This window comes from Bactrocera tryoni, chromosome 1 (assembly GCF_016617805.1).
Source record: "Bactrocera tryoni isolate S06 chromosome 1, CSIRO_BtryS06_freeze2, whole genome shotgun sequence".
Lineage (NCBI taxonomy): Eukaryota > Metazoa > Arthropoda > Insecta > Diptera > Tephritidae > Bactrocera > Bactrocera tryoni.
Window position 1 is genome coordinate 40,916,628 of NC_052499.1, and position 144,179 is coordinate 41,060,806.

At 35.5% G+C, this 144,179-nt stretch overlaps 9 protein-coding genes across 19 annotated transcripts; 3 read left to right on the top strand and 6 right to left on the bottom strand.

Annotated features, from left to right (window-relative positions):
- Positions 1-900: 900 nt before the first annotated feature.
- LOC120767016 (contactin) lies at positions 901-8,505 on the bottom strand. The gene is made up of 10 exons (XM_040092847.1): positions 8,383-8,505; positions 5,232-6,229; positions 4,290-5,167; positions 3,427-4,231; positions 3,204-3,370; positions 2,267-3,139; positions 2,023-2,191; positions 1,836-1,969; positions 1,590-1,773; positions 901-1,525 (listed from the first exon to the last, which is right to left on the bottom strand). The coding sequence occupies exons 2-10, from the start codon at positions 6,094-6,096 to the stop codon at positions 1,419-1,421; spliced, it is 4,182 nt and encodes a 1,393-aa protein (XP_039948781.1). The 5' UTR covers positions 6,097-6,229; positions 8,383-8,505; the 3' UTR covers positions 901-1,418.
- Positions 8,506-8,979: 474 nt separating this feature from the next.
- Positions 8,980-10,164, bottom strand: LOC120767018. Its single transcript, XM_040092849.1, has 2 exons — positions 9,634-10,164; positions 8,980-9,574 (listed from the first exon to the last, which is right to left on the bottom strand). The coding sequence occupies exons 1-2, from the start codon at positions 10,102-10,104 to the stop codon at positions 9,095-9,097; spliced, it is 951 nt and encodes a 316-aa protein (XP_039948783.1). The 5' UTR covers positions 10,105-10,164; the 3' UTR covers positions 8,980-9,094.
- A 72-nt stretch (positions 10,165-10,236) lies between these two features.
- On the bottom strand, positions 10,237-11,401 carry LOC120767019. The gene is made up of 2 exons (XM_040092851.1): positions 10,869-11,401; positions 10,237-10,811 (listed from the first exon to the last, which is right to left on the bottom strand). The coding sequence occupies exons 1-2, from the start codon at positions 11,348-11,350 to the stop codon at positions 10,394-10,396; spliced, it is 900 nt and encodes a 299-aa protein (XP_039948785.1). The 5' UTR covers positions 11,351-11,401; the 3' UTR covers positions 10,237-10,393.
- Positions 11,402-12,186: 785 nt separating this feature from the next.
- On the top strand, positions 12,187-14,301 carry LOC120767017. Its single transcript, XM_040092848.1, has 5 exons — positions 12,187-12,356; positions 12,520-12,693; positions 12,873-13,244; positions 13,360-13,628; positions 13,701-14,301. Exons 1-5 carry the CDS (start codon positions 12,323-12,325, stop codon positions 13,968-13,970), a joined length of 1,119 nt encoding a protein of 372 aa, XP_039948782.1. The 5' UTR covers positions 12,187-12,322; the 3' UTR covers positions 13,971-14,301.
- Positions 14,302-19,650: 5,349 nt separating this feature from the next.
- LOC120772217 (glutamate dehydrogenase, mitochondrial) lies at positions 19,651-37,121 on the bottom strand. Of its 2 annotated transcripts, XM_040100699.1 has the most exons (7): positions 36,517-37,121; positions 23,430-23,864; positions 23,206-23,363; positions 22,989-23,150; positions 22,691-22,895; positions 21,271-21,309; positions 19,651-20,678 (listed from the first exon to the last, which is right to left on the bottom strand). In XM_040100699.1, exons 1-7 carry the CDS (start codon positions 36,923-36,925, stop codon positions 20,407-20,409), a joined length of 1,680 nt encoding a protein of 559 aa, XP_039956633.1. In that variant the 5' UTR covers positions 36,926-37,121; the 3' UTR covers positions 19,651-20,406. The 2 variants fall into 2 exon arrangements, with proteins under 2 accessions (XP_039956633.1, XP_039956642.1); XM_040100708.1 differs by lacking the exon at positions 21,271-21,309 and having other exon boundaries at positions 36,517-37,119.
- Positions 37,122-41,960: 4,839 nt separating this feature from the next.
- On the bottom strand, positions 41,961-56,155 carry LOC120767010 (Na(+)/H(+) exchange regulatory cofactor NHE-RF1). 8 transcript variants are annotated; one of them, XM_040092829.1, is made up of 2 exons: positions 55,941-56,155; positions 41,961-42,805 (listed from the first exon to the last, which is right to left on the bottom strand). In XM_040092829.1, exon 2 carries the CDS (start codon positions 42,748-42,750, stop codon positions 42,016-42,018), a length of 735 nt encoding a protein of 244 aa, XP_039948763.1. In that variant the 5' UTR covers positions 42,751-42,805; positions 55,941-56,155; the 3' UTR covers positions 41,961-42,015. The 8 variants fall into 8 exon arrangements, with proteins under 8 accessions (XP_039948763.1, XP_039948765.1, XP_039948759.1 ...); XM_040092831.1 differs by lacking the exon at positions 55,941-56,155 and adding an exon at positions 55,585-55,756; XM_040092825.1 differs by lacking the exon at positions 55,941-56,155 and adding an exon at positions 55,518-55,597.
- Positions 56,156-62,531: 6,376 nt separating this feature from the next.
- LOC120767008 (probable aminopeptidase NPEPL1) lies at positions 62,532-101,878 on the top strand. 3 transcript variants are annotated; one of them, XM_040092821.1, is made up of 6 exons: positions 62,532-62,784; positions 69,629-70,659; positions 70,727-70,883; positions 81,012-81,188; positions 99,173-99,333; positions 99,394-99,418. In XM_040092821.1, the coding sequence occupies exons 1-6, from the start codon at positions 62,650-62,652 to the stop codon at positions 99,401-99,403; spliced, it is 1,671 nt and encodes a 556-aa protein (XP_039948755.1). In that variant the 5' UTR covers positions 62,532-62,649; the 3' UTR covers positions 99,404-99,418. The 3 variants fall into 3 exon arrangements, with proteins under 3 accessions (XP_039948755.1, XP_039948754.1, XP_039948757.1); XM_040092820.1 differs by lacking the exon at positions 99,394-99,418 and adding an exon at positions 101,349-101,878 and having other exon boundaries at positions 62,650-62,784; positions 99,173-99,283; XM_040092823.1 differs by lacking the exons at positions 62,532-62,784; positions 99,394-99,418 and adding exons at positions 63,757-63,850; positions 101,349-101,480 and having other exon boundaries at positions 99,173-99,283.
- Positions 64,034-66,346, top strand: LOC120767009. The gene is made up of 2 exons (XM_040092824.1): positions 64,034-65,997; positions 66,061-66,346. The coding sequence occupies exons 1-2, from the start codon at positions 64,767-64,769 to the stop codon at positions 66,327-66,329; spliced, it is 1,500 nt and encodes a 499-aa protein (XP_039948758.1). The 5' UTR covers positions 64,034-64,766; the 3' UTR covers positions 66,330-66,346.
- Positions 91,110-93,403, bottom strand: LOC120767011. Its single transcript, XM_040092834.1, has 2 exons — positions 93,138-93,403; positions 91,110-91,681 (listed from the first exon to the last, which is right to left on the bottom strand). The coding sequence occupies exons 1-2, from the start codon at positions 93,274-93,276 to the stop codon at positions 91,122-91,124; spliced, it is 699 nt and encodes a 232-aa protein (XP_039948768.1). The 5' UTR covers positions 93,277-93,403; the 3' UTR covers positions 91,110-91,121.
- Positions 101,879-144,179: the final 42,301 nt, after the last annotated feature.

Sequence of the window (144,179 nt, forward strand, 5' to 3'; positions counted from 1 at the left end):
GTTGATATTAAAATATATATAAAATGTCCCAACAAGGTCAGCTCCACTTCGCCATTCTCTACTCCAGCGCCCGTGGAATTTAGCCAGTGTTCTGCCGATTTTATTTGGCTTTTTAAATACCGAACCTTACATTTTAGAATGTTCCACGTCGCTTCAATTTTTGTTACTGCCTGCAACTTACCATAGTAGATTTTCGCTGTTGGTTTCTGAAATTAAAGGAGATGTAATTAAATTAAAATAAATAACTAATGTTTCGAAAACTCGCACGATGTTCCGGTGTTACTGCATATAGCACAGCACTGTTTTGATTTCGGCTTCCGTATATTTTTTCACCTCTTTTTCTCGCCGGCGCTTTCATATTTCTGTAGACACTAAAATTGGAGTATAAATAAATGACAAAAAATGTATGTATATTTATTTTGTACTTTGTGATTCTTACTTACTTTGATGATTTTTGATGCTTTTTGTTGCTTTTTATTTCGGTTTTAATTCGCTGATTGTTATTGGCCTAGGTTGGTCAAAGTTGCTTATTTTGTAATACCGCATTTTGTTGTTGTTTACTTAATCACATAACCACATAACCCGATAACCACCTTATCGTGAACAGCCTAACCTATACTTTTAAGTTCTCTGCTCTAGCTTCGATGCAACCGAAGTTAACGTCATTTCTGGTATTGAACTAATAATGATTTGTATTAAATAACAATCAGAACGTAGGTATGAATTTTATATTCAAGACTAAAAATAATTTCGACGGAGAAACTTTTCAAAAGAAATATGCGTACCAGTGACCACATACAATACTTTGTATCATTTTGTAAACAACCTGAATATGTGGTATTGCACATTAAGATCAATATAGATAGTAGCGAAACTAACAAATATAAAAAAATACTTACATACAAAAACTTATTTAATAAATTTATTTTTAACTTTTGTATACATAAATATAATTCTGAATGGGAATACAGTTTTTGATAATTGTAATTAAAAGATTTCGCTCACATTAATATTTTTCTGGCTTAACTATCATAATAAGGCCACTTATTTTTATAAAATATGTATGTATACATATATGGATCGATTGAATTATGTATTACTACAGTTACAATTCGAGCTGATAGACATTTAACTAAATGCTAAATATACGTAAAATTGTGAGATTCATTTGCACACATATGTGCATATGTATAAAAAGACGGAATCGTTGCAATGTTAAAAAATAACTGTAAACTTAAAATAAAATGCATTCATTTTTTGTAGGATATAGACATTTGATGGAATGCTTTCGTTAAATGTTTTTATATACATATTAATATGTAAGTATGTCAAGATATAATACTACACCACTACAGAAACGAGTGCAGAATGGACGGAATTTATATTGAATGCATTCGAAATGTATTCAATAGTGTCAATCAGTTATTGTTTAGGTACATTGAAATAAGGTACAACAAACTAACTACTAACACTGTGTTAAGGCCACTGCGGTAGTGGCGACTTGCGTGATTGCGCGTTGTTTTACCTAGAAAGAAATATTATATAGATATAAAAAATTGATTCATAAATGTTCACCGTTGCAGGCTTACCCATTTGGAAGCGCAATGTGGGACTGGACATGCGGCCATCGCCGCCATTACTGAATGCCAGTATACGCATATTATAGCTTTTGCCTGGCGTAAGATTCGTTATGTATGCCTCCAACTTTTCACCAACAGGAATGATTGTGTTATTAGCTGTAATCATATTTTGATCGCTCTCCCATACGCGCACCTACAATTTCAAAGTATAATTTTTAATAAAATTGTGTGTTTTTTGTAAAATCATATAGTTACCTTATAGCCCTCGATGGGCTCTTCATCCTGTGCTGGTGATACATAACGCCATACCACGCGCACAGTCGAAGGATTTATGCCATACACGTGTACTGATGATGGTGGCTTTTGAGGCGCCTTGCGGTACGTTCGCTCTATAAATGAGAAATTTATTACCAATAGTTTGTATAAGCATAACATATCTTACCTTCGAAACGTTCACTTTCTGGTCCCTCGCCGGCAGCATTATAAGCCATCACTTTTACAAAGTAATATGTATCTGGTTGCAGACCTACAATTAGAGCCCAATTTCTTGTAGTACGCGACAAATAGTATACAGAATCCTCTTCATTATGTGTAGTCTTCCAGTATTTCAACTAAATAAAAAGAGAAAATATTTTAAATTAGTTTCAAAAATGAACATGAAAAATGGCGAAAATGGAAAAACCTACTCTGTGTCCTATCAATTTACCGCGCACATTCTCCCTGGTCATTTCGATCGGTTGCCATGTAACATTGAAAGCCGTGGAATTGAAAGGTATAGCAAATGGTTTTTGTGGAGCTACTTGTGGCATATCTTCCGCCGAGTATATAACTACTGGTTCACTCTCGGGACCCTTACCGATATTGTTAATAGCCTGCACTTTCACCTCATATTCGGTGTAATAGTTATTTTGTGGTATATTAACAACCGCTACACCATCGTTTTGCAAAGATTTTAGCTCCTCGGAGGCCCATTCTAACGTGCCTTTTAGCTTCCAGAACACTTTGTAATGTATGCCATGACTATGTTGTTCTTGTGGCAAGAGTGGATCCCATGTAATTGTTAAATCTCCAATCTTACCACCGCCACCACCTACGTTTCGCGGTGCTATATATGGCTTGTCTTCGTATGTGCTGTAGATTGGCGACGGAGCCGATGGTGTACCTATACCCAAGTCATTAACAGCAGCTACGCTAAATTCGTATGAGCACCACGGTATGAGATTGGAAACTTCTGCCTGCTGTCGGCCAGTGTATCGATCTACCTCACGACCACGAACACTTGTGGACACATTCACCCAGGTTCGATTCCAATTGGTGCGTCCCAGTATATTATAGTAGCGTATAGGCCGACCGTTGTTGGCGCCATCTACCCACTCAATTATCGCTTTCGTTTTGCCAATTTCAATGACTTGTACACCACCAGGTGCACCAGGAGCACCTTCGATTACCACAGAGGTTCTAGATGCTATCTCATTCACTGAAGATTTCACCACACATTCATAGTCACCACCGTCAAGCAATGTTACGTTATGAACGGTGAGTCGATTACGGTCAATTATCTATGAAATTCAACATAATTAGATGAAATGCATTTTGCTGATAATAATATAAAAAGCGTCTTACAATACGTTCAGTGCCATCATGATTGTTTCGCAATGTTTCGCCATTACGTTTCCACACAAAAGCGACATCAAGCAACTCATCATAGCTAGCGTCGCATTGAAGGAAAATCAAATCGTGCTCTTGCGTGGTAATACGCAATGGAGGTGTCTGTGTGAAACGCAGCTCCTCTAAAATAGAAAACGCGTTTGATATCATACACAATCTGTAGAAACAAATTACTTACGTAACACAATTACTCGTGAGCGTGACTCATCTGTCCCCGCTTTATTAGTTGCAACGCATGTGTATAAACCCTCATCGTCTCGTGAAGTCGGCGCTATTATCAACGTACCACTGGGTAAAATGCGCCTATGTCCCCCAGCACCGATAAGTTGACCATCCTTCTTCCATTGGAATTTAGGGCGAGGTGCTGCTTCGGGATCGCATACGATAGTTGTGTTGCCATTTTGCACAGCATAAATCTCTGGTTCAAGTGGCCTTTTCTTGAATGACGGTTTCATTGATAGTACTCGTAATTGGGCTGAAGAGAAAGCAGTTTTCAATTGGTTCGTCGCACCGCACTGGTACATGCCGTCATCCTTGTCCGCCTCCAAGTATTTGACAGTAAGCACATTGTCCTGTATTATATAGCGATCTTTATCTATGCGCTCTGGATCTAAGCGTTCCGCATTTTTATACCAAGTATAATTAACATCAGGTATTGCAAAAGCCTCGCAAATAAATGTCACGTCGCCGTTATTATCCATTATTTTATCTTGTAATGGAATTGTGAATTGTGGCTTCATTTGTATATTGATGAAAATCGATTTATGTATAGTTTTGCGTGGATTGGAAATTGTGCAGCTATATTCTCCATTATCGTTAGTTGTTGCATTCTCAATAATTAGCACGCGACTATTGCTTACGGTATACGCATTACGCTGTAGAGGTTGGCCAACTCTAGTCCAATTATACGAAGGTATAGGATACCCAAAACCGACACATTCGAGGCGTATCTCATCGCCAGCAATGGGAGCTTCGGGGAACACCTTTAAAAAACACATATTATTAAAATATTTATATAATATATATATTGCAACTGATCACCTTTGGGAATGTGTTTGCAAAAATTAACGTTTGATAGTTGCTGTTGGGCGTTACACGCAATGGGAAAAATGGACCATTGCGGCCAGTATCGGAAACTGATGTCTGTACACTACATGAATAATTGGCGCGATCAACTATCTCGATGGATGAGAAATATAGAGCACCATCATTAGATACAAAAACACGCTGATCTTCTTGAACGAAATTCGGAAAATAATCGCGCGCCCAATAGTATTTTACATCTGGATAATGTTGTGGTGGATCACAAAATATAGCTTTTCCCCAATTCATATCAGCAGTTTCGGCCGAGCGTTTCAGATTGAACTCCATAATAAATCCGAAATTCAAATGTGCACTCTCGGAACGTATGCGTCCGAATTTGTTTTCTGCAACACAATGGTAAGCACCTTGATCGAGTGCCTGTTTTGGATCGTAAATTATCAGGTTACCTCCGGAAATTGTATAGCGGTCATTAGTTAATGGATCAATAGTCATATATTCAAGTGAATCATTTACGTAGACTTCGCGATACCAGCGGTATGTGGGTGTAGGAAATCCGCCTGCCAAACAACTCAACGTAACATCGTTTATAAGTCGATTCTTGCTCGTATCGAATGTCGTGTCATTGGGCTGTTTTACAAAGTAAGGACCGCGTGGAATTTTTTCCAAATCCTTAATATCTAAGCCGTAATGAAATGGACGTTTATCATCTAATTTTAACTTTATATTTTCAGGATTATATAGTACTTTTGACTCGCAGATGAACAAGTTCAATTCTATGTCATAGGCAGGCATGAATGTCCAACGGTCGCGTTTCTTTGAAAATCCATAAACGACACGATCTCTGGTAAATGGGTTATCTCCATTCTGGTTTGGTCCTGTAAAAAAAAAAAACATCAATTTTGATGTAATCGCTTTATAATTACATATATTATTTCGTACCAATAAATCCACGCAAATTGTTTTGATTCCGACTATTGATAGAGCCTGGCACAGTATTGTAGAACTGATTCGGATTATTACGATTATAGTCAGTCTGGTACATGTTCTGGACTAAGAATCGATTGTCGTGTAAATTTTCGTTTTCAAACGATTGATCTTCATCAGTCGCAAATGCGTCGTCCAATACGAGGAATGGTGAATTATCATCGTTTGCCCAGCTATTGGGTCCAGTCTGTCTTGCGGATATCCAAAATCGGTTCTGCCGTTGATTCTGTATTATCAATTGTTTCAGTATAAAAGAATGTTTTTCAATACTATCTACATTTAACAACTCGGCATTGTAAGCTTTACAAATTTTCTTAGCCTCTAGCCAGTTACGTTTTGGCGAACGTATAAATCTGTAGCAAGTTTGGCGAAAAGGTATCCAATGCTCTGGGCAGTAATTTTGCACTTCATTGTCTATATAGTCAAAGCCGGTTGATGTGATTCCACGGTTGAACGGATCATAGTTACTTATACCTGTACCGCCTGACCCATATATGCCTCCAGTATTACCACTACCTAAAGCGTTCGATGACTGATCATAAAAGTTATTTTGGTTTGGCGGACCAACCAGTAGGCCGCCACCCCCCTGTTGGGGATTTTGTAGATCTTTTTGAGATGATATAAGTGGATTGTCGTATTGTGTCACCGGTGACCCTTGCTGAGTATTCGTATAAAGAGGATTATAGCGGGGTTGATATTCTTTGTTGTATGTGGGTTGATATGTTTGAGGTTCGTTAATTTGCGCGTCAGGATTTGCATCAGCGTCGCCATATCTGAATAATGCCAGGAGAACGACATAAAAAATAGCAAGCCACGCCATTTCCGCTGATAAATATCAAGGAAATGCGCTTAGGATAACAAGACAAATTAGTTGAAATTCAGAATTTCTGGTATTTTAAAGGCACATTTTTGTCGGTTGTTGCGGAATATAAATTCGAATGGTTCCCTTGGTGCTGTAAAAATTTCAAATGGTTAAAATGAATGCACGAAATATATTTATAGATATGTACACATGTATTTATTTATATTAGGGTGATTCAAAAAAAAATTTTTTTTTTTCAATTGGTACTCGCAAAAAATATTCCTAGACACCTCTAAGAAAGCCTCTCCAAATATGAGTTTTTAATTGTAACGGGAAGGTCCTCCGCCTAAAATCTAAAAATCTATTCATAATAATTTTTTTTCATTGAGTTATAAAATTAATAAGAAATAAAGAATTTTTCCAAAAATAGTCAAATTTCAACCGTTAATATCTTTTAAACGGTTGGGTTTACGAAAAAATCATAAGAGACCATATTTTAGAGCATTCAATTTCCTACAAAACCTAAATAACAAGATATTTTTTCAAGTAGTTGGAAGCGAGATATAAATTTTTCTATCTGATAATAAGAAAAAATAGAAAACCGTTAGGCGGAGGACCTTCCCGTTACAATTAAAAACTCATATTTGGAGAGGCTTTCTTAGAGGTGTCTACGAACCTATTTTTTCGAGTACCAATTGAAAAAAAAATAAAAATTTTTAAATCACCCTAATGTATATATGTAAATCGAATTAGAAAAAAAATTAGGAGCATTTTAATTACATTCATTAAATATTCTAAATGGGCGAATTAGATGGTAGAATATACTCAATTGGGTGTGAAATATTTGTACATGTGTATATAGAGGTGAGGAAATAAACATTAAACGGTACAAAATGTTTATGAGTAAATTCATATTCAGACATGTGTTCTCATGTGCCTAGTACATTTGATGTTCAAACTTTTTATACCCTAAACAGAGTATATTAAGTTTACCTCAAAGTTTGTAATGTATAAATGATCAGCGTGATGAGGTGAGTCAATTTAGCTACAAACTGAATGGTGAAAATCATGTCTTTTAAGGATTACTTTTCTATTTGACATACTTATCTTCGAATTATTATTTAAGCCTACGGTCCAGTATCATATAAATTGTTCAGAGTATTTTTTATTTCATTGCCATTGTAACTAGATAACATAAAAAAACTAACGAACAATTTGATTTGTTTATTGTAAAATACAAAATAATTAATGGTGCTCTGCGTATAAATTGCAGACAGGCTGGCTACTGTATAAGGTGATATGGTTTTTTGAGCTTAAGCCTTTATTTCCATTTACTTTGAGCGACAATAGCCCTGCCTTCATTGTTCACATGGTTAGAAAGTCTTTCCATATGAAGCTTTGCATATTTCTTGACTGATGCGGCAACTGAGTCAATTCCGAGATCGCGTTTACGATCGTGCGAACATAGCAAGGCGCATTGACGGAGCATCTTAAAACTTTGTTTTGGAATCGCCCACCCAGAATCCAATACATGTTTCTGAATTTTATTTCTAATTCGCCTTTTCCTGTTTGACATGTGCACTCCATCTAAGTTTTCTTAAGAGTATGAAGCAGTAAAGGGTATTATTTCTTTCTAGATTTTTCTTGTTTGAAATAATAAACTGTTTATATAAAAATTTTGAACATTTACTAAATGTCATTTTCTCTTAAATATATTAATACTAAAGTCCCTAAAGTTCTTATGCATGTGTTAAGTACGTTGGCAGAGATAATACGTTGGTGTGGGCATTCATACGAGTTAGGTGTGGCATTAGCTTTATAACTATTAGTATCTTTAGTATATAAGTTAAATAAATTTAAACAAATTTTATTTTAATATATTCCACTTAAGAATTTAAACGATTTGCTTGGTATTTTTTAATACCTCTTTGTCTTTTATAAAGAAGTATGCTTAAATGTAAAAGAAAATAGTAATAAAATGTTAACTGCGCTGCCTTCAACAGAATGCCCGCAGCGCACCGTTCAATGCACAATTCACGTAATTCTTTAGTACTGTCCACTTTTTACATTAAATAATGTCCGGATTCACTTAACTCTTTCATATTTAAAAATGGTATGGAGTAATATTACAAATCTTTTAAAAGTTTATTTGCACATTTACGTATAAACTGAGTCACACGGTCGGCTTGATCTTTATTAAGTCAAGCTTACGCCAACCGTAAACCACACCTTAAAATATAGTTGTTAATTTCTTCATACAAAAAATCGGTATGGAAGTTATATCCCAAACAAAATTTGTATTACCTTTCAAAAATAATTTTTTCTGCTGACGTTTTCAATTATAAGGTTTTTCTTATTGGAAACAAAACTGAAAATTAATTGAAAACAAAAATTTCACCCAGCAGCGAATAAATCGGACACAACAGAACGAGCACAAAAAGTGAAATAATCCATTCCAAAAAGAAAATGATGAAATAAGAAACGAAAGAAAATCAGTGGATTTTGGTATGGAGACATTTACACAAATATTAATTCACAATAGAGTTTTAAATCTGCAACCAAGAATGGTAATTACCGTCTCATAAGTCCGTTTATATAATGGTAGACACCTTATCTCTGTTAAGAACCTTTCTATATGTACGTTACATTTTAGAAACTAATTTAATTGATCAAATCAATTCTATTTATAAATATATTTTAATAAAAGCCAAAAATTACAAGAAGGACGTACATTAACTGATGGATTTCACCGAATTTTAGTGTCCTTAACCATAAGTAATATGTAATAACAATTTGAAGTAATTAGTAATTGAACTTTATATTGCTTCATTCGGAGGCATTCCAAAACAATTAAGGTATTCAGAGGTATAGGGAATTTAAATATTTTAAATTATTCCGTGTTCCCAATATAGAAATGTTCATAATTTTATTTAATTGAAATCAACTTAATTTATATACATTTTAATAATGTTTATGAGAATGTGTGATGAGTTTTCATTTTTCAATTTAATCGATCTCAAACAATTTTCCAATGATCCATTTGCTTTATCATATCATGGCATAGGCAATATTGCAATTGTATGGGATCAAAACGTCTATTTTCGAATGACTTCAAATTTTGTAAAACCTTTGGTGTGCTTACACGATTAGCATCACAGAACTCGAGATTTCTCATGGTTTTATTCTCCAACCAACCATAATTCTGATTTGTATAACGGGGTACACAAAATTCGTTTCTAGGAAAGTAATTCTCGATTTTTTCCAATTCATTCTGATAGTACCTAACTTCCGGAGTATCGATGTTTTCCAAATGTTCATATTTAGAATAGAATTTCTCAGTCAAGGGTAAATTTTTATAGTTTGGTTTGAAAGTATGATAATCATCAGTGCTCACAATCCCCTGACATCGAAAATTTGGTTTACATTTAGTATTTTTTTGCAATCCAGAAGACAAAATTAATTTATTTGGAGGATAATTTACAGCGAATTTGTCTACCTAAAACTCAAAGGGAGCAATAAAGTACTCTACTACTATATTCAACTTATTGAACTGACCTTGCATGGAGGTTCTAATTCTGGACACGAACACGGGTCCTCCTTTCTAGGGCATTTTTTGATACCTCCTAACATACGACAGCACACGCTCATTGGATCACAACGTTCTGGTTCATTGAACCACCTGGGAAGAGGGCTAGAAATGCATTTAATAGCTTCGGCCAATTTCTCTTCGCGTGACATTTCCTTTTTTGTACAAAGCGGACATGGTGAGTGTTTCTTCCCCTTCTCATCTAGCTTAATACAAATTCCACACGGTTTTGGCTTTCCACTTTTGTCGTCATTCTGATATTTGTATTGAATATTAATATTGTGGTTACAAAATGTGTGCAGTGTTGGTGTTTTTAGATTAGTCCTTTCGCAAGGTGGTATCGGCGGTTTATCATTCACAATATCACGACATTCTTCAGCTATCTTTTTGGCAAACAAGTTAAACTGTGTATCAGTAGCATCTGAATCGTGGCACTTCATACTTCTAATTTTTTTTTTTACTATTTTCTTACGATTCAGGTTTGAACATACATATACTTTTTAAAAACTAAAATTTTTCCATGACTAGAATTTCAATACGTATCTTTTTATTTAATTAAGCTTAGTGAACCATTTAAACATTGAAAGCACAATCTTTATTTTGAGGAAATTTTTTTTCGTTTATAAAATAATGGTGCTACATTTATGACCGTATATTTCTAAACTACAAATAAAAAATTATCTAAACCGATCGTTAAAAAATTTAATTATATCTGTCTTAATATAATAATTACTTCGTCCAAATGTTCAAGCCTTTTATTGGTTTCTCTTTAAATCCTTGCACTAAAACATCTGCTTCCCACCAAGTTGGCAAGACCTGATTGTGTTTTTTGCGACCACAATCGCTTTTTCTATTTTCAATATCGTTTAGATTAAGAGACATCACACCTTCAAACACTTCAATTTCCTTACAACAATTCAATGTCACGTTTTCATCCGGTATTGGGAATGGTGTGTGCTGCAAGTGAAAATGGATATCCTTACAACTTGGAGGCAACTGATAGATGTCTTTTGGTAGTAACTCTGTTTTTGAACAAGTGTCCCTTAAAATTCCTTCTTCACATAATAATTCCATTTCAAGATACAAGTTGGTTGGGCAAAGATTATGTGAGAAAATGCCATACAGATCTTCGCTAGTTAAAAGTGAACTGTAAAAATATTTGTTTATTTTATATTTGTTTATCAAATGTATGAATTTTACTTACATTAATGTTTGATTTAGACGAGCATGTGGAATGCGGTGTTGATGATGGGAATGCAACCGCGATATTGAATCGATTGGTATGTGAATTGTGTATGCTTCCTTTGCTGTAAACGTTGTTGGGCCAAATAGAAATCTTAAGCTACGTACATTATTCTTGTCAAATGACTTTCTAATCAGCTCACGCATTGCACTTATTGCCTTTTTAGTTTTAAGAGCCTGTTCCCGTTGTCGTTCTAATTGATAGGAGTGAAGGCCGCTTGAATATTGTCCAGATTGCATACAAGTTTCCATGTTGCCATTGTCAGTACCTTCTACTTCATCTGTCCATAATCCGACATAGTATTTGTAAGTGTTGTAAACAAATGGGATTTGGTTTCTTTGGAATAGCAGAAACTCTAGGATTGAGTTTACTACGTTAGCGGCTGAACCTGCGGTTAAAACGTCTACTTCAATATTCAAATTCAATTGTTTTGTTGGCGGCATTTTCGCATTTAAAACCGAAAAAAGTTAATCAGTAATTTCAATGCCAACAAAAAGAAGTATTTTACAAATGAGACAGTGCTGCCAATCCTAAACGCGAAAAAATGATGAAAAAAACTAAAACTTCACTTGGTTTGATATTACCAGATAGTTAATACAATTTATTTTGCAAAATTAATGGCTTCAATATGATCAGCAATATGAATTCTTGAAAAACTTTTTTTTTTAGTATATATGAATTCAACCAATATTTGTATTATGGATTTTTTTTGAAAGTATTCATAACTAAATGAAATTATAAATCCTAGTTCAGATTTGAATTGTGTATAGCTTCGTGGAAAGGTAAAAGAATACAAATATAAATTGGATCTAAGAACACCGATTTTGGAACATAATTTTAGCAAGGAAAAGTACTATTATGGAATAAAGTTAACAAAATAATTGTTCAAAAGGTGGAGTTCAAGAACTTGTATTATTATTTCAGAAGTTTTCCAAAACCGAGTATAGGAAACGTTATATATTATAGAGTGTCGATCAGCGGAGTATCTGTAATCCATAGGAATATCATTAACATATTATCATGCCGGCTATCATAATCATTAAAAATAATAACTTTTTTATTGTCAGTAGTCAATTTAAAAATTTGTTTCAATATCACCAACTACAAATTATGTAATTTTGATATAAGGCTTTATAACAGTTACTGTCATATTTAGAATTGAATATCTCTAAAAATATTGGTCGAATATTTTAATTATTAGTTTGTCACGAATTATGGTGAAATAACAACGCTGTCATTCGACAACTACTTAATGTCATTTTACAGCTTGTAGTGTGGCAACGCACTTCATCACTTGTTCGCTTCTTTCGTGCTGTTGATTTCAAAACTTTTGCTCCTCGATTTGCATAATTTGGCATTAACTAACAAGTCATATTCGTTGACTTCTTATATATTAAAACATTGCTAGATTAATAATGGAAAACAAACCGACGGTGCTGATATTGGGAGGTAAGTAAATACTATATACTTATATTAATTTAACAGTTTTCGGTTGGTTTTCCTCTTACATTAGTTGTGGTGGAGAACTGAATTACTGATCAAAAACCACTGCTAGTTGCCTTTTGTTTTATATTGATATCTTGTATCGTTACCACTTTCTGCCTACATATAGGGTGTGGATTCATCGGCCGTAATATGGTTACTTATTTGATAGAAAATGATTTGACTGAGGAAATACGTGTAGTGGATAAAACGCCTCCACAAATGGCTTGGCTGAACGACCGACATAATCAAGCTTTTGATAACAAAAAAGTGGAATTTTGCAGCGCTAATCTCATAAATGCCGGTTAGTATACAATACATATATTTACATATTGCTGTGAGTCATACATATGTACGTACGAAAAACCCACACAATTTGTATTCTCGTCGCGCTAAACTTAGTATAAGTGCATCTATATCAATGAGTTTGTATATTCTTTTTGCTACAAGTTTCTAACTTTACTATATGTATATCCTCTACAGCGTCTTGTAAGAATGCCTTCGCCCCACACCCCATAACAGGGCGTACGTGGGATCTAGTTTTCAACTGTGCAGCAGAGACACGTCCAAATCAAACAGAAGCTGTCTATAAGGAAGGAATACTTAAATTAAGTATGAATTGTGCCCATGAAGCAGCAAACATAAAAGTAAAGCGATTTATAGAGCTAAGTTCCGGTTGCGTTAACAGTTCGGAGAAGGTGCCACAAAAGGAAGAATGTAAGCATGAGCCATGGACTTCTCTGGCGAAACAAAAGTTGAAGGTCGAGCGTGAGCTTGAAACACTAAGTGATGTGTTGGATTATACGGTTGTAAGACTGCCAATCGTCTATGGGTTAGGAGATAAGCGCTACTTGAGTGAGTACACTTATATAATTTTCGATAACAGTTTCACATACATATACATATATGTATGTCCATATTCGTCAAAATAATTTTTTATCATTCTTGGGTGTTTTTGTATTTGCTTCAGTGCCTCGCGTTATTGTGGCTGCAATATACAAGTATTTGAACGAGTGTATGAAGTTGCTATGGAATGAGTCTATGCGTCTTAATACTGTGCATGTTGATGATGTTTGTGCGGCGATGTGGTTTTTAGCACTTAACCCAGCCGCTGCTGGTGAAATATACAACATCGTCGATGACGCTGATTCAACTCAGGGAATTATAAGTGACATATTATCGGATGTATTTTCAATAAATGTTGATTACTTTGGCGTGGTCATGTCGAATTTGACAAAGGTACGTAAATAATTTTCTTATTTATCATAATGTTTTATACTTCTAACAACCAATTTTTTTTACTATCTTTAGTTAAGCCTCTCAGATACAGTGAGTGATGTAAATGATAAACACATGACGCCATGGGCGGAGATATGTCAAAAGAATGAAATCAATAATACACCGTTAACGCCATATTTAGACGAAGAGCAATTGTATCACAAACACTTATATTTAGATAATACAAAATTAAAGACTGCAGGATATGAGTTGATGGTGCCTAAGTTAACGCGTGATCATGTAATTGAGATCATTGAAGATTATATAAAACAAAAACTTTTTCCAAAATCTCTAATGGTTTAAAATTTGCCACCACTAACTTGGTACTAAATTAGGAATATATGTGAATTAAATCAATTAAAATAATATAATATAAACTCAAGTTACTGGATGTTAAAAAGAGTTATTCAAAGCTGATATTAATGTAACAATTAAAGACATTATAAGACCTAAGTTCTTTTTGTACACATTTAATGTACTACGCCGATATGATCTAAAGTGTACTTATAGTATTACTGTAAAGTAAGATTTTTAAATAGAAGACTAAAACGAATTTTAACGTTTTACGTATCTATGTATTCGTATCTACTCACATAATTATTTTATCAAAAAATTTTACATAAATGATATTTTACAATAAGCAATAATGCTTTGTCATATTTTGTGCCAAGATAAAATAAAAATTAAAACTTAGTAAAAACTTGAAAATTATAATGGGACCATATTAACAAAACAAACAAGTAACGGGAAAGTAGACTTAAATAAAACATAAATATACTCGTATGTATACAGTTATTTATGCCTTTTTGGTTAAGGTAACTATTGGAACTTATAAATTCTACAAATTAAAACTAACTCTAAAACAAGTAAGAAAGGGCTAAGTTCGGGTGCAACCGAACATTTTATACTCTTGCAACTTACAAGAATCAAGGCCAGAGAAAACCCTTAAGGTGTAAAACCAGTCATATAGAATTAAGTCAGCCGGATGTTCGGAAATCCTGATATTAGTTATATAAGGGATAGGTCAAGTTTTCGCTCAAAATTTATCTATTTTAGGCACAAAAATACACTGTTATGAGTAAACACGCTCTCTTATTTTCATTGGGATATCTCACATATAGACTGATATATGCGGTATAAAGTCACCCGGAAGCTCGAAAATCTTTATATTAAGTATATGGGGGCTAAGGGGAATATTGGTCTGATTCAATCCATTTTTGACTTATAGACATACCATTATAAGAGAAGGATTATTCCTTCCTCGTGCGAGAACCAACCAGCAGCTCTTGGTCCCTCGCACAGTCTGTTCCGTGTGTCAGACCGTCATACGTCGGAACGTGACATCCGTCAAGTGCAATTCTTGTACTGGCTGGTGTCACTTTTCGGCGTGTTCCGGCCTGCGCACCACACGTGAGTGGAGTGACTCATACGTTGCGCCATGCTGCAGGAGTCTGCCCCCGCAACTCACAACAGTGGCGTCGCCTATCAACACCCCAGCGCGACAACCGCCCCTGCGGGTACTACAGCTGCAACAACTTCCACCCACACGTCACTCCCTCACCCCCAGGATCACCCACGGACACCCGCGACAAACCCGGCTACTTCAATTTAACTGCAACGGACTCCAGAGCAAGATCGAGGAGATAGTTGCACTTATGAATCGGGAACGTCTATCGATAGCTGCGGTCCAAGAAACCAAGTTAAACAGCCGCTCAGATCTTCTGAGTTGTGCAGGTTTCAACGTTATACGTAAAGATCGCGAGCGAGATAATGGTGGTGGCCTAGCTTTCATATTGCACAACACCGTGCAGTATCGTCTAATCGATGTAGACATCGACCCCAGGGATACTAACCTAGAATGTCAGGGTATAGCTATCCGGTCAGGCGATGTCGAGCTCGAAATATTTAATATATACATCCCTCCAGTTACATGTTGCCCAACAGGATATCACCCGAATATAGGTGCGCTACTTCGTGGTGAAAACCGTTTGGTACTAGGCGACTTTAACGCGCACCACGATCTTTGGCATTCCTGCCTGTCAAATGACCGTAGGGGGATGGAGCTGGCAGAACAGATTGACGATTCGACATTCTGCACAATGAATGACGAAGCCCCCACCAGAGTTATGGGCACCTGTAATAGCTCGCCGGATATTACCATTGCTAGCGGTGGTCTGATAAATCCGGAAATCCGCCCCAATTTCCCAGCCGAAGCAGCCGTTTTAGCTAATGAGCGCGACACCTTACGCCATGCCGATCCCGGGGATCCCCGAATAAGGGGAATGGTAAACCAACATAAGCAGACGAAATGGATAGAGCACCTGAAGTCCTGTAACCTCTCCACCGTAGTGAGTAAGCTTTGGGCTACTGTCAAAGCTCTGTCTAAACCGAGGAGACATGACGACCGAGTTGAAGTTCAATTCAATGGTCATGCCTCTTCGGACCTGAAGAAGTGCGCGAGCTATTTTAGCCGGCAATTCACACTGCACCCTTCGGTAGACAAAGCTAAACGATGTGTTAACCGACGGCTGCGCAAAATGCCAAACGAAGGCGCGCCACTTACTTTCACCGATGAGGAGGTTCAGGGTGCCATCAAAAAAGCTAAATCATCTAAATCCATTGGCCCTGATGGAATCAACATGCTAATGCTAAAGCATCTAGGCTCGACGGGAGTAGGATATCTCACCAAGGTCCTCAATCTGTCGCTGACCACTCTTCAAATACCCGATGTGTGGAAAGTCGGAAGAGTGGTCCCACTACTGAAACCTGAGAAACCCGCCAACAAAGGGGAATCTTATCGACCGATAACTCTCCTCTCCCCCGTAGTGAAGACACTTGAGGCCTTGCTACTCCCGACCTTCACTCACCACCTGAGCCTAGCCAGCCACCAGCATGGATTCCGAAAAGTGCACAGCACTTAGCGTCATAAACGCCCAGATAGTTCGTGGCCTCAACCAGAAACCACCCTGCGAAAGAACGATCCTCGTAGCGTTGGACCTGTCAAAAGCTTTTGACACGGTCAATCACACAACGCTACTGCAGGACATCGAAACAACTACGCTCCCTCCAGGGCTAAAGAGGTGGACCATGAACTATCTGAGCGGTCGCCAGTCATCCGTACTATTTCGAGGTAAAACATCTAAACTGAGAAGAATTAAACAGGGGGTTCCGCAGGGTGGTGTCCTCTTCCCACTACTGTTTAACTTCTACATCTCGAAACTCCCACAACCACCAGAAGGAGTTTCCATAACCTCGTACGCTGATGACTGCACGATATTGGCGTCGGGCAATGGAATCGATGGCATGTGGTCGAAAGTAAACAGCTACTTCTCCGACCTTTCCACAGAGACCATATTAACAAACTGGACGAAGGAGTATAGACTTGAGCTTAACATTGCAGTCGACGGCGTCAAAATTCCGACTGTCAACAATCCTAAGATTTTAGGTGTAACATTCGACAGTCTATGCTCCTTCTCTCCTCATACGACCGCGATTATCGCCAAAGTACAGAGCCGCAACAAAATCCTCAAGTCGCTAGCCGGCAGCACATGGGGAAAAGACAAAGAAACGTTGTTGGCAACATACAAGGCAATCGGCCGGCCGATCCTCAATTACGCAGCCCCCATATGGTCGCCTGGATGCAGTGGTACGCAGATGAGGAAACTACAGACCTGTCAAAACACTGCACTCCGGACCACTACAGGATGTCTTTTGATGTCTCCCACTGAACACCTCCACAGTGAGACGCTTATGCTCCCAGTTAAGGAGCATAATGAACTCCTCTCCAGGCAGTTCCTGCTGGGATGCTTTCGCAGAAATCACCCCTGCAGTCATCTGCTTGGAGCGGAACCGCCTCCTAGGAGCATCAAAAGGTCATTCCTGGATTACGTCGACGACGTGGTACAGTACGCCGACCGGACTTCGGACGCAACTAACTTTAGACAGGTACTGACCGCCATTCACAGCGGAGCCATCAACACCTTCACCGACTTCCTTCCCGTGAATGGCGTTCTTGGAGTCAAACTACCACCCATCGCAGACGAAGAGCTCCAGCTGCCGCGAGAAACGCGTGTGACCCTTGCGCAACTTCGTTCTGGATACTGTAGCAGGTTAAACTCCTACTTATCCAGAATAGACCCAGACATACCCGACGTATGTCCTGCATGCAACGAGTCTCCGCATGACACTGACCACCTCTTTGCATGCCCCATAAACTCCACCCATCTAACACCCTCCTCCCTTTGGTCCGATCCCGTCGAAACAGTACGTTTCTTGGGCCTACCGTTAGATGACATCGACGACAACACAAATGACATTTACCATCCCAACGGGGATTGAATTTCCGTTAAAACAACAACAACAAGGATTATTCCTTAATTTCAGTTATATATACACACATTGACCGACAAAAATTCGATCAAAAGTCAACTATGGATACCGGGGTCTAAATATTCGGTACCTAGGGGATTGAACAGTTTTATTAGATTTAAACAATTTTTGGTCACAAGGTGGCACACACTAAAGACATTATTCGTTCAATGTTTTATACCTTTATATTAATTGCTTCTTGATTTGTGTATTGGAAACTGAAAGTTTTCACACTCTCGGTAGAAGTACTTATGATTTGTGCTCGGCAAATTTGATTGTTGTAGCTTAAGTTGTTTAGGAGCTATGCACTATAAACCACGGGACCACGCCCAATTTTTCAAAAAATTTTGCCCACACGTGCCCCTTGCTACTGCGATCCTCTGTACCAAATTATAGCTTTATATCGTAATTTAGCAGTGGTCCGATTACGCCCATCTAGGAAGTCGAAATATTTTTTGTACTAAGGAACCTACATACATACCAAGTTTCATTGAGATATCTCAATTTTTATGTATTCAAGTTACAGCTTGTACGGACGGACGGACAGACAGTCAACCGGATTTCAAATTTTCTCGTCATCCTGATCATATATACATATATGTATATATATATATATATATATATATATATATAACTCTATATTATCTCGATTAGTTTTAAGTGATACGTACAACCGTTAGGTGAACGAAACTATAATACTCTGTAGCAACTGGTTGCAAGACTATAAAAAAGGTTATAAAAAGATTTATATTGATTTTGATCGATTCGTTTTTATGACAGCTATATTCTATAGTAATCCTAACCGAACAATTTTTAAAGAAATTTAACATTGTCTTGGACAACACTTCGAACCAAAATTTGAAATTTTCCATTTTTAAACAAAAATATGCGAAATGTAAATATTTCATATTTATATTCTCACTGAGTTAGATATCAAAAATTATCGATTTTATTTCATTAGAAAGGTGTAAAAAGAGAATAATTCATGTGAGAAAAGAAATTTATTAATTGTAATAAAAACGTCTTTCTAGTATTTCATATTAAACTAAAAAAAAAATCAAAAATAATCAAATATTAATATTAAATTTATAATCAACAAAACTCACATACAATGACATTTTTGATAGCAAAGTTGGTTTTGGTGTTAATTTTTGTGCAACGATTTTTCAATTGTCACCGATTTCGACAAACGAGCAGCTTCTTTGGGAGAACTTCTGCAAAATTTCAGAACAATATCTCAAAAACAAGGACTAAATCGACTCAGCACATCATGCTGATTATTTATATGTACATATACTATTTTATAGGGTGTTCAAACTTCATGACAAACTTAATACAGCCTATTCAGGGTATAAAAACGATGATCTTAAGTACCGATCATTTGCCGCAGCAATCCTCGAATCTATGTTATTGTAGCGGATATGTTATTACTCTATGGTTGAAACTGGACGAACCCGGGGTTCTATCTGATTAAAAGATGTCATCAGGTATGTTCAGCGTGGCCTCTATATGCAAATACTTACACTCGCATTAGAGATAGTTATTCCTGTTGGTCCACCTCTGATATCTTTAAGGAAACCTATTTCTATTTTCTCAAATAATAAGTGCAGCACAATTTGAGATTTTATTAGTTATTTAGTTTTTAATATATTTTTAAAGATAAAATGTTATCGTTATACAGCTCATAATTCTATATGCTCCATTCTCTTCTCTTTCTCTTTATAAGTCAATTTACAATAAAATGCATTGCTTCACTTTTTAAAACTTAAAGTTAAATATCAACACAAATCTATTTTAAAAACAGAAGATAACATGAAATATTATTAATACAGCGCCATTAGGTCGTTTTTTGTGGTGAAATAAATTACAGCAAGTACATTTAAGACTTCATGAAAAACGTCAAAAACTGTGTGTGACCTTGATTGAGTGTCGGCATCTAACATTGCAAACATAGCGCCGCTTAGCACCCAAAGTGGCATCAAAGATGTATTGTGGAAGGCCACTTTTTTACACTTTTAGGCATACATACTGTATGTACGTACGAATGTTGATTTACACTTAAGAAGATTGGCAGGATGTTGACATTACTTTACACATTTAACAAATATTTCATAATTCATACAGTGAAATGACTTGAACTGAAGATTCGATTTTCGCCAATTACAATCACATTGAACAAATTGTTATAACAAACGCTAATGTTTTCGTTTACATTTTTAATTTTTTTGCTTTTGGAGTGTGTGTGAGTGAGTTTAATATTTGTTTATTTCGTAATATTTATTTGATAATTGAATGATGCGTCTTTGTTTTGCTGCTTGCTCCATGCTTAATAATAATTAAGTGCTAATGCGTCGACTGAAATATCTGGCGCTTAGAAAGCCAAACCGGCGTCGCGGTAGGTGGTGAAAATCTTCTCAATGGAATTAACATAAGCGGCGGTTCTCAAGTCAAGACCCAAGTTGTATTTCATGGCGGTCTTCATGATGGCACGCGCCGAACGCTCCATGGTGTAATCCAGACCGGAGTGTACGATGTCCTTCTCAGAGGCACCAGAGATGCGCTTCTGGAATGCTTCCGATGGAGTAACCGGAATACGGCCACCGACACGACCGAAGCGGCGTTCCAAGGATTCCTGTACGGATTCTGTATTGAAGAAGAGCGAAATGTTCAAAAATTAGCATCAAAATTTAGCTTTGGTGAGAAGTACAAAAACTTGTTAAAGCACAAAAGCAAACATTATAGGTATGAGGTATGCAAATGGAATAACTGATAGACTAAGGACTAGCGAAAGTTAACCAAAAAGGGAGTTTTGTTTTATATATGTACGTATCAATTCTCATAGCAAACTGAAGAAAGCGTGTAATTAATAATTTCAAACAAAGTGCCGGTAAAATCTTAAATCTCATTTAGATCAAGCAATTCATGCAGAGGCGTTTAGGTTGGGGAAAAGGGAGTTTGAATTGTGCTTCTTTATGTGGATCAAGCAATTTTATACACACAAGCAAATATGTATGTACAATGTATAATTTAAATAAGCACAAACAATATTGACAAAATATCTACTTAGTCGACATAAGGAGGTTGTTAAAATCGACATTTTGGTACTACAAATTACGCGGAGGATATAGAACATATTTACTTGTTAACATAGAACAAAAAAAAGATTGGAAAAGTTTAGACAAAAAATGAGTTCGAGATATGAGATGATGCAAAGAGTAAAAAAGAAGAACTGTACCGTCTAAAACAAATCTTTCAATGGATTGTTGGACTGAGGCTAAATTCGTAATAGAAAAACGGAAAAAGAAAAACACAAATTACTTATTGGTGAAAATTCGGAAATTGTTTGAGAGTATTGTTTGGTAAAATGAGCTCTTATTTAAAATGTATTAATTGTGTTGCGAGTGCTATATAATATGGTGAAGTTCATATAGTGTGGTGAGTGTGAATGAGCAACGAAATTTAAGCTTTAAAAAAGGGGAACATATTAATTAATTCGAAAAGAAGTTTTGAAAGTATTTGCCAAACTAAAGAAAAGTTAATTTAATAAAAGCGAGAAAACTGAATAACCAAGTATTACAGTCGAACCTTGATCAATGAAATGCACATAGATGACACCAATGAATTTAAAATTTAAACTACTAATTTATGAAACTTAAAAATTCAATTTGTAATATTTTTCTTTTGAATCAACTAATATAAGCACACTTTGTTATTACTAATATTTAAGAAGGAAGTAGGGTTTTAAATTTAATTTTGGTTTTACATCAGATTTCAAAACTTTAAACTTTTTTTCCCACAACTAACTTTTTAAAGTCGGTGCCCCTTATAGCAACAAAGCTACTGCACCGATTTTGAACACTATTTCTATACATAATTTACGAGATAACGGTGGAGAGTTTGTTTTGTCAAATTTGTTTACATTATTAATTTTACAGTAACAAATTCACTGATTTTGTTCGCAAAATATCGCGTTTTGCCTAAAAGTGAAAAATTCAAATTTCGAAAAACTACCCAGTGCTATTTTGTATGTTTTGATTTCCGATGATTGAGGAACAAGTTTAGAAGGGCACCGCAATTCAACTTTTCTCCCAGACGCTCCAGAATAATTGTTGCTATTGCTGTATTTTTTAATTTTTCTCCAAGAAAATGTAACAGAATGTTCTTCAAATGAAAGACTACAACGTAGATTTTAACTGTTTGACAAAAAAAACGCGAATCAACCCCACTCCCTCCTTAAGTAAGTGTTTAGCACAACGTATCGAATTTCGACGTACTAATTAAATATCATATTTAATTCATATATATTATATACTGATATACATATGTCAATGAAATTTGGAATGCATTTACACCTTATTATAATAGTTCAATCAATCATAGGTGAGTGCGCTCTGATTGAAAATAATAGAGAAAGAAATATATAACAACAATATTTAAAATCAATCAATTTGAATTGAAACTAATGAAATAGTGCAAAATGCCAGTCATTACTGCAGAAGCATATTGAGCCCTTGCGCGGATACGCTAGCATTAGAAATAACGGTATGCTTTTTGCTCAGTATTTATTTTTTGGTAATGCAATGGCTTATAAATCAATTATAATGTTTATCAATTAAAAAAAAAAGAAGCCATGAGAAGCGGCCAAGTGTACTTACCCAAAAGATGATAATTGGATTCACGCTCATATTTGAATGTAAGACGACCGTATGAAACGTGGTTCAAATTTTTCAGCCATTCAAAGAATGAGACGGTCACACCACCAGCGTTGATATACAAATCGGGGATAACCAAAATGTTGCGTTCGATCAAAATTTTATCGGCAGCTGGAGTGGTTGGGCCGTTGGCGGCCTCGGCAATGATCTACAAGTGCATATGTACAAAGAAATATTGAAGAATAAACTTATTCAAGTCCAATAAATTTTGTATATTGTCTGTTCTAGGACTCGTCCTTACCTTAGCCTGGATTTTGTGAGCGTTTTCGCTGGTGATGACCTTCTCAACAGCAGCTGGCACAAAGATGTCGCATGGTTCGAACATCAAGTTTTCACCTTGGTAGGGCTTAGCGCCGGGGAAACCGACAATGGTGCCGTGTTCGTTTTTGTAGTCTTCCAATTCCTGTTAAACAATTATAAATTAATTTGTTTTCATTAATGAAATAGTTTCTACAAACCTTGGGGTCAATACCCTCTGAATTGTAGATGGAGCCATCGTGCTCAATGATACCGACACAGGTGGCGCCAGCACGTGTCAAATACCGGCAAGTATGCAAACCGACATTACCGAAACCTTGAACGATGAATGTCTTGCCGCCCCAACCGGGAGTTGTGCCTACAAAACGGAGACAAATACACATTGTAATATAACTAACTTCATGCGTCTGAAGTGATTTCATACCAATCATGCTCATGTAGTTAGCCTCATTGATGAAGTTTTCGAGACCATGGAAAACACCACGACCTGTCGCAGAAACACGTCCATGGATACCGCCCTGGTTGATGGGCTTTCCAGTTACACAAGCGTGTGCATTAATATCCAAATGTCCAATGGTCTTGGCGTAGGTGTCGGCAATCCAAGACATTTCACGTTCTCCTGTACCCATATCGGGAGCTGGTACATCGACACCGGGTCCAATGAAGCCTTTCTTGGCCAACTCAAGGGTGAAACGGCGGGTAATCTTCTCCAATTCATGTTCGGAATACTCCTTTGGGTTAATCTTGAGACCGGCCTTGGCGCCACCGAATGGTACATCTACACAGGCGCACTTGAATGTCATAAGAGCAGACAAGGCTTTGACTTCATCACGTGAAACATCCAAAGAGAAACGAATACCTGAAAAAAAAAAACAATATATCACAATCATTAAGAATCTAATGCACTGATAATATTTAAGAAAAAGAAGGAAAATGTAAAATCAAATGCAATTATTTACAAATGCTTATCTCACTTGAAGTCATAAAATAGAATAGAATTAAGTCATAGAAATAACTTCTAAATGCAAAACCGTTTGTCTCGGTTATATGCAAATTGAAATTTTTTAAAAAATGGAAGGTATGTGTGGTGGTTTTGTAAAAATTCGTATACGTATTTAGTCTTATGCAATTTCTTTTTACACTTTATTAATCATACGGTTAAAAATACATAATAAGTACAACATGCACAAATAATCCGCAAAACCGTGAGCTAAATGTGACACATACGCCCTGTTGGACGACGGCCAAACGTTGTATTAGTATGGTATTTACACCACGAGAACAGTCAGTTGGTCAAATATGTACATGCATCAAGAAGAAAGGGAATTCAAGGCTTTTGTGACGACGTCGAATTTATATTCAATTAACCGAAAGCATTTCGCAGGTGTTGAGAGCCTGATGTAAGACATAGCATACAGCCAAATGACCTTTGCAAAGCACCAGACGGCAGAAAAACCCAAATATATCTCTCTATTTCGGTTCTTCAGAAACGTTTACAATGTTTTTTGGATCCACTGAACTTGCCAATAAGTTAAATTTTTAAAGCGAGACAGAAGTTTTACTCTTTATGCCAAAAATCACACGAAATCTTCAGTTTTGTCTACCGAAGAGCAACTGAATCTAGACAGTTTTTGTAGGTTTTGGCCTAAGGCAAAAAAATATATATATTTAATAAATAATATTACAAAACTATAATTTTAAAATTATTACTTAGAAGTGGTAATGTTGCAGGTTTTTTAAGTTTTTAAAGCTCTATATTTTTTTTATATATTTTTTTTTCTTTTAATAATTATTTCTTAAATCATTTTTGTCTGCGTTTGTTTTGTGTAAATTAAGTACAGTATTTTTTCACAACAAAATAGTTCAGCTTTCTCGACGAGTAGATAAGAAATAGCGAACTCAGCTGTACTATTCGATTTGAATGCAGTGTGTTTATTCGTATGTATGTTTATAAGTTTATGTGATTATATTGGTAGTTCCGATAACTGTATAAAATAATAAAGAAATGAGATAGACTAAAAGTCCATTCATATTCAACTTTGGCAGTGTAATTTCCGAAGAAATTATACAGATCGGACTACTATAGTATATAGCTGTCATACAATTTGGCATGAACTATTACTTAAAGCAATGTCATGGTTAAGATCGTTATAAAAAAGTTGTATCTATATATATAAATGATCACGATGACGAGACGAGTTGAATTCCGAGTGACTGTTTGTCCGTCCGTTGTCTGTGCAAGCTGTAAATTGAGTAAAATTAAGATAACGAAATGAAAGTTGGTACACGTGTTCCTTGACACGTGAGAACGATTTCGTAGATAAGCTAACCGGACCACTGCCACGCACCCAAATTTGCACAAGGTTAATTATTTCGACATCTTTTGCTGCAGCCACGCTTATTCCCCATATAGTACAACTTTAAATTCCATCTGATATGTCCAACTTCCAGTATACAAACATAATTGAAAGTATTACGAACTTCCGCCTGACTTTATACCCCATTGCATTAGCCCCACATAACTAATATAGGGATTTTCAAATACTATGACTTCTTATATGTACATACATACACTCGTGGCCACGCAAACCTTACCACTCAAAATTTTCAAGTATTGTGCATAATTGACTATACTTTATAGCGATACTTTTTGCGGTATAGAAATTTTTTATTTGGAAATAAGTTAATGACATTTTATTAATCAAAAATATTACAAATTAAAAACAAAACACATTCATATAAATAAATCAATTGAAAGATAGTGAGCTTTACACATAGAGCACGAAATGTAAGAGGCTGACACGCGATGAAAAAATTATATTTTTTATTTATTTTTATATAAAATTTAATTTACATTATAATTGAAATTAATTTAATTTTATTTTTGTTTTTATTGAAACGCGAAAATCGGCCGCTTTTGTATAAGCACAGAAAAGCTAGTTTGTGTTTTACTCATTAAACGTAATAAATTAAAAACTATAATTATAATTAGATAATACAATTTAGTTTACTATTGCTTACTAAAAACATAAAAAAAAACCAAATTGAAGAAAATCCCGAACGAACGAAAAAGTCCGAAAAAAAATTTAAGAAAGTATAGTGGTAAGGTTTGCGTGACCACGAGTGTACATATGTATATGTACATATATTGTATATTGTTGACGGTATGTGAGTGTCCAGATCTCTGTCTTGATCTCATATTCCTCAATATAGAGCGATCTTCTGGTTGATGTTTTACACATCAACTCAATATATTAAATTTAATCTCTTCGGTTAAGTTTATATCACATATTTCTCATTTAAAGATGATTTTAATAGAATTTTTGTTGACGCGATTAAAATATACAAGTAGTATTAAAACTAAGTGAGTGTATGACCTTTAATATACATACATACATATGTAAGTGAAGATAGCCAAACTGATTGTAAATCATTCACGATTTCGTTGAATGAATTTTAATTCCTTCGCAATATTTGTTGATATGAAGTTTTGCCAAGTCCTGAATGTTTTTCCCCTTATTTGATCTTTGCAAGTTGCAAGAGTACGAAATGTTCGGTTATAGCCGAGCTTAGCACTTCCTTTTTTGTTTCTTGTTTTTTTCTTATTGCAAGAACTATAATTGAATTGAAACCCATAAAATAATAAACTATGTGACCATAAAAGTTGTTTGGGAAAACACGATAAACGTTTGTGATATCGTGACTATTGTAAATTGTCATAAAATTTAGGAATATAAAACTAAATTTGGTTTAGTGGCTTTTCAAAGTCCATCAAATCGATCACACATTTTGTACATAAGTATTTCAACATGCTAAATGCTTCTTGTACTTTTTTATTTTTCATATAGTAATATGGCATTTTTCTACAATATCTAGGTCTACTTAATATTTAAATCCAACGAAAGGTGGTTAAAGAAAAATATTTCTTTATTTTCTATGCCTTCTTGCAAACTCAGAGATAAACAGCAAAGCAAACAGAATTGTCTAACAGAAGCTACGCACTAATTAAGAGAAGAATACTAAAAACGCAAAAATGAATTGAGGAAAAATAAATAAAATCGGCAAAAATTTGAAAAGACAAAACAAAAAGTTGACAGCGCGTGTTCTCAGTGTTTTGTGATAATTTATTATGTTTATATCACATATGTATGTAAGACTCTGGTGTAAATGGATTTTTTCTATACAAAGATATGCGAAAAAACAAGAAAAGTAAATATTATTTGAAAACTAAATGAGTCGTATGATCAAAACAGCACTCTTTCACACATTAAAGTTGTTCTCAAATCAAAACAAATAACAAATTTTAAAAGTAAATTCCATTTAACAGAAGCCAAACAGATTAAAAATAGCTAATATCAACAACACAGCGATTGCTGACGATTATTTGGCATGATCTGAGATCGCTGTTGCCAGGTTCATGTGCACATATGTACAGGTATGGATGTACAGTGAAGATTATCAGTGCAAATAGAATAAAACAAATATAATATAAGAAAATTAAGATGTTGGTGAGGGGCTCGTTTTGCGTGCATAGTAGGAGGCGTGTACGTGCCATATGTTTCACGAGATTAGATCATTATTTGTGAGGATATGTTTAGGTTCTCTCAATCCCTACGCCCTAGAAGAAATTGCTGATGGGCTCTGGAATGACATATATTTTTTATGTCAGTCGTGAAGGACAGTTTCCTTGTCAGCTGACCGTCATAGTTTTTGCTAAAAAGAGATACCTACGACTTATAACGCTCAAGCGCGTCAAATCTCGACTGGTACCGAAAACATTGAATTTTTTGGATAAAAGGCGTCGCGTTGAAGTGTGTAAAACGATGGTTTCCGACTACCAGGGTGTCATGAAAAGCATTATAACTGGCGATGAACAACCGATCAATCGAGCGAATATCGTGCCAAAAGAGAGCCGAGACCAAAAAAATCGCGCCAAAGTCGCTCAATAATCAAGGTCATGTTGACTGTTTTCTTCGATTATCGTGGTGTTGTGCATTATGAATTCCTTCCAACCGGTCAAACAGTCAACAAGGAATATTATTTGAACGTTATGCGTCGTTTGCGTAACGCTATCCGCCTAAAAAGGCCGGAATTGTGGAAAGACAGTTATTGGTTTTTACACCACGATAATGCACCATCCCATACTGCCCTCGTAATTCGTGATCATTTCGCCAAAAACTCAACCCATATCGTTCCGCAACCACCGTGTTCACCTGATCTGGCGCCGTGCGACATCTGGCTGTTCACCAAGCTCAAAAGACCGCTCCGGGGACACCGTTTTTATACGACAGAGGAGATTCAAGCCGCAGCGAAGACGGAACTGAAGGCCATCCCGGAAAGTGACTACAACCAGTGTTTCGAAGATTGGAAAATCCGTTGGCATAAGTGCATTGCATCGGGAGGGGATTACTTTGAAGGGGATGAAATTGATTTGGAAGAATAAATAAAGAATTTTCAAAATAAATACAATGTCACCTTATTTTTTGGGCACAGTAGTATGTATATAAGAAAGGAATAGCTGAATTATTTAGTACTGTCACCACTGACTGTAAATGTTTACAGTTTTTACAAAAGCTAATTTTGTGTACGCAAAAAAGAGACAACACACATTTCCAAAGGAGTTTTAGGTATACTTTATATCTTACTTTAATTAAAACTTACAAATTTATTAAAGAAATGAAAATTTGATTATCTACTTCGCAAAAGATTTTTTCAATTGTGATAGATTTATAGTCATAACTTACAAATTGCAGCTATAATAGCTTTTCAGTCATTATGGAGAATTCAGCTTTTATGGACTTATGGCTATAGCATATATATGACTCAAAAATAGGTATGAGATGCGCAGTATAGATATACACTCAATCCTTTTTTTACGCGATTTTTGGTTCTGCCACTAATCGCGTAAAAATGGTTAGTTTTCCAATATTAACTAACGAATTGGTTCCGAATATAAAAAATATCGCGTATAACAAAATATACGCGCAAAAAAAATATTCAAAAACATTACAATAAGTTTCAAATTTCAGACTAAATAAAAGAGAAGAAAATAGGTAGATTTATTGAAAAAAACCGTTGAATGCTGTTTAATCACTGTCATTATCCGTAGTGGAAATTATTCTTAGCCGCTTATTTTGATGGCCGGCACTGATATCACTAGAATTTGTATCAGAATCAATAGTAAGAACTATGGATTGATGTTCTGATTGACTTAGCATCTCCGACTGAGTTTGCACCATAAATTCAGTTAATTTTGTTTGAATGCTTCTCTTTGGACCCAATAAATTCCGATGTAGTTCTTTAAATCTTAACATGCAGAGACTCAATTCTTTTTGAAAAATTCGTGCACGTTCGGCATCAGTATCATTTGCTACAAAATAATTTTCCAATCCTGCTGCAAGTTTAAGACCACGCAAAAAACGAAAAAAAGCAATCGCGTTAAAGTGAGAAATTCGCGTAAAAAAAGGAATTTGCGCTGCAAAAATAACCGCGTTAAAGTGAAATAGCGTAAAAAGAGATCGCGTAAAAAAAGGACTGAGTGTATAGTGAATCAAGTCCGAATACCCATGTGTTAAAGATAGATGTAATCTCACACACATACATTTATTTAGATCAGTTTTTGCAAAAGGCCCATACGAAGACGATAGAAACTTTGTTCTGTGCGCAAAATTTTTCCGACTATGACTGTCAAATTACCTGTCAGATGACTGTCACTGTTCCTGTAGGGATGCTAACACGGCATAATGTGGTATATATTATCAATTCATATGTGTATATACATAATTAGTATAAATATGTATTTATATTTTTGCTAACATTCGTATATAATGCTTAATAGATTAAAATGCCGGGAATGTATCAAGATCAACTGACGTACAGTTGTGTGTCTCAACTATATGCCATAAGGTGTACATACATACATGTGCCATTAGTAGTTTTGTTTAGTTCGAGAGAGAACAACAGGTTTGGTCGTCAGGTGACTGTGTACAACAGAACTTATAATTTTTAAAGATTTTTTGTGAACTGAATAACAAAGCAATAATACCTATGTTCATATACATATGTATGTATACCACATACATATTCATATAGATTTCTATTTACTTGCTTGTAGATTAGAAATTGGTATACGAAATCGAAATTGTTAGATTTTAAGGTTAATTACGTGGCGCAAACGCGAAATGTTTTTGTGGAGAGCACCTATTATAAATATGTTCATCTATCTGTATGGATGATTTTTGCTGATGACGCTTTTATGAAATTGCTAACTATTCATACTACAAAATTAAGCTGTTGCCATCGCGGCATCTCATTAGAAAACAAATACTACAAAACAACCACCTTGATAACATACTGAAGTCTCGTGTCTTGAGTGATACCGGTTAGAATTTTATAAGCAGTTCAATAAAAAACTTGCTTTCAATATATTTCTTTTCTAGTAGAGTAGATATAAACGATTTATATATACATATGTATGTATGCATAATTACATACATATGGATATGTGAATGCTTAATATGTTAACGTAACCGTCTGCAAATGTTTAGGACATTTTACAAATGCTTAAAAATAATTAGATTTGATTTGTTCAGAGGAGTGGGAGGCACACTCACAACTTAGTAATAAATTTGGTACTTAATGTGGTCGAATGAATGAATATTGAACTATGGTACTAATTATTTCGACCACCAAATAACAAAATAGACTAAAATTTTGAATAAAGTTTAACGTAGACATAGGATTTAGATTTTTAACATACTTTTCAATTGAATATGAACCGAAAGTTTATTTTAAAAACATGGTTATCGCTGAACTAACCGCAGGCCAATAAAGAAAATGTTTACGCAAAACTTGCCCATTTAATACTTTTATGCATACAATGAACGCGTACATTACGTATGTACATTAATGTAAGAACGAAAAAGAAACAAGAAAAAACTTCGGTTGCACCGCAGCTATAATACCTTCACATGAGAGCTCGATTTTGATCGGTAAGTTGTATTGTGACACTTACATGCTATTCGGAGATCGTAGCGTTGTATTTCAAAATATTCTTTGCCAAATTTCCTGAAGATATTTTGACAAATAAAAAGTTTTCCCTATAAGAACGTTTGTTTGGTAGGTAAATGCTACATATAATGCTCTGATAAGTGAATTTTCTTGGAAAGGAAAGAACGTGTGCCAAATTTCAGATCGATATCTCAAAAACTGGGAGACTAGTTCGCGTATTTACCGACAGACAGGCGGACATAGTCAAATCGACTCAGTTCGTCACGCTTATCATTTATATACAGTTGAACTTCGCTAACTCGAATCACCATAATCCACAAACAAACTTCGAGTTAGAGAGAGCCGTTACAAAGTGGGTCAATTTAAAAGCTTGTTTATGGAAGGAAATTTGTATGAAATTTGACTACTATACCAATTCAACACTTCGAGTTATGAAAGTTCAACTGTATATATTTTAAAGAGCGACGTGTCATCAGGGTAATATATTCTGTTAAGGGTATAAAAATTAATAAAATGAAAGTAGTTGTTCTCACTTTCATTTTTGACTTGAACAAAGTTGTTATAAACATGCATGTTCATATGTACATACTTATGAACACTGAAATGAAGCAAGTGCGTTAGAGTGGATCTAACAATTGACAGTGTAATCATTGCCACACTCAAAATATATGCTACTTATGTATATAATATCAAAAGGAGGCGTATCATACAATATACTCAACAGTCAGCTCTACGTTACTGGAATTGATCCGGATTTTAGCCAGCCAATCCACTGTTTGAATCGGTAAGCAGCAGTATGGTGTATCATAATACAATGAAAATAAACGTACTTAATAACTAACTAGTCGCCAGCAAGCTCTCTTAGCCTTTTTCGTTCTATGTTGCAGAATATGATACTTCCATTTTAATTAAAAAAAAAATAATCGATGATGACATCAGCGTTTTGTAGGACAATGTGACAGCTGACACCCAACATCCTCATGTTTGTACTACTTGTTGATTGTTACTTTATATATTTTGTATCCAGTAAGTAGCGACAATTTGCAACAGGCACACTTTAAATTCATTGATATACTTATACGAGTATGGTATGCGATGCAAATATGTATTGTATCAGTCTTTATCATAGCAAATAAAATATTGAGAATAAATTAATGGCATTAGACGGGTTTTTCAATTAAAAGTTGCACACTAATTCAAGTGTCGCAATAGTGGACATACGAATACGTTCAAAGATAATTTAAATAAATTTAAACTAAAAAATATTTTTTTTTGCTTCTACTCGTATGATTTAGAACCAACAGTTCGCCTGTTTTAGTTAATGAATAAGCGTGAATAACAAGTAATTTCTTAATTTTATATGAATTTAAATACATTATTTAGTGTCATATAAAATATGTTTGTTTTTAAATATAAGCAAGAATATTATTTTTTGTTTTACATTTAGGGTTTTCACAAGTCTCATAAAGTTATAAGTTATAACGATTCGAAAACATAGCATTGAGAATTGTAAATGTGTAAACTCATTTTTGTATGAAATCCAACAACAATTTTTTTAAACAGTGTAAAAATTTATAATTTTGCAATTTTACGATGCTTTACGACGGGTTGTGAGTACACAATATTTTTTTATTCATAAGCTTAGTATTTAATAATTACTAAACTAATTGTTTTTTTATTACACTTACATTACTACAGTCAACTTTTATCTCAACGTCGTTACGACTATTTGCTTAAAGAAACAATTAAATAATTACCATATAAAAAGCGTATAAAAATAAAGGTTTAAAAATTTTCAAATCATTCATGTGCAAGCGTAAAGTTACTGAATCGATTATCTATATGTATAAATAAAAATTACGATCCACGTTTTGTCCGGGGAGAAATCCTAAACTATTGAAACGATTTTAGTAAAATTTATCACACTGTGCCCAGTATGATCCAACTGAAAAGATAGGGCAGTTCCTATCTCAATTGTGTTTAAAGTCAATAATATATATATCTATGTATGTATGTGTATTTCTAAACATAAGCACGTGTACAATATTAAAAAAGTAATAACAAGTAAGGAAGGGCTAAGTTAAAGTTAAGTCAGTTCGGTTTCGGGTGCCACCGAACATTTTATACTATTGCAACTTGCAGGAATCAAAGGTGCTGAAAACATTGATTACTGAAAACGAAGTACCGCTTAAAATGAGCAAAATGGAACGTAACCGGATTTTTATCCGGCCAAGAACTGTCAACTCGGCACCATGCCTCGAAATTACTTCAGGAATGTTTTCTGCCGCTACAACAACAGCAAAAAAGAGAAAATTTTAAATTCCAATTTTAATTGGACGAATTTAAAGTAGAATTGTTTTATTATAAATGTTGTCAGAAATAAATTTTTATTTCCCAAACTAGTCTTGTATCTGTCAGTATAGAGTGATAAAGGAGAAGGATGCAGGACCTTGTAATGGTTTATCGGTGCAGTGGTGGAAGGCCTATATTTAAGGTTACGCTTTAGTATCAAAGAGAAAGACGAGATTAGGAAGACGTAAAGTTCAAAACATTGGAGAAGTGCAAAGAATTTTTCTAGACACAACAAGATTGATCAAACCCCAACGAAAATGTATTAGGAAATATTGAGTAACTTGTTAAAAGAAATATAGAAAAATAAAAATTTCTTCTGAAATGTGGCAGGCCGACAGGTGCAAGTGCACAATGTAGCGCGATGTGGCGCCGATATTCGCAATAAAGCCTATTTGACTAAATATTAGTTAAACTATTATAGATCATCATTGAATTTCTTGAGTTTTTTGAGAATTATAAGCCTTTTGTTGATTCACTGCTATTTGTATGAACTCAAATTAGCAAGTACCTTTGAAATCTTTTTAAATTTTTCGAAAGAACGTAAATATATACATATATGATAATTTATTTATACTGATATTCTTTTATATTAGCAGCATTCCAAATAAAGTTGAATTTCATGGGAATTGTACTAGGCAGCCTTACTGCAAAGCTTACTTGTTATTTCGACAAAACTCATAAAACGCTTTACACAAACAATGATAAAGTGCCTTATTAGAGTAGTAAATAAAACTACAATATTTTTCTTACTGATATATGACTACCTATGACATAAGTAAACATATGTAAGTGAGAAAATGTGCAAATTTTTTAAATGATAATAATAACATAAGTATGTACCTATAAATACATAAGTATGCATTAATATTTGCTTGCCTGGCATGTGTAACACATTCAATTTATTTTCGTAACAAATTATATAATGAAGCACGCTTTAATTGCTTGTCCAAATGTTAATATTCCGATTTATTGAATTAATTAGTAAGTCGTTAAAAGGCATAACAAGTGCTTTTTAATAGACTGTACAAAAATTGTGTTATCGACATAAGAAATTTGTTATTCAAGTGCCTTCATTGTTATCAAAGACCTTCATATCTGCCGAAAAAGGGGCTTGGCAACAATTTCACAGATGTACATATCAGATGTGAAGGAAATTAGATTTCGCAGTGAACTCTGCCAAAAGGTGTTGTCTCTGCCGTGTAAGCAGGCTGAAAATCGCATGATGTCAAAAACAAATTACGGCACACGTTTATGTATATGTATTTAAATACATATATGTATATGTACGTACATTAATCATAAACAAATTTTTACATACATATGCATATTTTTTAAGATAACGAACAATCGAATAATATCACGCTTAACTACCGAGTCCTCCTACCAAAGCAGTATATTAAATTGGGTTGGTTCTGCTCGTTGTTTTCGATTTATTAATCATTTGTTTACTTATTGCGAAATTATGATAATGTTTTAAATTATGTACACGTATTTTTTACATTTTTTACGTGATTATGGCGGACGCTTTTTCTTTCATTTGAAACTTATAAATACCCAACAAGAGAGCATTTTACTTTAATTAGCGCATGATTTCGATTGATTAAAAATATTGTTTAGGTATTTATGGAGTATTCCTTACAATGTTGTTGCCGATTTTTTAATTCCTAGATAGCATAAATTTAATTACTAGTAAGTAGTTTTAAAATGGATGTGAAGCAATAAAAAATATAGGATACAACACGAAACAGAGAAAGTTTCACATATTTTTAATAAAATATTTAAAAAGAAAAAACTACCAACAAAGCATACAAACATCATGTGACTCTCCTTACTAAAAATATGCGAAAAATTATTCAGAAGGTTTTACCTAAACTTAAAGTCTATAAAATGTTCTGTTTTACTCAATGAAGTATCGAGTCAAACAATCTCCGCAATCGTCTGGATTAATTTTCGGATATAGCAGACAGAGGGGTTTCACCAAGATCTAAAAGTAATGGTAAAAAGGTATCAAAGTCGACAGCATCGTCGTATGATGGCAGATACTACCTGATTTTCCACTGGAAAATTATAACAAAACTCATTAAAAGAGTTTTATTTAAATATAACCTTATTTTTCAAAACAAACCAGATATTATAAATATCTGTTAATTTATTTCATGTTTTCGGATTTTTGAAGTGCCAAATGGAAATAAATATTTAAAAATAAACGAGAGCAGAACTGTTAAAATCGTTAATACTTTCATGAATTCTAGACAGAATGAAAATATATATATTCAAAATCTGTTTTATCTTATATCCAGGGCAAGAAAACAAGTGTAGATCGAAGTTATATTTATAAACAACATTTTTAATTTATGTGTTTTGTTTTTTACTTAGTTCTCTAAAATTTTATTATTGAGTTCAAATTTTTATAAGCAACTCTTTATGTGGTATAATTTACAGATAAGTTGGTGTGCCTATATGACGATTTCTTTTTATTTTGTAATTAATTTTGAGTTTTCTAAAGAACTCACATATGTGAACGAAAATTTATAACAACCCAAAATATATTTACAGTGTTATTAATATGGTTGTGTCTAAATAGGAATGGTCAAGGCCAAACCTATGTTGCATAAAAGGCGTTTGAATGGCTTGAAAATTAATGCATTTAAGATGGTATGACCTGCAATATTATGCAATGTCATTAGAGTATCGACCGTAACATATATGTATGTATGTATGTATGTGCGCATACCGACATGCAATGTAAACAAAAGTAGAACATACTTATGTATGTGTACAGTTTGGTAAATTAATTTACATATATATATATTTTAGAACATTCATTTGCAATTATTTATACATACATATATACTGCATTTCAAGAAAAAGTCTGCTTTTTAATATTCTTTAATCACTGAGATGTTAAAATTGGTAGTGCTCTATATTGCGATTTATGTATCTGCATGCGAAAGATTGCTTTTCCTGCTGGCCTCAAAGGTGGTTGCATAAGAATCTTTGAACAAATTCCTGGACTTTCATATTTAATTGTATTATATATCGTACAGTAAATTTCAGGTGACAGCACAATAGTGCACGAAAGAATACGATTCACATTTGCTTTTTACATACTTGTTTTACTTAGGATTAAGTTAGTGTATTTTACTTACCGCCCTTGGTTGGCACACGATGGGTACTGTGTTGAGCACGGTAGCCGGTAATTAACTCATATTCACCAGAATCGCGACGCAGTGGGAAGGCAATTTCTATGATATGATCACATGGTTGCATAAGCATCAAAATACCCTTTACCCTATTTTTCTTTTCCTCCAGCGACAGTTTTCCTTTCATGTCATCAATAAGGCGGTTTTCGGCAATTTGACAACCACGATGGAAGAAATACTCCACCATGTCGAAGAAACGTGGGTCTTTGGCAGTGGGCACATCCTTCAAGCGTTCGGGGATTTGGTATTCAGCATAACCTCGACTCTGCAATGCTGTGGGCAAAGCCTTGACCAAAGTAGCCACTTCCTGTTGACGGACAGCAGCTTGACGTGCTAAGTTCTTCAATTGATACATTATCCTCTGACAGTTGGATGTAGACACAGCCAATCCAAAAATATTTCTTCTAATTTTATTAGTTAGACCTGCACAACCGTTTGCAAACCGACCCCGCGACAAACTGATCGAAATAACGTTGCGTCGCCAAATTTTCTTTTCTTTTCGGCTTATTTAAATTCTTCGACTTGTTCGCTTCGCCTTTGTTTGGTGTGTTTTGTTTTTCTGACAGTTGGGGGAATAGATAACAAAAGTGATGGGGCATATACGAACGCGGGAAATGAAACCATTGGAGCAATCAATGGTTGCTTCAATTTGACATTTTTGTTTGTTGGCATTCTGTGGGGTACGTTAAATGTAAAATATTTTGTTCAATAGATAATAAGCTGACCAAACTAAAAAATGACAATGTCATTTCCAAGGTTCAAAACTATAAATAATATATTTAAAATAAACATTAGACATTATTAACTTTATAACCTGCTAATGTGTATTTTAAAATCTATAATCTTTCAAACTGTCATAATAAGAGTTTAGTTAGATGTACTTAGGCTGTGTGCCAAATAGTAACAATCTTCTGTATGTTGACTTGTGGTGAAAAAATTCCCTATGATTAAAGCAAATGTTGCCATACTATGACGAGTTCTGTTACGAGAATAAAATAGAATAAACGATAAATTGGCAACATTTTAATTAGACAGCGAAATTAGTAGTTGCCAGAATGTTCGAGTGGCGAAGTTTACCCACAACAGCGGGTTGAACGCACAGAAATTGACTCGGATTTCATCTGGCCAAGGGCTATTATTTCGGAGATCTAACCCCGTTGTTAATGATCTAGTATATAAGGGCTGCCGGATTGTGCAGCACACATAGTTCTAGTTAAAGTGCTGCTGTGATAAGAGCAATTGAGATATAAATGAGATTATGTTAATTTGGATAATGAGTAGTAAAGCGTTAGGTTGTTGGAATTGGAAATAAAGAGTCATCTAATTGGGACTTTCGTTTAGCATTCCAGTGATCGAACTAAAGAGTGAGTTACAATGTAGACGATTTATCGGGAAATCCGTTACAATATGCTGTGCCAAATGGAAAATAAACTATTGACAGTTGAAATTCAAAACAAACGTAATTTTGTCGTTTGATGGTTTGCCTTGGTACTAAAATTATTTAACATATTCGTAAATTGAATTTAATGAAAAGCAACTACTTTGCTTGCTTGCTAATAAAAATATTAATGAAACTAGAAAAAATTAATTCATTTGGAGACTTGTTATTAATTGAGAATTTTAGGCAGTGTACTGCCTGCTAATTCTCTTATCTCGATTTTAGTTTGAAATATTTCGGCTTAATAACAACAATAAAAACAACAGGAAATCTAGAACTTTCTTTATTTAGAGTATCATTTCACAATTTTATAATTATGAATTGACAACATATTTTATAACATACTTGTTATATTTGAAGCGGTTTTCTTAAATTCGTTTATTCCTGAATGCATTCATTCTGTATTCATTATTATTCGTATTAAATACAAAAAAAAGGTGGCCCTTAATATAATAGTTTTAATAGTTAGCTAATTTAATAAAAACATTTATCTTGCAAACCAAAACGTCTCAACGTTTGGTTAAAAAAAGAAGTTCTTTACCGTCTTGGTATCTTGAGCTTTTCGTTATGTTAACTAAAACTTAACGTTATCTATGACTTAACTGAACGATGTCTGCTTATCAGACATTGAGAAAACAACCCTTGTAGCCCTGACAGACGTGCAAAATTAATGCGCCTTAAGCAACGCTAATGGGTATTGAAATTTTATGGTGACAGACGGCAGACTTTTGCATTTAGACAGCTGATAGTGAAATTTGTTTATTTATTAAAAAAAAATAAGTTAAATAAAAATGAGTAAAATAAATTATTAATAGGAATTTTGGTATTTTTGGAAAATCAATATAAATTTTACGAAAAAATTCGTTTATTATTAACTACGTTAAAAGATAATAGAGTGAAATTAAAAGCAATAATTGATTGTAATGCGGAAAAAGTGTGCGAAAAAGTTAAGAATATTGGAAAAATGGATAGCAAATTGTGCGCCGTTTATTTTCTGCCATCTAAAAATATTAAAATTTGCTTTTGTTAATATACTTGCACATAATTTAATTAGCAATATAAAACTGCTTACCTTTGATGCTGTGAACGCAAAAGAGGCAGCAGACTTCAAGCGACATCTGTCAAAAAATAGCAAAAATCGGCCATTTTTGAGCAGTGTTGCCTACTCAAATTTGATAAATTCAGCTAAATGCACGAAATTCTTGTGCATTACAAACTTGCATTAACATGGGTCAAATGCGCAAGTAAATGTAAATTAAGTCCGTTAATGCATATTAGCGCTGTCGTCTGTCAGGGCTATTAGTCTTTTTGGGTACATTTTAGAATAGCATCCCCCGATTTCGGGGGATAAAATTGTTATGTACATATAGAGGAGGTCCTCCAGATCAAGAAAATATGTACATATAGTTGCCGCTGACTTATGGTTTTTGAGATATTTGCATTTAAAGTTCAAAAATTCAACTATTTAAAACGCGTGTTTCTCCGATTTATAATTAATTTTACACTTATATTTTAAACTTTTTTCACTAACACCTCACTAATTCGTTTCTACCATTTATTCTATGTTAAATAGTGCAAAAATAACTTTTATACAATATTTAACTTTTGTTCAATTATTTTTGTTCACACAATAATAAAAGGGTTGCATTCTAACTAAAAAACAGTTTTACCTTACGTACATATTTTACAGAAGAATCAAAAGAAATAAAAAAAAAAACAAATAATACCCCAATGACAGGAAATGAAAAACCCATTAGAGGAATTCTCTTGCTCTTGCAAGATTGCATATTGCAAAAATCCTATACCGAAATATAAAAGAGTACGAGAGCACCCATTGCAGAATCTAGTGATATATGAACGGCTGATTCGGTCAATTTATTGTAAATGACTATTGTGTATGGCTATAGTGGATTGGCGCACCTTCTGCATTCATTCTTAACAAAAAAAACTGTAACAAATCTTTATAATTTAAATAGAAATTATAAAATCTATTTAAAATTTACCTTAATCAAGAAATTAGCGTCAAAATATGTATTTAAGTAAAAAGCACAGGGTTGCAATTATTTTTTATGTGATATTGCACAAAATGGGTTTTGGTCTGGCATATTTTACAGCCATTGTATATAATTTTCTGCGTGTGTTTGTTGTTGTGCCGGTGCACCAATTCTTGCACCGTGTAAGGGTTTTGCAAGAGCAAGATAATACCCCTGTTAGGTTTTCGCATAGAATTCCTTTCTGCGTTGGCGGGGTTCAATAACCCCGGTCGGACCACCACCTGGGCGTGATCAGTTCTTTCGCGTTGAGCTCCTTTGTGCATTGGCGGTTTTCGGCCGCGCTTTAAAAAAATAACCCTGGGGAATTCTCTTGCTCTTGCAAGATTGAACGATGACACAAAATGCAAAATTTCATACCGAAATATACAAGGCCAAGAGAGCACCCATTGCAGTATCTAGTGATATATGAACGGTTGATTCGGTCAATTTATTGTAAACGACTATTGTGCATGGCTATTGTGAATTAGCGCACCTTCTGCATTCATTCTTAACAAAACAACTGTAACAAATCTTTATAAATTAAACAGAAATTATAAAATCTATTTAAAATTTACCTTCCCCAAAGATTTAGCGTCAAAATATGTATTTAAGTAAAATGACAGCTAGCACAGGGTTGCAATTATTTTTTTACGTGTCATTGCACGAAAATAAACATGGGTTTCGGTCTGACATATTTTACAGCCATTGCAAATAATTTTCTGCGTATGTTTGTTGTTGTGTCGTTCCACCAAGAGGAAAATTCTGCAATTCTTGCACCGTGTAAGGGTTTTCCAAGAGCAAGAGAATCCCCCTACTGTATTATTAATCCTCAAAACTAATATTTTAAATAAACTACCTTCTGAAATCACACAACTCTTTTTATACTCTTCAACCCTAATCTCAAAATTAATCATCACCGTTTAGGTATAGGACTAATACTATTAATTCAAACTTTACAAATTTGCCTACTAACAGGTATAATAGCAAAAAGATTCTGACATTCGGTATCGCCACGAAAAACGTCAATATTTCACTTTCATCATTTCATTTCATTTCTATAATAATTGTAATGGGGTGCCGCTCAACGTTTTTAATTAGGCATGCCAGGTTTTGATGGGAATTCCCTAATCCATCTGCATGTAAACTACAGAGAAGTATTATATACTGGTAATTTTTGTGTTATGTTATAATTTTTTTCTTTTTCTCCCAAACATTCCTGAAATAACTAAATTCTTTGTTTCAAATAATATTAATCGAACTAAATCCTTTGCGATTAAAAGAAATATTGTTTTATATATGTATGTTAATATTTTATGTAAATATAAAAAAAGTAAGAGTAACTTCATTTTTATTAAAATTTATTTATATATCTCTATATTATGATATTTAAAACTAATGCTATTAAATAAAAACTTTTTATTCCAAAATATCATACATATTACATTCAAAAAATAGCTAACAAAATTCAAATTTCTGAACATATCGCATATATTAATTTGAATATTTGCAACCATGAAAATAATCTCAAAATAGAAAGAAATGCAGAGCCGAAAGAAACCAGCCGAGTACTAGCGGCTTGGTTTATTCGTCATTCGTCGTCATCTCCTACAGAAGAGTCCGTGTGCGAACTGGCACTGAGTTGTCATATTTTCACTTTTAACTATCAGAATTTTAATTTTTCTTCTAAAGGGTAAAGGGTTGAAAATCTGGTAACACCTATTTTGGCGAATAAAAGTAAACTATAAATGTCAAACTTTGGGGAAATTGTAAAATAGAGCTCCCAAACTATGTATTTTGGATTGACAATTTTTACACTTCGTAACCATCAACTAGACATTAAATAAAACACCCCTATTTCGTCACAAATTGACCCCTATATTCAGTATGTTCTATGATTTTCAAATAAATTAATTTACATCTCTCGTAAGCCATTTGTAACAATTAAACCATTGTTTTTATTTAATCTTAAAAAATTCAAAGTTTCTGTATTATCTCAAACTTCTTCTTTAGATCTACAATTTCATTTTTGGGATCATATTTTTTCTTAGATAAAAGTTTAGCCCTCATTTCTGCTGCGGTCATTGGAAGTTCGAGTCCACCACTTGAAGCTGTACTAGAAACCTTTATACATAATTGTGGACGTGTTTCATCGTCCTTCTCCAAATGCATTTCATTGAAATTGTATGCGGTAGTCACATTGTTTTGTTCATCTTTATTGTTGTAATCGTGTTTCTGTGTTGTATTTGCATCATAATTGGTAACAGGCTTTCTCATAATCATATCTCCACTGCTTGCATTTGATATCTGTTTTTCAACTTCCAGTTCTTTTGAATTTATTTTTTCATTAAAAGACTTTGGTAATGGTGAAGACTTTTCAGCTGCAAGTTCTTTAATAGATTTGTCATCAACTATTAATAATCTCACTTCATTTGAAATGGCCTTAATTCGCTGCACTACGTGCTTGTGAGACTCTTGACTTATGTTTACACCATTAACTTCAATGATACGATAACCTTCCTTCAATCCCGATACTTCTGCTGGAGAATTCACATCAACTTTCCCCACATATTGTCCGGGCTTTATTCTCTCTGAATGCAAATTAAAGCCATATCCTTCAAAATCTGAACGTTTTACAATATGACAAACCTTAGTGGAAGATATTTCTGGGTAAACCACATCGCGATTTTCGTTATTTTCACTACGATGCATTTCTTTGTACGTCACATATAACACAGTTGATAAGCCACTTGAAAAATTGAATGGTCTGTAAAAATAAAAAAAATATATAGGTAGTCAATTAAACAACAATCAAATGCTGTGTTTTGATTTTTCATTTAAAATAAGTAATTTGTGTCTCTAAAGTTTAGTTCAGGCAGAAGTGAACAATAATTAATACCGGAAATCATCGCTACAAAAAGCATTTACATATGTATCTATTTTAGTCAATACCACACACTATTAGCATGCCACACTCTAATTAAATGCTCTCTGGGTTTCATTAAAGCATCTGACATACTTTATTAATTTTAGGCACATATATACACTGTTACTAAAACTGTTACTAATTTTTAAGATAACATGCTGGCCGATATACTCGGTATAAAGTTACCAGGAAGTTCGTAAATCTTTATATTATATATATGGGAGCTAAGGGAAGTACTTGACCCGATTCAACCTACTTCTGGTAATCAGACATACCATTATCAATAGAGGATTCTTTTCAAATTTCAATTACCATACATATCGCACACATTGACCGATATTTTCGGTAAAAAGTCAACTATAGGCATTCATTCTGTACCAAGAGGCTGGACAAGTTTTGGTTAGTCATAAGATGACACACATAAAAGGCATTATTCATGCGAAGTTTTATTCCGTTATATTAATTGGTGCCTTATTTGTATGCCGAATGCAGATGGACTTTCAAATTGTATTACTTGGGAAGGGTATTATTAGTCCGATTTCGCCCATTTAAGGTCACCTGCGCGTTTAGTTGTTGATTTATCGAACTTTTAATAGTTTTTAAGAGAATTGTTATATGTACGATTTCGACTATTTTCACACTTTCATAAGGGTTAAAAAACTGTGTCCTCTGTGGATTTATGTGGTATAAATGTATTGGTTTGGAAGATATATACATACATACATACATCAAACTTATTGGTGGACGGGGCCACGCCCACATTAGAAAGATTTTCAAACAGAAACTGTCCCTCCCTATTGTGATTCGTTGTGCCGAATTTGAATTATTTATCTTAATATACATACGGCTTTGTTATGCCACTTTATACGATTCAAATTAATGGCTTATAGTAGGCGTGACACTGGTCCGATTACGCCAATATACAATACCTTCTTATGGTGCTGATAAACAAGTTTCATGAAGATACTTGTCTTATTTTTACTCAAGTTACAGCTTGCACGGATGGACGGACAGTCACTAACTTTCAACTCTTCTCGACATCTTGATCATTTATATACATAAGTCGGAGCGCTAGTACTTGTATTTTGTATGTCGGTATACATGCGTAAGACGGAGTGCTAATATTTTGTAAGTAACTCTATGTGGCAGAGCGTTATTTGAAATAGGCGAGGCATAGGCGGCATATATTACGGTACTATAGCTTGTAAATGCGCAAATAAGCATAGTAGCAGGAATATAGAAACTGTTACTGCGTGAGATCTGATCGTATTCTGCGAACAGAGTGAAGAGAGGGTTGGACCGTTAGCTACTTTTAGAGCAATGAAGGGGTGCGCAATAATAAGGCGCTATGTCCTCGCAGGATCAGTTCAAGAAGTGATCTTGATTGGAACAGAACTTGCTGAGCTCGTATAGTGAAAATAAAAAGTGAAGTGATCGTGTTATAATAAAGTTTAAAGTGATACAATAATAGGGAATCATCTACGAATGAAATCCCCGACATATACTTACATACATACAGTTTGTCAAGAATGTGTTTACACACGAAAAATAATCACATTTTTTCAACTTCATTAGAAAAATATATTAGGGGTATTCTCTTGCTCTTGCAAAACCCGGTGCACGGTGCAAGAATTGCAGATTTACAACCGCACAACAACAAACACACGCAGAAAAATATTTGCAAGGGCTGTAAAATATGTCAGACCAAAACCTATGTATATTTGCGTGCAATGTCACGCAAAAATATAATTGCAACCCTGTTGTAGTTGCCATTTTACATAAAGACATATTACGTCGTTAAATTGTTGAGGAAGGTAAGTTTTAAATAGATTTTAAAATTTCTTTTTAATTTCTAAAGAATTTTTACAGTTTTCCACAAATATGAATAGCGAAGTTGCGCCACCAGCGAAGAGGAAAAGGCAGCAGCCAAACAAAAAGTGGAAGGAGAGTGAGGTGCACTCTATAATAGAGTTTTTAATGGAAGAGGCGGAATTTGAGGTAAGTTGATTTTTTTTTTAATTTTTTATTTAATTCGGTTTTCTATTATTTCAGGCTCCAACTGCGCAATTGTTTTATAAACGATTTTTACATAACTCGCAGTTGGATGTCTCATGGGATCTGGTGCGGTGGAAGGTCCGGCATTTGAAGGCGCAGTACCGTAAAGCCAATGACTGGCTCGCGTCAACTGGTGCAGGATTACAAGATGAAGCTGACGGCAGAACCATCGAAGGTTAGTATTATACAGATATTTTAAATTTATTGTAAATAAAACATTTTTTTTTACTAATTTCAGCAAAAATTGCTAAAATTTGTCCATACTACGACCAGCTGAGGGATATATTTGAAAAGCGGTTGCCGGCCACGCAACCGTTACTGGTTGAAAGCAACCTTCCTTCGCCTCAGTTATGTCCAGTTAGTCCTGCACCAGAATTCGAAGCAGAATTCTTGGAAGAATGTGTACCTGCTGCGCCATCAAATGCCGCATCTCCGATCGCACCGATCTCCACACCGGTATCAACATGCCAACGGTCAATCCGTCCTCCGAAATCATCCGTTGGACAATTGGCGGCTATCCAAGCAGAAAAAATTGCTATGGAAGCGAAAAAACTGGAGTTCGATAAGTATAAATTCGAGGAGGAAAAGAAAATTCAAGAAAAAAAGTTAGACATTGAGTCAAAAAAATTAGATATAGAGTTGAAAAAAATAGAAACTGAGGAAAAATTCAAAATGTTAGAATTAGATGTGAAAGAAAGAGTAGCTATGTTTGAAATTGAAAAAAAAATATGAAAATAAAAACAATTAAATATACTAAATAACATTTGTATTTATTTATGATTATTCATGGCAGTTAGATTATTTCTTTAGGCTTTGTAAGTATGAACTTATATAAATAGTTATATCAAAAATATAGTTGGTATACCTAATACCAGTAGTATAACATACATATATTACTAATTAACGTTTTATTGATCACCAAACATTATTGTGTACAAAGATATGCGCTTGGCTTTTGCCTCAGTTATTCGGCGGCCATTTTCATGTGAAGGAAATTCATCTGATTCTTCGTCGTTATCGACAACTATATTGTCTACGTATTCAATATCGTTAGAAGTAGCTCGGAAGATGTTATGCAATGGGTGCTCTCGTGCTCTTGTATATTTCGGTATAGTATTTTTGCAATCTGCAATCTTGCAAGAGCAAGAGAATACCCCTATTGCTTTTTACTTCAGTTTAACTTATTTTTTTTGTTCGGTTATATTTACATACAGTACAGAATTGGTAAAGAAAACGGGAAATTCAATGGAAAAGCAAACAAAAAACAACAAAAACCAATATCATTACATTTTGTTAGTGTCAAGAAACACTTTTCACAATGCGTTTTTTTCATTACTTTAGCATGTGTTACACGATTAACAGTACTTTACCGTTGAGTATTCTTCGCCACGATACTTAAAATGATTTTGTCAATTAGTTTTTGCTTTGTTCACATCTAAAATTCCTGATATTATTTTTTTTAAATGCCGGACAAAAGGTTATCGTTTGAAGTGGTTCAACTATTGTACTATAATAACAAATTGGGTAAAAGAGAATTATCAGAAATGTTTTCAGCAACTCCCAAAACAGTGTATAATGTAATAAATCGCGCGGAAAATGAGGGAAGGCTACAACCAAAGCAAGGAGGAGGCCCGAAGCCAAAAATTACTAAACCTGCACAACGCTTAATGATTCGGAAACGACCCTAAACATAAGGAGTATAATATAAAGATGTGGCTCCTATATAATGGCAGCAAAGTAATAGATACACCTGCCCAGAGTCCGGACTTAAACCCGATAGAAAATTTGTGGGCGTATTTAAAGAAAAGAGTCGCTAAACGGCATCCAAAAAACATGACAGAACTTAAAACCGCAATTCTGGAGGAATGGCAGAATATATGTACCTAGCAGCTACGATATGGAAAAGTTAATTCATTCCATGAAAAAAAGACTACATTGTGTTATAAATGCTAAAGGTTATCATCAGGGATAATGGGATGCCCCAAGAATGATAGAATACAAGATTACGACACTAGTTTACAGTTAGTTTTTTTCGGTTTAGCTCTTGACAATTCTTACAAAAACAAATACATTGTTCAACAATTTCGTGACGTAACAGTTTTGCGTTGAGAAGAACAAGCATAGAAATGCATACAAATTGTAAACAGAAAAGTAAACACTTTTTGAAATCCCCAAAATAATATTAATTCATTCGTCTTTGCAGGAAAATTTTCAGTGGAATGTTTAGAATATTGTTGCGAAAAAATATGTATATAATTAGTTTTGGGCATACCCACAATAAATAGAGTAGCATGTGTGGAAATTGTTCAAATGAAGAAAACCAGTGTAAGTGTACTGTTGTATTTATTTAAATTTCTAAGCATAAATATTGTTATGTTAATTTTTTAAAATGAAATGTGCAGTGGCTTATTGTAATAATTATTATGCAATTAAAGGATCGAAAACGAGTTTTTTCAGTTTTCCGGCCGATTTAAAAGTTGCCAAAAAATGGGTGTTATTTTGCAAAAGAAATGATATATTTAATACTAAATTAATAATTTCACAATTCTTTTATCGTAATTTCATACATCTGATACATCTGAACTTATAATATACATATGTATATATTTATATACAACCCAAGCAACGTCTTCTCCATTTGAAACACAACTTAATAGACAATTTTATTATCAATAGGCCGATATATTTCTTTAGAAATGATTCAAATCTTTTCACTCAACAATATTCAATCGCTTCACTTCATTCTTCTTGGATTGGGCAGGTTTTGACGTTTTGTAATTGGAATGACTGGAACGGCCAGATTGAAATTATACCAAAAATATGTATATGTGAACGGAGGAATTTGTTGCCGCTGTTCAAGATTGTTAATAAAAATTTAAAACAATGAAAATCAAAGAAAATGCGAAATTTAAATATATTTCATAAAACGTTTTGTAATTTGATGCATAATAGAATAAATTTTCAATTGCAAATGATTAAAAACATTTAATAATTGAGAACTAACAGGCTTAATTCACCTTATTAAGTATTGAAAGATCAAAAGTCAGTTGTTTTAATATACCATAAAATCATAAAAAAGGATTTAAGTAGTTTCGCCATATATTAAAAGTCCAATATATAATAATTTGTAATCGTAATAAATGTTGGGTTTTTTAATTTAAATGCCCAAAAATTATTATTTTGTCCAATCTGGCCATAATGGAAAATGTTATAAAAAACGCTAATTTTGAGGCGCTCTCACACTGGAATAAGTTTAACATCCCTTTATCCCTGGCTATGCTGTGGCTCCCGACAAAGTGAGAGCGGTAGCAAGAGTAAAATTAAATGCTACGAGAGTAGCGTAGTTTTTCAAACGCTGCTTGTTACTATTCACAACACAGTCTAATCAGGAATAATGGGATGGCCAACTCCTCTCTCACTGGAAATGAGAGAACAATTGCTAAACGTCAAAACCACCTAAACTTTGACAGTTGACTGGATTGGGGAGGTTTTGACGTTTAGCAATTGAAAACGAGCGACGGCCAGATTGAAATCTTACCAAAAAAATATGTAAACGGAGGAATTTGTTGCCGCTGTTCAAGATCGTTAATAAAAATTTAAAACAATGAAAATCAAAGAAAATGCGAAATTTAAATATATTTCATGAAACGTTTTGTAATTTGATGCATAATAGAATTAATTTTCAATTACAAATGATTAACAACATTTGATAATTGAGAACTAACAGGCTTAATTCACCTTATTAAGTACTGAAAGATCAAAAGTCAGTTGTTTTAATATACCATAAAATCATAAAAAAGGATTTAAGTAGTTTCGTCATATGTATATTAAAAGTCCAATATATAATAATTTGCAATCGTAATAAATGTTGGGTGTTTTAATTTAAAATGCCCAAAAATTCTTATTTTGTTCGATCTGGCCATAATGGATAATGTTATAAAAAAACGCTTATTTTGAGGCGCTCTCACACTGGAATAAGTTGGGCATCCCATTATCCCTGGTCTAATTTTGGCGTTTCAACAAGTAAGTTCTCATTTGATAAATATATTAATTACGAATAATTTTTATAAATATACTTATGTATATATAGAAATCAAGACGATTTTTTTAACATAAACTTTCTTTTTTGCAGATTAACAATCCGTGAAAAAATGATTGAAGTAAGTTACAAAAACGACTGGACATTGCTGGCCGTGATATCACGTTAGACAAAAGAACACAGTAATACAGTAGATAACCTTTTCGTGGTAGCTTTCTGAGGGGTGAATAGCGGCCATCTTGCATTTTCAGAGGTAGCAACGCAGTGCTGTATATATTGAGGCAGTAAATACTTAGCAAATTTATTCTATTAAATAACAAAAACTATAAACGTTGCTTAATATAAAAGGAAATTATTTATTAATGACATATATTTACTAATATCTGATTTAAACGCCATAGTGTGTCATGTTTCGCCCATAAAATATCATTTACTGATAGTCAGATATTCTTTATGTAGTGAGTTCTTATTAATAAAAAGCAGCCCTGTTTTTAGATTTCTCGGTGGTGAGTTTTCTTCTGAATGTATTTGTTTTCAATTGACAGACAGAAAACATAAAACGGTTTGTATTCGTAAGTTTTTGAAATATTATTACCAATAATTTTAATTTAGAAAGAAGATATTTAGGCATTTGCAGCTGAATTTTTTTATACATCGTTCTAATTCTCATCCGTATACTATTTTTGATAATTTATTTTTCAATATTTAAGTTTTGCATTTTCCACACTACCCCAGAGGTTTGCAATAAAGCGCGTTGCAGACTTTTTTTAGGGGTTCGGTTCCCCGGTAGGCCTATTTTCACCTTTTTAACTTAAAATAAACATAATTAATAATTTTCATAAAAATTTAAATAAAAATATTGCACAAAATAATTTAATAATTAATAAAGATTTCTAAGCTCTCACAATAGATGCATCCAAAATCCTACAACTCTATTAAATATATTAAAATACAGAAGCTAACTTTTAGAAGGGGGAGATAGTTACCTATGTGAAATGCACAAAAATTTGATGTGCCGAAAATGAGGGCTGCCTACCTGCCTATTAAAAATTCTTAAAGAAAAATATGTTCTAATTCTTATAAAAAGTATTTTAAAACCTCGGGTTGTGAATTTTCGCAGCAATAAAAAGGGTCTACAATTTTTAATATAAACTTTATTATTAACACTAATATGTATTCTTATTAAAAACTTCGACATATCTATCTTTTCAAACCCAATTTCCAATTGATGTTTTCCTATAACGGCTAACGAGTTGTCAATTTGTATATGCCAAACGACAAACCCAGGATTGTATCCTACTGCATGCAAAAATTTGGAAATACTTGAAGCGTGTTTAAAAATTGCACAAAAAAACAACTGATTTAACATTAAACAACAACTAATATCCCAATAAAATTGAACAGATATGCAAAGTAATTCAATATAATCACATGACATCGAGATGTAACAGTGAGCAGCGTTGGAAACAACTGTCAACCAATAGCTTTCAACTAACGAATTTTACTAATATAATATTTTTTTCTTTACTACAGGTTCCCGATTGTTGCGTGATAAAGGTTTTGAGGTGCTACTCCAACCATATTTAATAAACGTCGAAGGACAAGGCATCGCTGGGTCAGTGTTTAAGACCTTACAAATGGGCGATATCGATATATGACCGAAATTGTAGAAGCATATCGTGCGCGTGAGGATAAATTTGTGGTAGTTATTGCAAATGAAAAAATGTAATAGAGATAAAAAGAAAAAAATATTATAGTTTGCAGAAATTTAAAATTCATCTTGAAGTTCCGCTACAATGAAAATATGTGGTCTTTATCCGCGGCGTTATTTTGGGTGAGATGGCAAAGGATCTTGATGGTTTTTGGATGTGTGTAAGAAACAAGAAAATTAAGAAAAGTATAATAAAACTTATTGTTTTAAAGTTATATATATACCTGCGGTTTGTGTTCTGTTTATATAACTTGTAATAATATGTATATTCAGGTTAAAAATGACAAGACAGTTATTTATTAATAACTTCGAAAGTCTATATTAACAACACGTATTTATAAAACTGATTATTCCGCACACGCTATGTATACATACATATATGGCTTTAATTAAATTTAACAATTAGTTTAAGGGTGTATTCTACTCTAGAATTTTGAAAAAAATCGATTTTTTTCATATATTTAAAGTTTAGACCCTTAAGAACATATCCTCCAAAGGATTTTTAAAAATTAAAATTATTTTAAGAGCTACAGTTACTTTAGTGACGCAGTACCTAGCCCGGTTCGGCCGTATCGAATTTTTTAAACGCGTTTTTCTCGAAACTACTTTTTTCCACATGGTACCGGCATTATCTCAAGTTTTATACAACCGATTTACTTGAAATTTTGTGTGAACCTTCTTTATATAATCCTTTATCGTTCCTACCAGCATCGTCATCAAAATTTTTGTTTTTAAATATTTAAAAAAAATTCAGGAATTTCAAAAAAACCTAAAAAATGATTTATATTTTCAGGCAGTCGCCATTTTTCAAAAAAAAAAATTTTTCGTGTTTCCTGAAATAGGGACTATAACAGCATCTTTACTGATTAAGAATTTCTTTTGATTTTTTTTTCAGACCACCAGGAGAGTCAGGATCAACACCATAAAAAAATAGATAGTAAAAATATTAATTTCCTTTTTTTACGACACTTTAAAAATTACCTGAAATTCATGCTTCTAGAGTAGAATACCCCCTTAAGTAAATATGATTTTACAATTAAATAAAAATAATAGTACAAAAAATACTGAATTTCATTTAAAATAATTGAATTTGTTAGAAGTAACAAATGGGTAACAAATATAATAAAATATCGAGGTAACAGATGAGCTTGTTACTGCTAACATGTTTATATGTTAAAAGTAACAAACTGCTAACCAAAATAATAACACTAACAGAAAATTGAGTAACAAATACCTTTTTTTATGCATAACACATAGGTAAGCTAAGCGCTAACAAAAGTATTTCTTGCCTGTAATAGACTGTAAAGAGATTTGATAACAAATGTTTGTCATTCTATTAGAACAAGACAGAATGCCATATTTGTCATTGGTTAGAGCGAGATAATCAACAAATGGCGAAGTCGCTTACACGTTTGCTAACAGATACCCGTCTAGCAGAGTTCTTTCTTCTTCTTCTTAATTGGCGTAGACACCGCTTACGCGATTATAGCCGAGTTAACAACAGCGCGCCAGTCGTTTCTTCTTTTGGCTATGTGGCGCCAATTGGATATTCCAAGCGAAGTCAGGTCCTTCTCCACTTGGTCCTCCTCCACTTGGTTTGGAACCCGTCACGTAAAAAAAAAACGCCCCCAGTGAATAGGTATAACCAGCAGAGTTCTTTACCATTTTGAAATTTCATATTTGTTATCGACATATTTATTTTCATTCCAGTGTAAATACATACATCTCCATATAACGAAAGGTAAGAGCTGATTGCAGGGGTAAATGGATGCCCAAATTATTCCACTGTGAGGGGGCCTCAAAATAAGCGTTGTTTTTATAACATTTTCTCTTGTAGTCAGATCGAACAAAATAATAATCTTTTGGGAATTTAAATTAGTGCTCATTTAATATATGGAGAAATTATTTAAATATTTTTATGGTATATTAAAATAACTGACTTTTGAACATTCAATATTTAATAAGGGCATTAAGCTTGTTAGCTCTCAATTAGTAAAGCAAAAGTTTTTAATAATTTTCCATTGAAAATTAATACTATGATCATCACAGGACAAAACATTTCATCAAATACATTTATATTTCGTGTTTTCTTTAGTTATCGTGGTTTAACATTTTATGTAGTGGTTTAGAGCGAGGCAATCTGGCCATCCGACGTTTACAATTGATAAACCTCAAAATCTTCTGAACTTTGAAAGCTGATCGAGTTCAGGAGGTTTTGACGTTTAGCAATTGCTCTCTCACTTCTAATGAGAGATAATCTCTGAACAAGCGGAAAATTGTTCGTCCGCGATCTTTCATATCCGGCAATACGAAAAAAAAAGATATTTGTGTGCGCACAGCTAAAGATAAAATCAGGGATAATGGGATGCCCAACTTATTCCAGTGTGAGAGCGCCTCAAAATAAACCTTTTTATAACATTTTCTATTATGGCCAGATCGAACAAAATAAGAATTTTTGGGCATTTTAAATTAACACACCCAACATTTATTACGATTGCAAATTATTATATATTGGACTCTTAATATATGGCGAAACTACTTACTTCCTTTTTTATGATTTTATGGTAAGTATATTAAAACAACTAACTTTTGATCTTTCAATACTAAATAAGGTGAATTAAGCGTGTTAGTTCTCAATTATTAAATGTTTTTAATCATTTGTAATTGAAAATTAATTCTATTATGCATCAAATTACAAAACGTTTCATGAAATATATTTAAATTTCGCCTTTTCTTTGATTTTCATTGTTTTAAATTTTTATTAGCGATCTTGAACAGCGGCAACAAATTCCTCCGTTCACATATATTTTTGGTATAATTTCAATCTGGCCGTTCCAGTCATTCCAATTGCAAAACGTCAAAACCTATGGGGATCTCTTTATCTCTGCTCTTCATTTTATCTCTGCTTATAATTTTTTCCAGAGAAAGTAGTTTCGCCATATATTAAAAGTCCAATATATAATAATTTGCAATCGTAATAAATGTTGGGTGTGTTAATTTAAAATGCCCAAAAATGATTATTTCGTTCGATGTGACCACAATTGAAAATGTTATAAAAAACGCTTATTTTGAGGCGCTCTCACACTGGAATAAGTTGGGCATCCCATTATCGCTGATGATGAGAAACTCTTTTCTTCTCTTTTGGCAACAAAACACAATCAGGGTCCCGTCAATCAGCAGTTAGTGATGTCCTGAACACATAGAGAGCAACACGACATGACTGCACGATTACCACAGCACAGAAGCATAAAATTCTCTTTGTAAAATAACGTCAGGTTTGTTAAAGGTAGGTAAAGTTAGAAATATTTTTAATTTAGCGAGAGCGATAACTGAGAGCTACACTGTCGTGCAGCTGTCTAAATAACTGTGTCCTTAAGAACGTGTTTATTTTAATATTTGACAAATGTCGCTTGCAGTCTGTCGCTCTCTTTGTGTACAACAAATGAAACAGACCGGATGCTAGAAGAATAGCGCTAAAACTAACGGATAAATTCAATGCGTTGTTAAAATTCTGTAGAATAAGATGTCGGTAGCTTGTAAAATTAGTTATATATGTATATGGGTGCTGAGGAACCGAGCACCCAAAAATAAGGCACAATTCCGATTTTTTTGGCGCCGCGATCTGAAGGTACCGTTGAAAAGAGGAAGTCCTCCTGATTAAAAAATATATAGGATTATGTGTACCGCAAACTTTTCGACTTTAAAGTTCAAACATTTCAACAAGTTTTTTTTTTTATTTTAGCACAACACACTTTATGCACATTTTTCACTTCAAATTTACTTAGTTAAACTTAATTACGCGAAAGTATTAGCTCGACCAGCGTTATTTTTTTAAAGCGCGCCCGAAGGCCGCCAACGCAGAAAGGAGTACTACGCGAAAGTACTTCAGTCATCCCGATATGATATAAATTTTATAATATTATCGTAGGTTTTACTTGTGTATATTAATATAAATCATATATTATACATATACATATGTATAAGGAAAAAGTGTTCACAACTCAATTATAGCTTGAACAATGTTAGAAAGTATTTTTCAGTATAGATAATATAGATAAAAGAATCACGCGAAAATACAAATAAAGAAAAATCGTTGAAAATTATACATATTTGGTGTTTAAGATGTGGCAACGTTCGTTTTCCTCATAACCGTAAACAAACTAACCTTTTCAACGATGAGAGCGCTAAGTGATTTTTAAATTAATAAATATAGCTAAAATATAACAAAATAAAAGTAAAATATGAACTTATTTCAATCTTTAGAGTGTATATTTAAATATACAAAGTGAAAAATGTGGAAAAATTTAGTGAAACATTGTGAAATACTAAGTGTTATTAATACAAATTTTTGAATTTTTAATCGGGAATATTTTAAAATATATAAGTGTTAGAACATTATTTTTGCATATTCCTCCTCTGGGGATGCTCCGTACATACCCTATTTTTACCGAAATTCGTGTTTTTTACCCGACCGCCAAAGTAATCGGAATCGTGCCAAAAATAATATGGTTAACGCGCCATTTGCATACCTCAGTGGTAGTGTGGAAATTGCAAAATACTCAAAAGTTATTTATAAAATGCCGAATCTAATATTTTTCAGCAGTGGCATCATTGGCAAATGTTATAAAAAATGCGAGTTTCGACAGCTCTCTCTCGAATCAAAGAGTTTCGTATCAATTTATCTATCATCTTTAACACAGCGCTATACACGACATATGTACATGTGTGCCGATCGTAAAAAATCAAACCTTTTCGCCAACTTGTATTGGTATGCGCACAAGCCTATACACAAGTAAATCGCAATAGAACACATACCGATCGAACACATATGAAATTAATAAGAAAATTTTAACTGCCTTCGTCGACAGAATGCCAGCAGCGCACTGTTCAATGCACAATTTCACTTAATTCTTTCACACTGTCGTGTTTTTACACCAAATAATGTCCGGATTCACTTAACTATCTCATATTTTAAAATGGTAGCGAGTAATATTTTAAGTATTATAAAAGTCTATTTGCACGTTTACGTATAAACTGAGTCACACGGTTGGCTTGATCTTTATTAAATCAAGCTTACGCCAACCCTAAACCACACCTTAAAATATAGTTGTTAATTTCATCATGCAAAAAATCGGTATGGAAGTTATATCCCAAAAAAAAATTCGTATTACCTTTTAAAAATAAATTTTTCTGCTCAGATTTTCAATTATAAGTGTTTTCTTATTGGAAACAAAACTGAAAATCGATTGAAAACAAAAATTTCAGCCAACAGCGAATAAATCGGACACAACAGAACGAGCACATAAGTCAAATAATAATCCACTCAAAAAAGAAAACGACGAAATAAGAAACGAAAGAAAATCAGTGGATATTGGTATTGAGACATTTATACAACCTTACGAAAAGAAGAAACGACTGGCGCGCTGTTGTTAACTCGGCTATAACCGCGTAAGCGGTTTCTACGCCAGTAAGGAAGAAGAAGAAGACATTTCTACAAATGTTAATTCACCATAGAGTTTTAAAACTGAAACCAAGAATGGTAATAGATAGACGGCAGCGTTAATCCGGATTAACTGCACTAATGCATTGGAATTCAGGAGTTAGCGAAGTGAACCCCGTAGCTAACTCCCAATTAATCATCAAAATTTTAGAGTGTTAGTTGCAATTTCTTTGGCAACATCGTTAAAAATGGCCAATTGTAATCTATTGTGAATGAAAAACAAGCAACACACCTGTTTTAAAATTTTTATTAATGAAACAACATCTTGATATGTTTTTATAATAAAAAATAATTTTGTGACAATTGCAATAACAACCGCTATATTTATCTTCTATCCATTTTCACTGAAAATATTATAAAACTAACAATCTGCTGTTTGTGAGAGCTTTATAGCGGGATTCTGTAACCAGTCTCTAGTCTCTATTTGAGACATTTTGAGGCAAAGTCTCAATTTGAGACTAGTTACTAAACAGTCTCTAGCGTTAGTCTCAAAATATTGAGACCTGGTAGTTAGCAGGTAACAAAACTAAAAAGAACTCTTGTCTGCCATTTTGAATATACTGAATAGAGATCATCATAGATATTAATCGATTGTCGTTTCTTTATATTTTGTAAGCAACTCAAACACGAAAAGGTTAAAAATAAATCAATTTTACATAAATTTCGTAAATATTATGAAACAAAGTCAACATATATTTTTATTTTCATTGATAATTATGTTTTTTGACTATGTTATAGAAAATTTAATATTTGTTATCGACATATTTATTTTCATTCAAGTGTAAAACATCTCTGAATAATGAAATGTAATAGATTTTGTGACTGTCACTTACAGAATAGCAATATCATCTCAAGTCTCAAAAATTGTCTCTAACTTAAAATCTCAAATTTAGAGACTTGAGACTGTCTCAAGTTACAGAATCGCACGGTTAAGCCGTCTGTCACCTACAAATTTGGATCTGATTAACTGTGCGATTCTGTACTGTGATACAGTCTCAAGTCTCTAAATTTGAGATTTTAATAGCGGGATTCTGTAACCAGTCTCTAGTCTCTATTTGAGACATTTTGGGGTAAAGTCTCAATTTGTGACTAGTTACTATTCACTAAACAGTCTCTAGCGTTAGTCTCAAAATATTGCCTCAAATTTGAGACCTGATAGCTAGCAGGTCACAAAACTAAAAAGAACTCTTGTCTGTCATTTTGAATGTACTGAATAGAGATCATCATAGATATTAATCGATTGTCGTTTTTTTATACTTTGTAAGCAACTCAAACACGAAACGGTTAAAAATAAATCAATTTACATAAACTTCGTAAATATCCACGAAGAATAAAGTATTTGAATCGCCTATGGAAAGGCCATCCAATTATTCTTCAAATATCCCTAGGAAAACCCAAAAATTATTTAATGTCCAATCAGAGGGCGAGGAAATAAATTTTATGACAGATGCCTATTTAGGCTACCCTATTTAGACCTAACTTTAAAAAACGGGGATATTGTCAAGTTCCTTATAGATACGAGAGCTAATAAAAACTTTGTCTCCGAAAAACTTTCAAAAAATTCAGAGAAATTTGAGTGTCCTTTTAAAGTTCTCTCAGCCGAAAGTGAAGTAAATATAACCCATAAATCATGTGGACCATTCTTCGGAATTATAGGTATTACAAATGATTTTGATTTCTTTATGTTTCCTACTTCAAAATCCTTTGATGGCATCATTGGTGATGATACCCTCAAGGAATTGGGAGCAGTCAAAAATAGGAAAAATGTCACAATAACCCTCAAGGATGTGGTACTGCCAAAATAATAATAAATATCCGCAACTTTTCGGACCAGTCTCCGACAGTGGGACATTCGATACAACTGCATTAGAACAACAAGTGAAGAGCCGATCTATACAAAATCATATCCTTATACCATGTTAAGACCGAAAATTTAAAAGATTAGATTACATTTAAGCATTTCATAACCCAACAGTGTTCTTACTGCCGTTGAAAAAATTAAAAACAGGTGTTTTTGCCATTCAAATATTTACATCGCTCAATATTTGTCAAAAGAAAACATTGTCATATAGTATTTTGTAATAAAAGCCGTATTATTTCAAATATTTTCCATATAATGGAAATAATGGACGCATTTTTTCATTTGGGAAGTCGATTTTCAGCAGTAATTAGATTCATTGCTCTAATAAAAATTTGTTTGTTTAAATTTTTTCCTTTTTGTAGTGTCTAAATCAGCTGTGATAATGTAATAGATTCCCAATGCTGCCAAGTAGATGGCGCAAAATCAGAGTCACAGAGAGATTTAGCGTGGATCAGTTTCAAATCACTCCGATCAAGTGATTTTGAACTGTCATTTTTGTATGGCCACTCAACAGCCGAAATCGTGTGATTAAGTGTCGGTCTGAAGATGGTATAACCCAACCCAATGTAGAAAAACAAATAACAGAACTTTTAAACAATGGTGTAATAAGACCTTCAAAGAGTCCGTACAACTCCCCATTGTGGATTGTTCCAAAAAAACCAAGTTCATCAGGAGAGAAAAAGTACAGAGTAGTTGTAGATTTTAAACGACTAAATGATATAAACAACTCTCTCCCTAGCTTAGCCAAATGTAAGTATTTTACTACACTCGACCTTACATCCGGATCCCACCAAATCAGGATGAAGGAAAGGGACATAGAAAATACCTTTCTGGCCTTTTCTGCAGCCAATGGTAAATGTGAATTTACTAGATTGCCATTCGGTTTTAAAAATGTCCCTTCCATTTTTCAGAGAATGATCAATAATGTTTTCAAACCGCTTATAGGAAAATTCTGCTACGTTTATATGAGTATCGACGGCATTATAACAATAGGGAAAACTAAATAACAACATTTACAAAATATTGAAGATTCACGCTTTCGAATAAAAAAAAAACTTTTAAATTAGGTCAATCTTGAAAAATCTAATTGTTTTTAGAACTATGCGAATTTTTTAGGTCATATCGTTACGGGAGAATGTATTTTGACAGATTTTGAAAAAATATCCGCTTTTAAAAAAAGTTCTGCACCTGCCCTTTATTCTGACGATAAATGCGTCCAATACTGAAACCGGAGCAGTTCTTTCACAAAGGATAATTGGTCAATAGACCCATAACTTACATATCTAGATCACTCAATAAACCGAGGAAAATTACTCCACAATACAGAAAGAAAAGCTCGCCATAGTACCAGGAAAAACAAACGTAGTCGCCGATGCGTTATCACGGCTAGAAGTTAATACCGTAGCATTCATAGATGACAATTCACAACATAGCGCAGAAGAGGATAACTCAAAGCTCATTCCTCACTGACATATTTAAAAATCAAATTATATTTACAACCATAAAAGAAAAAGAAATTATACATGAAGAACCTCATCCAAGGTTCCACAGACACCGCCTTAAATGTGAAGTTTACGATAAGGAAAACCTAAGTAAAATCTTGAAAAGGTCCTAAACGCAAACATGATCATTGAAATTAAAATCCAAGAGAAATCTTCTTCTTAATTGGCGTAGACACCGCTTACGCTATTATAACCGAGTTAACAACAGCGCGCCAGTCGTTTCTTCTTTTCGCTACGTGGCGCCAATTGGATATTCCAAGCGAAGCCAGGTCCTTCTCCACTTGGTCCTTCCAACGGAGTGGAGGTCTTCTTCTTCCTCTGCTTCCCCCGGCGGGTACTGCGTCGAATACTTTCAGAGCTGCACTGTTTTCGTCCATCCGGACCACATGACCTAGCCAGCGTAGCCGCTGTCTTTTAATTCGCTGAACTATGTCGATGTCGTCGTATATCTCGTACAGCTCATCGTTCCATCGAATGCGGTATTCGCCGTGGCTAACGCGCAAAGGACCATAAATCTTTCGCAGAAATTTTCTCTCGAAAACTCGCAACGGCGACTCATCAGTTGTTGACATCGTCCAAGCCTCTGCACCATTTAGCAGGACGGGAATTATGAGTGACTTATAGAGTTTGGTTTTTGTTTGTCGAGAGAGGACTTTGCTTCTCATTTGCCTACTTAGTTCGAAGTAGCACCTGTTGGCAAGAGTTATTCTGCGTTGGATTTCTAGGCTGACATTGTTGGTGGTGTTTACGCTGGTTCCAAGATAGACGAAATTATCTACAACTTCAAAGTTATGACTGTCAACAGTGACGTAACTGACAAGTCGCGAGCGCGACGACTGTTTGTTTGATGACAGGAGATATTTCGTCTTGCCCTCGTTCACTGCCAGACCCATTTCTTTTGCTTCCTTGTCCAGCCTGGAGAAAGCAGAACTAACGGCGCGGGTGTTGAGGCCGATGATATCAATATCATCGGCATACGCCAGCAGCTGTACACTCTTATAGAAGATGGTACCTTGTCTATTTAGTTCTGCGGCTCGAACTATTTTCTCCAAAAGCAGGTTGAAAAAGTCGCAAGATAGGGAGTCGCCTTGTCTAAAACCTCGCTTGGTATCGAACGGCTCGGAGAGGTCCTTCCCGATTCTGACGGAGCTTTTGGTGTTGCTTAACGTCAGCTTACACAGCCGTATTAGTTTTGCGGGGATACCGAATTCAGACATCGCAGCATAAAGGCAGCTCCTTTTCGTGCTGTCGAAAGCAGCTTTGAAATCGACGAAGAGCTGGTATGTGTCGATTCTTCTTTCACGGGTCTTTTCCAAGATTTGGCGCATGGTGAATATCTGGTCGGTTGTTGTTTTGCCAGGTCTAAAGCCACACTGATAAGGTCCAATCAGTTTGTTGACGGTGGGCTTTAATCTTTCACACTATACGCTCGATATAACCTTATATGCGATGTTGAGGAGGCTAATCCCACGGTAGTTGGCGCAGATTGTGGGGTCTCCCTTTTTGTGGATTGGCATAGCACACTTAAATTCCAATCGTTGGGCATGCTTTCGTCCGACCATATTTTACAAAGAAGCTGATGCATGCCCTTTATCAGTTCTTCGCCGCCGTGTTTGAATAGCTCGGCCGGCAATCCGTCGGCCCCTGCCGCTTTGTTGTTCTTCAGGCGGGCAATTGCTATTCGAACTTCTTCATGGTCGGGCAATGGAACGTCTGCTCCATCGTCATCGATTAGGGAATCGGGTTCTCCTTCTCCTGGTGTTGGTCGTTCACTGCCATTCAGCAGGCTGGAGAAGTGTTCCCTCCATAATTTAAGTATGCTCTGGGCATCGGTGACTAGATCACCTTTGGGGGTTCTACAAGAGTATGCCCCGGACTTCTTCTTCTGTCTACAAATGCGTCTCGCTTCCCTCTTCAACTCTCGGTATCTATCCCATTTTTTGAATCCATGCCTAAACAAATAACCGAGATTATTAGGAGGAGGGGGTGTTTTACAAAATACTAAGAATTTTTTTATACAAAATATGTTATTTTGATTTGTTATATAATCTATTGCTAAATAAAAATCATATAAAACAAAAAATATGTAAATAACTTGTTTAAAAATTACATTATTGTTTATAACAAAATTTACTTCTGTGGTTTGTTATGTGTGTGTTTTTACATTTTTCAATAAAATAAGTGTTAAACTATAAGTTTTTTATATAAAAATGCTTGAAACATAAACTAAATAAAAATGTTTGGCCCTCAAATAAAATTTGTATCTTAAGATAATATGAATCTAAATTTTGCGCTATATAAAACCACTCTGTAGAGTGCGTGGGTTTTTTTCGCTGAGTGTACATTTAAATAATGCAAATGAACTATAACGAATAACATAAAACAAAACATCATTTCAATTAGCTCAAGCTTCGTAGCAATTTTTGTTGCAGTAACACTATCGTTAGCTTTCTATATCATACTTAAATAAAAAAAACAGAAATTCATTCTTTATCCTACCAATAATAGATTATCCATAACTTTCAGTAGTCAATAATTAATAATCAATGAGACGCTGATGATAGGCAACAGAGTTCAAATTCCTTAACATATCGTATTTATTTGAAACAAAGTGCTATTACAACCATGAGAAGAATTTCAATATAGAAAGAAATGCAGAAAAGTGTAGCAGCGTAATGTTAAGAACAAGACCACCATGCGGCTTGCTCCATTTGTCATTCCTCGTCATCTACTCGCCAACAAAAACCAGTTGGGGCGACAAAAGAGAACGTGTGTGAACTGGTAATGAGTTGTCAAAATTTCACTTTTATCTGTCAGAATTTTAATTTTCTACCCTTTGGTACACAGTATTATTGTAAATCTGGTAACACTTTTTTTGGCGAATAAGAGCAAACTACAAATGTCAACCTTTGGGGATATTGTAAAATAGAGCTCCAAAACTATTTTGGATTGACAACTTTTACACTTCGGCGCCGGTAGCTTATTTGCACATTTTCGCATTATTTTCTTCAAAATTGATGCACATCATCGTAAACGCATTGGGGATTGCCATACTTAATTGCACAGAACGTTTAACTGTAACTGTTCTGCGTACTGCCACAAAAGTAACAAATTCTGCAGTGTGCCATCATAAAAAAGCAGCAGCCAAAAAGGTGAGATAAAAGAACCGCATATACAATAATTTTTGATGGCGGCGAAAAGCATATGCATATAACTAGGTATATTCATACTGCATTAATCTTGAAAATTATTATTGCTGCCAACCGCATATTTGGAATCTTAGTTGGCAATAATTCGACTTCAAGAGTTTTGTGGAAAATTCTAATATGCATTTATTTGCTGACAAACTAAAAATAGATCACCACATCACAATATACTGATTTAGTTGCTTCAACTTTCATCGCAATACATTATTCTATTCAAATTACCTACCGCACTTCCAATTTATATATGCAATCTTGAGTTACTGTAAATTTTCTCAAGGTCATGAGAGTTTGCTAGTGAACGGGAAATCATTTTCTTTATGAATATTAAAAAATGGGAGATACTTAATTCTGATAATAAAGTTGCATTACGAAGTAAATTGGCTTATAATCAATTACTTTTGGTTATACGTCACGTTGTACTTATAGAGTATAAAATGTAACATCTGCACAATGTTTGCTGATAACAATTAACAGGGGTCTGCCGAATTATACTGCTTATGAACGCAATAATGGAACACATTTTAATTTTAATCAATATTGAAACGTATATAAAGTAATATATAGTAATGTACTGTTATTAATCGAACTGGAGTTCTCGCTTTAATCGATTCGTTTAGTCCAATTAATGGTAATTAAAATAAATTTACTATAGCTCCTTTGAATTAGGTCAGTTTCACTGTACCATCTTATCTTTATTGTGCGAGCACTCACCCTCGTTCACATTCACATATTATGCGTTAATTCCGCTGATAAGCGCTAATTTATTGTTAATAAATTTTTCTACATTACATTTTATTGCTTTTTCATTTGCAAAACATGTTCGTTGCTCTCTGCAAGATTTTATAATTGAACGGTGACAGTTGCGTTTGTCAGCTCCGCTTATAAGGTGGACATTTCATTTGAAATTAATTTTAATAAAATTTAATTGTATTTTCTAATAAGCAAAACATACGTAATATAAAATATGCAAAAAAGGGAAGTTGACAGTGGTGCAAGGCGTATTGATTCCCACGTAAGTTTATAACAAATCGAAGTACTCAAAATATGCAACTTTGCTTGATTACAAATATGCTTATACGTGCTTATAGTAAATACTTATATATAATATGAAAACAAAGGGCAGTGTGGAAAAGTCGTGATCAATTGTTGTTTGAATTGAAAAATTTACTTATCTCATTTACGTACTTACAGAAATTGATGATATACATATCGTTGGCTTAATATAGAAAAGGCGTATCTACATTTTTTTCGAAATCGCGTTTTTAATGTATTCTGGTAGACCACTGTCAAATACTCCTCCCCTTAAAAAATTAGTGGGCTATGATCGTAAATAACGGATTTATAGTCATATAAAAAAAAGCCCTAACTCATTCGAAGTTTTTATTGAAAGAAAAAAGCCCTAAGTCATTTAAAGTTGAATTTAAAATAGACATACAATCAAAGCCACAACAGAAATTGCACTACATTTTGTATCTATTCTTATTCTTATTGTTTTGCTTTTGTATTTACTTTAAAAGAAAACGGGATTTCCCCGAGTTTGTCTAGCATAAGCATATTTTCTGTGCTACGTTCCGTTCGTCGGTACGTTTTTGTTTTTTGTGTCAGTTCAATTAACGTTTTTGTGTTGGAAACAGTTTTTTGATTGAAAGTTTTAATAACATGAATTGTGCAAAAGAAAATTCTGATTCAGATGGTGTTCCAAAAAGGAAAAATACTGCTAACAAATCCGAATGGAAACAAAATGTAAATAAAAGAAAAAGAATGGAAGGCGTGGAATATTTGGGTATATCAAAAAAAGAACTTTGTCAAAAACCTTCTAGGCAATTAGGAGAGCCATGTTCATCACGATTTTGTGTAAAAAGTGCGGTGAGAAAATGTTCGACGTTTAATGAGTCCCCCGAAAAGAAATTTTTAGTTTGTTTTGGGAGATGTCCTGGGAGCAAAAGAGGCAGTATGTTGCAGGTCTTACAAGCTTTTATGAAACAAAAAGGAAAACCTCTGAAAATTCGAGACGGAATCAGTCCATATCATATTTCTTGAGTCATAATTCAAAACGATTACAAGTGTGCCGTGAAATGTTTTATTCAACCCTAGGAGTAAAGGAAAAGATGGTTCGAAATTGGATTAGCAGCGCCGGTAAACACGGTACTCAATGCAGTCCCGATAAAGCTTTAATTTTGCGCAAAAATGCTAAGCGGTCATTAGTTATAGGTCAGCGCAACAAAAACCGACGTGACTTTCTAAAAAAATGGCTAGAGGAGTTGCCAAAAATGGAGTCACATTATTGTCGAAAAGATAGCAAAAAGTTTTACTTCGAATCGGATTTTTCCTCATATCAGGAGATTTACAAGCTTTATGTCAACGAGTGTGAATCCGAAAAAGAAAATGGACGCCTAAAATTGTCGTACCCAATATTTACGCAATTAATAAAGGAATTAAATTATTCTATTTTTAAGCCAAGAAAAGATCAGTGCAATTTATGCGTATCACATAAAGTTAATAATGTTTCCGATGAGCTATACGAAAAACATAGAGAAGAAATCGGAAAAATGCGTGCAGAAAAGCAAAACGATATCAAAAATGCTGAATCCGGACTATGTGCAGTATTCTGTATGGATGTGCAGGCAGTCAAATTAGTGCCTCAACTAAACGCGAGTGCTGCATATTATAAAATGAAGCTTCAACTACATAACTTTACTGTCTATAATATTGTAACGCATGAATCAGATAATTATGTGTGGGACGAAACAGATGGAAATTTAGTCTCTTCCGTTTTTGCTACATGTATTATTAAGCACTTAAAGAATTTCCATGCTCGATCGCCTGAAACCCATCACATTATTATTTACTCGGATGGTTGCTTTCACCAAAATCGTAATACTGTTTTGTCTAACGCCTTGTTGAATTTTTCAAAGGAAAGCGAAATAACAATTGAACAGAAGTTTTTAATAAGTGGTCATACGCAAATGGAATGTGATGCATGGCATTCCCTTATAGAGAGAAAAATAAATAAAAAACAAATAAACTTGCCGTCTCAATTTGTTCAACTCATTAAGGAATCTAGAAAAGTTCCAGCACCTCTACAAGCGCACCATTTGCGTTATGATTATTTTTTAAATTTCGAAAATATTTCAAAGATATACACATCAATACGACCAGGTGAATATTGCACACTGAAACAACTCTTTAGATATATATACTTAAGCTTTTCTTAAATTACAGGCAGGGGCATTGGAGATCATACAGTAAGCATGCTTCGAGCCTTGGCGTATGACTCGTCAGGATCAATTTATTTTAAAACAAATGTAACGGATGAATATCAGTTACTCCCACAGAGATCGAGGTTTCCGATTGAAAATGTGTCCCCCGATTGTCTTTATAAAGAGAAAATAGCCATATCTAAAAAAAAGTGGGACCATTTGCAAGATCTAAAAAAATTTCTTCCAGCAGATTGCCACAGTTTTTATGATAATTTACCTTATAAAACCTAATTTGTTTACAGTATAAAAACATCTGCCTTGAAATATATATTTTAGTTTTAATTATATATTTATTTTGCTTCAAACATGAATTATTATATAAGTTTGTCCTAATTTTAACTTACGACAAAAAGCCCTAACTTAAATTTATTTTCAAGAAAAATAATAACATAAAGCCCTATCTCAAATAACTTCAAAGAAATTAAAAATAATAACAAAATTATACCACAATTGAATTTGTCACCTGTTTTGAATAAAAATTGCAATAGAAATGTTTTTTGCATCTTAAGTTTTTAAGGTTTTATTCAGTTTTTTCCTTCTCCTGAAAAGTAACGAAAAGTGTAGATACGCCTTTTCTATATTAAGCCAACGATATGTATGTACATACCGGTGTGTTTGAAAAAACAAAAGCAAATATTGAAATTCACGAACAATATATTTCGAAAAATATTTTACTTAAATTATGGTCCGAGTTAGAAAAAAAATAGGTGAAAGCAGTTTTTTCTTAATAACTTTGAAATATTTGCAATTAAAACAATATTCTTTTAGTTATACCTTTGCTTTACTTTATTAAGCTTAAATATGTCGAAAATCTTTCTTTCCGAATATTCAAACTAAAACATTTTTTAAAAACAAAATTTTACATTGTTCAAAATAATAGGAGTATAATTAATTGTCTTTTTCTACATTTTTTCCAATTTCTTTTACACAAAAAATTCAACTTATTCTCAAATTCTTATTCTCTTACTTTTTTAATATTTTAAAATGAAAAGGCTGCCAGTCATTTGCATCCTTGAACCACTCAGCTACCAACCTCGAAGATTGTTTCGGGTCATTATCTTGTTGATAACACCATCTTAACGGCAAGTTTCTTCAGCATATGGTAGCATGACGTTTTGCAAAATATCTCTGTACCCTTTATCCAAAATAAAGCTCCAACGACTTGCCAGGAGGAAACATCCACTCACCAATATGTTTCCGCCCCCATGTTTAATTGTCTTTGTAGTGTATCTACAAACCAACTCTTTGCCTTTAGGCCGGGGTACAGTTCTTTACAATCATTTCCATAAATATTAATCCTAACTTCATCACTGAATAAAATAATACGCCAATTTTTTTCCGTTGGCACCGCACCAATTTTTATGTTCAGCGCCAAAAGCTTTTCACTTCTGTAAGTAGACTTTCGTACAAGAGAAATTTTTCTGACTTTACGCCTCGATAAATTACCGTTTACTAATTGACGCCGAATTCTCCGCGAACTAACATTTAGTCTAACTTCCGCTGCAATTTAAAGTCACAAAAGGATACTTGTTTTCGATCAGACGTATACGGCGATCATTAATCAGGCCAGTTTTAGTGACATGACCACGAGTTTCCTTTTCATTTTTTGCTTTACAGCATTAGTTACAAAGTTTTTCGATCGCCCTAACATTTTTGCAATGAATTTGTACGTTTTTCCTACATCACGAAATTTGTTTACCAATCGACGCTCTTCTGTGGCTTTTACGATTCATTCTAAATAATTTCTTTTTTCAGTTTACGATGTTCAAAGAAATATAAAATTACAAATCGTCACCTTAAATGCAAAATAACGTAACAACATTTTCGGAAATTTACAGTGACATGAATGAAACACGAAATAAAATGGAACATGAGTGAAATAAAATTTTAATATTGGTTAAAACTGGTTTATATCTGACCGCAGAACCTGAAAATGTTGAACATATGTAATTTAAAGTAGTGAAGCGTAATCAATAAAACACTCAATTTCGAATTTTTTGATGATACGTTATTTTGCATTTCAGGTGACGAAATACTCCAATACTAAATTAATATGAAAAATATTTCAAAATAACCACTTATTTTTTTAACATATTAGTTACACATATTTTATTGGCCAGCCCATTTTAATAAAGCAATAATAAATTGTCACTCAATCGTGAAATTAACAAAATAATGCAAGTTGTTGATGCTGTCACTCTACTCATTCACCTTCATCGTAAAAATATAACGGTATACAAAGTAACACAACACCATTTGACGAAAAAACCGTACCGCTAAACTCACACCTATTCTTTTGTCCCTAAGTGTGTATAAGAAGAAGGTTAAACTGTTTTAAATCTAAAAGCACGTAGTCCAAGAAAGGTACGCTTCTCTCGAACCTCTGTCAGTTTGGCACAAGTTTCTATGCACCATGAGAAAAAGATTGTTCAGATCAACTGTGGTAATGAAATACAATATCTCAACAATCCCCCAACTAGCAAGTCAATGTAAAATATACAACAAATTCTATAAAACATGGATGCCCCAAGCTGTTGTTATAGAGATGTTTTCTTGGTTTTGGGCCTCCAGCAAGGATCACAGGAACTAAGGACACCATTTGTTATGTTAATAATAATCTGAAAGACGTGGTTCAAACTTATGTCGAAGAGAACATGCTAATTCGAAAGGGTGCGAAATTCGAAAGATAATGACAGCATATCTCGAAAGAAGTTAGGAAAGATTTCGTAGGAAAAATATTATTATGATGGATTGACCGACGTGATCCCCTGACCCTAATCCTATCGAACACCTTTGTATGAATATGAAAAACAATTTTCACAAAATATAGAAAAGTAGCAAAAAAGGCTTGGAAAAATACCGCACGCATGTGATTCTATGCACATTAGATATATCAATGTAATTACAAATCGTTGAAGAACAACTTAATACTAAATATAATAGCAGTCATGTTCATTTCTCCACAGTAAATAAACCTTCGTGTCACTATTTATATTTAGTTCTTATTTTTTCGAACAGGTTGTTTCGGACTCAAACAAACAAACAAAAAGCGCCGTAAAAATAATTATTGTACATCTGATAACCAGGTTTTGCATTTATCTAACTATGTAAAGAATCGAAAAAAGGTTAAATAAAATCCTTTTCCAAAAATTTATTCATTATTATTATTTCTGACACATCTGTATATACTACATACCAACCAAATTTTTAATTTGATTGTTATTCTCGTTCATCTTTGCTAGTGCAAATGCAGTTGGTCCAGTTCTCGAACTGAACGAAACACTTTGTTCATGTGGTCACTCCTATTTTTTGTAAGCAACTGTACATACTACACTGAACTAAATCAATAGAAAACTAGTTTTTGATTTTTCAGATTATAAAGGAAAAGTGCAGGGCTTCTACACACATTATCTATGTAAAATGTTATCTCAATTCTAAAAAACATGAAACTTATTTTATTATCTAAGTATTTTGCTATTTATTATGTGTATGACTGTTAATTGAAATATCTGCTTTTAATTATATTTTAGATGGCTGCTGATATCAAATTCAATAGTTCGTTAACAACTTCCGATCCATACTATAAGCCCGTTCTCATAATTGGACAGTTGCGCCACTTAAATTTGTTAAAATTTTCAAATGTATCATGTAAATTAGATTCACGTGTCGATGAGACTACATTCAAGCATGCCATTGCTTGTTTACATCCCTCACCTACGGATAAGTGTTCTCTGTATTTGGATTGTGCCACCGTAGCGGCTGTGCCGCTCAAATGCTCCCGTCATAATACACCTTCGCGTTCGCACGCCATTACTCGTCTAGTTCGGACCCACATTATGCACGCCAACGAAGAGAGTGTTGTTATTGTGTGCGATCGTGGTGATCTTTTTGCTAGTGCTTGTGCTGTAGCGCGGGCTTTTCCTCTGTATTCTCGAAAAACTAGTGGTGGCCAAAGTAAATCTGAAAATTATTCTCAAGATGAGGTTATGGACAACGATGACAACTACGACAGTGCCAAGCCCATAATAAATGTTGAATTCATTATCATTGAAAAGGATGGACAAGTTTGCGAAGAGCCCCTAAGCTCCACGGATATTTTATGTGTTGAAGAGGCGGCGCGTGGTATACGTTTAGCGGCACGTATCGTAGATATGCCCTGCAATGAAATGAACGTAAGTCATTTTGTGAAAGAAGCTGAAATAATAGCGAAAGAATTATGCATAAAGCCTGCTGTAATACGTGGTGAAGAGTTGCGTGAACGCGGATTTGGTGGAATTTATGGTGTTGGCAAAGCAGCCGCTGTGCCACCGGCTTTGGTTGTACTCTCTTATGAACCAAAAGGCGCCCAGGATACTATTGCTTTGGTCGGCAAGGGTATTGTTTATGATACAGGCGGTTTGAGCATTAAAGGCAAGACAGCTATGCCGGGTATGAAGCGTGATTGTGGCGGTGCTGCGGCTATTTTGGGTGCCTTTTATGCGGCCATCAAATGTGGCTTCACAGAAAACTTACATGCCGTTTTATGTTTGGCGGAAAATGCGGTGGGTCCGAACGCTACTCGGTAAATTCTTTAATTAAATAAGTATTACAAATACTAATTGGTAATGTTTCCGGTTGCTGATACACAGTCCAGATGATGTGCACACTTTGTATTCTGGTCGTACTGTTGAAATTAACAATACTGATGCTGAGGGGCGTCTCGTATTGGCTGATGGTGTTAGTTACGCCCACAAGGATCTGAAGGCCAACATTATTTTGGATATGGCTACTTTAACCGGTGCTCAGGTGAGTACATCGCAATAAAGATCATGATTTATACATAAATCCAATTAATACAGTTATTAAATAATCAGTTTGTAAGCACAGAATATTCACCCATGTACCATATATAAACATTTTCAACCGATTTTTAGTTTTAAACATTTTAATGTAAAGCATTCTGTACTGTGAACTCGACAAAATTCTATTTAGAAAACAATCAAGAAAAGTACTTGCGAAATTGTTCCTTAACCCAAACAAACAGTTATTTAACGAAACACTATTTTACATTTTGAAATTTTTATACCTTGATCATGCATGATCAGAGGATCAATTCCGTCTGTCTGTCCATCTGCATATACCCGAACTCGTTTCTGAGTTTGCAGATTTGTTGAAACAGCCGATATCGGACCATTTTAGAATATAGCCGCCATACAAACGGACCGATCAAAATCATGATAAAGACTTTAGCCTAAAGCTTACCGATCCAAACAGGTTTAAATCGCCGAAATAACAGCTCTTGCCCTTGTGGGCCAACTCCAGTAAAGTAGTAGCGGCTGGTGTGGGAACTGCGCAACTTCGTTCTTGATATTGTCGCAGGTTAAACTCCAACATATCAAAAAATGACCCCAGTGGTATATGTCCTGCGTGCAATGAATACCACTTATCTAACTCTTTGATCCGACCCCATCGAAATAGCACGTTTTCTGAGCGTAATTCCTTCCTTTGTTAAATGACTTTTACGACAATCAACTTGAAACTACCCAAAGGGGGATTGGATAACCATTATAAAGAAACAATAAGAAGTTAAAGACCTGTTCGTATCCTTCTATGCTATAAAAAAAGCAAATGTGATGGGCATTATAGCTTCGGTGTAGCCGAAGTTTAGGTTTTTTCTTGTTTTTGTTGATATGTTATGCTCAAGTAGCCAGTAATCAATTATACTCGATAGAGATTTTCAACACCTTTAGATTATTTATTCTACTGCGTCGGATTCACATTCAACAATTGTCTTTTCTATTGGAACTAGTACTTGCTAATGTGGAAGCTGATTTTGTAATGCTCAAAGCTTAAAAAACGCGAGAAACATTAACAGGTGGGGTAGAACTTTGTATTCAACTGTTGCCATTAACACTAGATATACCAGCGACTCTTAACGACTTTTCTTAAAAAGGAAGTGTTTAATGGGGTTTCCAGTCTTTTAAATACATACAGTATACGTATATACAGTAATATAAACTTTATAAAATTAATTCTTTAGTTATAAATAGAAAAGTCATGATATCACTACAAAAAAAAAATATTACACATAGTAGGAATTTTTAATTAAAACATCGAAAACAGTCATTTCGACTGGTCTGGTATAACTAGTGTTAAACTATAGGTAGAAGCGCAGTCAATGCGCTGAAATCAACCTCAGCCGCAACTATCGCAACCAGCGCATAGCTATTCTCAGCGATAGTCAAGCGGCACTAAAAGCGATCTCATCGTACGAGACCAAATCGCTTTTAGTAGAAGAATGCATAGGAAGGCTAAACCGCCTGTCCCTGTGCAACCGGGTGCAACCTAATTTGGGTACCAGGGCATAAGGGAGTAGAAGGAAACGCAGAGAAGGCAGACGAGCTGGCCCGCACGGCGGCAGCGTCCAAGATGTGGGGACCAGAGCCGTTCGTAGCAGTAGGACCCCACACTCTTAAGGAGCTGCTCCGCACGGAGGAGAGAGGATAGGGAGCGGCACTGGCGGCAGGCAGCAAGTATGCGCCACGCCAAGCTGCTCCTAGGAGGATATAACCTCTCCAGGTTTAAGGAATTAATTAACCTCCCCCGTGAGAAATTCCGAATCCTCGTCGCAGTCTACACAGGGCACTGCAAGCTCAGGAAGCACCTGTCCAACATGGGCATGATCTCCTGTGCTAATTGCCGGTTCTGCGACCTGGAACAGGAAACACCAGCACACCTTATCCTAGATTGCACAGCAATCTGTGGAAAAAGGCTTAAGGCCCTGGATTCCATCTTTATCAGCAGGGATCACATCACCACACTAGCGCCCGGCAAACTACTGGAATTTTTCAGACTGCTGGGGCTTTGGGAGGTCATGTGATACAGGAGAGGGCACAATAGACCCTAGGTCGCGGTGCAGAACCTCAATAATCCTATCTATCTATCTATCTATAGGTAGAAATTAGATATGAAAAGTACTTCATTCTTGAAAATTCGCGCAACAAAAGTGTTGATACTCCTGCAAAAATGTAGGACTTGTATAAAAAAGCTTTACTGGCGCAGGAAACGCTTACGCGGTTATAGCCGAGTTAACAACAGCGTTTCTTCTTTTCGCAAAGTGGCGCCAATTGGAGATTCCAAGCGAAGCCAGGTCCTTCCCACGGAGTGCAGGTCTTCTATTCGAACGACATGACCTAGGCAGCGTAGCCGCTGTCTTTTAAGACAAGGCAAGAGATATCCTGCGTTGGATTTCGAGGCTGACGTTGTTGTTGGTGTTGATACTGGTTCCAAGATAGACGAAATTATCTACAACTTCGAAGTTATGACTGTCAACAGCGATGACTGTTTGTTTGATGACAGGAAATATTTCGTCTCGTCTCGTTCACCGCCAGACCCATTTACATCGCTGCCTTATCCATTTTGGAGAAAGCAGAACTAACGGCACGGTTGTTAAGGCCAGTGATGTCAATATCATCAGCATAAGCCAGCAGCTGTACACTCTTATAAAAGATTGTATCTTTTAGGTTTAGTTTAGTTCTGCAGCTCTAATTATTTTCTCCAGAAGAAGGCTGAAGAAGTCACACGAAAGAGAGTCGCCTTGTCTGAAACCTCGTGAGCTGCTTGAGCCATATATAAAATAATCGTTTCTGGCCACTCCCAAGTGAATGGCGATCAGAGAACTTTCCTTCACCTCCATGCTTGACCGATGAAACAGTGGTATTTAAATATGAATGCTTTCGTAAACACAATATGCAAAGCATTTTTAAATCATATACCCAGACCATGCAAAGTGTTTATGCATTACATCTCTGCTTTGCCAAAATCTGCAAACCATTCATTTGACCATTATAAATGCCCCATATAAACAACTAATAATAAATAAAATGAAAAACAAGTAATAAAGGGCTAAGTTCGGGTGCAACCGAACATTTTATACTCTTACAACTTGCAATAATTAAAGCCAATGAAATACTTTAAGATGTAAAACGTCAACCAGAGGATCGGAATCTAAGAAATTTTATATATACATATATCTTATATAACTCATACACTGACGACACATTCGGCATAAGATTTGTTAGTAAAACGAAAGTACTTCATATACAATAACCAATCATATGGAGCAAAGTCAGCCGAATGTTCGAAAATTCGGTTAATAGTTATAAGTAGGCTGGGTCAAGTTTTCGCTCACATTTATCCATTTTAGGGCACGATTCCGATTACTTTGGCGGAGGGGTAGAAAATCGAATTTCCGTATAAATGGGGTATGTGCAGATAGGGGTGCTTCTCCAGAGGAGGAATATGCAAAAAAGTGGAAAAATAACTTATATTTTTTTTTAAATATTCCCGATTAAAAATTCAAAAATTTGCACTAAAAACACATGGTATTTCTCTATGTTTCACTAAGTTTTTTTACATTTTTCACTTGGTATATTTAAATATACGCTCTAAACATTGAAATAAGTTCATATTTCACTTTTATTTTGTTAGTTTTCAGCTAAAATTATTAATTTAAAAATCACTTATCAAATTCAGGGTTGAAAAGGTTAGAATGTTTATAATTACGAGGAAAGCCAGCCTTGCCACCCCTTAAAAACCAAAAATTAAAGATTTTTTTATCGTTTTCTTTGTTTGCATTTTCGCGTGATTTTTTTTTCTATATTAACTATAAAAAACATTTTTCAAGCTAATATTGAATATGTGAACACTTTTTCCAAATACGTACATATATGAATAATATGTGATTTATATTTAATATCAGGGTGTCTGAAGTATTTTCGCGTAGTACTCCTTTCTGCGTTGGAGGCCTTCGGTCGCGCTTTTCGCTCTTTCGTGTGGTACTCTATTAAATTTTATTAAGAAAAAATCCATCTGAATGGAAAGACTGTTTATATGCTCTGTACTTTACACTTTATTACGTAATATTATACACTCAGTCCTTTTTTTACGCGACCTCTTTTTACGCTATTTCACTTTAACGCGGTTATTTTTGCAGCGCAAATTCCTTTTTTTACGCGAATTTCTCACTTTAACGCGATTGCTTTTTTTCGTTTTTTGCTTGCATCAATCCATAGTTCTTACTATTGATTCTGATACAAATTCTAGTGATATCAGTGCCGGCCCTCAAAATAAGCGGCTAAGAATAATTTCCACTACGGATAATGACAGTGATTAAACAGCATTCAACGGTTTTTTCAATAAATCTACCTATTTTCTACTTTCTTCTCTTTTATATATGGTTTTTGATTTGTATTTTTTATTTTGTTATGAATGAATAAATCATAAGTTTGAAATTTGAAACTTATTGTATTGCTTTTGAATATTTTTTTGCGCGTATATTTTGTTATACGCGATATTTTTTATATTCGGATCCAATTCGTCAGTTAATATTGGAAAACTAACCATTTTTACGCGATTTTTTTTTACGCGATTAGTGGCAGAACCGAAAATCGCGTAAAAGAAGGACTGAGTGTAATATAATATTACTTATACATATCGTCACCTATGTACTTATGTATGTAAAATGCAAAATAGTTTACAAGAGAAAGGGAAACTATATAATAGAAACCACTCCTATTAAAAAAAAATTGAGTTTTGGTTATAAAGCGGTTAAAGTGGTTATATTTTTTGGTTATGCACTCATATTGAAACAAAATTTGAGCTTTCGTTATAAAATGGTTAAATATTCGTAATTATATCTAACAGCGATTTCCATTTTTGTTGACGTTGTTTTGTATTTTAGGTGACAACATATATAATATTATTATATAACATTACTTATACATACATATATACATATATATATAATCACTTATTTGTTTATTAAATTTAAAAAAGAAAATATCCATATGCATGTATAGAGGAATTTGAGCATTGTTATCATATGGCAGCGCCCTATTTCGTCGTAATTGTTAGCACATAAATGATGTTTACTACGAATGTAAACTGTAATTTTTAAAATAAAGATTTCTTTGGTAAAAAACATGCAAAAAGTGTAAAATATGGATTTATTTAAATGTTTATAGTTCAATTTAATTAATTTGACGTGAAAAATGTGTGTAGAGTGTGTTTAATGTGAATTTTTGAACTTAAGGTCGAATACTCATTTTAGGCCCAAAGATAAACTGTCATGTTTAAAACACACTCTCCCATTTTCATTAAGATAACTCAAATATTGGCTGTCCAGCAATAAGTCACCTGGAATTTCGAAAATCTTTATATTAGGTATATGGCCTGATTCGACCAATTTTTAACATACAGACATACCATTATCAGAGAAAGATTATCCCTGCTTTTCAATTATATATCTCATACATTAACCGATATTTTCGGTCAAAAGTCAACTATAGATACTGCGGTCCACATATTCCGTACCTAGGGTCTTGAACAGTTTTGGTTGGACTTGGACAATTTTTGGTCAAAAGGTGCCATACTTTAAGGGAATTATTACTGATTTGTGTTCTGGAAAGTGAAAGGATCAAGTGGAATTTTAAATTGTGTTACATGGGAAGTAAGCGTAGTTGTAGTCCGATTTTGCCTATTTTCAACTGTAACAAAAGAATGTTCGTTGAAATTTAGTCTAAACTCGTTGGCCGGGTTCTGAGATATGGGATTTCAACGAAAGGGGGGCGGTGCCACGGTCATCGACCAATTTTCACGCCGGCTCCCATAAAGCCCTCTCATACCATCTCGGAGATAAAATTTAATGCCTCTGTCGTATTTACTTATCGATTTATCGCGCTTTTAGTAGTTTTTAACAGTACTGTTATATGTATGTGGAGTGAGCGGGGTTATCCTCCGATTTCATTTCACACTGTCGCTAGGAGTTATTAAAATATTTGTACTCAGCAAATTTGGTTGTTATAGCTTAAGTGGTTTAGGAGGTATGTACATTAAACTTGTTAGAGGGCTGGTCCACGCCCACCTTTTAACTTATTTTGGTACTGCGATAATCTGTACCAAATTATAGCTTTAGATCTTAATTTAGTGCTTAGTTGTGGCAGTTTATATGTTTTCGGTTAATGGCGATTTGTGGGCGTGGCAGTGATCCGATTACGCCCTTCTTCGAAATCGATTTTTTTTTGTACCAAGGAACCCATATACCAAGTATCATCGATATATCTCTGAAGCAACTGATTGCAAGAGTATAAAAATACAAAGTTACAATCATTTAAAATTTTAAATGGAGTATTTGTGGTAATGTTCCTTCAACCCACTTAGTAAAAACGAAATTATTCCTCATTTAGATGAAAATAACTTATGAATTTGCAACCAACATTTACCCGTCTGCACTGCCGACCTAGTCAGAGGGGCATTGACCACGTCTACTAGTTTCATCAAAATATCTCTAGTCATCGTTTTGCAGAAGACAGACGATATGACAGATATCCGAAAATAAATTCATCTTAACGTTTTGATCATTTGATGAAGCCTGAAGTAGCAAGTAAACTTTCGAATCTCATAGTGTTTTTTCATCCTCTGACCAGTTAGATCGACTACCACCATCTACGTCAAGGTAATTATTTTGTTTTTATTTCCTCCTATCTAAAATACAAATATTTTAAAATATAATTAACAAATTCGCCAGCACTCAGTTGATAAGTCCATTATTGGTTTTTATAAATAAACCTTGGTCACACTTAACCTTTCCGCTATATTCGTTGCTCCTGATCACTAGTGCTAAATCCTTGCCCTACATTCCACTTAAAGTTGCCGCATTTCTTTTTAGTTGCCTGACCAACGGATTGGTTGGCCGGCTACTATATTTTGAGCTACTTATGCGAAATTAATGCAGCGCTTTAAAAAGTCATAAGGTTAATTGGTACGCATAAATTGCGAACGATATCGGCTGGTGAAAAGGGGGCAGCGAAAACAACGGCTTAGACAGCAACCACAGTTAGCGAAAACCCACAGTAACCGTAGAAGTGAAAGTGCGTGTTGGTAGCAAAACCTCTAAAACTGTTGCTACATGCGAATTGAATTTGATACATCGCCCTCGCTCCGCTTTTGGTAGGATGAAGTGTACATGAACTCAATTGTTTATGAATTTTCTGTACAATTTATTTGAAATATGATGGTAGATACTATAAGTTGCATACTAAACTCGCTGCTGTTACACTTGTTTAATTGTACATTTTGTATTAGTTTTAAGCCCTAATCGAAAACAAGTTGGCTTCAGTGCGAAGCGAATTTTTCAATTAAAATAAAATTTGTAATTTTTTATTAATTTTATTTTTTTAATCCGAAAATCGGAAATAAAAACTGGAAATTTAATTTTTAATCATAATAAAGTTCTTTTTTAATTAAAAAATTGGAGTAACAAGTAAATTATTTTTCAAATGAAAAGAGATAAAAAGGAAAGATTTTCATATTTCTAACTGAAATACAATAATTAAAAGTAATTAAATGAAAATATGTCTGTGTTTTCATAAATTGATATTGCAAGCATTACTGAGATTTTTTAATTTTAATTTTTCAATCCGGGTATTTGGGATTAGAAATTTAAATTTTTTTAATTAAAATTTTCGGGTTTTCAAAAAATAAAAAATATTTAAGTTGTAATTGAATTTATTATAATATTAATTAAAGAGACTGGTGTACTATTAGACTTGGCTACTAAAGGTTGATCCATTTTGAGCGTCCCTACTTTTTTAAGGAGAAAACATAGAAACTTAAAATTTAACGGGACATGTTAATTATCATTCGAAAGAACATTCTTTAGCATTAATTTTTTGAAGATTTTCTCTTCCAAATGTTAATCGCGGCTACGTCTCAGGTGAACCGTTGAGTCCAATTTTCGATGACTCGTTCGAGCATTTCCACTGACGAAATGACACGCGTGATGTGTTGCTTTAAGGTCTGAAACGAAGCGGTATTGTCCACTTAGCCATATAAAACTTCATAAAAATTATAATTTTTTCGATAGGTTAACATTTCGTTACAAATTTTTACGACTTTGCATGTAATCTACTAAATCCTTACATTGTTCATAGAGATTTCAGCCCACGCCTCCTTGATCACTGGTGATAGTTATGTTCTCCTTGATAAATTTGCTGTTGCAATTGAGCTGCGTACGCCGATATTTTCTGTAAGCTCATACCTAATTCTCAGATCTCCGTGTTTAATTGTTTTCCAGTCCACAGCTTCTTCGTCCAAAGAGGTACTTTCCGGATAGGTACTCTTTTCTTTCAATTGGTTTTCACATAGACTCCTTCGAATTGTAAGCACTTTTACTTTTTTTATTTTATTTGAAAATATACTTACATATACTCAAACGTATGGACGAAGGTAATTTGTAAATTTGGCTTGGACTATTGTCTAAGGCAACAGTACAATCTTCGATATAGCATATAGCTGTCATTCAAACCGATCGAATCAAAGTCAATATAAATCTATTTTTAAATCCTTTATACTAAAATATTCACCTGCAATGCAGCCGAAATTTATAGTGTCTATTCCAACAAAATAATCACGCTTGTATGACAAATCACTACATGTTAGAAAAGGTCTTTGCATATGTGAAACTGTTGCTTTATTATTTTCACGAACGCAACTGTATTAATTCATTTTCATTAAAAAGTTAAAGCACTTACAATTTCACTAATTGTTTCTTCCTTTTCTCGCAACTAAATGCATTTGCTTTCCTTTTAATAGGTGGCAACCAACCGTTTGTATAATTCTCGCTTCCTTTCGACCATGTTTTCCTTTCGTCATTTGTTGCTTCCATATTCACGGACATTTATTTTATTTGCCCACGATTTTTTCTTATGTACTTTCAATTTGTCTTAATTCAATTTGACTGTTAGAGTTGCATGCAGCAAATGTAGTAGGACATTGATGTTTGTTGCCATAGGGAAAAACCACCTCACTTTTACACAAACCCTTTAGTGCATAGCAAATAATTTGTGACGCAACAGTTGCAGCTCACAGCGAACCATATTAATGTAGAAAAATATGAGTATGGCTGTTTGGTGCATGGAATTTAAACTAGTAATCGAACTAGTCGTAGATTTGATAAACGGAATAGATTAGTATTGAATAGCCAATGAGCTTTCTTAGCTTTTAACTAATAACTCCATACGGAACGGATACAGTCATTCGTCAGCTATTTTTAAGATTAGTTTGAAAAAGTTTTCGAATGGTAAAAGTAAAGTAAGGACTTCTTTTGTTGTTATTATTGGTGTGTCTATATAACTATTTGCCGAAAATAGATCCAAGACTCATCGCCAGTAATAATACGTTTCATGACATCTTGGTAGTCGGTAAAATTTTTGCTCACGGTAGTATATCAGTCTATATATGCTGCGTTTCCTGCTATGTTCCTGTGTTATGGTACCCAAATTAGGTAGACCAGATAGTAAACGAATAGGCATTTGAGCCTTTTCACGCATTTTGTATGGGCCGGTGCGATTTAATGTAGTAAGACGATGTGGCCTGGCTATCCATGACTTTTACCATTGGGATGGGTTGAATGGCATAAGTGAACCAATCTCACTTGAATGACAGACGGTTTGTGTTTCTCTATTAAAAATCATGCACTCGATTTCATATGATTTTCGTTTTGCTGTGCTCTACTATATACATACATACATATGTACATATGTGGTCTGCGTGCAAACTAAACGCCCAACAGCAGTAACTTTTTATTAGCTTTATTAGTTATTCTTTCAGTGACTTTAATTACTTCTGTAAATATGTATTTATGTGTTATTTCATCTATTTGAACTTGTTTTTAGTTTTTACTACATTTATGAATAATTAGAACTTGTCAAACACATCCATAATTTGCTTAGAAATATATAATATCAAACGACAATGGTAAAGTAATCACCTTGATTGCATAAGTTGAGGGTTCGCCACTTTCATTAAGCTAATTATAGTAAATTTGTCAAGTAAAATTATTATCTTAAATAAAAATATGATTTCTCCTTGCAGGGCATAGCAACGGGCAAACTCCACGGTGCCATACTCACCAACACCGAAGAATGGGAAACGAAAGCGTTGGAAGCTGGTCGTAGATCTGGTGATTTATTAGCGCCAATAATTTACTTACCGGAATTGCATTTTTCGGAATTTGCGTCAGCTATAGCCGATATGAAGAACTCCGTTGCGGTAAGTAAGAATGAGAGTACTGTTCTGGCTGTCTAATACAAGCCATTGGCATGGATGAGCGTATATTTACGTGCACATACATGTATTTACAGGGTGGACCAAATTGTGAACCAATATTCGCACTAATTTTGATTTATGACTTCAGTCTTGTCCGTATTTTTTTCCCAATATCTCATGCAAGAGTTCTTCAAGACCGGCGATTTCAGGATCTATCGCGTTATTTGTACGATATTTAACTTAAGGGCTTGAATCATGAGTTGTTTCTTCATCTTATGTTCAGCCTATACGGTGAAAACAAAAGGTTTCTACCAGTAGGCTATTGTTGAAATTGATAATCCGATTTAAATATCGTTCAATTTAATGTTTTTAAATGTCCTTTCGAGAAAACTCTTGCTACAGATTTTCGGTGGAAAAGACGCCAACACCGAAATAGCATATGCCTGAAAACACTACATACATGGGCCACCTTGTAGTTCGTAAAGCTATCTATTTCTGTACATGAGACACCTTGTAGTTCGTAAAGCTATCTATTTCTGTACAAAAAATCTACCAAATCAACTTTTGATTGAACGTTATTTCGTTGTTCGACTACAAAATCTGGTTGGCACTTTTTTAAACTATGTGAAAGTCAACTTTTTTTTACCCATCTGTCATAATTTTGACAGTTAATTACAAGTTGCCAGTTGAGCATGTTGTCATACATAAATGCATCTATTTACCGACCTATACATATGTGGAAGCAATGCCACCGACAATCTACTTACAGTTACAGTTTAGTGTCTCTAGAAAGTCAAAGTTGAAATAGTCATTTCCGCTTTCGATTTGATTTTCATCGGTATTTATGGCTCCTCGTTACTATTACTTGATCTTTGGTTTACAGTAGTTTGTGGTGGAGGAAATGTATAAATGGTGGCGTACATGCGGTGAGTTTCACGCTGCCAAACGGCCAAATGTACTCATCATACAAATACACTGATAAGCACAACAAATACAGAATTTGAAATACCTGTCAAAAGCATTTCGAGTCATTTTAGTTCCACTGATTGACGTGCATGATTGATTTGTGCGAATTATAAATGTTATCGCGTCTTTGGAGAATTCTTAATCATGTGCATACTACATACATATGTATGTATACATACAAGCAAGTATTAAATAAAAGTGAATAACTTCTTATCAAGATTACAGTTTATTTATTGAGCGCTTTAAACTGATTCGGATTTGTAATCGCATTTATTCGATTTGATTGATTGTAGCATAGATTGTTATCGTGCATCTAAGAGCATTCGAGCTTATCTTATTATATGTATTTAGCAAAGATGCCTTATGTTTTCTATAAAAAATATATTTTTAAGAAAAACTAAAATCGAGTCAAATCTAAAATTTCAAATCCGAGATATTTATATTAAAGTGATTAATTCAAAATAAATATGTTTATATATTATAATATAAACCCAACCGAAGAAGCTAAATTGAATATATTTGGTTTCTGTGAAAAACATCAACCGGAGAATAGGAGTCCATTATATTAGAGATATGAGGTTTAGATCAATTCTATTTAAATTTAACGCCAAACTCGATATTTCTTAAGAAAAAGTATGTGGTGTGTTGCGATGGATAAAAATATCGAACATAGAATTTGCTTCAAATTTTCAATTTCTAACTAAATTTCGTGTGCGTAATCATTGCGAATGTTGGAAAAGGCTTACGGTGAATCAGTTTTATCAAAAACGCAAGCCTACAAGTGGTACAAAACCTTCAAAGATGGTCGAAAGATCGTTGAAGACATGCCTCGTTTTGGACGACCGTCGACCTCTTCAACTGATGAATATATTAAAAAAGTGAAAAGTGATATGGTGCATGGAAAACATCAGGGAAGTGTTAGAGTGATGACAAGAAACCTCGACATCTCTCACGAGTCCTTTCGAATGATTTTGGAACGCGATCTTGCTCAACTCGTTCCGATAAAGCTTATTTCGCCAAAAAGAGTACCGTAAGCTGGTCTCATAGACATGATTGATCGTGCGAACTCCAATGCAAACAATTCAACAATCATCGGAAAGTAAGGAAAAAACGAGCCAAAACCAAAAAAAAAAAACACGACAAAGCCGCTAAAAAATCAAGGTGATGCTCACTGTTTTTTCGATATTCGTGGTTTGGTGCATTATGAATTTGTTTCGGAGAGACAGACGTCGATAAGAAGTTTTATTTGGCCCTATTGAGGCTTAGTGCTTATGAAAAGTGTATGAGGACCGGAAAAGTCGTTGGCAGAAGTGTTTTGACAAAATAAATTTTGATGAGTAGTAATGAAATATTTTGCGTTTTGTTTACAATTTCCGGGTACTTTTTTGTCACTATTTGGCAGTGGCCAATATTTTTCGGAAAGCGGTTTAGGGCATTTATTGTGAATAAAGAAAGCATAAAATTCGGCGAAGCGAAAAGTGCAACCTCCAATGCAAGCAGGCAAACTTCCCCAGCGAAGAATGTGTTGTTGCTGTTGCCATTAGTAATAAATCTATATATAAACCGCCCAACCAGTCAGCAGAGGAAGCACTCCATAGAAATTCTAAAACAACCCACTAGTCCGTTACACATAGAAAGTGCGAGTACTCTGACTCCATCGAGATGTGACTGAAGGTATTACTTCGCATTGCTTTGTGCGTTACTTTTATATTCTTTGTTTGCAACAACAACGATACTCGTTTCATTTTCATGTACCGTGACGACTTGCAGCTTTGGCGTTCTCACACTCACCTCCTGACTGGCATTTATTTAAGAACCGCGTCTATTTTTATATTTTTTACCATACAACTTTGTGTTTTGCTAGATTTTTAGCTTATATTTTTTCTCATACGTGCAATTTTTTTTTACTATTTTGCAAACTACATTTCCCCTCATTTTGCACTTCCTGTTGGCGTTTACTATTTTCCTTTCGTTACTTGCTGCGCTTGTGTTGTGTTTGTAATTTTTAAAATCGCACCGGATAGCGCCATAAATCAGCACTTGTTTAGTTAGTTGCAGCGGTGGCGCTATCAGCGGCATCAGACTGGCAACAGGAGTCAATACAGCGGTATACAAACCGCAATTCGGGCGAATATTTTATAATAATTATTTATTTGTGCATCATCCACATGCAGGCTTGTTGTTTTGTAGTTGCTTTCCGCACAGTCTTCTAGGCCACAAGGCGCTTTCATAAAATAACCGTCCGCCCGCCGTTTATTTGCCCGTCAGTTATTTTTTATTGCTTAAATATTGGAAATTGCTCCCTGGTGTAGTAACAGTTTTTTCTGCTCACCAAGTTCTCCTGCTCACACATAACCTCAACTCTGCGCGCAAAGTCGGAAGCCACTAACATCATATGACTTTGTTATTTCAGTACATGTATTTTTTGTCGTTTTGTTTTTCTATTTCTTATTTTCTCGCGGTTAAATATTTGTTGCTCCCCGGAGCTTGTGTTTATGAATTTTTTGTTGTCTTTTAATTCAAATTGGAAAACAATATTCATATGTTTTACGAAGTCACTGAAACAATTTCTTACTTAAAATGGTGTGGGAACAGCTGGACCGAACACATGTTCACTTAAAGTCAATAAAATATCCTATATGTATATTATCCCATATGTTAATTATAAAATCAAGTATATGGGCGGAAAATAGTATATTTAATATATTCGGGTTAGAGCAAGGTCTCTAATCATATGGACAAAAAATTAGTTTTGTTAATCGATGCTTTTTTTTAATTAAAAAAATAGCGACTTCAGAAAACTTTTACGAATTTCGGGTAAAAATCAACAGTTACTTACCGAAAGTAAAAAATTCTTCGATACGGCACTAGTTTTCATCTTTTCATAAAGTGTATAAATTTCATTGAAATATTTTTAGTAAATGGTAGTTATGATAATTCATGGACCGATTTGATAAAATTCAGATTTTATCTACACCTGGTCTTACCAACGGAGTGGACAACATGACCTAACCAACGGCGCCGCAGTCGCTTAATTCGCTGAACTATGTCAATATCGTCGTATATCTCGTTCCATCGACTGCGGTATACGCCGTTGCCAATCCGCAATTGACCATAAATTTTTCTCAGAACCTTTCTCTTGAAAACTCGTAACGCCAACCCATCAGATGTTGTCTTCGTCAATGCCTCTGCACCGTATAGCAGTGGGTATCTTGGCTGCAACAAGATGGTGGTTCAAGCCGATGTTAGGACCTCGGAGCAAACGCACGTCTAAAACACTGAAGACGTGTCTTCCGTTCATCACAACAGGATCGATCAAGTTGGTAGCTTTTCGATCCGGAGACAGCCAGGTAGCTTGATGAATCTTCCTATGCTGGAATCTTGGCCCCGTCGAAGTCGATTAGTCCCAACCCATTTGGGGATGTTTCATCATGAAAGCTGAATTTACCGACCGTTGTGCCAAAGATACTTTCTTTGCCCACCCCGGCGTCAAAGTCACCAAGCTTGATTTTGACATCGTGGCGGGGACATCGGCTTTCTCTACCGTCGTGGCATGGACGCAAATCAGCGATTTGTTGAAGAACTTCACCGGGGTGAATTCCAAAACTCGGCGACGGAGTCTCTTTCTCCCAGGACGAATCCCACACCGAATTCATGCTCTTTTATGTAGTAAATGCCACAAGGATCCACTCGTCTCTGTTTTTGTCCGGTTCATCGCACTTCTTGGACGGGGATTATGTCAGCCTTCACGCTTACAAGCGGCAGCGGGCCAGCGGCACCTTTCCCATTTAGAGACCGGACATTCCAGGTGCATGCCCTTAAATTGTGATCCTTAATGCGTTTGCCGTGGTCGTCATCAACAGGAGGGGTCTCTCAATCGAGGCTGTTTTCTTCTTTTCATGGGGGGGTGTTTTTTCCCAAACCCAGCGCACCACCCCGGTGGAGGGATGTTTCGTCTTCTCACTTTAGCTTGCCTTCAAACGGATGTTCTTTGGCTACCCAGAGGATACTTGGTCTAGAACCGGAAGTCGTGAGCTGCTTGAGCCGTGTGTAAAATAATCGTTTCTTGCCACTCCATCCTTCATGCACTTACGTATACTTACTTAAAAAGGTCTTGATATAAAAGAATGTGGAGATGTTATGTTTTTGCGTGTCACTGAGGGTCATTTGTGCACGGGGTTGTGTTTTCGGAATTACACAGAAGAAGAGTTTAAATATTTAGTAGTAATTATTAGGTTTTACGGATTATTAATAATGTGGCACCGTCTTGTTGAAAGCACGAATTGGCCATATAATAATCTTACAATTTCTGTAAAAAGAATTGTGTTATCATGTCGCGATATTGAGTAACAGTCACTGCTTGACCAGCATCATTTTCCAAAAACTATGGTCCATTATGCCTCCAGCCCAAAATCGACACCAAACAGTGACACGTTGTAAATGCACTTGTTTTTCGACAATCACACGTGGATCCTCAGACTTCCACAAGCGGCAATTTCGGTGATTAACGAACCAATCAAGGTGCAAATGAGCTTAATTGCTTAGGACAGTTTTGTTCAAAACATGTGGTCAATAATGCTTTAGTTTTTTTGATAGAACTTAACTCGGCTATCGCTCCTGCTATGCCCACTGTGTGACGTGCCGTATCGCTGTGTATCTCCAGAAGTTTCATCGGGCGTACCCACCAAAAATCTGATACGATTACTTCGCACTTCCACGAGCATTTTTTCTTTTGATTTCCGCTTCGTTTTGTTTCCATTTTAACCTAGTGCAAAAATGCTATTAGTTGCTTGCCAAGAGCGGGTTTGGAATATTTGTTTTATTTTTATTACACAGGCAAATGTTAAAGTTGAGGCAACGCCATAAGAGCGCTAACTAAATGTAAGAAAACAAGGCAGACTCAGATTGCACACAGACCACATAATAACCTTGAAAACTTTTTATATGCAAAAGTTTATCGTAGAAAATTGAATCGAAAGGGATAAGAAAGAACATCGAACGAATATTAAAGACAAGTAAGCCTTCGCTACATGTTTGGCTCGGTGTTGGAGTCTGTGCCAGGAGAAAGCGAAAAAGTTGAAGAACCCAAAACGCAAGCATACATCAAGGCGTGTAAACAATATTGAAAAGTTTAATCGCTGACAACACGTCAAAGTTGCGTTTGCTGCTTGGATCTGTTTGTTGCCGAACATGTACGGCTTTGCGGTTTGTCTGTTCGTTTCTTTTTTATATCCTTATGCGACTTTCGAAATTTTGTTCTGCGCTGTTTCTGCTGGCAGTCGAGTAAGCTTTCTGCACAGTTTAACACGCGGAAACATCTGGGCGGATGTCTGGGAAATCTGGCTGTTATGATGTGCTTGTAATACGGTTTGAATATTGTTTCATTGATACAAATGCCGTGTTACATCGATGAGTGGCTTATAAAAACTTTGAAACAACTTGCAGAGTTTCTGGCGCACAGTGGGTACTTTTTGGAGAGTGACTTTTGTAAATTTTAATACCACTTTATAGTTATGGAGGGCTTCATGTTTTTAGACTTTTCTTTTTAGTTTCAAATCACAATTAATCGTAAGAATAATAGTACAATTTCTATAAATAAGATGTAGCTTGCAAAAGTCCCGTCTTACTAATATTGTGCACCAGAAAATATAAGTGAAAATTTAAGGATAATTGCGTTTTACAGTCTCCCTTTACCACTATGCCCTTGCGATACTTCAACTTTTTTGGCCTATCTGAAAAATACGCTTTCTGGAGGTTTGCAAAGTATGAGAGCTACATTTTCAAGTTTGAATAAAAAAGTCGCATCAGGCCAAATCTGAAGAACTCGATGGTTGGAGCTCGTTTTACTAACCAGTTTGCGTGGTAATGTCAAGTTTTTTTCTCGTCAATTGGATTTTTTCCTCAATAATTGCTTTAGTAGAGTCCTCAAACTATTTTTCCTATTTTTAGGTAGTCGATCTTGTGAATTTCAGAGAACGGTAGCCATTACCTTTACGGCCGTCCGATGGTGCAGTATTTTCCTTTTTCGGAGTTTGTTCGCGGATGAAATTCGGTCCGACTACTGTTCCTTGGTCCCTAATGCTTACCAGTTGACCTTTATTTCGTTTGCCTATTCCCTCAGCCATTTTGCGGACCTTCAGTAGGCGATCTCTCAATACGAGCTCTTGGACTTTTGCCACACCTTCCTCTGCGATGGCCGTTTTCGATGCGTGGCATTTCAAATCTTCTTTGAAATCCGTAATTCGTTAAATTTTTGACTGTCGCCATCGAAGGAAAAGGTTCTTCGTGTAAAGCGTTCAAGCGGTCTTTGATTTTCTTCCCTGATTTTCCACAACCGAAGATTGCATCACCGTCTAATATTGTTCGTTTTAGACTATCCTAAAATCCTCGGATGCGTTTTTTTTCACACAAAGTAAAAAAATCGATTACGGAGTAGTTTAGATCTCATCATGCATTCGTAATTGCCACATCTCCACCGCGGCAGCTCATAATATGAAATGTGAAACATATGACAGCCAACATTTGCGGCATACAGGCTATGATAATGCTTCATATTGTGAGTTCTATGCCGACTCTCATACTCTCATTTTTACCCCCCTGTCATTCTTATAACGAGTATTTATTTCCTTATTTGTTCTGCCTTGAATTTCGCTTTAATGCATTTTATGTTTCATATTTTTCTATTATCTTGAATATTTCATAAATTATGTATCTTCTTTTGTACTTGTGCATTTACCATTCAGCCAATATTTGCTTTCACTCTCTAATGTCGGTGTAATCGTACATTTATCAAACAAAAGTTTTATAATGCGAACTTCACTTGTAACTTTAGAGAGGGCATTGTTAAAGTGTCTTTGGGCTTATTTTGCACAATAAGAAAAGAAAATTGATATCTTTGCAATTGTAGCTTTAAAATAAATTATAAAGTGAATAAATAAATCTTGTAGAAAAGGATCTTTTCTCCTACTACAACTTTTCTTAGGTTAGGTTATGTTAGATGGAGTTCAGTTGCTAGGTCCCAGAGGATAAGTCATCATTTAAGATGTCTGCGCTTGACGCGAATTTCAAGAGACTTTGCCGCCTACCTATGGATACTTCCTCCAGTGTATCATGTCGTAGGGATCCCAGACACAGTTTAGTCTTGCCAATGCGGGACAAGTGCGCAAGAGATGCTCCAGTTCAAAGGATACTTGCAAATTAATGAGAAAACTTGCACGATTCTGCTTAGTATTTTATTTTAGTCAACTTAAATATGGAGGTTACTATTATTTCTTTTCGTAGAGATAATGATAATGCTATCATGTTCGAACAAAATACTGTGTTTTGAGACATTGTCTTAAGCTCAGTAGATACATCTGCTTTCTTCGAATTGCAATCATACGTTCACTTTTTCACTTGTAAAAAAATATTATTTGTGCCTAATGCTAATACTTTACAAATTAGTTAAATTTTTTGAACATCACCATCACAACACCGAAATAATACCGTGATCAAATTGAAAGGTGAATTTTTAATTTATACTTCGCTTGTTTTTCGAATCGGAAATTGTTTTTTGTATGTATTCGGTAGTACTGTTAGTGACATCTATACTAAATTTCACGTCAAAATATTCATTAGTATTTGAGATACGCGTCGTTTTGTGAGGCTCTAACAGTGAATTCTTTGATTTTTCTGTCTGAATTTATTGAACAAAGAAGTGCGATAATGCATCATCTCATACTACATTGCTTATTCGCCATCATTTCGCCACATTTTCAACTAATATCGTGCCGAATTCGCCTGATTTATCTTCGTGTAAACTCTGGCTATTCAGCAAATTCACATGACCACTCCGAGGACACCATTTTAACTCAATTGAAGATATAAAAGCTGAATCGAAGAAGGCTCTGATGGCCATCAGGACGGAAGATTTTTCCAAGTGCTATGAGGACTGGAAAATTCGTTGGCATAAGTGTATTGCAGCGAGAGGGATTACTTTGAAGGAAATGAAATGGACAAAATTCACCTTTCAATTTGATGAACCTTCCAGGTTTGAATATGTGATCTGATCAATCGCCTTCAGAATAGGCTGCTTCTGAAGAAGTACAAGCATGCAAACGCTTCATCCAATATTTCATACACTTGCTATAAGACTCGGCTGTGATGTCCTTCGGTAATTTCAGTGAATTTTTTTTCGATTCCGACGCATATTTGGAGCGCCATTCGCTAGATTCTTAGCTATCTCGTTTGGGACATTTACTAGTCTTAGTTTTTGAAAAAGATTCAATCTTTTAGCTTCATATCCAAATCGTTAACCAAAATGTATTCAGATAATCTATAAGAGATGCCTTCTGCTATCTCACTATTTCTTCAACGTTTTCGATGTTATCGTCATTAACAGCAGTGGACGGACGACCAGAATGAGGCAAGTTTTCGATGACTTCACTACTTTCACTGAATACTTTGTGCCACTCAAATACTTATGTGGGAGACTCACCAAAACAGTTCTGCAATAGTTGTAACGTTCCGTAGCTTTGCTTCCAATGGAAATCCAAAACCTCAAGCTACGCTTTGTTAATTTTTATGGTAAAAATCGCTGAATTGCTTGTAAAGATAAAATTTTACAAGAAGATTAATGGCAATCTAAGAAGAATTCCGAATCAAATTTGATCAGATTCTATGGGAAAACGCGATGCTCTGAATATTATTACAAATTCGAAATTTTTCGAAATTTCACAAGGTTGCAGGTGTCAACATTCGAATATTAAACTTAATAAAACTTTCTTTAAAAAAATATTTAATATTTAACCAAAATACAAACTATAGCAAAAGCATAAAAAAATAAAGGAAAGATTAATTATAACACTACGGTAAATAAAAACAAATAGCTTTTTAAACTTAAAATCAATGTATGTTTCATTCAAAATCCCTTCTTTGGTAAAATTTTACCATGATCAGTATGAAAATATAAACTATTAATTACACAAATATTTATTTGGATTCATATATTTTATTAGATAATCTCTTGACTGACGATGACTTTGAGGTACCTAAATATTCATTTTCCTCTTCTTCTTGAAATTGATTCATTTTATTTAGCATATACATTCTGAATAGTCTTTGCCTTTTGCTGGAGAGTTTTTCATAATCAGACAGCAAACTTTTAAAAAATAATTCATTTCCATTTTCTTTTGGTTTCTGCTTCGTTCTGGAGTTTAGGAATTCAATCATTGGTCCTGCTATCATCTCAGATATAGATGTCTTACTCTTATTCGTAGGTATTGGACTGCTTTTGTCAGTACTTACTGCATCCGTAAAATCATATTGCGACATGTCGGCAGTTTGTTCTTCGATGTCAGTGCTATTTACAGGTAAAATACTGCTCATATCACGATGCTGATGTACAAATTCTTTCAAAAAAGACATTGCATCAGCCAAGTACCACTTCCGCTTCTGTTTACCACTCGATCGAGATGGTTTGTTTTTTTCTTCCCTCAAATATCGCGAATATGAGTTCCGTAAATTTATCCATTTATTTTTGCATGCTGCTACTGCAAGATATAAAATTTGGAATTTTAAAATTGTTATTATTAAGGGGTATACAAAAATTAAAATTAATTAAAATATAACTTCAGGAATTTGATAACTAGGGAATCATTTAAGTCGCTTTTGTCTTTTCTCGCTGTGGGGCTTCCACAATTGAAAACTTTGTTAGGGAAACCTGAAAAGTTGTCTGGAAAATATTATCACCATTTTACCTTCAAAAACACAACTTTGCGAAATGGCTTTCTATAGCGGATTCCTTTGAAAAAATGTGTAACTTTCCTACTAATTAAGCAGGAGCTATAGATGGAAAACACAAAGGAATACAGTGCCCTCCAAAAGCAGGATCAGATTATTTTAATTATAAAAAATTTCATACAAAACATTTATAAGCTTTAGTTGATGCATATTGACAGTTCATTTGTGTTGATGTTGGCGACTTTGGACGAAATTGAGATAGTGGTGTTTTCAAACACTCTCATTTTGGAAAAAAAACTTATTCAAAAAAAATTGAATTTACCACATAACCAAACGCTATGTCCAGAAAGTTGCAAATGCATACAACTTCTTACGAATGAGCGAAGAATATACAATTACTGTTTATTAAGAGCAAGATGAGTCATGGAGTGCGCATTTGGTATGCTTGCAGATAAGTTTCGAATTTTTCATACAGAAATTGTGTTGTCGCCTAATAAAGTATAAACTATTATATTAGCTGCTTGTGCTTTACATAATAGGGGTATTCAGACCAGCCTCGTTAATTCGTTAGTCGTTATTCGGTAGTTTTTAACATGTATTTTCTTTTTGTAAAATTAACAGACTATCGTTCTACCGAGTAACGAACTATCCATCTGGCAAGCTTGATAATTGTTTCGTTACTCGGTAATATCACATCAGCTGTTCTCCTGCTCCTCTGTACATCAATTTAAAGTACTTACCAGTAATAAATTTGATCTGCTCCACATAATTTTCAATTAAATGACTGACAATTTTTGATTTTGCACTTTGTTGAGGCATTTTTACTCTTTAATAAAATTGAATCAGCTGTTTCGGAATAAAATTTATCATACTACAGAGGTAGAACAAAAAGTATGTTCACAGTTAAGCCTTTCAACGAAGTATCAACTAACGAATTACCAAATTAACAGGCTTCGGTCTGAAAACCCCTAATATGATTCGGGAACGAGAACATTTTCTTCATGTGATATATAATGAACGCGATGATATGGAATATTGAGTTCAAGGGGCAACAAATGAAAATATTGAAAACACAAGGCCAGTTTCTATCATATTTTAACTCCACCACGGGATTAGTTTCTTGACAAAATAAGTACGCTATCTAATTTTTTTTTAGTTTTGTACTTTATACATATTTACAAGGGACTCTCACTATGTTTTTAAATACTTATCAACATTACGTATGATGTATGCACAAATAGTATAAATAAATTAAAATAAACTTACCTTCACTATTCATTTCGGTAGCTATTTCTTCCCATAGTTTTTCCGTTATTAATTTATTATTGTGATCTTTAATTTTATTATTAAATATTGGGCTCCTTGCCTCGATCAAAAACACTAATTTTTCCGCGTCAATGTTCATTATAACAATTTGTATGCACAATGAAAGCACAAATAAAATGCGCAATTTTGCCTATGAAAAACAACGGTGCAGCTATAAGCAACGAAACGGGTTTTTCTGTCTTGTCTTGTCTGTTTCATTCGGTGTGCGTTCCGCCGTAGCAAAACGAAACGAAAACGCATGCTCGTGCTCTCTGACTTGTTTGAAGAACTGTTGTCAAACTTCTTATGTACATATGTATGTACTTTCATGCAGCCAACGCACACCAAATGCGACAAAACCGTCTTTGTTGTTTATACATATGTACATGCTGAGCTACGGCGCAACCCACAGAATGGAACAGACAAGACACGACAGATAAACACGTTTGCTTTTGCGGTAGTTTTTATTTTGCTTAAAAATTAAATGTTTTATTAATCCTTCCTGCATCGTTGTGAAATTTCGAAATTTTCTCCGATGCATTATCAGTTCAGAAATCAAATAAGTATGTAATGATATTTTCTGAATCGCGCTTCTGGTTGTATGGATGCACCCACCATTCTCTTTTATTTCTTTCATTTCGTTCAAAAAACTCAAAATGTCGCATTGTGCTTCCCTTGGTGTGGGTTAGAGCACAAAAGGTTTTTGTGTCTTATAGGTCCGTTTCCAGCTCTTAAGTAAATGCTCAAGAAAAAAAATTCCTTATTTCTTGAGCTGTAGTCAAGCAATTTTGACAGCTGATTACGTATTGTGAATGATGCACATTAGAAGAGCAAGAGGAAATAAACAAAGAAAATAAACTTATGTGTGTAATATGTATGTATGTATGTGTGTAGTAACATAAATATTTTCATTGTGATTTAAGGAATGTTGTTGATATTGATAAGGTTTATGCAACATTTCAGCAGGAATAAAGGGTTGTTAAACTTATTCCAGTGTGAGAGCGCCTCAAAATTAGCGTTTTTTATAACATTTTCCATTATGGCCAGATTGAACAAAATTACAATTTTTGGCATTTAAATTCAAACACCCAACATTTAGTATGAATGAAAATTACTATATAGCGGTTATTTATTATATGGAGAAACTATTTAAATCTTTTTAAAGAATATTATAACATCTGACTTTTGTCCTTTCAATGCCCAATAATTGGATTTAAGCTTGTTAGCTCTCAATCATTAAACGTTTTTAATCATTTTCATTGAAAATAAAACTATGATGCTTCAAATTACAAAAACGTTTCATCAAATATCTTTAAATTCTACAAATTTATTTAATTTTCATTTTTATAAGTGGTCTTGAACGATGCAACTAATCCCTCCGTTTACATATTTTTTTGATAAAATTTCAATCTGGCCATCGCTCGTTTCCAATTGCTAAACGTCAAAACCTCCTGAACTCGATCAACTGTCAAAGTTTAGGTGGTTTGACGTTTATCTCTGATTTCAGTATGAACATTTGAAGCGAAAAGATACATTGCTATTAGTTAAAGATACTGTTATCAGGAAAGGATTTAATCTTAGTTTCCGTAAGATTGCTCGGGAATTGATCGATATTTTAAAATAAAATGTTCGATTTTGGGAACTGGGGTCTACATACAAAACGACACATTCATTGGTGCTTAATTTGCTTACTGGATAATTAGATAGAATTTAAAATTTCGTTGTAAGGGAAGTTGGCGTGGTTATTTCCGATCTCGCTGTCGGTCTGATAGGTTCAGAGATATGGATTTTCAGCTTAATGTTTTCGGTGCCACCCCCGTCGTCTAATTTTGACCTCGGCTCCTATGAAGTGTAAAATTTTGTTTTTTCTATGGCGTATTTATTTATTGCTTTATCGCGCTTTTAGTTTTTTTTTTTAACATTACCGTTATATGATGGGCAATTGGCGGGGTTAGCCGCTTTCATCGATTTTCACAGTGTTGACAGAAGTGCTTCTGAGATTTGTCCTGAGCGATGTTGGCTATTATTGCTTGCATGACTTCTACTAACAAGAAGACCCGTAACTGGGCTTTGTAAAAATCAACTAAATACTTCATTTTAAACTTCCATTCAAATGGAATAATGTTTGACTTCATAGCATTAAAACAATTCGAATAAATACCATTCGGGTACGTACATACATATGTACATACTTACAGTACGCATCAATAAAGTTTTGATATGATATTTTGAAATATTTCACAAAAGAAGTTGTTCAAAGTAGATTTTGAAAGTTACGCACCTATTTATTTACGTATTTTTTATAACAAAATTTCATATTCTTGTTTATTAGTTGAGAACAGTCAGAAATAAAAAAAAAAACAAAAGATATCACATGCAGTATTGTCTCAATTTTTTTTTTTGGCACAGTTATTTAGCTATTTTTGCAAAAGGTTCTAACGGATGTCTTGTTTTGTAAAATCATCGTCGACTTTGTAATATATCCGATGAAATAAATTTCAATTCATGAAATTGAAATTAAATTTATGTTGATAAAATAAATATAAAAATTTAAAAAAATTGTTTCGTAAGATAAAGGGTGATCTAGTTTGAGGTTCCCTACTTTTTTTTTTAAGGAAAAAACATACAAAATTCAAAGTTAATGGGGAGTGTTTAATATTATTCGAAAGAACATTATTTGACATTTATTGTTTGTAGATTATCTCTTTCAAATGTTGGCCGTAGCTACGTCTCAGATAGTCCATCCGTTGAGTCCAATTTTCGATGAATCCTTCGAGCATTTCGTCTGGTAACTGGCGAATGACACGCGTGATGTTTTGCTCCCAGGCTTGAATCGAAGCGGGATTGTCCGCATAAACTTTATATTTTACACACAGGAAAAAGTCTGGTAACTTTATGATTTTGTAATTGATAAGGAGTGCTAAGCCGTTCAATCTTTCCTGGAACATCGTTGTTCTGAGCCAAGTCTTGATTCGGCGCAAAGATAAAAAGGATCGTTCAACGCTAGCATTTGTGGCTGCTTAAGTGCAGAGTACGTGAGGGAGAATATGAATCGTCGGATATACATATATACATATGTATATCCTTATCGCAAGTGCAGAGGGTTTCTAAGGCAGAGATGAGTTGTGTTCTCGTAGTCATTTTCATTTTCAATTGTTGTTGCCAAAGCGCTACTTCTGCGTTGAGCTTCGTTTTTTGCAGTTCTTTGTTTCCGGGCAAGATTTTCCCAAAACGTCTAACTAGGCATTCAATGATTACAGTTAAAACCTTTTCTTCAAAATTTAGGTTAAATTTTGGTAACAGCTGACTCAAATTGAAATTTTCAAGAACTTCATCGGAAAACCGCATTTTAAATCTTACATGACTGTGTCAATGAGTGGAATGTATGCAGAAACCGTGTAAAAGTCTTCACAGCTTTGAGATAGGTGATCGTTTCGATGACTCTGACGATTACATGTTCTGGGTTTTTTTACTTCAACATCTAATTCAGCCATCTATGTAGCATTTGGAAAAAAAAAATTATTAAAGTGATTGCAAACAATGTTGTTATGAATTTTGATGCTTTTGAAAGGTCGATTGATTTGTTCTGGAGAATCACACTAAGTGGCTGCGTCAGTGACAAAACATCACTGAGACAGAAAATTCCAACAATAAACTCGAAGTTGCACAGTACGGTGACCAGATTCGATGCTTTTACTACAGTCGTTCTATTCTTCCATTGACTTAGTTTTGTAAGTTCCTGAACGATTTCGGGAAGGGTGAATGTGAATTGAAGAACGACATCATGTCTTTGTACCCACTTTATCTCACAAAGTTGTACAGTCTTGAAACTTGGAAAAATGTTGTAACTTCTCTGAATATTTCAGATATCTTTCCAATGAAAGCAATTTGAACGGATTTCGAAATGCTGCTGTTCAATTTCTGGGAAAAGCATGGTATCATGGTTTGCCTTCGAAAACATACAGAAAAATGTGCCAAAGAGAGAATATAGGTACACACTTGTATATATATAAGTTTGTCCTGTGTAAGCATTGGTTTATTTTGCATGTCGGTCTGTAGGCAAGAAATAAATTTTAAAAACTTTATTGAAAATAAGATGAATTTGATTTTCATGTGATATGATATTTGTGGTTCACTGGAAATAACGTATAACTTTTTAATTTTTGTGGGGGGGACTCTCCCTCAGTTCCCCCCCGTGGATCCGCCTCTGGGTACTTTTTTGTGATTCTCCGAATTGTGAAAACAATTTTGAAACTGCGCAGAATCTGATGCATGTTGTGTCTCGTTGCTGTTTTTGCATACAACACATTCCAATATCTGTCAGTAGGGTAATCTAGCCTGTTTTTTGACATTTTTTTTCATAGAAATTTTTATTCTACAATAGAATTTTTTTCACATATTATGAGGTATTTCGTGGAGTGTATAAACAAATTTTTTCGGAATTTTTTGATGACATCTGTCGGAGAAATGGCTGGGTGAATGAGATACGTTTTTTCACTGGCGGACACGATTTCTCATGTTTGGATCTTCTGAAACACAAGAACCCAATTTATTCTTAAAAAGTACGTGAATGGTTATCGTCCCTACTAGAATCATGAAAAAATGTTGATAAATAAAAAAGTAATTAATTTTTTTTTTAATTTTTCCCATGTTTTTTTACATAAATTTTGTCATAACATTGTCAATAAATTATAAAAATATATGGACGATAGCCAGGCGTTTTGTGAACATTTAGAAAAAAAGTAAGCAAATCGGTTGAGTATTTCGACACGAATCATGTCCGCCAGTTTAAAAAAGTGTGTTTTGAGAAAAACGCTTTTAAAGTTGGAGTTGTGCTCTCCGAGCGCTCCGCACGTCGAGCGGTATTATTATTTTTGGGCCTTTTTCGAACCCTTCCAATGGTAAAGTGGGTTTCTACATTAATTCAGTATAAGGGAACAGAAAATTCAAAAAAAAATTGAAAAAAAGAATTATGGGACATACTGTGTGTACTATGTACATAAAAGAGGGCATTGCATAGCTAAACTCTGTAACATTGTCTTTGTTGAATTTGCATTTGTGTGGCTGGCTATAAACTAGCAAATAAATATTAATTGAAAATGCATGCAACCGCCTCTTCCTCCAATCACACGCACACATACGCGCTTGCAAACTAGTGGTGCGTGCATACTGATTGATTTGACACGCGCATTCCTTCATACACACACAGCCCACTTAAATAACGGTTTTATTGCCTGGTTGCCATTGTGATATGTCAAATGAATGTCAATTATATTGACAATAGCCACTTTCGCTTTTGACATTTGATTTCTGTCACAGCCATCAACCGTCCTACACACACAATCATATATATACAGGTTCACTCCAGCGTACGCCTGCATTCTTCGCTTATTTCGTGTCAAATCAAGTTAACAAAAGCGACGGTGCTATGCAATATTTTAGCATTTAGTTTGCGTGTATCCCTTGCATATGAGCGATTTCTCTTCTCTGTCTGCGGTTGGCATGCGAGTATCCAGGATCGTGTTTTGAGAGCAAATATTTTTGATTAGCTTTTTATGACAAAACTTCATGCAAAAATTTTCCGTTATCGTTCTGTTCGTTTGCGAATATGTCATGTCAGATGCAACGTTGCATTACCATTGCTTTGTTGTTATTGCATTTCTTATCTATTGCAATATTAAATTTTTAGAGTTGTATTCGGAAGCGAGGTATAAACGCAGTGCATGCTTGGGTGAAATTTGTTAGCATTTCGATTGGACGCTGCTTGGTGAACATTTTTCGAATTTTTCTTTCAGCTGAAATCCTTCACCGTATCCCCAAGGAAGCCATATTATATAGCTTTATGGAAACGCATTGTTTCTGTTACTGTTTTGGTGTTGTGACCGACCGTAGATTTGTTCATCAAAAGTAAAATCTTAAAAATATTGTATTGAATATATGAATAACACATTGTATAATAAATATTTATAGCTGCTTTTTTAATAATTTATTTTCAGGATCGTAATAACGCTCAACCGTCCTGTGCTGGTGTCTTTGTTGGCGCTCATCTAGGGTTCGATTATCCCGGTGTTTGGATGCATGTCGATATGGCTACTCCAGTATCGACGGTATGTATAGCAAATACTCGTATATGGTATACTACTGTGGGCAAAAAACAGTAAGACTTTTTAATTTAAATTTCGCGCGAAAACCCATTTGTCGACATTTTTTTTTCTAGGTTCGTATGACTGTCAGTGACGTCTGTGCCAAATGTCACGTCAAAAGAATCATTAGTGTTTAGTATACGCTTGTCTTTCTGAAGTGCGTATATAAAGTGAATTCGGCGATGAGTAAAATTATTCGACAAAGCAGTTCCATTAAATTTTGTGTGCGGAATCAAATTTCTGATGCCGAAACGTTCAAAATGTTTGCGGCGTGCAAGTGTTTTTGATTGGTACAAATTATTCAAATTCGAGAACGTGTTAACAACGAACCACGTCCAGGACGGCTATCAACATAAAACACGTCTATAAAAAAAGGAATTTGTGGTTGAGAATCAACGATTAGATTAATGCCAGTAAGATCGGCATCGTTAGAATATCGGAAGGATCAGTGAAAACCATTTTGAAAGATCATTTGTGTCTAAGCAAAGTGAAAGCACGATTGGTTCCAAAATCACTTAATTTTTTCGAAAAACAGTATCGCGTAAACATCTGTAAAACTATGTTTTCCGACTTACAGGATGTCATGGAACGTATTATTACTGGCGAGCAGTGCTAGATCTATGCTTACGATTGGGACTCGTGAGTTTTTCGCCAAATTCTTAACAAACAAGAAACAACATAGATTTCTTCATCAAAAGACCCGCACCCACGGTATTCACCTGATTAAGTTCCGTGTGACTTCTGGCTATTCAGCAACTCAAACGATCGTTGCCGGAAAACCGTTTTGAGTCAATTGAAGACATTAAACGTAAATGGCGCTTTAAAGCTATTCAAGAACTTGACTTTAACAAGATTGGAAAAAATTTTAGCACAAGCGTATTGGGGCCAAGGTGGATTATTGAATGTGAAGAATATATTAAGAATATTCAAATTATGAAAAAAGTCTTACTATTTTTTGCTCATAGTAGTAGATAAGCTTCGCGTGCGTTAAAAGTCGAGTTTGACGATAAATAAAATTTCCTTTAAGATCATGAGCTTTACAATTTGAAAATAAGCTTTTCATTGGGTTGTAAAATCTAAAAGAAAAAAACAAATTGCATAAAACAGTCAAATTTCGGCCGTTGATATCTTTTAAACGATTCTTCTTTATTAGCGTAGAGATCGTTAACGTGGTTATAGCCGATGATTAGGTTTACGAAATTGTATGAGACCTTTTTTGTAGAGCCCTCAATTTAATTTTACACAATTGACTTTATATCTAGATACCTATTCAGCTAATTAAATACATCTATATGAAAGGTGGCGCCAGATAGGTAAATTGCATGTCTGACGACACTCCTAAGTCTTTAGAATCCCCACACTCTACTCGCTCCTTTCTAAACCATCCTGTGCCAGGAGCACATAAAGTTCATCAATACAAAAAGTTTTATCTGTGAAAACTCAGAGACAGCGTTAAGCCTCGACCGATAGTTGTTAATTTTTTCTTTCTTTTCCTATAGAAAGCTTTACATTCGCATACAAGATATCTGTAGTCTCTAGAGTTCTTATGCCGTTTCCTTTGAATCTTAATAGTCGACATGTACGTTGAAACTATCGAAAGCCATGCGCATGGATTCAATCAATAAGGCTACGGGGGAGTATTCTTTAAACTCCAGAAAGTTTTCAACCTCTGCTACCACCGAGCTTAATGGTGTTTCTGGAATTAGTTTTTAGGGCTCATTTGTTTCTTTGGACTATACTTAGAAGTAATATTTTTTCTCAGAGCCCCATAGAACTTATCCTTAATGCTTTATCAACGCTTTATACCTATATCGAGATTAATAAAGAAGTCGCCAAAGAAATCTCGAATTGAATGCAATGAATTAAATTCGTTAATTTTCGGTATATGTCCAAAATAAGAGTAATTGATTCAATAACTTTTAAAATCATGATTTTACATTATTATAAAATGTCCACTTTTATTTTGTAATCGTTAACACATACTTTCTTTTTACATTTTTGCTTATATTCCGCCATCTTTTCGTTGCAGGGTGAACGTGCCACCGGCTATGGCGTAGCCCTCTTACTAACACTCTTCGGCAACTATACAAAATGCAGTCTGCTGCAATCGATTGCACCCAACGATGCGGAACCGCCAACGAAGCGCGTTTGTCGTGATTAGGCAGCAACAAAAATGTTACAATCCCAGTATGACTTATTCCCGAAATATGAAATACATCACCAAGCGAAGTACGGTAGCATGGAACGAAGAGGCGTCCGTCCAGCTTTGCTTGATGCTGCAGCGAACAGCAGCAGCATGAGTTATTAGGGGAGAGAACAACAATGCCAGTAATCGCTTCCATCACGCTTTACGTTTTATCGCAGCGGTTTTTTTTACTTTATTTTCGGTTTATTACTATTTTGGATTTTTTTTGTGTGGTTTGGTCTAACCAATGTGTACACTTTTGAGCGCGTTTTCAATTTCAATTGTAAACGATATTATCCGTAAATTCTACTTACTCTTCTTTATCTTGTATTGTGAAGTAAAAGGAATAAACTTATATAAAAATAAAAACGAAATATTTATGCTTTATTTAATTTTGCTGCGTCAAATAGCTTTTTCGCCTGACTGCTCACTGATGCTCGCTTGCAATTACGTTGAACAGCCGGTAAACAGAGAACTGGAAATATGATATAAATACAGAATTATCTGCTATCTTTTATCTTCCACAATCTGCTTCCAATATAAATAGCATAAGGCTATGTCAGTATTATTTTTGTGGTCACCTTGCCATCGTGCAATTATGTCCTTGCGATTTTGTGCTCAACCACAAGCACTTGCGTGGTTGTAGGTCGGCTAGTGATTCGTTTTTAGCTTAGAATGCTGTACATAGCTTAAAGGAGAAATTACAATAATTTGTCTTAGCCAAACGAACTGCATTATGCATTTCCATCTATGTATGTGGTATACAAGTAGCTGGCAGTGGTATTAGTTTCTTTCGTATTGTTTGCACACAAATTGATTGTGTCGTCCCCTTTTACGAGTATAGGATGTCTTCGTTTTCAATTTAATGACTTCGAAAAGAATGTAAGTAAAGTCAACATCATTTAGGCTGCCGCAATGTCCAACAATTACGTTCGTTAAATAAATGTTGAAATGATTTTGGAAATATAGATTTTTACGACCGTTTTTCTTACGCAGAGTGAAGATAGCCCTTTGGTGGATAATGGAAGCAGAGTGATTGGTGATTTGATTTTGCTGTTGGAAGGGAAATCACGCAATGAAATCAAAGAACGCTTGGCCGCAGTATAGGGCGATACTTCTTCTTTGGTGAAAACGGATTTAAATAGACGTTAATATGTAGTAAGGCTCGTTGAATTAGAAATTGATGTTTTTTCAGTCTTCTTTGGTAAAAATACACCTTGATTGTTATGCAAAATACTGCATTGCGCAATAGTCGCATCGGATAATAACATTGGTCGACAGTGGTTTGTTACCCCGGATAGTATAAGATCGATTTTTGATATAATTGTACCTAAGATTTGCTCTTGTTTATATTTAAATCTTTATTTTCATCTAATTTGTATGAAACAAAATAACTGAAATCTTTATAATGTCGGTTTTGTTTTGAAAACAAGGAGAGTTTTTTGAATCTTTATGAATAGCTTCATGCAAACGACACATAACACTCAAATAGTATTCCTTGTTCACAGTTTGGCGGGTCGAAAGTAATTCGGGCGGCACCACACCTCGATAATCGAAGAAAACTGTCAACATAGGCTTAATTTTTTACCTGCTTTGACGTGGTTGTTTCGGTTTCGGCTCACGATATTCGGTCAATTGATCGTCTGTTTCCGAGTTGTAAGCATAGATCCAAGATATCGCCAGTAATAATACGTTCTTGACATCCTGGTAGTCGGAAAGCATTGTTTCAGAGACGTTAACGCGACGATGTTTTTCGAAAAAATCGAGTGATTTTGGAACCAATTGTGCTTTCACTTTTCTTATGTCCTAATGATCCTCCAAATGATTATCACTGATCATTCCGATATCCTTACGATACCAGTAAAATCTCTGACTGTTGATCGTCTACTCTCAAGCTTTTCCTTTATTTTATTGAGGTGTTGATCATCAGCAGTGGCGTAGCTACAACTTCGCGCGCCCGGGGGCAAGGATGTTCTACCGCCCCCCTTCATCTACCTACCTACAAGTTTCATGAGGTGGTTCGAATAAAAGTGAATTTTTATAAAATATCTTCAATATTAAGTATATAAAATTTAGGAACTAGAAGCCACGCAAATTCTAAAGTTCCAAAATTCTCACAATACGGTTTTTGAGGAAATTGATAGTAAATTTACAAGACATCTTATTAAAAGCCATAGAGAAAACCCATTTTCACCCTATATCTTGTACACTTTTGACACAATTTTCAGGAATTTTTGACCGAATTGTGGTTTTTGAATACCATTTTTGAAAATTTGGAGAAATAAAAGTATTTGTTACATTCAAAGCATAGGGTAACTGTGAGAGTGATACGAAAGATATTGTTTTTTTTGTCACTCCTACGTCACAATGTGTCGCTCTCATAGTTTGCCCTATGTTTCAACTGTGACATATCCGTTAGTTTCTCAAAATATGTTCGGTTAAAGAAACTATGGAATTTTTTGTCTGTACACGAGGCTTGTTACAAATGTTTCTTGAAAATGGAAAAAAAATCATTCAAAAAACGAATCTACGCTTTCCATAAACTTGGAAAAGCTTAATGACCGTTTTGGTTTTCTTTGTAATCTTGAACAAATTATAGAACAAACCAGAGACACATTCAATGACAAACTCGTCGAAATTAAAGAAAAATGTCAGCAACTTGCCGAATCCTATCCAGATGACTTGGATAACGAAGATTTATACAGTGACATACCTACTTTTATTAAAGAGAGCGAAGAAAAAAAACGAAGAACAAATTGGATTTTCGCCAGAAAAAGTTTTATTATACATTTTTTCAATGGGACTGGAAGCCTACAAGACGTTAGCGACAGCTTTAAGAATACTACTCACTATACCTATATAATTGCATCTTGAGAAAAATCTTTTAGCAAACTTAAATTGATTAAATCTAACTTGAGATCGGCCATGAGTCAGAGTAGACTGTCCAATCTTGCGATTCTCTCAATAGAATGTGAAACTGCTTCAACTTTAAATTACAATGAAATGATATGTGATTTTGCAGCGATCAAAGCTGGAAAAGTGCAACTTTAAGTTCTATCACTATTTTTAAGAAAGATATAAGACAAATTCAAAGACTGAAGAGTATTCGAGTAAAAATTAATATTTTTCATTGTTATTCAGATTATTACGTTGTGAGAGTACAACTCTTTATCTTTTATAATAAAGTTTGTAAAAAAAAATTGTTGAAGTATTTTTCTGAATATTAAAAAACAGCGAAGATCGTTTTGCCGCCCCCCAAGACGTTGCGCCCGGGGCGACGGCCCCCTTTGTAATAATTTGTACCAATCAAAACCACTCGCTCGCGACAAACAATTATCACCGAAGGCGTTTTCGGACATTCTGAACGTTTCGGTACCAGAAATTTGATTCCCCACAAAAAATTTAATGGAACTTCTTTGTTGAAACACAAATACTAAACATTAATGATTATTTTGATGTGACATTTGTCACAGATGACCAGACACTATGACCTACCAAACTAAAAAAAATTTTCTACGAATGGGATTACTCGCGAAATTTAATTTAAAAATTCTTACTATTTTTTGCCCATAGTATTATAAAGTGAAATTTCTTTAAAGTTTAGTATTTTGTGATTGCCTAGGAAATTTTCGACTATCAACACAAACTTTTCCAAGCTTCGATTTTCGAAAGAGATTATTAAGAGATTATGGATGGCTGATCCTAAATAACGTTGAATAATTCTTCTCTTTTTGTTACCACGGGCAGCGTTAATAGCCAATTGTAGAACTTCAGCTACTAAATATTCCATAACAGCAATTTGATTTACCACGGAGGAAAACGTACAAAGCTTGATGATCACGTATGGACAGATGACCGATTGTATCTGCGCGAGATATCTGCAAGAGTAAGCAACTCAAAGGCCAATTAGGTCATATCTTGTAACATAGTCGAGCGACCACTTCGCAGCAGGGTTTGAAAAACATGAATCCACCATACACCAAGCAAAAGTCGAAACAGTGGGCTTCACTCGGCAAACCTGTTCCAAAGAAGGCAAACAGTATTTTATAGGCCAAAGGGGGGGATGACAAACATTATCAGGCATTTCCTACTTGGTGAACTGCAAAATGTTCACAGGGTTCTATCTTGTCGAATTTTTGGGCAAAATTTTGGTGCTTCTTTTGTATGCTAAGTATTTATCGGACCGTCATTGTATATAAATAAAACAAAGAGTATAAATATGTACATCTTCGTACGTGCCAATGTCAGTAAAACCCAAAACGTTCACTCAAATTCGCAATTGTTTTCTTCAGATACTTGACATTTTTATAGCATACTTTGTGGCGTTCAAACATGCAAGTTGCTTCACTGACCGTATGATCGTAATCAATTCTTGTTTCTTTATACATACATACATATCTTTCTGTATACACCGTGCATCTACAACGTAAAATGGCAAGGGTACCCAGCATTTATAGGCATCCACTCAAAATTTGAAAACTGTTCCACAAAGTGTTGAAATCAAATAAAATTAAGTTTTCGCTACTTACATATACCATACACACGTAAAGATAAGTATATGAGTCTGTAATAAAATAATTTCCACGCAGTTGACCGTATAAGAAAGCGAACAAGCAAGCAATTGGCGAAGAAAAGAAAGGTCACACAAACTCGTAGTAACGGCACTCTGATTGTCCTTTGCCGTCACACAAAAAGCAAACAGTCAGTCAACTGGCCAGATGGTGTCATTGTCATCAGTAGAGTAGCATAGATGTGCTCGTGCTTTCGAGCGCCTGAGAGGTCAGGACACAGTTTGTGCAAACAAGGACAACGTACGATACCAGCTAAAGACAACATTCCTGGTTATTACAGCATATGTGGACATTTGAGGATGCTTATATATTAGGGTGCTTCAAAGTAAATTGTTGAATTTGAAAATTGTTTTTTCAACTCTTACCCCCTCAAATGTTGGTGATTGATAAAAAAAAATTCTCCCTCAAGTTTAACTCTAAGGAGTCACTATTTTTTTTTTAGGTTCCCATTCATTTAACATAGGAGTTTTCGTTTTTTCATTTTTTTTTAGTTTTACAAACTAATTTTCGTCTCTCAAAAATAACCATCACATATTCATAAAGTTGACTTTTCAAACTTTAAAAATTCCCGCGACAAAATTATTATTCCCAGAAACTTTTTTTATTTTTATTGAAAAAATTCCAAATTTCAAATCACTATGTTTAATCGTCTAATTGAGATAATCAAACTTTGTCGCATTTCTTCAAAAATGATGCTGGCGAGAAAGTAACCGTCAATGGTGACTGCTATCATGTTATGATAACCGACTATTTGATGCCTGAAATTGAAGCTTGTAATCTTGGCGACATTTGGTTTCAACAAGACGCCGCCATATCTCACACCTCGCATCAATCGATGGATTTATTGAGAGAACACTTCGGTGAGCAGATAATTTCACGTTAGAAAATCTAAAATCTAGCGGACCATCTCGCTTCGATTCAGACCTTAGAGCGAAACATCACGCATGTCATTTGCCAGTTAGCATTCGAACGAGTCATCAAAAATTGGACTCAATGGATCTAACATCTGAGACGTAGCCGCGGCCAACATTTGAAAGAGATAATCTTCAAACAGGATAGAGTCATGTGTAGAAGTTCACGCAAGTAAGGAAAGTTCTCTGATCGCCATTCACTTGGGAGTGGCCAGAAACGATTCTTTTACATATGACTCAAGCAGCTCACGACTTCCGGTCTTTGACCAAGTATCCTCTGGGTAGCTTAATAACATCCGTTTGAAGGCGAGCTAAAGTGAGAAGGCGAAACATTCCCTCCGCAGGGTTGTGCGCTGGGTTTGGGACCCGCCACGTAAAAAAACACCCCTAAATGAAAGGTGACTGGACAAGGAAGCAATGCAAATGGGTCTGGCAGTGAACGAGGGCAAGACGAAATATCTCCTGTCATCAAACAAACAGTCGTCGCACTCGCGACTTAGCTCTCACGTCACTGTTGACAGTCATAACTTTGAAGTCATAGATAATTTCGTCTATCTTGGAACCAGCGTAAACACCATCAACAATGTCAGCCTAGAAATCCAACGCAGGATAACTCTTGCCCACAGGTGCTACTTCGGACTGAGTAGACAATGGAGAAGCAAAGTCCTCTCTCGACGAACAAAACCAAACTCTATAAGTCACTCATAATTCCCGTCCTGCTATATGGTGCAGAGGCCTGGACGATGACAACAACTGATGAGTCGACGTTGCGAGTTTTCGATAGAAAAGTTCTGCGAAAGATTTATGGTCCTTTGCGCGTTGGTCACGGCGAATATCGCATTCGATAAATTTCTCTGCTTTTTCTTTAAAAAAGTGGAGAACCTCGAAATGGATCACCCTTTATAACCAAACCAAGAAGAGATCTTCCAGCATACTAAAGAGCAATTTGCGAAAAGGTTCAACCACAACCGCGAGCTTGTTTCATTTTAAATATGATATATTTAAGACTTTATTACTTAATGTTAGACTTTCAGCATTAAAAAATGGACTTTATACAATTGATGTTTATAGGTAGAAACTATCAACTAAAATTTCAATTAATTTCTGCTATAAACACAACAAATGATTTGTCGTATTTTGCTTCCTCTTCAGTAGTATAAAGTGGGGTTCAATATTCAATTTCCACCTAAAACTGGAGAATCTCAGCTTCATTTTAAGAAAAACTTCAAAGTTTGTTCGTTTAAATCTGCAAATTTTTGTAGAAAATTTCAGTTCTTCAGAAACTCCAACTCTTCATATCCACGATTACGTATGTCTTTCCATATACTATACATATATAAATGTTCTATCCCTTCCATGCCTTCTCAAATAAGAGCACTCTCACATATATTTATCTACAATGCAGTGCATCCTTACTCCCATTCTTGACTCACTGTTTATTTTCATTTGTTGTTCATTTGTTTATATTTGTTTTGGTATTTATATTTTGTGATTTTTGCTCTTACGAAAATATTGCCCTTTTTCATCTTAGCCAATTTTCAACATTCAGCTACGGTTTTTGGTCGAATGGTTTCGCTTCCTTGGATGCCCACTTTGATGCCATCATTTTGCGTAGTGAATAAAAGATATACAAATTCATAGCAGTATAGACATACATATATGTATACTTATGTATATATTAGATGGATGCTGTTGTTGTCATTGTATGGGTACACGTATGTATATGTATTGCAATTTTTACAACGAAACGAAATTGTCATCCATTCGCTCAATTTGCAATTTCCATCCTTCGCTTTGCCTTCAACAATTTTATGCCCAACGCCTGATTAAAGCTGCAGTAAATGAACGCTGTGTTTCGTTTATAACCGATCTTCTTCACTTATTTATAAATCGCCTTTTTGTTTTCCCATTTTCACTTTCATATGGCTAATTTAGAGTTCAGTTGTTTTGTCGAAGAAACCGGAACCCACATCGTCGTCTTCTTCTGACTCCGACTTGTCCTTTTCGGCAGCAGCTTTCGGACCAAAACTTTGAAGTGATTGGACTACATTTAATCAATTCACTAATCTAGGCTATCCTCACTGCCTTTGGAGATTTATAAAACAGCTATATATTTGTTAAAAGAAAGCATTGTAATGTCGTATTTTGTTATAAAAGTCTTTTGTTTTAAATATTTTCCACTTAATAGAAATACTGGACACATTCTTTGATTTAGGAAGATGACTTTCAAGTGGGTTCAGATGTATTGCTTTTAATTTGTTTGCTTACATTTATTTTCTGATGGTCCATCCGTTGAGTCCAATTTTCGATGACTCGTTCGGGCATTTCGACTGGTAACTGGCGATTCAAGGCCTCTCTCAATAAATCCATTGATTGATGCGATGTGTGGGTGCCGTCTTGTTGAAACCAAATGTCGAAGAGATCATAAGGCTCAATTAGGACTCCTAGATCGTATGATATGACACCGTCAGACTTTTTTCTGTGAAGATATGTAAAGTCTAAAGTCTATGCGTACAATCTCCCTTTGATTCAAGCCTTGGAACAAAACAATAATGAATGTTCAGTCCCAAGATGGGTGATGGTGTTGCGAATACATAGTACACTCAGTAGTCCGATTATATTGAACGATGCGCGCTAAACACATTCTTTACGGTACGTGAATTTTCCTAATAATGCTTAGTATAAAAACTTCATATAAAAAAAACGCTTAAGAAATGGTCAAGTAAATTTCCTGCTCCTCCTTTCCCGGTAAATTTCCTTTTGCTAGTATGCAGCTCTGAAGCAATGTACTACTATTTTTTAATAAATTTTTTCAATGAAATGCGTATTTGGTAATCCTAACCATTATGCTCAATTAATATGCTGTCAAATACAACGAAAGCTCACAGAAGCTGTTTAAGCTCAATTAGCTATTTCAACCATTTAACTGACGTTAAGAGACGTTTAAAGACAATTTTGCATGCGAAAAATGAAGTCTGTACGCTACGCTAAACGAAGTCGCTTTTACTTAACTTGTGATGAAAAATATTCAAATGTCAAATCTGACAAACCAGCCAAATACACCGCAAAGCCGAACATACTATACATAACGCTAAGATAATTGGTATTTGGTTGCATCAGAAGGGTGTCATATATTATGAATTTCTAAAACTGGGTAAAATCATTAATGAAGAATGCTAAATACAACGTATAATCAAAGATTCGCGAAAGATGCTCGGAATTTGTGAATAGATACAAGTAAAAATTTCCATCATGACAGTTCTCCGTCTCCTGTTACAAGACTACACAAACTGTCAGAAAGATGGATACATTTTATAGTTCACATGTCCATCTAATGTTTCTCATAAATAAACGATTAAATCATGAAAAAACCGCACGAAATTACTCAATAATTATGTTACAAGGGGTGGATTTAATGTAATCCAGTCCAAGTTGATGGATAACGCTTTCCAGAAAATTTCTTTAATGAAGTTCCGTTGTGCTCAGAGCTAGAGTTTCTCAGCTATCACAATCAATCTTATTTTATGATTATCTAATATGGTTTTGTTTATTTTTTAATGGTTTTGTCTTTAACAGCATCTTCTGCGTACTCACTTTATTCAATGTCCTCGGAGCTAATATGGCAAGTACGGCAAATTTCTTACGAGTAGTTGCTTCACCGAACGCAGATTTCAGATAGCATTCCTTAAGGCATCAGCAAAATTTTTTCCACAATAAATCCTTAAAAACACTTGTTATTCTAATGCAAAATACCAAATCTTGCGTTACTCCTATATGTACATATGTATATCAGGAACTAATTGTATGAGAGCTGAGAGAGATAAATTTTTACTTTATTAATATGACTATTGGCGCTTGATAGAAGAGACTGCAGGAACATGATCGGAATATTAACTGGTCACTGTCTGGTGGTGACACACACCCGTAGAATGGGGCTGACAGATCGAGAAGACTGCAGGAAATGTCTAGAGCAAGGCACCAGGGAAGCAATGGGGCATCTCTCGTGTACTTCCCCCGCATTGTCTAGTCTACGCTATAAGCATCTGGGGTCTCCATAGTATGATATACTGGAAGAGATATTGATAGTGAGACCACAGAGTCTGTTAAAAGTTGCGTCAAGCGCAGACATTCTAAAGGATGATTACTCCTCATGGACCTAGCAACTGAACTCCTTCTGATATCGCAAGGGCCAAAACTGGTCTATGCGTGGCTCATTGGTCTGCCAGACTAACATAACCTTACCTATTAATATTACTATAGTCTTGTTGTGGCCTACTGCCTTTGCAACAAAGGTACGTTGATTCTTTGGAAAGTTCAAAGAAACAAAAAATTAAACAGAAATTATAAGGACCCAGCTTTGGAGTAGAGCTTAGATTAATAAAAAATCTTACAAGAAAGAACTTTGGTACTTTAAGAACAACTTTCAAACAGTTCGAATGGCGCCAATGAAAGACGAAAGAACTTCATGATAAATAATTGCGAGAAAATCGAATTAGGGCTAGAGAGTCGTTTTCTAAATTAATCTTATACCTCAAGTCAAAAAAACGAAAATCAAAATCAATGAGCAACATACGCGGGGCATAACGAACGAGTTCTCTGCACCGCCTCTATGTTTTTCTTTCAGTTGCTTTGTTTTTTTTTGTTAACAAATTTATATACTCTTTTTTCGGTTACCAAACTCATTTTTGGTTTGTTGTATGCAGTAGCAATATGATGTGGGTCAAAGGCAATGATTACGCTGTACGTGAATGCAAGGACGGGGCGTACAATCAGGCAGGGGTCGAGCGATGTGCCGTTGTTGAGTGCCTTCACGCATGCATGCGAAGCTGAAGCAATGTTCTTCTTGCGACCGACTATGTGTACCCGCATTTTGCTGAGTACACAACGCTGTTTTTGTGCGAAGGTCGGTGTTGGTGTGCATCCGAATCTTTATGGCACTCAATAAATGGAAATATTTATGGCTGGTTAAGCAAATTTCGTTTGTAACAACATGCGGCACACAGCAGACGCGGGCCGAGCGGGCGAGTGCGGCGAACGCATACGCTTGGGCGGCAAGGAACGGCAAATTGCGACTTTGATAACTTGCAGGATATTGAAATAGAATAAAATGGAATTTTTAAATGGGCGAAATTTGCGGCGGGTAACAGTAACAAAGAGAGCAGTATAGAAATAATAATAAATAAATAAAAATAAAACAAAAACAAAAACTGTCGAACATCGCCGCCGGAAAAATGTAATGGCGCAAAAACCTTGTACCATTTACGGATGTTTAAACTGGCCGTGCATATACTGTTCGTTTCGTTCGCTGCCGGCGTGAAGGAGCGAAGGGGTAAACGCTTAATCTCTGTAGCCATTTGACTGCCGACTTTTATTTGCAAACTTGGCTAAATCAATGTTTGTACTTTCGAAAGTTATTCCCACACTTTCGCTCACTATTTAGTTTTCTGCCCATCAAACCAATGTTTTATTAAACTTTTTTGCCGCATGTAAACTCGCAGCTTCGTCCGAGTATGCCTGTATGTGTCAATTCTTCTTTGTGTGTGGTCATTTTCATGCCGTTATGTGCTTTTTGAGTTAAGTGTGTTTATGACTTTAACGACATTGTGAAATTGCTGTTGATTTGACATTTATTTATATGTGTTTTCGTTCTTCTGACCATAAAAAAGAAATTGATAATATCTCTTTTATTACTTTTTATTGCCTTTGTTAAGCTAAATCTATGTTTTCATAAATTTTAAAATTTCCTATGAATGGTCGGTGGGCTGTCTTTGCAGAGAAATAGAAAGAATATTGAACATTATTTGTGGCAGTCAATAGGTTTAATTTCTTTTTGCTCGTTTCGCATTACACATATGCACATATATAATTTTAAACTTAGAAATGGGTTTATATACATACATTAAGTCGTTGTTTGTAGTGCACACAAAATGTCATATGAGGACTGTACCCATTATAATCTCTATGCGACGTGACCTTTATTCATCTGTTTCTGCAACAAGCTAGTAGCTATCAGTTATTTGTAGTTTCGGACCGTATTACATCTCATTAGGCTTTAGTGTGCTTCCAAACTCTCTCTTCTTCCATTTTAATTCGATGGGATTGAAGAATTTCACACGCACTACTGTGGATAAAAAGTAGTAAGATTTTTTTCATTATTTTAAAATTTTTAATTTGTCCTTCAAAATCTACGTCGCTCCCCTTAAAGCGATCCCCTTTGGCTTCAATACATTTGTACCAACGCTTTTTCCAATATTCGTAACAGTTGTTAAAGTCAATATCCAGAATAGTCTTTAATGCGCGTAGCGATTCACATTTAGCGTTATCATTTGACCCAAAACGGATTCCGCGGAGCGGTCGTTTGAGTTTGCTAAATAGCCAGAAGTCACACGGAGCTAAACCAGGCGTATACGATGGTTGCGGCACGATATTGGTTGAAAATTGGAACTCATGAAGAATAAATGCATTATGCTACGGTCCCTTTCTATACTCTGGCAATAAAGTTGCTAAGGAGAGTTATAGTTTTGTTCACATAACGGTTGTTTGTAAGAAACAATAGTCAAAGGAATAAAATCTACAAATTTATTAAGTACTGACAGCTGTTTGCGTTTGTTTTTTATGTATAGCGGGAAGGGACTATGTCTAAGTTACGGAGGCTATTACTCTAAACAATAAGGTATATAGAAAACACAAATATTGGTTTGATAGTAACAGGTGGCGCAAAAATTACCTTCCGATGTTTTTTGGAAAATGAAAAACTTTTTTATAATTTTTATTTTTATTTCGATTTCATCCTTTTTTACACCGTCGGTAGTGGTGCTTATAATATTCGAGCGTAGCAACTTGTTGTTATAGTTTAAGTTGTTTGGAAGATATGTATGTACTTTAAGCTTGTTAGAGGGCGGGGCCACGCCCACTTTTTCAAAAAGTTTTGCACATGGATGACCCTTGCTACTATGATGTTCTATTATGGGACTTTATATGTTTTATGTTTTCGGTTAATGGCGATTTGTGGGCGTGGCAGTGGTCCTATTACGCCCATCTACGAACTAGAAATTTTTTTCGTATTAAGGAACTCACATACCAATTTTTATCGAGATATCTCAGTTTTTACTCAAGTTACAACTTGCACGGGCGGACGGACGGACGGACAGACCGACAGTCAACCGGATTTCAACTTTTCTCGTCATCCTGATCATTTACACTTATATATATAATCCTATATCTAATTCGATTAGTTTTAGGTGATACGTACAACTTTTAGGTGAACAAACTATAATACTCTGTAGCAACTGGTGCTAAAACTTGTTCAGAAGTTCGCTTTGTCACTATGGGCTTAGAAGAATTTCTTTGTGATTAAATTTTGAACCTAAATTTAAATTTTAACATTTATATGAGTCTAGTTGATAATAACATTGGCTTTAATGCCGTTTTCAATAGGCGTATAATCGAATCTACCGTTACACCAATATACATTCATGTATAAGCCACCTTCATCTGTATTGCTGTGTTTTATTACCGTCGAAATTTCGTTGTTGAGCTTCGAAAATTCCGACGAAAATAAATTTCAACTCATTAAAAATGCACACGAATTTTCATCAAATATCGTCGCCACCAAAAGGATAGCAACAACAAAGTTACGAACCAGACGATATGCCTCACTTGGCACCGAAACTGCATGTGATGGCAGCAAGCACAAAGAGAGAGGAGAAATTAACGCAACGAGGTGCTGAAGTGCAAGTGAAGTAAAGTGCAGGTTTCAGGTGAAGCAGCAGCCAAGCAGGCAAGTTCACTATAGTGCGCTGCAGTGGATGGCAGGTGAACGAGCGAACGCGTTACACGGCAGTGTCTGCAGCCAATCGCTCATTTAGTTGGCAGTTTGTAGGTTGAAACGCAAGAAGCTACTTTTGCAGCAGATGTGGTGCTAAGCACCAAGTAAGAATATAAGTAGTAGATAGTTGTGAAAGTGTTGCATCATGCGAAGCACTTTTAAGCGCAAAATGTCCGTATTTTCATTGCCAACAACTAAGACGCCACAGTGCCGTTGCTAGCTATCGCCTTGCCGAGCTCACTTCATGAAGCGGCACACACCTTCGCGCTCCGGCACTTTGCAAATTTGCATGCGCATTTACTTGACTATTTTTATTACGCCACTTCACCACTACTTTTGGTTGCCGTTGAGCTTCTTTTTGCGGCAGCGCCCACATTTAATGTACTACGCTCTTCTTTTCTGCGTGATTCCATGCAGATTGTCTGGCATTGCGCCTGATTTTGTTTTCTTTTTCTTAAACAACGTTGGAAATATATAGTACATACGTTAAGTACACCACCTGCGGGCGGTGATGCAACTCGCAAAAAAACAACACTCAGATAGTGTGTGTATGCAGTTGCCTGTGTGAGGACTGTGAAAAGTGTATATGCGTCAGATGAATAGCTAAAGCTCAGCGTGTTTGCCAAGATCCAACTATGATTGATTAAACAACGGGTGATTCACAGTGCGATCTGCATGACTACTGAAATGGTCTCCGTTTGGTTTGCGATTTTTCAACCTAGGAATCTAGTGCATTCTGGCGACACATAAAACTTCACTATACACGAATGTGAAATACACACATATATCCAATTTTCTTTGACGGTAATTTAATCTTGCCATATTCTGAAAAGTTGCCAGGAAATGCATATTAATACCAGATGGAATTAGAAACACCAGAAAAGCCCAAATTAGTCAATTGTTGTACATGTTCCTATAGGTATTTAGCCTAAAAAATGGAGTTGAAAAAAAGAAGCAGCATGAGACCAAATATGAACAAGTAAGGAAGGGCTAAGTTCGGGTGTCACCGAACATTTTACACTCTCGCATGATAAAGTGATAATAATTTACATATTTTTTTATTTTGCTGTAAAATTAATTAGATTAGATCAATTTGTGTACTTTGAGCATTGAATTGTATTTTCATTTCCTAATGTATATATTATACAAAGAAGGCATCAGATGGAATTCAAAATAGCGTTATATTGGAAGAAGGCGTGGTTGTGAACCGATTTCACCCATATTTCGTACATGTCATCAGGGTGTTAAGAAAATATTATGTACTGAATTTTATTGAAATCGGTCTAGTAGTTCCTGAGATATGGTTTTTGGTCCATAAGTGGGCGGCGCCACTCCCATTTTTAATTTTTCAAAAAAGCCTGGGTACAGCTTCATCCTGTCTTTTCTTTCGTAAAATTTAGTGTTTCTGACGTTTTTTGTTAGTCGGTTAATGCACTTTTAGCGATTTTCAACATAACCTTTGTATGGGAGGTGGGCGTGGTTATTATCCGATTTCTTCCATTTTTGAACTGTATATGGAAATGCCTGAAGGAAACGACTTTTGGTTGACATAGCTATAGTAGTTTCCGAGATATGTATAAAAAACTTAGTAGGGGGCGGGGCCACGCCCACTTTTCCAAAAAAATTACTTCCAAATATGCCCCTCCCTAATGCGATCCTTTGTACCAAATTTCACTTTAATATCTTTATTTATGGCTTAGTTATGACACTTTATAGGTTTTCGGTTTCCGCCATTTTGTGGGCGTGGCAGTTGTCCGATTTTGCCCATCTTCGAACTTAACCTTCTTATGGAGCCAATAAATACGTGTACCAAGTTTCATCATGATATCTCAATTTTTACTCAAGTTATAGCTTGCACGGACGGACGGACGGACAGACGGACGGACAGACAGACATCCGGATTTCAACTCTACTCGTCACCCTGATCACTTTGGTATATATAACCCTATATCTGACTCTTTTAGTTTTAGGACTTACAAACAACCGTTATGTGAACAAAACTATAATACTCTCCTTAGCAACATTGTTGCGAGAGTATAAAAATACGGTAGATGGGGCAGCAGTTCGTAGCCTAATTTGACCAATTTGGCAGTGGTGACGTCGTTATTGTAGTCAATAGGTACTTTTTTTACTTCGTCAAATGGGAGTTTGCTGTGAGCCCTCTCCAGATAGCCGATCTAAACGATAGCTGAGTTACCTGAGTCGCAGAAAACTGTGGCCATCTCGTTTCAAAATCAAGTATTGACTATTTGTTTACTTCTGAAGTGTACTACTATCTATCTACTTAGCTATATGTTTCGTTATACCAAGTTGTGGTTGTCGCCATCGAAACCAGAATAGTTACTATGTACATATGTACATACACCCGAAAACAACAACCGAATCATTGACTGACGTTGATATTTTTAATTTTTCTAAAATCTGTTGACTCCTCTGTTGCGATACGCGGCTAAAACAAAACTACGAATTCAGTTTGGCTAAAAAGTTGATAGCACTATACTTACTCCTGCCAGCCGTTGTAAATATGTATGTTTATTCGAAATAGTCAACTTCTGATTTCCCACAAGACAAAGCAAGTATTTATTGGTCGGGTTTTCGCGTATAAAGCACTATCCTCCCTCAACTTGATTTTTGAGCGGCTTTGTCGTAGTTTCTTTGGTTTCGTAGTTTTTCTTCCCATTCCGATGATTGTTGACTTCTTTGCGTGTCAAATTCCTAAACCGATGTCTCATCGGCAGTTATAATGCTCTCCCTGAATGTGGGATCGGAATTCAAATGATCAAGCATGTCCAAATAGACCTATTTACGGTACACTTTCTGAATAAAATTCAGCTTTATCGGGTCGATCATTTGAACAGACTCGGAAGAGATGTCGAGCTCTCTTGCTATCTCTCTAACGCTTGCCTGACGATTTTGGAGCACGGTTGCCCTTACTTCTCTTAAATTTTCATTAGTTGATGATGTCGAAGGTCATCCAGAACGACAATCTTTGAAGGCTTTTTACCACTCGTAGGCTTGTGTTTTTCAGTCAACCGGAATTCAACTTTTCTCATCATCCTGATTTAGGAGATACGTACAACCGTTAGGTGAACAAACTCTGTAGCAACTGGTTGCAAGAGTATAAAAAGTTAAAACGCATTAAGCAGCAAAGCACCCCAGCAGGAGATAACATGGCTAACGACCATTTCGATGTGTATTGAGAATATCGGTAGTTGATAAAATTGGAGCTTAACTTTAAAAAGAAAATCGCAGTCTTTGGAAGTTGAATTCAGATGGTTACCCAATCAATTGAAGGATCTGTGACGAAGAAACTGAAAACCTTTCCCGATATGATGATCTCAATAAGAAATAATTAAATATTTATACATACAAGGTCTTTCGAAAAAGAAACAGGACTGTTAAAAAAACAACAAAAAATTAATATTTTTCAAAAGTTATATTTTTTTATTCAAAGTAGTTCCCTTGTGCTTCGATACAGCGTTTAGCCCGGTCAATTAGCATTTCAAATGAGTGTTTAAGGTAATTTTTCGGAATGCTCTTGAGAATATCGGTCGTCGCCTTTTGGATAGCTGAAATGTCCTGAAACCAGTGTCCTTTCATGGGCAAATGAAGTTTTCCAAATAGGTAAAAATCACAGGGTGCCAGATCAGGTGAGTAGTGTGAGTGATTTAAAAAGTCAGTGACAAGCGTCGACCGATTACACGGCGTATTATCGTTCAACAGGCGCCAGGACCCTGCCTCACGGTATTGTGGTCGAGCACGACGAATGCGTGACAAAAGACGCTTCATAACACCAAGGTAAAACACAGCATTAATCGTTTGGCCAGGTGGGACGAACTCTCGGTTTACAATACCCTCGGAATCGTAAAAACAAATCAGCATTGTCTTTATTTTTGACTTCTGAAGACGACCGACTTCTGATCGTCACAGAAGTCCTCACGACCTTCTTGGAATCGCTTAAACCACTCATGCACATTACTACGGGATAGGCACTGATCTCCACAAACTTTTTTCATTATTTGAAATGTTTAAGTAAACGTTTTCCCAAGTTTAAAACAAAATTTAATATTTGCTCTTTGTTCAAAATGCATTTTACGACCGATGACCAAAAGCTACTGTCACTTTTTGATCGATAATATCGATTGTAGTTATCCAATTGTCTTAAAATTTTTATGAAATGTCAACAAGAGATCGAACTTTCATATACCCACCAATAGGTGGCGCCACCAGAAACAGTTATATTTAAAAAGTTCTGTTTCTTTTGCGACAGACCTTGTACATATATAGTATACTTTATAGGGTCTCCAACGCTTCCTTCTGGGTGTTACAAACTTCTTGACAAACTTAATATACCCTGTTCAGGTTATGAAAAGTGAAGGATATGGTGTTTGAAAATCGTCAGACATGTGTTTGAGAGATAGCAAGAGAGCTCGAATTCAAAAGATTTTGGATATGAAACGCATTCTTGCTCGACTCGTCCCGATAAATCTGATTTTTCTTTTTCAAAAAGAATACCGTAAATAGGTTTCTTCATCCTCATCATCATTTCTTCAATCCAGCATTCATAGAAAACATTATAACTGCCGATGAGACACGTAGTTCTGTTTGCTGCATTTGTACGTTTGCCTGTATTCGTAGGAAATGGCCGGAATTGTAGAACGATGAGTCGATGATAATGCACCACCACTTCGAGCCACGATTGTGACTGAACTCAAAGCCAAAAACGCAATGAATACCATCGATCATCCACTGTATTCACCAGATTTGGATCTGGATGTGATTTTTCATGTTCCCCAAATTGAAATTACCGCTTCGTGGAATCCGTTTTCAGTCGATCGAAGAGATAAAACAAAATTCGCTGAAGGACATCTCAAAACGTGCTTATGAAAAGTGTTTCGAAGACTTACAAAATCGTTGGCATAAGTGTATTATATCTGGTGGGGATTACTTTGAAGACGACAAAATTGATTGATTGATATTGATAAATAATTAAATATTTTGCGTCTTTTTTTAAATTTCCGTGTACTTTTTTAACAATGTATATAGCTGCTGTACAAACTGCCAGATCAAAATCAGAATAAAGATCTTTTTATACCCTTCCATGCTAAGTTAACGTTTTTATTTGTTTTTAAAGTAAACGTTTCAAAACCAATACATGTATTAAAGAGAGATGTTGTTATGGTGGAGTTAATATAATTATAAAGTAATTTGTATATTGTAAATAAACATTTTGATATTTTATTTTTATCTGCGGACGGAAAAATTAAGTTACTTTAATACCTCTTAACAATCTGCCATTTTTCATTTATATGTATATAAGTGGTTCTAGATACATGTACCAAAATTTCTAGGTGTACAATTTTTATTACCCTGGTGCACCAATGCGCTCGCCAGTGATAATAAAAACTGCAAGCGCCCTGTCAGCAATTGAACAAATTGTATGCATTTAATATCGACGTTTACTTTGCGCCCAAATAAAACAATGGTCTGTATGTATATTCGAGCACCGCAATGGCAAAAGTTTTCATAAAAAAGACGAAATAAAACATCGCCCACCAAAAGGTGTGTGTATGCAGCAATCAAAACAGTAAGGCGAAAGTTGCCACGGACGTCATACTCTCTTGCCACTCGCTGTTGGCGAGCGCGTTATTACCAGCGCGTTTGTTGTTGTTTGTGATTCGTGTTAAGGCAATTATTTATACACTGTCGATAAACAGCAAATGCCAGCGGCACAAAAACAATAATTCAGCATAATAGAAGACAAACCGCGCCAGTGTATGAAGTGAAGCGAAAGAGTGAGAAACGGCGAATTCAACCATGGCGAACGGCAAATTAATAGAAGTCACTGAAGGGAGCGAAGAGGAGCGAGGGTGGAGTAAAACGGGGGCGGTGCATGGCGCATGCAAATGATCATAAAGTGCTTGACAAATTTTTAATCAACGCAAGCGTCAACGCTGCAGCTGTACCCGCCACAGTTAACGGCCAGCCAACGACCGCTGAAGTTAACCAAGCAAAAACAACAACAAACAAAGAGGGCTAAATGCAAAAACGGCAAAAACAGACGAGGCCACCGCTACATGGCGACTCCCCTGTGTGGCAAACAAACTCCGCCATTACTGCAGTTAGTGCTTGTTGTTGATAGCAGTTACATAATTGATGTTGTTGTTGTTGTATGAGTTTTTGTGCTGGAACATGAGGGGTTGGGGCGGACACGCTCTAACCGCAGTGGACACTGCAACCGACAAATCAGAAAACTTAAATTGCTACAACAACAGAAATAATAACCAGTATATAAGCAATATTAAAAAGTTAAGGAAATAAGCAAAAAACCAAACAAAAGCAACAACAAACAATGGAAAAAGTTCGCCTTATCTGCAATGTCAGCATGAGTTGTCGCTGCCTCGTGTCTTAAAGACACGCGTCGAAAGCGGAAATGCTCGCTGCGAAGGAGCCGCAGAAGTTCCGGCATCGATATTCAGCGACATTGTCATACGAGCGCTGCGTTACTGTTATCGCACACTTTGTAGCCGCTTTCGTCATTGTCGCTATCATCATTAACAGCATCAGTATCAGCGTCGTCACATTCTTATTGTTGTTGTCAGTGGTCTGACTAACGCCCGTCGTCAACAGCAACTTCAGTGTGGTCATTAACAGCAGTCAGAGCAGCAGCAACATTGTTCCAGTTTACTTTATTCGTCTCATTTTTATTTTATCTCTGTGTGGCTTCACGCCGGCCATTGTTGTTGTGGTCGGTATTATTAGTGCTTCCCTACTTTTTACACCGATTTCCTATGTTTCCGTAATTGTTGCTCAAGTAATTGTCACTCTTATCTGTCGGCATATTTTTTTATCTTACAATTGATAAAATCATAATATGTTGCCCCGGAAGGGGCCGGATGTCCCAGCTGAAATAGTTTGACGTCTTTAATTTAAGACCATCTGAATGAATATATATGTATAAATCTGTGATTACACATCCTATAGACCACGGTCTTTTAATTTTTCCAGCAAACTTTTTTTTGTGGTCTCAATCGACACATTGTCGATTTGCCGGAGATGAGATTTAAAATACGGCAAAGGAAAAGCTCATTGAGAGCCAAAAGTCGTCAGTCAAAATATGCCTAGCTTATCATACTTAAGAAATGTTGGGTAATGCAAACGAGCTGATTTTCGAGCAAAAATACCCTAAAATTTAAGTTCTTAAAAAAAACTCTCAAGTAGTCTTAAGTTTTACGATTATATTGTCCCAAGATTACCGACTGGGATATTCCATGTTCCAGCTGCTAACCATGATTTGGTCGGATGAATACATGCTCAATGATTGGCATATGAGTGTACACAGCTTCATCCAAAAGAAGGAAGATTCCGCAGATTATGCTAATTACTGCGGGATCAGCTGTCTTAACATTGCTTATAAGGTTTTTTCCACAGTATTGTGTGGTAGATTTTTACCATTCTAAGTCATTTTCGATAGCGCTGGAGAATTGATTACATTTATACAGAAGAAAGCTATAATTTTCTGGACTTGCCTTTAAAGTAATGTAAATTTAATTATCACAGAAATAAGAAAGATGAGAGACGACTTCGTTTTCGTGGACTAGCACTCGATAATAACAACATTCCCGAGATTTAGAAAATCTCTTCAGAATAGATTAGGATGGACTGATACATTGATTTCGAGGAGGATATTGGTATTATAGATCATTTCCTGGTTAAAAAAGAATTGATATAAGTTTGTTTAGTATCATATTATTTATATAATTTAATGCGGGAGATATCTCACTCAATCTTTAAATTGGTAATATTAACAAGACTATTTCGCTTAACCTATCCTAACCTCGTTGTCATTGCTATTGGACCATATCTTCCTAAAGAATCAAATTAAATTATAAAATAAAACTATAACTTTGTATAGAACGCATAAAGTTTTGAAAAATGAGCGTGGTCCATCCCAAATTCGGTTAAGACAAATTCTATAAAAACCCATACAGTGTCAAAACGGATGAAATCGGATGAAAAATGCGCTCTCCCCATAAAACGATTTTTTAGAAACTACTAAATGTGCGAGAAATAAAAAAATTAAAGTGCATTTTACGCCCAGCAGGCCTTTATAGGGATTGGGCTCAAAGTGAAATCACATATCTCCGGACCTACTCGACCAAGTTCAACCAACATATAGCACAATTTTAAACTACATATTATTTTTTCACTTTCCAGAACGCAAATCAAGTGGTATAAGTACTTTTACCAGAAAATAATATTAATATACCACTTTGTCAAAAATACGTTGAAACGGGTCAATATTTCCCGTAGTTCCCATATACCTAAAATAAAGGTCTTCGAATCTCCAGTTGACTTAATACTACATTTATCGGCCAATGTGGGAATTGTTTTAGTGAAACGGAGAGAGCGAATTTTTCCGATTACAGTGTATCTTTATGCCTAAAATGGCTAAAATTGGGCAAAAACTTGCCTTAGTCCCAATAAAACTGATATTCAGGATTTTGATTTGTTGGAGTCACATATTGTTCAAGTCCATATCATCCAATTCGGGCCAAAAATATTCGGTTATCATTGAGTGGTAGTGATTCCCATTCACAGTAGCGTGCCGTTCTTGATCATCACGGAAGAAAGACGATTCAATGCGGCCGCCGGCTTATAAACCGAACCAAACCGTAATATTTTCGGAATGCAATAGTGACTCATAGAGTACGTGTGGATTGCTGCCTGACCAATAACACATGTTTTGCTTATTGACGAAACCATTCAGCCAGAATTGAGCCTCATCGCTAAAGATGATTTTTCGACGAAAATTCGGATCATTTTCAAGTTGTTGCTTAGCCAATTCACGAACATACAACGATTCTGGTGGTTAAGCGGCTTCAGTTCTTAAGTCAATTTGATTTGTAAGGCTGTAGGCCAAGATCTTTTCGCAAAGATAGACTGATTTGGGTCTTCCTCAATTGATGCGCCAGCGGCAGCAATATTCTCGATACTACGGACACTTCTTTGTTTCACGGGCACGGGATCATATTACTTATATATTTACAAAATTGCGATAAAACAAGAAAAAACGTTAACTTCGGTTGCACTGAAGCTAAATACCCTTCACAGGTGCATTTCTGTTAGTAACTATGTGTTCAGTTTGTATGGAAGCTATATGCTATAGTAATCCGTTCTGAACAAGTGTTTTAGAGATTACATTGTTGCCTTAGAAAATAACATATACCAAATTTTGTGAATATATCTTGTCAAATGTGAAAGTTTTCCATACAAGAACTTGATTCCGTTCGTTCAGTTCGTATGGCAGCTATATGTTATAGTGGTCCGTTCCGACAAATGAGCAGCTTCTTGAAGAGAAAATGACGTTTGCAAAATTTCAAAACGATATCTTAACAAGTAAGGAAGGGCTAAGTTCGGGTGTCACCGAACATTTTATACTCTCGCATGGTAAAGTGATAATCGAGATTTCATAATACGTCATTTACATATTTTTCAAATACCGTATTTTTGTAAAGTTTTATTCCGCTATCATCATTGGTTCCTAATGTACTATATGTATATTATACAGAGAAGGCATCAGATGGAATTCAAAATAGCTTTATATTGGAAGAAGGCGTGGTTGTGAACCGATTTCACCCATATTTCGAACATGTCATCAGGGTGTTAAGAAAATATTATATACCGAATTTCATTGAAATCGGTCTAGTAGTTCCTGAGATATGGTTTTTGGTCCATAAGTGGGCGAGGCCACGCCCATTTTCAATTTAAAAAAAAAGCCTGGGTGCAGCTTCCTTCTGCAATTTCTTCCGTAAAATTTAGTGTTTCTGACGTTTTTTGTTAGTCGGTTAACGCACTTTTAGTGATTTTGAACATAACCTTTGTATGGGAGGTGGGCGTGGTTATTATCCGATTTCTTCCATTTTTGAACTGTATATGGAAATACCTGAAGAAAACGACTCTGTGAGACTTTGGTTGACATAGCTATAGTAGTTTCCGAGATATGTACAAAAAACTTAGTAGGGGGCGGGGCCACGCTCCACTTTTCCAAAACAATTGCGTCCAAATATGCCGCCTCCCTAATGCGATCCTTTGTGCCCAAATTTCACTTTAATATCTTTATTTATGGCTTAGTTATGACACTTTATAGGTTTTCGGTTTCCGCCATTTTGTGGGCGTGGCAGTTGCGGCGGATTTTGCCCATCTTCGAACTTAACCTTCTTATGAAGCCAAGGAATACGTGTACCAAGTTTCATCATGATATCTCAATTTTTACTCAAGTTACAGCTTGCACGGACGGACGGACAGACGGACGGACGGACAGACAGACATCCGGATTTCGACTCTACTCGTCGCCCTGATCACTTTGGTATATATAACCCTATATCTGACTCTTTTAGTTTTAGGACTTACAAACAACCGTTATGTGAACAAAACTATAATACTCTCGTTAGCAACATTGTTGCGAGAGTATAAAAACTGAGGCACTAGTTCGTATATATACAGACGGACAGACAGATAATAATAAGTTCTCAACGAAGGCTGAACAGTATCAAACATTTATGCAATTAGCCCTTTTATTTCTCTGCCAACCGTTTGGGTTGGAAAAAATGTGTAACATTTGAATAAAATTAAGTGAACACTTAAAAGTTATAAAATTATATAAATTCTGTGGGGCTCAATATAAATGAAATTGGTATTGGTCTAAACCTCATATCCCTAACATAATTAATTCCGATCCTTTTGATCAAGTTTTAGGCATCAACTCAATTTATTAAATTTAGCCTCTTCGGTTCACCTAACGCATTTTAGGATGATTTTAATGTGATTTGCCTGAGAGTAAAATATTGAAATAAAATTGAGTCTATGACCTTCAAAATAAGTTAATATGATACCAAATTTGATTGTAATCCATTCACGACTTCATCGAACAATGAAGTTGAACCCTTTCGCTATATTTTTTTAATATTGCAACACCTGAAGGCATTTAGTCGTCTTTGATCTTTAGAAGTTGCAAGAGTATAAAATGTTCGATTACCCCCGAACTTAGCTCTTCCTTACTTGTTTGAATAAATTTTAATTTTAACATAATTGTCTTCTCCAACAAACCCGATGAGCTTGCGCTTCGATTCTAAACTTCTATGAAGCTTTCACTCCAAATGTTACTGTTTATCAACTGGGTACTTATTGACTTTTTGTTGCAGCAGATGGATAACTGTGAGTGAGTCGTTTGTGACAGATGTGATGGCTGCGATGACTGTGCAACGTTAACAACTTTTAACAAGTTTTACTGGAATTATTTTCGCCCGTAACTACATTGCTACCGTTAAAAACTTCAAAAACAGAGGTTTTCTATGTTTTTAAATGAGTTTTCAGGAGAGCACGCTTTTCTAATTGTTTTTTCTTCTCCTGAACATTAAAAATAACAACACAAGCAAGTATATAATCTATATAGATAAATATACTCCAAAAATATATATGTATGTATATCATAATGTCCGAATTAGCTTCAGTGGCCGACATTTTGATGCGAACAGTACACCTTCGAGTCGGGAGCACACCCACACTTTCATATTTTATATATATACATATATGTATGTATATGTTAGTGCGTTATATTCAGCGTAAATTTACAACGTTCGGCGCTTGTTTACAATTATCTGAATGCCTGATGAAGTGTTTACTTAAATTAAAGTGATATTTATCCACTGGAATATTCTGAAAAACTTTCGCCACTCCAATTGACTGTTAGTGACCTTTGAGGTCACGCTTGAGAGACCTTGCGTTATTCATTGAATGAAATGGAACCAACTTGGGCAACTTTTAGAAAAACTAATTAAAGTTAAAGCACTTGAGTGAAATTGAAATAATGAAATGGCATACATCTTTGGTCCACTTAGTGAAGTGTCAACTGAGAAAAAATACCGAACTTTTCACCGAAACATAGTATATGTAAATTTGTGGTATTATAGAATCCTACGGTTTTATTGATTACGCAGCGGTTAGCTTTCATGAAAGAATCGTTTTTTGCTTCGTACTCGAAGATTGGTTTAAGGATATCTTGGCTATCAGTTGGGTATCCAGTTCACGGGATTCTAGTGGAGACTTTTTTGAGAACAATAGATTCAGCTTTTGTGCGAGAGACTATTAAAGTTCGAAAAGAAAGAAGATTACCTAAGTAAATACAAAGAAAATCTTGACAAAAAAGTTCAAATAACTGACGAAACTGGCATCTCTGTATGAAATAGTCCGACCAACTTATCGGGGTTCGGTATACTTCCTTTCGTTTTATCTCAGCGTTAACGTTGAGCAATATCACAAGTTCCGTTAGGGTCGGGAAGAACCTCTCTGAGCCGTTCGATACCAAACGAGTTTTCAGACAAGCCGACTCCCTTTCATGCGACTTCTTCAATCTACTGCTGGAGAAATTAATTTGAACTTCAGAACTAAACAAAGAAGTTACCATCTTCTATAAGAGTGTACAGCAGCTGGCGTACGCCGATGATCTTGATATTATTAGCCTCAATAACCGCGTTGTTAGTTCTGCTTACTCTAGGTTCGACAAAGAAGAGAAGCAAATGGGTATGGTAGTGAAAAAGGGTAAAATTAAATATCTCCTCTCATTAAACAAACAGGTGTCATATTCGCGATTTGTTAACACATATTACTTCAAAGTCGTAGATATTTTCGTTTATCTTGGAACCAGCATTAACACCAACAACAACGTCAATAACTCTTGCCAACAGGTGCTACTTCGGACTGAGTAGGTAATTGAGAAATAAAGTCCTCTCTCGACGAACAAAGACCAAATTCTAAAAGTCACTTATCAACCCTGTTCTGCTATTTGGTGCAGAGACATGGACGCTGACAATAACTGATGAGTCGGCGTTACGAGTTTTTGAGAGAAAGGTTCTGCGGAGATTTATGGCCCTTTACGCACTGCCAACGGCGAATACCGCAGTCGATGGAACGATGAGCTATATGAGATATACGACAACTTTGATATAGTTCAGCGAATTAGGAGGCAGCGGCTAAGCTGGCTAGTTCATGTCGTCCGAATAGATGAGAACACTCCTGCTCGGAGAATATTCGACACAGTACCCGCCGTGTGAAGCAGAGGAGGTGAAAGACCTCCACTTTGTGAAAAGACTAGATGAAGGAGAACCTGGTTACACTTGGAAGCTCTAATTGGCGGAAACAGCAAAAAAAAAGGACGGCTGATGCGCTGTTGTAAACTCGGCTATAACCGCGTAAGCGGTGTCTTTGACAATAAGGAAGAAGAACTCACTAACTGAAATTATTATATGAGATATATGGAGCTTAAAGAAGCTATAGACCAACGTCGCTTGAGAAATGAGAAATTAAATGTAATCTCATGAGATTTAGCAGTATTCTAATTAATATTGGCACTCTGAGCCTAATATAGTGCCTTTTTATTTGTGTCGATCCATAAGTCCAAAAACCTTTAATCCCATATAAAACGAGAAAAACTGGGTCCAGTTGTACAAAAGAGAAGACGCCCTATCTTGCAACTTATTAGTTCAATGATTTTGAAGAATAAGTCAAGTATGCCGTTGTATGTCGTGCTCTCATCACATCTGTATTAAAGTTGTTTTCATGTTGATATTAGGTGGAACAAATTTGCGTTCTACGATTATAAATAATGTATAAATAAGTTCTTGTATAGACTTTCAGTCACAAATATTTTTTTTAGAGTATATGAAAATAGCAGTTAAAAGACTTGAAAGTTAATAAGCAGACAGAAACATCTTATTCAAATATCAATTTATTATTCTTATTGATGAAAACGGTTTTTTCAAAATCTATTAGCAATCATGATTAAATTTTCCAACAACTTGTTATTCTTTATTGGCGTAGACACCGCTTACGTGGTTAAAGCCGAGTTTAAAAAGGTGCGCCATTTTCTCCAGCAGTAGACTGAAACCTTGTTTGGTTTCGAACGGTTCGGTGAGGTCCTTCCCGATCCTGATGGAGCTTTTGGTATTGATCCACATTCAGTTCATCAGTTTACACAGCCGTATTAGTTTTGTGGGGATTCTAAATTCAGACATAGCGGCATAAAGACGAAGAGGGACGTGTGTCGATTATCTTTTAACAGTTCTTTTCCAAGACTTGGCGCACGGTGAATATCTGGTCAGTTGTTGAGCTTCCAGCTCGGCCGACAATCCATCAGACCCGCCGCTTTTTTGTTCTTCAGATGGATAATTGATATTAGAAGCTTTTCAACATGCAGTTTAAAACTCTCCAATATTCAACTGTTTGGAGCTAAGAAGTGAGCTTTTCGAGCTTTGCCGGCAGCGACTGCGTCGTTAATAGTGTGGAAATTCAACTGTTTGGAAAAATATGCCTTTAGGCACAGCTATTCCTGAAACCCCGTCCGGTGACGAGCATAATTGATGAAAAGTTTCGATCCTGCGATGCAAAAGTATGGAGAAGTTTTTCTAATTTTCAAGTATTGGCGATATCTTATTAGATACTTGGATGGAATACTTTTTTACAAGATTCCTTGCAGCTTTCTTGAGTTCATCTTCTTTCTTATCACGGAACGATTCGTTTATGTCACTCGCTGCGACGAATCTTCTCTTCATTCATGTAGTTCGTTTCCATGTTTTTTCTTGCTGGTTACATCATCTCGATGTGCTCTAAATAAATTGCATTTTATAAATTGCTTTCCATTGTTCGGCTTTCTAAATTTCTAAGTTCAGCTGGTAGAATTGATCTCTTGAAGCACCAATTTTCTTTCACTGATTGACTGAAGGATTTTAACCAAATGGGGGCCATCAAAACGAACTCAAATTTGCTTAAGGATTTAAATTCCATCAACGTCCCAACGACTTGTTTAAATAACTGTTCGAATTAATCAATACCAAAGCCTCTAATCATTTAATTACGTACCAACACATACAAGTAGTAATTTTGTGGACTGTATTTGAATCGCTTTCGTTAGATGCCGTTCGACTAATTAGTAACCAACATCCATTTAGTAGTGCAAGAAAACCTTCTATACAATGCAATACAGTTGATTCGACCAAACTTTCCCACGGTTGTCTTATATTACTAAGACTTTAACAACTTTAATCTTACACAAAAAATTGTATATGTTTGCATACATACAAATATTATATTTTGAGATCTTCTTTGTCGATTGAGTGTTCCTCCCAGACCACTTTAATTATAATTATAATTAATTGCCATAACCGAAGCACAGCAATTGCAATTAAGCGAAATAAAAAGAAAACATCAAGGAACGACTGTCGGTGACATTCAAATAAAATGAGGAGAATGAATGAGTATGAAATATGCAAAAATACTTACTTAATAAACTTAATTATGAAAATCTAGCTAAAGTTTCCCGATGGTGCAGATGACGCGCAGGCAACAATGGCTTTGTCATTTCGATTGCATTTTATGTATAATTGTGTGCTGAGCCGGTGGAGGGTGTGAAAGTAAACATGGTGAGCCTTCATGAAACTTGCTTGAAGCATACAGATTTGAGGGTATTTTTATTTTATTTTTATTAGTGATATTTATTTAGGTGACTGCGTTTTTTATTGGTTTAAACCTCATTGTGATTGGACCTGATTTTAAATGAGCTAATTAGTTATGAAATAGAATTACAAATATGATTTTGAGTTTCAAATATTAGACAATATCGGGCGGACATTATTCTGCTCATACCCTGTAAGTACCCGTTATAACTATCTAACTAACTATCTTTATGATACTTATTTCTTGCCTAATATCCGAATAAGTTCATCCGAAATAGCGCGCAGTTCATCGAACTCGTGCAATAATTGAAGCCTACAACTATCAAGCGCGTTCGATGAATAGATATGTAGACCATATGTGGTATAAAGTCAATTGGAAGTTCGAACATCTTTCTATTAGGTGTATGGGGATTACAGAAATTATTGATCCGATTCCACACGATTTTGACATATAGGCAACAATTATTAGAAAACGATTCTCCCCGAACTTCTTTAATACATACATATCCATATATATATCTCAGAGATATTTTCGTTAAAAAGTTCGCAATTGGAATTTTGATCCACATATTCGGTATCTCCAATGGTTTTTTTCCGATTGGAGTGGGCGGGGTTACCAGTCGAATTCATCCATTTTTGTAGTGTCGGTTGGGTTGTTTAGGTAAAAAGACAATGTTTCATTATTTTATTCACAAATTGAAGTCTAATCTTCTTTTATTTTGGGCCATAACATTTAAAATCTCTTCCTCCGTCACATCTATATCTCTATGGATATTCAAGAGAGCCATTCCGTTCAGGCGTGCTTCTCCAGTTTTATTTCTTAAATGTGTTTTAAGCCTGCGAAGTGAGGAAAACGAGCGTTCACTTGAAGCGACAGATATAGGGATTGTTGCTCCAATCTTTAAAAAGCGATGCACTAAAAAAGTTTTGGATCTCTTTGTTTGATTTAACCAGTTCGTGAAAATATATTCAAAATTTTAGTTAGAAAATATAATCTGAAGAAATGATTTTTAACCTTTTCCACATTCTAAATTCTGCAAATGAAAAACAAATAATAAGTAAAGTTGTGTATCTAATTCAGACCAGTTTTTTCTGGTTGTTTTTATTAAAAATATAGACATTTTAGTTAAGACACTCAAGTATTTTTTTGCAAATAGCATAATTTTTTTTAATTTAAATTTATTTCACAACAGTTTGCTCATGGAACGAAAACTGAAAGTCATAATAAATGAGTTTTTATTTTTCCTGTATTATGATTAACAATAAACTCTAAAAAAAATAATATAAACCTTATTGGTGACTTTTCAGTTCAGAACTAATTTTCAAAAGAAGTCCATTTTCGACTCACAATTCCCCTTAAATCTAAAAAAATCCAGTTCAGCAGCCACAGAGTTATAAGGCAAGCTCATTACTTTGAAGCAAATTAAAAAAATGTCTCTGTCCAGTTTATATTTTTCTGGGTTTTTTAATTGGCCTAAATTCCCACAACTTTTTAATACTATCCAGATACAATAGGTTTGTTTTTAGTTTAACATTTTCATAGTTTCAAAAAATTAAATTCTATCAGCAGAAAAGTATCAAAATAGGCCGTTTGTGAACAAAAAAGTATCAAATCACAAAATTTAGAAAAAAAAAAGTATCAAAAAAGATACAATTGTATCAAAACGGCAACGCTGTTAGTGACTAATGTATTCATTTATTTTACATATTCATACATCGTCGGCAGAAAGATTGCTTTGAAAACAACAAATTTCAATTTTTCAAATGACTATGTAGACTTAAATTCTATTATTTAAAAATTCAATTACCTTGGGGGGGGGGAGGTTTTAACACCCCAAACCCCCCCCTGCGTTCGCCCCTGCCTGTGCCTAATTACAGGTATACACCTTAATTTATTGCTTAGTTATGGATATTTATAGATTTTGGTTAAATGGCGTCATGTGGGCGTGGCAGTGCTCTGGATTTCAACTTCTCTCATCATTGTGACGATTTATAAGAATATAACCCTACATCCAACTCGATTATTTTTAGTTTATAAAATCAACCGTTAGGTGAACATAACTATTATACTCTGTAGCAACATGTTGCAAGAGCTTTAAAACACCCCTTATTAAGAGGTATTTGCTTAATAAATAAGGTACTGCTAATCTCCGATGCGAAGGAACATTAAAAATATGGACCATATTATGTAAAGTTTCGTTAAAGTGGTACCTAACATATTGGCCTATATATGTAAACTCAATCAGAGGTAGGAAAGGCATTACTTTAGGCGTTAGGGACAGACAGGTACCAAGTCGAAAAATGCATACTGTAAAAATATATCTATATTTTTATTTATTTATTTGGAAGAGAAATGGATATAAATATCTAGTTATTACACTTATATAAATGTAAATAACTGGCTGCTAGGGCCTTCGGCTTGATTAGTATTTACAGATTAAGTTATTACATTTTTATTACTTAAGTCTAAAGCGTATTAAAGATTAGTTTGCACTTCAGTTACTTATATATTAAATAATTAATTTACATATTTGCATATTTTTTACAAAAAGGTTAATGTTATTGTCGTCTGTCCGAATGAGTGAGTCAGATGGTATGTTGTTACCAAAAATCAAGACTCTTTGTTGTTGTATAGGTGCGCAGTCATCGAGGATATGAGCGAGGATATGGGAATGAGATCTTCCAAACCACATAAAGTGCGCATGGGTTTGCTTCTACCATTCAAAAGGTGGCCATGTGTTGCAAGTGTATGTCCAATCCTGATGCGTGTGAATGTTTTTATATTTTTAGAGGCGATGGTATTGGAATAATGTGGTTTTTGGTCTAATGGACTAGAAAGTTTATAGTGGTGATTATAGTGTCTCCAATCGTTTAGATAGCAGTCCGAGATATGTTGTTTAACTTATTTCTTAATATCCTTTGTGGTAAAGTATGCTGACGTATGAAAAGGTTCTTTGTTTGCTTCTTTCAGCCATTTCGTTTCCTTGAATCCTTGCGTGTCCAGGTATTCACATAATTTTGATTATGTTGTTGTGTTGAGAAATAAGCGGCAAAACGAACCGGTTCCAATATGGCAGGTGTTCCAGCTGTAAATACCGAGCAGAAAGGATAAGGTGGGAAATGATCAATTATGTTTTCTACAAATATGAAATGTGGAGCTTTTGTTTAATGAAATTTTTACACCTGAAATTTCGGACCATTTGTTTACATCATTTAAATTTTGAAAAATGCATGTTTAATAGGGCGATTCAAAAAAATTTTTTTTTTCGCTTGGTACTCGGAAAAATAGGTTCCTAGACACCTCTAAGAAATGAACAAGTTATAATTTGCTATTCGGGCATATTATAATTGAATATAGGATTAAATTCAGCCAAATGGTTATCACAATACAAAATAGAAAACTAACGAGTGAAAGAGATGAATGCTTTTATAAGCTTAATTAGGTCAATAGAAAATCTTTGCTCCGAAGTTTTTCGCCTTTCAGATGCGAACTCACGAAGTACTGCAGTATAGCCACACAAACAAAACATTCAACTTAAACTTCCGCCGAATCAAAACTAATAAATAATTGCCATTGTAAGATTCAGAGTGCGGAAGAATAATTAATTTATGTTTTATGCATAAAACCACTTTGTAATTCGCAAACGGTTGACTTCCGCAAATGGCAGCGCGCAGCTGTGTACCGGTGTGCACGCCTCAAAGTACGCGCCTTTATTGCGCCCGAAGGCGCATGGAAAATCATTTGCAGTTGCCGAAGACGAGAGGCAGGCGAAGGAGATTCGCAGAAAAACCATTTAAAGTGCTTAATTAACGGCAAGCAGCCGCATCAAAGTGCACATAACACAACGTTAAAAAGTTAATTTACCAACCAAGTAATAATTCGTCTGCAAACACACACACGAACACGCGCACATGCATACCAATATTAGTTGCCTGCCGTCAAGAGGGCAGGCAGGCGTGTGAGTGCGTGTCTTGTGCAGCGCTGCGCTGTCTTCACTGTGTCGCACATCAACTCTGTGTCGAACCAACAATTGCACGAATTTATTTACTGTTATTGCCGACGTGAACGAACTGCACGCCGTAACGCCGCGGGCAGATTGCTGCAGTGCGCCGCGCCGCCGGGACTGCGCGCTCAAGTTAACTGCAGGCACCATACACTGGCATAAGGACAAAGGGCACACTGGTGCATATTAAAGGCGCTCATATTTACATACAAGCACAGTGCGCGAATGTGTACATGTGTGAGCGCGCTACTGTGTGTGTAACTTGTTGTACTTATTCCGCTACATTCATCAGCGGGAAAACGAATATGAGCAAACAATGAATGTAATTCTCCGGTGGCCATCTTTCAGCGCAACACTTCCTTCATACATGCGCACAAATAAACACACACACACATAAATACATGCACATGAAGTCGCCTGTGTTGTGAATATTTTGCCATCGCGCATCTCGGCGCTTTGCAGTTGCTGCGCCACACATCTCCCAGCAGGCGCTGAAGTTATGAAATTTTTACGAACAATTGCAAGAAATTGTGCCGTTATATCCTGTTGGATACGCATACGCTGCTGTGTACGGCGCCGTTGTCTGCCAACAGCATTGCCTGTGGCGCTTCGCTGCTGCGCCAGCGTTTGCGTTTTTCACCGTTCACCCAACAAATTTAATTAATTAAAAGTAAATACTTGCTGCTGCTGCAAGTGGCGACGGTGTTGTTGGCTTGCTGGTGGGTAGTGCTTGGTGGCGCTTTATAATTTGCAAACTGTTTTGCACTTTCTTTGCTTTCGTTCGCAAACAAATGTTATAGCAATAAGGAAAATGTAAAAAAAAAAAACGAATGGATGAAAAAAGCCGGCACCCTTCCGTGCTCCCATACTTAAACTTGCATGTGTGTGTATGCTGTTGCCTCTTGCATAGCCGCCAATTGTTTCGCTCATCACCTTTCTGTTGTTGCACCGGTCAAACTCCGCTATAGTTCTCCTTCTGCTTCACCTTTTACATTCTGGTTTGGTCGTTGGTCGTTGGCTCCATGTAGCGGTCTCGTACATACTCTCAGTTCGTTGTTGCTCCCAGTGTGGGGATTTCATTAATAAAGTTCGCCATTCTCGGCTGCGCTCTGTGCATTTTAAAAACAATTCATTTAACTGGCAGTCAACACACACAAATACTTATGTAAGTAAATATGTGCTACATACATGTACAAAAGTATATGGATAACGGCACATAAGGGCTAGAGATGTGAGCAATGGTGGTCAGCGATCAGTTAATCGAACAGATTGTGGAAGATTAAACAAAAAATTTGCAAAATTTTAAAATTATAACAAAGTTGCACCCAGAGCTTGCGAAGGAAGCTCCAAGGCTCAGAAAAGCTGAGGGTATGAAGCGGTGCGAACAAGTACACGAAGGAGTTTCTCCTCCTTCAACTGTACTCTTGAAACAACGGATCATTGCATTGCAGAGGTTACGTAGCGGCTTTTCTGGGCTCACATACCGACGAAGGATATGTGGATGCGGAGTAGTCGCTGGAGAAGAGGCGCAGTGAGCTTTTTCGCGAATGGGTCGAAGATTTGATGGGTAAATATCTGTATGGGACTGTGAAAATTTAAAAGTAAAGTCTTCTCTCGACGAACAAAGACTAAACTCTATAAGTCACTCATCATCCGTGTCCTGCTATGTGGTGCAGAGGCTTGGACGATGACAACATCTGATGAGTCGACGATACGAGTTTTCGAGAGAAAGGTTCTGCAGAGGATTTATGGCAACGGGAAATATCGCTCGATGGAATGATGAGCTGTGCGAAATATACGACGACATTGACATAGTTCAGCGAATTAAAAGACAGCAGCTTCGCTGGCTAGGTCTTGTCGTTCAAATGGATGAAAACAGCGGAAAGGAAGAACGATTGGCATGATGTTGTAAACTCGGCTATATCCGCGTAAGCGATGTCTTCGCCAATAAAGAAGAAAACATTTCTATAAGAAGCTTTATGTTAATTTTAGTTAGGTAGAAGTGGCGGCTAATATAAGCATTCCGCCAGCTGAGCGATATTAGCGCTGAGTATGGTAACTGAGCGCTCAAAGCTTGTCAAGGAGCGTCTGTTCTCACTAGAAATAATATCAAGCTACTCCATCATCTGGCTCGTTTGGGTGCTGGTCACAGCGGAACTGCTTGGAACTGCTAAGCCGTTGAGCTAGCCAGAGGGGCCACCTTTGTTCTGCATGCGCTTAGCAGTTACTGATCAACGACCCGCTCCTGTGTCAGTGCAAGATATTTTTGGCCTAGTGTGCAGCGCAGGAAATCTTCTGAACATCTTGACCTTAGCATAGTTCATCTTGCCGCAATGTAAGGGTTCTTACTGGACATTGCCAATAGCCATTCATGCGTTAAGGCTACGAATCTTGACGGATGAGAGTTGACAAAGTTGTTTGGAGGAAGGTAAGGTGGAAGCATACAGGCAATTTCTGCTCAAAGCTGATGCCGAATCTTTTCGGTGATCTTATCTTCGGCGAACCAGGAAATAAAGCTGAAATTGACATTAGCTGTTTCAACAATTTTGTGATAGGCTCAAAGTGCTATGAGGAACATAACATCTATTATATAACCTACACTTGAGAGGTAAGCACCGCTCAAATCTTTAATGACATGAGAATATCATGATCTTATTGTCTTTGATTTAATATCATTGAATCGGACGCCAAATCTTTTTAAATAGGTTGAAATGTTATTAGTTGAATGTGAGTACCATTCATGCCAAGCTTGTAAAATATTTTATTATAATTACTAAACGAGTTCCAAAGCCTTGAACTAAAAATTTTATCCCAATGCTCTGCAATATGGTTGGTTAAATGTTTTATCATTTTCGAGGTCCTTAATTCCATGGGAGTCACAAAAAAACTGTCTAAATCTTGCCAGTCGACTGTTGTGTTTTTGGTCCCTTAATAAAATCTTTGAACTCTGTGATGAAGCATGACCTAAATGAAATAATGTAAACGGGTTCTTTCTAGCCAAAATCTGACAAAAACTATCAGTTGTGTCTGTGGAAAAGGACTTTGGCTGATTAGTTGGATTTGTGACTCATAATAATTGTAACTAGTAACAATTGGCTGCAGGGAATGAACGTAGTCTGTGTACTCTCTGTTACGCTGTTGACCCTTCAAAAGACTATGAGCGAAGGTTTTTGTATTTGTTGGAACTACACACTGCCTGACGTCAAGTAGCTACATTTGAGGTTAACTCTAAAAACTAGCTTGCCTAGATTAACGAGCAATCGATATTCGCGATTTTAAGCGGCGTTCTATTTGCCCACACTCATCTCTAACAGGCGACTCCAATAGCAGTTTTCTCGTTCGATACTTAATTTTTTTAAAGTTGGTGAAAAGTTGATTGGCGAACTGTTATACAAGTTGTTATTTAATTTGTATGTTTGTGGCATGCATTCGCCTGGTGTTGCACATGTTCGACACGTCCGCTTTTGTACGTGATAAGTCTGAATATTGAGTGTGATAGTGAGTTCCTTTCAATAGGGTATATTTCCCGAAACCTTGTATGTATGTCGACATCCTGTGTTGTATATTTATTAAGGTTGGCGTACAAAAATCAATATTGAACATGCAAAATGGGTCGTAGGTCAAAAAGGTTGTTTTTCGATTTCGCTTAAAGAATGCATTTTACTCACTTGGTGTTTGTGGAGGGCTGAAAAAATTATTACTATGGAATTGTATGGAAATTGAATTGTTATACACATTCCAGTGGTTGCCTGATTGATGGAAATGTGAAAGTTGATTTATTACGAGGTTCGCTACTTAAAAAAAAATACAGAAAAAAATTTAATGGGGAATGTTTATTATCATTCGAAAGAACATTCTTTGGCAATTATTTTTTTGAGATTACATCTTTAAAACGCTGGCCGCGACTACGTCTCAGATGGTCCATCCATTGAGTCCAATTTTCGATGACTCGTTTGAGCATTTTGATTGGCTAATGACATGCGTGAAGTTTTGCTCCATTGGATTTGGGATTGTCGGCATAGATTTTATAAATCTCCATAGAAAATACTCTAACGGTGAGATATCACACGATCTTGGTAGCCAATCGACCGGCCCAAAACGTAAAATTATTTGGTCACCAAGGTATTCTCTCAATAAATCCATTGGTTGATGCGATGTATGGGAAGTGGCGTCGAGTTGTTGAAACCAAATATCGCCGAGTTTCAATTTCAGGTATCAAATAATTTTGTATGCTGTAAATTTAAGATCTCGACGTAAAACGCGCCAAGTCGCTTCATACGCGCTGAATCGGCTCTCCACGGTCTTGCTAAACATTCTCAGCTACGGCTGAGACTCACTGTGTGCTGGACGTGGTGTATTCCGTCGAATATGCTCCAGTAATGGATGCTGGGTATCAAGACGGGTGACGGTGTTGCGAATAGAACACTCAGTAGCCCGATAATGTTGAGCTATGCGCGCTAAACACACACTTTACGGTACGTCAATTTTCATAATAAAGTTGAACGATTTGTAAACGTTGTTCAGGCGTAAGTCCTTCCTTGGTAAAATGCTATTGAAAGAAGTATCTCTACTTGGATCACCAGTTGGAAGTGATTACCATCAAACTGTGTTCATATTTTATTATGGAAAAATATTTCGGGCCCTGGAAACAAACTCATATCACTAACTATATTTGTTAAGTGGGTTTTAGAAAAAAATAATGAAATAAGGACTCAACAATTTCCAATGTAAAAGTGAACCTTTCTTTTTCCAAGAACCTGTAGCACAAGATAGTACTTGGAGCAATTCCAGAATTTCGCTAATTATAAATAATAATCTTTTTACTCACGCAAGCCGATTTGAAACAGTTTCGTACTCATCATCATCATCGTACTAAACAAAACTCTCTGATACAGAAAGCAATTTTTGCTATGGAATGTGATGCATACGGACATTTTTTGTGTCTTCGTTCCGCTTTTATCGTTGCAGTCAGACACCAGTCGGAAGAAAGTGTCAAATTAATAGCAACAAAGATTAGCCGATCTCCCAAAGAGTAAATGTTATCTTCTTTTCCGGCGGATTCAGGCTAGTGATTGTTTATTTTGTTAATATATACAATCTATAAAGAATGCTAAATTAGTAAAAGTAACTTCTAGTTTTTGTTCGTTTTAGTTATAAAGTGATGTTCAAAAGTTGCTGATATTGCCTGTATGCTTGTATGCAAACTTTCATACACTTTGTTGACGAAGTAATTGTTGTTCAGTGCTGCTTTTCCTGTAATCTTCTTATGTTTTCTGAGGAATTCAATGTCCTCTAAATCGACATCTTCATGCGACCGTGCTGTAATTTCCATTTGCAATACCTTTTGGCGCTGTAATAAGTCCGCAGTGTTGTATAAATACCCTCGTGTGTTTTACTATTACATAGCTGAATGCTTGGCTAGCGTTTGGTCACCATCGGTACATGCGCTGTCGCAAAATCCTTCTTTCCCAAAATCGCAAGAGAATTAGTGATCTCTTTGTCTTTAGTAAGGCTAGCATTTCCCAAGTAATGGGGGTTTTAACAGTCCATTGACCTATCGGCGTCCATGCTGTAAGGCTAGGAATCTTACCAGACGAGATGGGAACTTCTCAAAACTTCCTTCTTGACTGTCCAGCGTTTGAGGGATCAATGCTTAAACACTTGGAAGCGCCTACCTTCAGACATCCCACCCAACTGGTGGGAATGGAAATTAAACGCCTGTACAAATTTTTAGTGGCCGCTAAGGGCTTTGATAACTTGTAAGATCGAACACAGAAGTTTTTCTTTTCTATGGCGTTTCAAAGGACTACATATAGGAGTCCACATGTGATCTGTCTAGATCAACCACCTAACTTAACCTAACCTACTAAGTTAGATGATACCGATGCATACAAATTTCAAGTAAAATTGCACTATGTATAATTTTTTTAAGTTGAAAACTGTTGCACTCACATTAACTCAGAAGAATCAGGGATCTGTATCTTGGAAGCATCAGAGGAAGGGTGTTGGTTGCTTAGTTGGAAAAATCGGACCATTGCGCTTCCTAAGGATAGATGATAGCGAGCCTATGGGATTTTCTGATTTGCTATCTTGTAAGCTATAATTCAATGTATGACTTACATGAATTTAGCTCAATTGTCAATTTATTGGAAAAAATGTAAACCACTTAGTACAAAATCTATATATCTTATACTCAAAAAATTATGCTTTCCACAAATATTATACCTCAAGTGGTCCACAGAAATTGTTAGCACTGTTCAAACAGAGTTGCTCATAATAATGCGAAAGCTTTCAATGTTGCAATACACAACTGGTATGCTAAATGCTCGGCTCATCGGGTCTCTGCTGCCGCTACACCGGCCACGAACAATGTACTGTACTGAAATTCGCCAAGTCTTCCATTAAATCCAATTTGCATGGAAATGTCTAACGGCAATTACAAGATTTTCGTTCCCATCTACAACACTTATGCTGTTGTTGCCGATCGCTTTTGTTCAGCACTGGAAAGGAGCTGAACAGCAGCAACAACAAAGCAATCGTTGCGTTGGCAATAATTGCAATGTACAGGTCGGTGTACAGGGAGGGAGGGAGATGGTTTACTTTGTATGCAAATTAGTTGGAGGAGTCTGGGGTAGAGTTGGATTCACGCACAACTACCATGGTTAGTTGCTATGACGATAATTACAATGCGGGGGAATGGACATTCGGACGGTATAATTAGCTCTAAATTATACTAAAACACACAGCTACATTTTATAGAGAAGATACTAAAGAGTTTTGCAGCGACAGGCCATAAAATTCAGGTCTGAAATTCAATTGTCATAATATCTGTGCTACTAGTCATAGCGTGTATGTTCATGTGTGTGTATGAGACTAGAAATTTAGTCAGTTACCTTCAACTTTTACTATTAAAAAGCATTTGTGCAGCGATGAATGAGGATTCCAATACATTCCGCGTTCTAAAGTCGACATGGCAACCCTTCCAAATAACCGAAATTGCAAGCACATTAGTACAAAGCCATATACGTACTTGCATACATATATCTCACTTATTGTCGACAACTCATTGAGCCATGGTCGGCTGAAACAAAAATGCTAACATACATACTATGTATAACTTGCAACAATGACAGCCTGCCGGTGGCAGAGTTGCCCTTAGAGGCTGCAAGGCACCTTGAATGATTGTTGTCGGAAGCATTTAATGCAAATGAAAGCAGTAATGTCTCTGTTCTGAGCCGATTGTGATTCTCTTAAAACCAGTAATTGTAGTGATTTGAATGACTAGGGTTAGAGGGAGATAGAGGAGGTATGAGGCCGGAGGCAGGAGACAGGGGGCAACAAAAGACATGGTGAATAGAGTGCATGTATAATACGACCTGACTACCGATCAGGTGTATAACCTTTGTACATAAAGTGATTGAAGATACGATTTCATATGATGAAAGATACAATAGAAAATGAGCAAAAGGCAGTTGGCATAAGTTCGGTTGGGAAAGTTGAAGGACGTGCTGGTACTCCATACTTAATTGTGCTGAGACGAAGCACAAGTTGCAAAGAGCGGCTTCTATACCCCTGGTAACATAATAACAAGACATATTTATTGCGAAAAACTATGTGTCTGGCCTTTTACTGTGTCAGTATTCCGTTGGGTGATTCAGTTTGGATTTCAGTTTGCCCTTATACCCTTTAGTACTATCCCACAAAATGAAGGCTCTTTATGTTTTAAGTCATCAGTGTCTTAAATTCTTTTATTGAAGAAGTATTAAGTGGAACTAAATCAGGAAATTTTTGCTCATAACCTAAATTTCTAAACATGGCTAATATTGTTCTGTGTTTTATGACTATTTAATAGTTAAGGTAATTGAAGGCTGAAACCCTCTAATCGTTTTTAATGGAAAGGTCGTGACATGTAGCAGCTTTTATAAAGCGCCTGTGCTTTAAGTAACTTTCGCTTCCTTACTTGTGAATTATTAACCTTAGAAGTTATCGTCGTGAGTATGAAGAGCTTAACAAGCTGACCGACAGGGGTAATACTCGAAAGTTCTAGGAAAAGATGCGGCAACTAACAGAAGGTTTCAATACCGGAGTATACTCTTGTAGAACCCAAGGAGGTGATTTAATGACCGATGCTTAGAGCATACTAAAATTATGGAGGGAACACTTCTCCAGCCTTTTGAATGGCAGTGAAAGCATGACGCCAGGAGAAGGCGAACCCGATTCCCCAATCGATGAAGTCTCCTAAACATCGCATATAAGGTTCTATTGAGCGTATTGTGTGATAACTTCAAAGTTGTATATATTTAGTCTATCTTGGAACCAGCATTAACAGCAACAATAATGTCAGCCAACTTTGCCAACAGGTGCTACTTTGGACTGAGTATGCAATTGAGAAGTAAAGTCCTCTCTCGACGAATTAAAACCAAACTCTATAAGTCACTCATTATTTCCGTTCTTTTGCTCTGAAAGTATTCGACGCAGTACCCGTCGGGGGAAGCAGAGGAAGAGGAAGACCTCAACTCCGTTGGAGGAAACAAAGTAATGTGCTATCGACGAAAAGGGAGAATCCTTTGGGTCTATCCCGCTAGGAACTTGTTAAACAAAAATGTTACAATTGCGGCAGGGAGGTTGGAGTTCCGGATAACAACGCCTTTCTAATATCATTGTATTATTGATACCCCCTTTGTTTTGGAACGTTTCATATGTCCTTTAGACATGCCACCACCAAAATATATCCAATGAAATTCCCCATTACGGATAGTTCCTATATCTCCCAGCGTTTTACATAAATGATTTTGTCATACAAAACCAATTCCTATAACAGGACATGAATACGTTCCAATAACCGGACTCGCGGTGGCTGAACTGAAACTAATGGATTAATTGTGATTCATTCGCATTTTATGAGTTTAATTTTAAACACACGTTTTCGTCACGTCCCCATAAATTATCAGCTCCCACAGCTGGACAAAAACACTGTGACGGTTATGAGGAACTTCACTGCATGTGGTTATACAATTCCCGATACTTTCTGGACAGGGTGTATGTTGGTTTCAGTGAAGCACAATTAGATATCCAAAACGGATGAGCTGCAGATATTTCCTTTTGTATATATTTTAATATGCGAACTATTTCTAAGATCAGAGTCAACTGTGCAGTATTGCTTGCGACATTGAACCTTGCAGCAGCTGGGCGCCATGTAAGACTTAGTTATGACTATGTGAAGGATATGCGAATATGATCTTATTTCCTTCCTCCACTTTACCATCACGTTGAGAAGCTTCCGTAGCAGCTAATGGAAGGCCAGGTGAATTGTTATTTAGTATGAAGCAAAGAGTATAAAGTTGTGCCACTTTAGCGCTAACACGCACTGAATCTCAAATTGGGTACATAACATAACATGCATGAACATAAAAAGTGTAAAAATAATCAACGAAGTTATGCATATATTAGCTGTATACAGGGTTTGTCCGGAAAGTAATAGGACTGATTTTCTTCCGCCGCGATTGTACTTCGGAGCGTGCGCGCACCAACTGGATTCGGAAGAGGGCGTCACTAGCTAACGAATGACCGGCTGGTCAGTTATTTCCGAGCACCTGGAGAGTCGTGTTTCTGTGGATGGTGCAAGCTGAAATTGCAGCGTTCGTTAAAGCAGAGGTATGCAATTAAATTCTGTGCGAAACTCGGTAAATCTGCAATAGCTTCCTCTGCTTCCGGGCAAACTCTGTTTGATATGACCAAGCAGGCTTACCCAGATGTTGCTTTAGCAAGAAGTGGTGTGTTTCGGTGGCAACAGGTCTCTATAGAGGGCGAGAAGAGGTCGCTGATGAAGACCGGAAGGATGAACAAATTCAA

Coding starts and splice junctions, on each gene's coding strand:
- LOC120767018 (XM_040092849.1), bottom strand. CDS start 10,104: ATGAAGTGCCACGATTCAGATGCTACTGATACACAGTTTAACTTGTTT. Junction 9,575..9,633: donor AATTAGAACCTCCATGCAAG/GTCAGTTCAATA, acceptor TTTGAGTTTTAG/GTAGACAAATTCGCTGTAAA.
- LOC120767019 (XM_040092851.1), bottom strand. CDS start 11,350: ATGCCGCCAACAAAACAATTGAATTTGAATATTGAAGTAGACGTTTTA. Junction 10,812..10,868: donor CGTCTAAATCAAACATTAAT/GTAAGTAAAATT, acceptor ATATTTTTACAG/TTCACTTTTAACTAGCGAAG.
- LOC120767011 (XM_040092834.1), bottom strand. CDS start 93,276: ATGAACATTGACGCGGAAAAATTAGTGTTTTTGATCGAGGCAAGGAGC. Junction 91,682..93,137: donor TACCGAAATGAATAGTGAAG/GTAAGTTTATTT, acceptor TATATCTTGCAG/TAGCAGCATGCAAAAATAAA.
- LOC120767017 (XM_040092848.1), top strand. CDS start 12,323: ATGGAAAACAAACCGACGGTGCTGATATTGGGAG. Junction 12,357..12,519: donor GACGGTGCTGATATTGGGAG/GTAAGTAAATAC, acceptor GCCTACATATAG/GGTGTGGATTCATCGGCCGT. Junction 13,245..13,359: donor AGGAGATAAGCGCTACTTGA/GTGAGTACACTT, acceptor TATTTGCTTCAG/TGCCTCGCGTTATTGTGGCT.
- LOC120767016 (XM_040092847.1), bottom strand. CDS start 6,096: ATGGCGTGGCTTGCTATTTTTTATGTCGTTCTCCTGGCATTATTCAGA. Junction 5,168..5,231: donor CAATTTGCGTGGATTTATTG/GTACGAAATAAT, acceptor TTTTTTTTACAG/GACCAAACCAGAATGGAGAT. Junction 3,371..3,426: donor CTCACGAGTAATTGTGTTAC/GTAAGTAATTTG, acceptor TTTCTATTTTAG/AGGAGCTGCGTTTCACACAG.
- LOC120767010 (XM_040092825.1), bottom strand. CDS start 55,597: ATGTGTTCGATCGGTATGTGTTCTATTGCGATTTACTTGTGTATAGGC. Junction 42,806..55,517: donor CAATACAAGTTGGCGAAAAG/GTTTGATTTTTT, acceptor TTATTTTTACAG/ACCATTCAATTTTTCAAGTG.
- LOC120772217 (XM_040100699.1), bottom strand. CDS start 36,925: ATGTATCAATTGAAGAACTTAGCACGTCAAGCTGCTGTCCGTCAACAG. Junction 22,896..22,988: donor CTCACAAAATCCAGGCTAAG/GTAAGGACGAGT, acceptor ATGCACTTGTAG/ATCATTGCCGAGGCCGCCAA. Junction 21,310..22,690: donor ATCCAATTATCATCTTTTGG/GTAAGTACACTT, acceptor TTACGAATTTAG/CCTCAGTCCAACAATCCATT.
- LOC120767008 (XM_040092820.1), top strand. CDS start 62,650: ATGCACATCATCGTAAACGCATTGGGGATTGCCATACTTAATTGCACA. Junction 70,884..81,011: donor CTACTTTAACCGGTGCTCAG/GTGAGTACATCG, acceptor TTCTCCTTGCAG/GGCATAGCAACGGGCAAACT. Junction 81,189..99,172: donor ATATGAAGAACTCCGTTGCG/GTAAGTAAGAAT, acceptor ATTTATTTTCAG/GATCGTAATAACGCTCAACC.
- LOC120767009 (XM_040092824.1), top strand. CDS start 64,767: ATGTCCTGGGAGCAAAAGAGGCAGTATGTTGCAGGTCTTACAAGCTTT. Junction 65,998..66,060: donor ATACACATCAATACGACCAG/GTGAATATTGCA, acceptor CTTAAATTACAG/GCAGGGGCATTGGAGATCAT.